Consider the following 115,588-nt stretch of genomic DNA (forward strand, 5'->3'; position numbering starts at 1 on the left):
CATTTTACTAAAAAGAAAAGGTATAAAAAGTCTCTTATTCCTCCTCACAGCCCAAAGTTTTATTGCTACTCCAGGTGGACAGCAGCTTCTACTGCTGCTCTGTAGGCATGCAGTGCAAAATAAAGATGGGAAGGGAGTTAGGGAAGTTAGGATATTTTTCATTAATTCATTTGAGAATTTGTATCTTTCCATTTATGTGTGCATGTTTGTTTTATTGTGCATTCTGTGTCACTGAGCAAAACCCTCTGAAAGCCATACAGCAGATGGCCAATACACTGCATATTAATTTTGATAGTCTGTGGAGCCAGCGCTGCAGCATACAGGTCAAGATCACTGGACCATAAAAAGACTCAATTTGTCTTCATGTAGTCCCAAGCTGTAAAAATACCAAAATGTAACTTTGAAAAATGATTTGGGCGATATAAAAGTTATTTGTGTGGTCTCAGGCAGCATATTTCCTGGATTTGAACTGTGTCCAGCTCTGAGAATTTACACTGCAGGATCCCACAGGGCTCAATTATCCTTTTTGCTGTTGACACTTATATCTCTTATAGAAATGCAATAGATTTCAAAAAAGCATCTGAATAAAATAGAAACTGCTTGTTCAGGACTGCATTTAATACATAATTATGAATAATTATATTGGGTAAAACTGTTATTATCATTAATTTGTTTTCTTATTTTATTTACACTGAGCCAATATCTTATTCTGTCCTAATATATCTCCTGTTGTTATTCAGTTTTTTGTCTTACACAGTCACAAAACCAAAAATCACAATGCCTGGTTAAAATGAGACTTCATTGAGAGTTAAGAGATGGGTTTGAATACAATGAAGGGTTTGAATATTAAGGTTTTGCTTTTGTTATTGGCTTGTTACACAACTGAGGAGAAGGGACAAGTGAATCCCTCTAAAAGGCCTTTTGCATATAAGGAGCTTCAATGCACAATGATTATAGTGATAGAAAATTCATGTTGTGTTGTGTCTCTGCAGCGCTCCTCTTCCCCACACCGCTCCCAAACCTCAAAGCTGCTCCGGGGCTTGAACCTTTGATCTTGTGGCTTTGATAGTTGGCTAATACACACTGTAGTTAACCTTGTGCACTAAAGGGAGAGAGCATGCAGGGACGGCAGAAGCGTTGAAGAATGTTAATGATCGCGCCATCACTGCTATTGACTAATGGCTGTGTCTTTAGGAAAGTAACTCTGGCTGCCTGACATGTTATACCTGCAACATAGCATCATGGAGACTATAAATATAACAACAAAAGGTTGTTATTTCAAGAATCACAATAGATATGGAGAATATCTATCGACAATGTTAAACCAAGGGCTTCACTTCTATCACTTTTGTTTGGCTCTTCACAGCAGATAATTCTCTAGTCGACTGTTCATTTTGTCACATGAAGCTGCCAAGCATCTTATTAAAGCCTGTTTTTATCTTTTCACATGCTTTCATTTCTGCTTCTGCTATATTTTAGGGTCTATCAATTTTGTGCTTAATTTTCTTTTTTACCACAACCAAGAAATAATTGTTAATCTCAGCATTATCTGTAGTAGATCACGTAGATCAATAAGAAAACCAGAGGAACAACTACCCAGAATAAAAACCCAGAAGTGGTTTGGCACAATTATCAAACTGTCTGCTGGAGACAACAGTCATATCCACAGCAAATGAGAGCATTGCCTGTATGATCAAAGTCTCAAATATAAATAAAACAAACATAAACAAGCTAGTCCAATCCTAATTGACTCGTTGAACTCTGTATCTGATCATTCCAATGCTCCACTGAAACTATCACGCTTATATTGAGTGAAATATTCAAACCCAATATGCCATTTTTTATGGCCGCACCATTACATCAAATGGAAAATATCTAGATGTCTTGCACATCATTTTATACACATTTCCCTGTAATTCAGCCTGACATATTTGTTGTTGTTATTTGTTTTGTATCTTTGGAAACCTTGGGAATTTGACTAGAATTTAAAATAAAGATCTGTGGGTTTGAACACAGCTTGGCTGTGCAGCATGTGTTTGTAATGCAGTGTTGAAGAGGTAAATGGAGCACAGTTGTGCCCACTTCAATATCATCCACATAGTTACTGGACAGGAAAGCAGTCAGACGCTGCCATGAGAATGGGCAGAAATGGTCGAAAATTGTGAAAATATCATGGGAATAGATGAAGAGCGCTGTGGAGAGCCTGCTATAAAAACACAGTGATAAGCTGAGAAACAGTCAAGTGAGATAAGTAAAGGCAGATCCTCCACAATCCTCCGTAACCAGCAAAAAAAGTTTAAATCATGGTCTGACCAGTGATGATGGCCAGCAGCATACCCATAATAGAGTTATTATAATGTATCAAAATGAAATGCAATTACCATACGGCTTTGTGACAGGTGTGAGAGAGAAATGCTACGCAACATTGCATGAAAAACAACACCAAGATCGCTCTGTGTTCTCCCACACAGAGAGGCGACTCCTGCTGCTCGGCGTTATCGGCTTGCTGCCAATCAGCTGCCACATTGGGAATGTCAAGACATCGCAGTGCGTAACACCGGTGTAGCAGACAATGGTTTTTGCAACAGCTCTCTTTTGGTCCTCATCAAAGTTAATGATCACACCGTAGGCCGCTCCCGCCTCCCACACTTCCCATCCACCTGATTATTCAGCTGCCATGACGACCGAATCAAAGCTAGTCGTATGGCGTTTTAGGGACGCTGTATACAGCGTGCTGTAACACACACACTGCTGTCGGATGAAAGCCTTGTGTTTTCAAACAGTAAACTTTTGAGGAATTTAGAAAAAAGAGTTTATTTTGAGATTGTCGACAGCAGCGATTAGCCCTTTGAAGCCGGAGGCGCCGCGGCGAAGGGAAACTGATGCAACGTGTGAAACACAGGTGTTCCCTGCTCTATTCCCTCCACACGTACAACCAAGATCGATGATTAAAACTCATCTTTCACATATAATAAAGCGAAATAACATTTTTGAAAAAGCAGGTTCCGCAAAGACCTGGTTTTAAAAAAAATCAAGATGTCATAATCTTTTATCCCTGCGGTCTCAGGGCATTCTGGAAATAAAAAAGCATCTTTGAACTTCAAACCTTTCATCTTGATCAATCAGAGGCAAAGGATCATAGGAGATCAAGCCTAGAAATGACAGTTTCCTGTCTTTATCGTCCATGAACAGGAGCTGCTTTATTGCATGACCTCCTGAGGTAAGAGGGAGGAGAGTTTGACCAGCAGGGAGAGAACAGGAGTGGGAGGTATAGGGAGAGAGCCAAAGACAGAGAGACAGAAAGGCAGAAAGAGAGAGAGAGAGAATCCTAGCACCGGACAATGTGTACTTGATTGTAATGCTGTTGAGTTAACATGACATGGTGTTTTTCTCGTTGTCTGTCTGTATTGGATGCAATGAAAGCAACAAAGAACAAGACTGAATTAATGTGACAGCTTACATAGCTTTGAAAATTTTACCCATCAGAAAATTCATGTTAAGCCACAAGGTTTAAAAGATCAAGGTGTGTGAATGTTTGTCTGTGTGTGTGTGTGTGTGTGTGTGTGTGTGTGTGTGTGTGTAGGTGTGTGTGTGTGTGTGTGTGTGTGTGTACGTCTGTGTGTACGCATGTGTGTGTAAAAGTTTCAATTCAATTTTCTGACCTATCAAGGAGACACAGTTGTTAGATACATCTACTCTGGATGCAAAATATAGGAGAAGACTATTTTGTCTTGTTAATTTAGTCACTTTATTCATGCATTAGAGAATTTGATTGCTCCCTCCTTAGAAATGACTGCACGTATTTCACCTGCATAACCCTAGGCTCGCTCAGTGAAAGAAATGTCAGATACGCTCAAAAACACAAATCACTGAGCCACCCAAGTGGTGAACAGATCCCTCAAGTAAAAAAAAACACCATGACAAATCTGTGAATCTGTTTTCATATTTAGCACAGGGATGAAACAAAAATGGCTCCAAAAATGGTTTAAACAAACATGAGAACATTGGCTGCTGTGGCCTCCATGCAGAGGGATTTCTGGACAGTTGCTTTCTCATTGTTTTCACTTCTTGCTTCCAACGGAAAATTTCCTCAGGGTGTTGGAAAGCTCGGTGAACCATTGACACTTTGCATATCGAGCCAGGAGTTATTTTAATAAGGCAGGTGCATGAGGGCCATGAGCATCAACAGAAAGGTTTGAGTGGGGTGGCCAGGGGGTGTGGCCTTTGATGTTTTGGGGTATCACACCAAGATCATCAGATCATACTGATGATATGCAATTACAGTTTTTCCAATTTAATGATTGGGAGAGCAAATCATTACAGTGTGGTAAATCATTACAAAATTATTATTGACTGCTCAGTAATGAGGATCAGAGTTTGTAAACCGTGTAAAGACAAACAGAATGTACAGCTTTACTTCATTAAGCCCAGGCCATTTAGTTTTATCAAAAGTTCAGTTTCGGAATAGCTCAAAGCCCTTGAGTGACTGAGGAAACCGGATCAGTTGTAGCATGAGCTATACCCATTTTTACACTCTTATGTTTTCAGATTACAGTACAACGGGGAACATAATTCTTTAAGGATTTCAAATATCGGTTCAAGTGAGTAATAAATGATGGTTCTCACAGTAAAATGTTTCAAAGACTCCTGACACCAAAGCCAAGGCAGAGCATGGAAAAGTGATTAACAGATCCATTAAGTGACAGAACACTGTACATATTGGATTCAAATTCAATTTATTTTGCTTCCTTCACCTCAGAGGTAGAAATATAATGAAAAATAAGTAACTGTGCTCAGTAAATCCATTTAACTTGTCATTTCGATTCATTGTGATTTGTAATAAAAGTGCAATACAACCAAATCAATAAAAATATTGGTTAATGCCCACATTCCACGTTATTCCAGTGGACAGTTCAGTCATCTGAGGATCTGTGGATACAGTTTGCATATACAGTATATTATTATTCTGTACAAGTCTCAGGATAATCCTAGCTTCTGCTGGATTATGCTGATACTGCTCATGTCCTGACTTCTTCTTTTCTTCCTCTAGACCCCATGTTCAGAAATCAGAAGTAATCCAGTGCCATGAATCATGTATGAGGTATAAAAACACACAGGCCCGTTTCATACTGCAGGTTGGATCACCGCCCACATTTCATTCTTCATTCCTCTCACATTACATAGTTCCAGCAAGAGAAACACTACTGGTGTGAAAAATCCCATATGCCCAGAAAAACTGTTTAAGAGCGGAAGCTATGTTGGATGATTGTTCTTTGTTTTTTTGTTAAGGTTTAGAAGTAAGATTCAGATATCAAAGATGTTGCTAAGTGTCATTATGGCTTTGCAGGAGACAATTGCATAATTTATTCCCAGTGCATTATCCATGGCCGATTAGAGATTGAGGCAAATGCAAGGCAAATGCAAACTTAATTTATATATCAAAAAGTATCACAAAGTGCTTAACAGAAAACAATAAAAGAAGGCAATTAAAAAAAGCAGCAGAACAATAAAGAGAAAGCAGACGCATTGTACTGCACAAACAAGACAAAACACAACATAAGCAAATAAAACCTATTCAAATGTTTTTAATTTACTTTTAAATCAACTTAATATTGAGGCATTTCTCAGTCAGCAGGCAGGCTGTTCCACTTGTGGGGAGCATAGAAACCAAAGGCAGCCTCTCCTGCCTCTCCTGCCTGAGAATTTATACGAGGGACAACCAGGAGAGCACCGCCCCATGACCTGAGAGAACTTGGTGGCTGATATTGGACGAGCATTTCTTTTATGTAATCTGGAGCAAGCCCATTTAACAGTTTTAGCAATTTATAAACAAGTAACAAAAAGATACTGGCATTAACTGGAAGACAGTGTAGAGAACTAAGAACATTTGAGAATTGATCCCGGGTCACTGGAGTTGAAGGCAAATGTATACGCTCATCCATAATCCCAACCTCCATGCCCTTTCCATTGCACTATTTCAATGTCAGACGACTGTCTGTTTGTAGTCATCATGTCTCCTCTTTTGTAGCGGGGAAACTTATTTCTCTCCCTTCCCTCCATGGAGCAAATAATTTGCATTTTAAGACATTGTGCTCTTTTCACGAAATTTCATGAGACCAGGCTGTCAGGAGCTTAGTAAAGGGAAAACAGAACAGTGCTAACAACAAACAGTATTAAGCAATTTGTCATTTTTGATGATTCCCATAAAGCATGGCTCGCTTATGAAAGATAGAATTGGCTGCCATGCTAACTAGTCCAATCAGAGAGCTAGTTAGTCAACTTTCCTCTGTAATATTTTCTCTTTTTTGGTATCTATGACACATTGATAACCATTCTGTAAAGACCACAATACCTGAGGGGACTTTATCACTGCCACATCCACAGTAAAGCAGGTAAAGGTAAATAGGTAAGTAGGTAAATGGAAGCTCTTGGGAACCAGGTACTTTGTCTCAGACAGTGGAGAGGAGGAAGGCAGGATTTCATATCTTTTGCATTCTTTTCAACGCTGCCTCTGTTGCTGCCTCCATCATTTCAGTTGTCAGATGGGTATGGAAATGCATTTCCTGGAGACATGCTTCTTGTAAGACAAGCCGGTACGCAGGAGGGTAAATGTAAAAGTAAAATGATTCACAGTGGGTGTCCATATATCTCAGTCATGCTCAAATGTATAGTACAAAACACCTCGTATATCATTTGCCAAACCCCGGTATAAAATATGCAATATGTGAGAAGATGATGGTATGATAACAGCTCATGTATTTCATGGTTTCTTAGCTACTTGGAAATTCATTTCTATTGAGCAGTTCTCAACCCCTGGCTTTCCTGACAAATCTCTACTTTGGTGCTGGACAACCTTAGCTTGTATGAAAAGCCAATCAATTCACACATTTTCTCTTTTTAACATTCTCTCAATTTTTCATTTTAACCTATCCTCTAAATTTCTGGGCTTGTCTCAAACCCAGTCTTGTTTTGCCAGTCTTGTTTTGCCTTGGGGTGTGCTGTGTGTGCCGAAAAAAAAAAAATATCAAAGCAGTTTCTTGTTAACTCCGGCTGTTTTAGTACCCAAGTCCATTTGATTTAAGCCAATGGAGATTACATCTAAAGTCTTGCCAAGTGCATGCAATTACATTTAACTGCTGCTTTATTGACAGTGATTAATTATATTTCAGCCTGAGTAATTTCTTTACTGGAAGAAACAGATAATGTGGCGCATTGTCACTGCTGCTTGGACAAACAAGTCACATGCAAAATAGATGGAGAGAAAGCAGAGGACTGTGAGAGACAGGGAGGGAGAGAAAGACAGACAAGGGAGGAGTGGTGATAATGAGAAGGTGAGAGACAGGAAAGCAATTTGAGGTACGTATTCTCATTGCAGGCCACAATCAGTTGTCATGATTAATGGTGTGAATTTGTTTTTCCTCTCTCCCCCTCTCCCTGCTCTCCTCTCTGCCCTGTAGCACCAACAGCCCAAATACAAAAACACTGTCTTGTGCTCAAACAAACAAGTTTTATCTCAGAAGCACTAAAGCACATTAGCTCATCCACTCAACCAATCCACTCGCAGGGAAGAGGGAAAAGTCAGCAACTTGTAAATTAGAAAACAGAATAGAAATCATATTGAATTTGACCTTTTTGATCATTTTGAGAGTATTGTCCTTCAAATTTGGGCTATGATGTCGTATTGAAATTGCTCTCCATTTTCTTCCCTATTAGTGGTCATATTGCACTGAGGACTTTGGGAGTTAATCAGTATGTTATGCACTCTAATAATTTGATCTTTTGACCCGATTTAGGCAATACCTAAATGGCCCTATCTGATCATTTTAATAGGAAATAAACACATCTAGATGTCTGCTCAATCTTTCGCTTACTCAGATTTCTTTCAGCGTTTCTATATGTGTTTGTAGAGACTATTTCTTGTAATGGCTGTTTGAAGTTTTGATGCAATTAAAATACAAAGCACACATACTATTTGATTTATTAAAATTACTGCAGGGTACTTACAAACGCACATGCGTATATATTTATATATGCAGATATGTCTTTTTTTTCTCTTTTTTCTTTCTCTTTTTGTTTTTCATGTACAGTATGTCTGTATGTGGCAGTATGGTTGGTTGAATTGTTGATTGTAAAAAAAGAATAAAAAGTTTGATCATAAAAAAAAAAAATACAAAGCACACAACATGGCGTAGGTGCAGTGAAGGTGCAGACGCAGTGAAGTGACGAGCGTTAGACCAATTATTGAATCCATGTAAACCAGGTTATTAGAGAAATCACATTACTTGGGACCAATTGCAAATGTAATCCAAATTTTGTTTTAAGCTGATTAGTCCCAGTAACCGGAGTATTGGTGTGTAAATGTACTAAGTGTGCTAAGCTAAGAGTTTTTCTGACACTTGATATTTAAGCCAAAAAGCTAAAGCAGCCATCACCCTAACACCATGGGCAATAGCCTAAATAGACAGGTTGTGTGTATGTGACTGGCACCAACCAACTAACCTTCATCTCTGCCCCTGACTCACTGACCTCCCAGCAGTGTAATGGGGGAAATTCCACATTATTTCTCCAGGCCAAAGGTGAAAGCCAGAATTGAACAAGAAAACCGTAGAACCAGTAAATCAGTTCTTGCCTTCTGTTCCCTCGCAAGAGTTTCCAGTTGTCTTTTTGTCAAGCAGAGAGAAAAAGCCCACATTATTTTTCTCAGCATGAGGGATTTTCCCCTCAGGTTGACAATGGATTATGCCTTTCAATGGAGCTTGTTTCCTCCAAATACTGGCAAGTAATGGAAGCACAGGAAAGCAGCTACACTCAAGTGCCAAACTGGGTGTCTTTTTATAGTGGGATTTATTCATAAAGTCAAAACAAATAATGAAGAAACGCTGTAATAAATCATTTGAAATTTAACCTCTTCAGCACTGTGCAGTCATGGTTCAAGTATTGAGATCTCTCTTGCTTGAAACTCATCAGTGCTGCTGTAGATATGTAGCCAGTGGTTTTCAGAGGGCAGATAGAGAGAAAGAGGGAGGCAGAGAGAGAGAGAATAAAAGACAGCGTGATTACCTGCACCTGTCGTCATCTCCCTGTTTGTTTATGCCCAGGCCCACCAGAGGCGAACAATACAGCTATTCAGAAAGACCTTCGCTGCATTCCTCACCTTGTGGCTGATGATTAAAGTTTACTCTGATGCCCAAAGAGCCTCTCTCTCTCTCCCTCTCCCTCTCCCTCTCTCTCTCTCTCTCTTTCACACACACACACTCTCTCCATATATATCACATGAGAATTATCTCCCACTTCTTTCACCTGAGCATTTCATGTCTTCAGGGGCCTTTGAGGCAGAACTGAAGAAAGGAAAGATAAACATCAATAGTTCCTGTGGATGAAGTGAGGAGGGGAGCCATCTTAACTCAAAATTGAGGCAAAAGAGGCGATTCGATGCCGTGTCTCCAAACTTCATCCTGACTTGACAGAGGGAATTTTTGGGGCGAGATTCAGTCATGACGCTGCTGCTGCTGATGACGATGATGATTCGTAGAAAGTTCATTCAAGTTGCTGTGCAGTTTGAGTTGTTGACTTGCCAGTAACTCAAATCAAAGTATCCGCAAGGGTCGTTTCTAGTCCTTACTTTGTATGATTTTCGTGCTATAGTCAGCAGTTTCCACCTTGCGGAGCAATGAGTGCTTGAGAATTGGATGTAAATAGCAAAAAAGAAAAAATCTAGTTGCAACTCATACGGCATGCAACCCAAACAGATGACTTCCAGATTCTCCCTCCTGTCCCTCCATCCCCGAAGAGCACCTGACTTGTGTGTTGAAAAAATTCTAATAAGCGTGTTGAAGTTTGTTTGCCTACATGAGCGTCCCATCGCAGATATATTATTCAATGACTCAGTCAGCTGATGTGCTGTTGGCTGCTGCGTTGTACTCAGCCGGCACCCCAGCTCGTCTTTTCAAGGCTGCACAAACCCCAATGTTTTCTTTGTTTCTGACCTAAGGCACTGCTGGCCTACGGGGAGCTTCAGGCTGGCATGCTGTTCCTGCCTCTGTGCTTGTTAGAGTAGAATATTGGCGTCTCCAAGGAAATCCATACAGAATAGATGGGCAGAAACCCACCGATATAGACATAATGCATGTGAAATGATGGATGGATAAAGGATGTCATTTCAATTGTGGGAGTGAAAGAAATTTAATGTATGTATGAATGTGTGTGCATACTGTATATGTGTGTTTGTGTGTGAAAAAGAGACAGAGGGGGAGGAGCGCAAATGTGTATACCCATCATATAAAGGCATGCAATGCAATGTGCATGCGCTCCAGTGGCCACATAGATGTACACACACACACACATACACACATCCTCGATCTCTGTCCCTCATCCTCACCTGGGCTTCTCCCTCTCCCATGGGTGTTCCCAGATTTCAAAGACTTATGTTTCATGTCGTTTAGACTCTCCCCGACTCTACCAGCAGATTTGACTGACATTTTAATAGGACTAGGTGCAGAGAAGAGAGAGGGGCGTGTGAGGCGGAGATACAGGGGAAGTGCTGGGTATTTTAAATATCAGACAGACAACAAGTCACAGACTGACATACGTCTGGTTATCTATTACTATCTCCCTATGGTTCCACCACCTCGAGAAAACCCACTGTATGTCTCTGTCTGTTTATCTCTGTCTCTCTGCATGTATGTCTGTTTGCTGGTCAGTGCGTCTTTCTGTCTTTCTGTCCATCACCCTAGATCTAGGATTACAAAAAAAAAACTATTCCCCTTCCCCAGAACAGGCCGTGCGTAATTGGATCCACTTCAGGCGGTCAGGTGGATGACTTTTCAGGGACTTACAGATGCATTTCTGATTCCTCTTAATTGGCTTCTGGAGGTATATACCATAGGACACCGAGAGGCTTAGCCTTGGTCAGTCAGACCGCCTCTGAACCCCACACCTCCCCAGGTGGTGTCCCTGAAAGGTTTACTGTGACGTAAAGCTGAAAAAGGTCCCCAGGTTCCCTTTGGCCTTACACACCCTTGAGGGCGTCCTAATGACAAGGATTTAACAGAGTGGTGGACACACCGACCAGGAGTGACTGCCGGCCCAGGCTTTCCAATGGGATTCCAAATAAAATAGTTCTCTCCGTCTATATGTGTCACTTTTTTTTCTTCCCATAAGGCTCTACATCTAGGTTAAGATACAGTGTGTCCATAACTCATAGAGCAATTACAGAACGTCAACCTGCCAGTGCGCCAGTGAGCAAACTGTGAGTCCTTGTCTGCTAACTAATTCCACCTCCAAAGGAAGCAAGACTTTTCTTTCTCTCTCTCTCTCTCTCTCTCTCTCTCTCTCTGTGAGCCTCTCCTCTCCTGTACTGAGGGAAAACTCCAGAGAAATGAGGAAGGAGGAGGACAAGGGCCAGAGGAGCAAGAGTCCGGGGAAGGAGTGATTTATTCCCATGCATTTTCAAGGAACATCATGAATAAAAATTCAGAGCTAAGTAAGTATTCATACATGGCTCTCTGATTGTTTCCCCTAGTCCCTGTGGAGAGAGAAGGAGGGATATTTCTGTTCACAGTGTGTGGTTTTTTTTTTTTTTTTTATTCTCACAGCTTAGCTAGGAGATATTTCAGCACGCATTCTACAGTATATCTGCCTCAACTCATGGATATTGTATCGTCATCGTTATTGTCTTATATTCCATTGCACTCGCACACTATTTGTGTTGCATTACTGTTCAAAATGTGTTGTGCGATTACATCTGTAAAAAGTAGTCTGAAAATGTGAGGATGAGGATACTTCACATTGTAAGTCCCCAAAATGTGATTATAGCACACATTTGTTCACTGAAAAGTTCAGTCCAACACTCAAAAGCTGTGCCTTGTGTTAATGGAAAAGAACTGGATGTCCATTTCATTCCATTTCATAACAGCAACATTTCAACCAAATAGAGAGTATGTTTGATAGCAACATTGTTGGGAAGAGACAAACAGTGGGTGGACATCATAACCATCATAATCTTGTCCTGTGAACTGATTCACACACACACTGAATTGAACTGAACTGAACTTAATCCAATCAAATCCAAACAAATCCAGTCAAACTGAATATTTTTACTTTATTGATTCTCATTAGGCCATTAACTATTTTTGCCAAACAAAAACATGAAAAACGCAGTGCTCACATCAGTCTGGGCCGAGCAAAAGCACGGAAATTGAATCATTGTAGCATCTAAATGCAGACAGTAACAGGGAATACAATGATGGAGCCAGTTTTCTACTGTAAGCCTGTAAGCATGGCTGCCTCTCCACCCTTCAGTAGATCACAGGCCAGAATACTGTGGTCGAATGTGTACAGGAGATTCTTGTTGACATCAAATGCTCCGAGTTTCCTGAGGAAGAAAAGCCTTGATCACACACTATACCTATAGACAATGCTGGTGTTCTCCTTCCAGCTCAGGTTTCTGTCAATATGGGCTAAATATTTATAAGAGGACATGATCTCTACTGCTTTTCCATTGATGGTGAGAGGGCTTTTTTTCTGCTTTGAATGTCAATGGCTTCTCCCTTGCCTTGAACTTCCTTTGACCCCTTCTGACAGTCACGCTTATGCTCTGATTGATCAGATGGCTTCTCCAAAGCTTCACGTTCTCTCTTGGTGGACCAGACTGAACAAGAAAAGACAGATATAAACATATTCTGTATTATAGGAGATGAATGGCCTTTCAAATACATGCAATTTGCACCATATGTTCGTTATCTCTGCAGCTTGCATCAATGTACAAGAAAGGACCTTATGACAACTTTTTTTTTTCACAAAATACGTTGCATATTTTCTCTTGATGCTGAAAGTGAGAGCACCATCTGTATTTCCACCCAGAGAAAAGAGAAAGACTGTTAAAGAGGTTTGAGGTTTGATGTGGTGGGTAATTGACTTCCTCAATAATATAGAATAATATAAATTATTCAGTATTGTAATACCTCCTGGTTCCTAAGACATTCCTTATCCCTGAAACTTTTTCTTTTGAGATGGTTAAAGTCACCCTGAATGAAAGAGGGAGCAGCTCAGCTGTATGCATCAATCAGTAAAAACCTCAGAATGGGAGTTTCTTTCAAGCATTTTTGGACAACTAGACACTTTTACAAAGATAGATATCCATTCACTCACTTTTTCTTACTCAAGTTGGCCCAATTACTTTAGAAAAAAACATATAAAACCTCTCTCTCTCTCTCTCTCTCTCTCTCTCACTCTCACTCTCTCTCTGTCCTCATGACAGAAAAGAGGAATAAAAATGTTGAAGAATGCTACTGTTCTGTAAATGGAAAGTGCAAAGAATTCAAAGAATAGTTGGGTTATTGATCAGGGCAAAAGCAACACAAACAGTCCAGACAGCCTTGTCAAAGAATGAAGGAGAAAGGTAAAGAGGTGATAAAAGTAAAGGAACTTGAGAGAAATTATGATAAATTGGTTGTCTTGCTTGTTTGTTTGTTTGTTTTGTTCAAAGCAGTACCTTAAGTGAATTATTTCCACTTTTCATCATGCATGTCCCATCAGAATTCAGCTTAAGTTGTAGAAGATAGAATATTGCTTTTTGGGCCACTTCAAAGACAACGTAACAGACATTCATCTTTCCACGTACCCCTCCTGGACACACACACCCCGCCTCCCACACACACGCATTTGCTCAGAGAGCTCAGGATGGCCTGCAGTGCATTTCCCCTCCGGCGGTTTGGGCTTGAGTGCCTTGCTTCAGAGCGCTTCCGCTGTGACGCTGTGCACTGTGGATGTCATACCTCCCACAGCTGGAGTCCACCCTCCTGTCGGTGCCAGGACTCAGACTGATTTGACTTTTGGTTAGCATCTTTTGTATAGCACTTTTCTTGTGACGGAGTTGCAAAGTGCTGTAAAATAAAAACAGCAAAATGATCATTGACAGCCAGTGGCTAAGAGAAGACTCGCACTTCTGGCTCCATAAAGGCCAGCTCAGCAGAGAGTAATATTAATGTAACAGCATAGTAGATGGAAAAGAAATCCACATCTGTATGGCCTGTAGTCTTCACAACAAAGAAGGTTCTGAATATTATTCAAAGGTGCCACAACACACATTTACTGTGATTCAAGTGAACTTACACCCTCAAAAAAAACAGGTACAGAGTCGTACAATAGCAGTGTAATGTGCACACACCCACACTGGGTGCTGGACAGAGAATCATTCCTTAAAATAAGGACAGAGCCCGCACACGTAACTGTTCTTTACACCATTTACCGTGAAGACAAGGACATGGGCAAAGATCCATGCGTGTTTTTACACAGCTGTACAATCCAATTCAAGGTACATTTGACAAAAAGCTATACTGCCTCAGTGACAAAAGGTACAACTCTACCTTATTCTGATAGTGTACTCATAAAATGGATGTAAAAGAAAAGAAATATAAGAAAAAACAGTGAATAGGAGGAAATAGGGAAGAAAGAGGAAGGAAATGAAGGGAGAAGTAGTAGATCTCGAAAGCTGTTTCAAGACAAGCCCACTGCTTATTGGAGAATTGATTAATGGAGCCGGCCAGAACATGGAATAAGCAGCGGCTCCCTTGTGACTGTGCCGCAGCACACACCGGAGATAGAAGCACTTCTTACTCGCTCTTATCACCGTCAATGATGTCAAGGAGAGGCTCGAATACAATTGGAGATCATTCCGGATGGCATGTTACAGGAGAGAAAATCAATATCGAATGTACAATTATATAAGTTTCATTGCTGCTTATTATGATCACTTTCAGATTCAAGAAGCGCGCCTTGACTCATCTTCCTCGTCTTTTCTTGTGGATATCTCTTTCCTCTTCTTGATAAATGAGTAAAGATATACATACTATAAACTATTTTCCATTGTCTTCTTTCCCTTCTCTCACTCAACTCCAGTGTGGCTAATAATAATCTGTTACCAGGCTCCAACACTTGGGGGATTTTATGTAAATATGCCTCAAAAGGTATTGAACTTCTGAGTTATTGAGCTTCTTTTTACTCCAACTTTTAAACAAGTCTACCTCTTAACACTGAACAGGAGGAGGACAGATTGATTTTGACACAAAAACACCTGAAGCTCCCAAAGCAGGCAGGTGAGATTAAAACCAATGGACATCGATTTGAGCTGCCTTTCATCGCCGAGCAGAGAACAGATGGCTGACGATCATTGCTGTATACTTAAGCACTTTACATGGCTCATAGTGACTTCAATGAGCATGGAGAGTAGAATAAGAACTGGCACTAATTCAAATGTATGGAGACGTATGGATTGTCTAAAATCCAGTATGTTCTCTCGGTGGTGGACCAGCTCACTCTGGGGGATCCCCCGCATTGACAGATTTCTTTAGGGCAATTCCATATCTGCAACATCTAGCTCATAACATCTTATTCCCCTGAGTGTGTGTGTGTAAGCGTGTGTGTGCATGTTGGGGGGGGGGGGGGGGGTAGCAGGGAAATTAATACTATATGTGCATGTGTGTTTTTTCCCATAGATCTCACAAGAATGTCTATACTAGGCTTACCTACTGTACAAATTACCTGAAAATATGTGCAGGAATTCCTCTTGCTTTTTCTGTTTCTCAAATTGTCTGCATGAATATTCATCTCATTCAATAGTTGATTTTCAGTGTTTTAGGACAGTGGTTCTTAATGTGGGGTCCAGGGACCACCAGGGGCCCTTGAGGGGGTTCCAGGGGGTCCTCAGCAAATTGATAAATTGTTAAACTTCACCATTATTTAATTTATAAGAAGTTAACACAATTAGAAAGTGTAGAAGAATGACTATTTTGATCATAGTGTGATTGTTTATCTCTTTACCTACAATACAGATAGTCATGGGATTCTGGACAAAATCATATCTAACAAATATTCTCAGATTTGGGTCCGAGGGACAAAATCTCATCAAATGGGGGTATGTAAATATATGCTTCAAAAGGTATTGAACTTCTGAGTTATTGAGCTTCTTTTTACTCCAACTTTTAAACAAGTCTAGCTCTTAACACTGAACAGGAGGAGGACAGATTGATTTTGACACAAAAACACCTGAAGCTCCCAAAGCAGGCAGGTGAGATTAAAACCAATGGACATCGATTTGAGCTGCCTTTCATCGCCGAGCAGAGAACAGATGGCTGAAAGTTATGAAGACGATCATTGCTGTATACTTAAGCATTTTACATGGCTCATAGTGACTTCAATGAGCATGGAGAGTAGAACAAGAACTGGCACTAATTCAAATGTATGGAGACACATATGGATTGTCTAAAACCCAATATGTTCTCTCGGTGGTGGACCAGCTCACTCTGGGGGAACCCCCGGGTTGACAGATTTCTTTAGGGCAATTCCATATCTGCAACATCTAACTCATAACATTCCCCTGAGTGTGTGTGTGTAAGCATGTGTGTGCATGTTGAGTAGCTGGGGGGGTAGCAGGGAAATTAATACTATATGTGCATGTGTGTTTTTTCCCATAGATCTCACAAGAATGTCTATACTAGGCTTACCTACTGTACAAATTACCTGAAAATATGCGCAAGAATTCCTCTTGCTTTTTCTGATGTTTCTCAAATTGTCTGCATGAATATTCATCTCATTCAATAGATGATTTTTAGTTTCATTTATTAAAGTTTGACATGGCAGGGTACAACAGCATAAAAACACAGTTTTTAAACAGTGAATCCTGAAATGCGTCAGATATTACAGCGATCAACATCATAAGCAGCATGAAATTAAGAACATAAACCCTAAAATAAATAGGTCATTTAAATAGGTCATTTAAAAAACAATTTAAGAGCACGAGGAATAAAGAAGAGTTCATGTCTTTTGGTTCTGCTCATGGGCACTACGTATTCCCTGCGCCGACGAAGTGAGTAAGTGGGTGTTGAGGCTGCAACCAGAAAACCATGCAGGGGGGATGAGCTATCCTTGAGTATGTTGGTGAGGGTATGAAGGGTGGCCTCATCACGCCTTTCACTCAAGGATGGAAGAGAAGAAGACGAAATGCCAATAATCCTGCAGCATCACCTTTGTACCCACTCCAACTCCTCGGAGAGGCCTTTTGTCAGCCCACCCCAAACTGGGCTGGCATACTCAAGGATTGGACAGATGAAGGTCAGGTATATTTGTTTAAGAACGTCACATGGAAGACCAGCTCTTTTGGCAACACTGAGATAATAGATCCTTGGCCGTGTCTTTGAGAGCATATACTTAACATGGGCATCCCATGACAAATCAGATGATATCTGAACTCCAATTCTTCATGAAAAGTCTTTAATACCCAAGAGGGAATGCAGTCAGGTCCGGCTGCCTTCCTCGCATTGACTTTGCGGAGTCTAGCTTTAACCTGCCCAATGCTCAGGAGAGGTATAGCACCATTTGCCAGCTTGTGAGTAACATCCGCTTCAGATGGAATAGAATGGTCCACTTGGTCCCATACTGAAGCAAAATGCTTGGCCAGAGTGTCACACTCACGCTGCAAGATGTCGGGGTCTTGTGGTACCACAGCTCGCCAATCATCATCCATCCCCATAAGTGCTTTTACAGACTTAAACCACTGTTTTGAGTTAGAGCACCGCAGCTCCTCTACCTCATTCTTGTAGTATCGCTGTTTGGCACTCTTGATTTTTTTGACAATAGTTGATTGCAGATTTCTGTAGGCAGTTTTGTCGCCAGAGCAAAACGCATGCTGTCTCTCTTTAATCGGATTTTTAATTTGCACAGTCATCCAGGGCTTGTCATTGTTAGTAATTGAGACTCTTTTTAGTGGGGTAGCTTTATCTAGGATGGACCCAATAGTGGAAGTGAAGGCCATAACCTTAACCTCAGGGTCGGTGGCCTCATGAATGGGGGAAAAATCAGTAGTGTTCATAAGAAGACCCAGCTGCCACATTGCCTCAGGTGAGCGATTTTCAGTGTTTTAGGACAGTGGTTCTTAATGTGGGGTCTGGGGGCCACCAGGGGCCCTTGAGGGAGTTCCAGGGGGTCCTCAGCAAATTGATGAATTGTTAAACTTCACCATTATTTCATTTATAAGAAGTTAACACAATTAGAATGTGTAGAAGAATGACTACCGTATTTTGATCATAGTTTGACTGTTCATCTCTTTACCTACAATACAGATAGTCATGGGATTCTGGACAAAATCATATCTAACAATACAAATATTCTCAGATTTGGGTCCGAGGGACAAAATCTCATCAAATGGGGGTCTGTGGTACTAATGTGTATTAAATTAGGGGTCCTTGATATGAAAAAGGTTGAGAATCACTGTTTTAGGGCATACAGTAAGTTGATAAACAGCCAGAGTTTGAAATCTGCTCCTGGCATCATCATCGGTCTGCTTTTTCAATATCTGTCATTACAGGTGATTTCACACTGCAAAACTACCTTTTCAAAATTGCAACAATGGAAAAATAATTTAGAATTTTCCAGTTCATATTGCAGGAGTTCAAAATTTATTTATCAGAAATGGGATGTTTTTGGAAAGGGGGAGCATGGCATCCTTGCTGTGCTGCTAAAAGGTCTGCTGTGCTGCTGGTAATAAATCTACCCAAGCAATGCTTCAGATGCCAGTTTTAAACCCCCGCTCATGCTGATAAAGACTGAAAAACCTGCAGGAGAGCCTTAGAAACGCTGCAGGCAAGAGCATTAGCTCCATGTGAAACTAATTGTTTCACATCACTCCAGGGTAAATGCCTTTTCAATAAAAGATCAACCATTTAAGGTATTGTTTTACAGCATATACCAGGGCATCTATTTGAGGGAACCCACTGAAAACGTCAATACTTTGAGATAAAATAATACACATATTGCCACCATGTTTGCAGTTATACAGTAGCCAGTAAATGTGTGACCATGAATCAATACAAAGCAATTGTTTATTGTACCTCAGAGGGCAATAGCGCAAATAGCTACTGTCCATCAACTTTGATAATCTTGCGCAGTTACTGCTTTTTACCCCGTTGTGCACAGTCAGGCTGAGTAATCAATGGAACTGCAGAGCAAATCGTAAGCACAAAGAAATCAATGATGCCAAATGATGAACGAAGAATACAGACAGACATTTAGGCCACTTTGTTTGTCTCTTTTCAAACTATTGGCACATTTTCAACAATAAAATCTCTGCATGCTCAATATGACTCTCATCTCCTCTCCTCTCTTCCCTTCTCTTCCCTCCTCTCCTCTTCTCTTCGCTCCTCTCCTCTTGTCTCCTCTCTCCTCTCCTCTTGTCTCCTCTATGCTCTATCTTCTCCTCTCTCCCTTCTCTCCTCTCTTCCCTTCTCTTCTCTTCTCTTCTCTTTTCTTCTCCCACTCCAGATAACCATGATTGTTCCTTGACCTCTAACTGAAGAGTGTTCCTTTTTCATCCAGAAACACAAACTGGCTTTTACAATCCAGAATAGGAACACTATGGCTGAGGAACACAGTTTTGTCTTTGTGGTTTTCCCTGTATGTGACAGTCAGTTACAGTAATGTATGGGAGCAAGGAGGAGGTTGACCTTTTTATAGAGTGATAGTGATTTGCCATGATTCCATGATGGCTGTTAAATGGGTAATTAGAAATAGCCTTCAGCAGAAATTCACTGTAGTGGAAAAATGTGTTTGTCTCTTTAAAGCTGATCAGTTTCCATAAGGTAATTACTTTACTTTGTTATTCCTATTTCACTGAGCTCTCGCATTCCGTTCTGCAGGCCTTTCCATTGTAAACAGATAAGGTTAAAGCTGCCGTTGTGACCTCTGATGATCTATGTTCTTTCCTAGAGTATACCGCCTATTGACTATGGATTTAAGGCTGAGCGTTAGATCTATTCAAGAAGGTAATGTATATATTATTAATCGTGGTCTCCAAAGGTCAAATCTTCAATTAGAACTGCAGTGAGAAGGAAATACACCTCAAAGAGACAACTTGCTATATTTCATTGTTGTCATGTGAAAGCCTTGTGACTCCAATTTTGGTGATTTTCATGCTTTAAATTCAATTCAAGGATTATGGTCCTCTGGGGGCTGAGAAATTTATCCTACAACCTTGAGATTGTGAAACCCTTTCAAACCCCATTTGATCAAAAACAAGGCTGTTTTTCTTAGTTCCTGAAAAGTTGAGGAGAGATACAAGGTTTTCACCCAACAGCAACGATATGCAACTTAACCTATGCTATACCCTTGGAGGACAAAATGTGATGTGGACTAAATTGTTACTTTTATGAAAGCAGCTACAATTAGCAAAGGCAGCTACACAGGTGTCATATTAAGTATTTGTCACCTTTAAAAGAGGTCAGACAATCACTTTTATATGTGAGTTTTCAAAGCAACATGAGGTAACTAACAGAGTTCCAAAGACACTAAATAGTCGGTGGCCCGAATTATAATGGTCGCAAGTCAAAGCTCACTGACAAGGATAGACAGACACTTAACAGGACAGGAGCTAAACATCACAAAATGGTGGCCCCAAAAATGACCACAGAATTGAATCAACATCTCTGTGACGCAGTCCGAACAAAACTGCGTCATGAGCTTCACAAAGCTGTTATTTATGGCAGGGCTTCCATTTGGAAACAGCTTATATCCAAGACCAACAAAGACCCATGACCTGTTGCAAGGAAAACAAAACCTGGACCTCTGAGCAATGGAAAAAGAAATATGGTCTGATGAGTCTCTTTTACCCTTTTTACTCCATCCAGATGGGTTTATGTTTGTAGAAAGCCAAAGGATGCCTTCAAGCTACACTGTCTGTTGCCTTCTGTTTAGCAGGGTGGTGGATCTGTAATGGTATGAGCAGCCATATTGTGGGAGTCATTAGGTCTGATCAAAGCTCTGCACGGGCGTATAATAGCCAAGGAATATGAGGCCAGTTTACAGGACCAGATGCACCCTATGGTGCCAACACTGTTCCCTCATGATGTATGAGGGAACAGGATGGTAATGCTGCTATACACACTGCTAAACAAATTCAAAAGTAGTATCATGACCGCCAGGATGAAGTCAAACGCCTTCCACAGTTTCCCAATCACCAGGCCTAAAATCATTGAACCTTTATGTGAAGTACAGAGTGCAAAGTAGATTTCCACCTCTGTCACCTCTCAAGTAACTGGAGGCTTTCCTTCAGGAAGAATGGTCCAAGATCCGACTACACACAGTTCAGGACTGTGTGTAGTCGGACAGTTCAAGCTTTTCTGATGACAAAAGGTGGGACTACTCCTTGATAGGTACTTGATACTCATATATTATTCATAATTGTTTCCATTATTTTGTTTACCCGTGTTCTATTTTTTATTGTTTATAATATCCTATTCAAGCGTAAACCCCTTGGTCTCACGTTAACCATTATAAAGCCAGACCCAGATGTCAGGACACACCCGTTGTCGAAAGACAACAGTGTCAGTGTGTTCCAAAACTGTGGCCTTTAAGGTAAATAGAAAAATTGATAAATGAATTATCGCCTAGATGTGTCCTGCATTGTATGTTTGAAGTGCCTGTCCTGTGTTTGCCCTTCACCCTCATTAGATTTGCCTTCCATCAATGTGACACCCATGTGGAATTTTCCTCTCAATCAAAAAGATGTAGAACATTTTTAAACAGTACCAACAGTGTATATAGGACCCGTTATCAAGACAGTGCATGACGGTCATGCATGGCTAATTATCTTTGCAACCGGTTGGTTACGTGCTTGTTATGCAAATGAGGATGGGTACTGTATCTTCCATTACAACCACTCTTCACCCACGCCATAGTGTTTCCCCAGTAAGGAGGGAAAAAAACACTCTTTGACGAGACTAAAGGTGCGTTCACACGCCACGCTCGCGTTTGGTGTGAACGTACGTAAGCATTCACACCAATCATTCCACACAACAGACAACTTTCTAGCATCAGCATGCCAGCATTATTGCTTTCACTTTCATCTTTTATCTTATAAATTGTCATTTGGCCTTTGCAGCCCTATTGGATTCCATTTGCCTGTAGCCATCACTCAATTAGCCTGCAACTAGTATAATTCATACAGTGGAATCCCGTTCTATTGGCTGTAATGTCAGCAGTGAAAAAGCACATAATATACATTGATGCAGCTGTTTGCTGTTTTGCACATTCTACAGCATTATTAACCCATATTTAACCAGGCCATAGCATATTCTCATTTACAGCAAAGGCCTGAGGGATTAGATGTGGGTGGGAGGGAGAGGCGCATATGCACACACACACACACACACACACACACACACACACACACACACAGTCTTACTTATCTCACTTTTTACATAGACTTACATTCATTTCCTGGAGACTTACCCTAACCATAACCATAATCACTACTTGCCTAAACCTAACCCTTACCGTAATCTTAACCTAACCCTAACCTTAACCACTGACCCAAAAATCAGCTTTTTACCAATTGGGGACACGGCTTTTGTCCCCAATTGCACAAGCCGTCCCCAATCAACTGGTCTTAAGTCTGGTTTGTGTCCCCGAAAGTGACTTAAGTCATACCCACACACACACACACACGCCCCTGGCCACTGTGCAGCTCTACTGGGGCAGTTCAGCACTTTTTATGTCACTTAGAGATGGAGGGAAAAAAGCTTGGACTGGCTGGATTTTTTTTCCAGCTGGTCCAAGGAATCAAAACAGCAAACTGCACAAGCTGTATTGTATATTACACTACTGCCACACCTCCCCAAAATCTTGTCCACAGTCAATACTTGACACTCACAGATAACATTGCATGAAACAATGACTAATTTTTTTTCGTTTTAAGTATTGTTCCATTTCATTCCTTTATTAGAATTATAATATTATTATGATTTTATGACATATTATGACTGTCAACCTCTTCTGTTTGACATTACGCAGTTAGCCTTTGGAGATCATAATACTTACATGTGTGTTGTTATGTGTGCCACATGGCCATTTCTAGATATTGTATTCACATTGAAGTCAGGCTCAATGTAAAGGCTTTTTATTGTTTTAATTTTGATTCTGTTTACATGAGGTCGCATAGCCCCAACAGTGCCAGTCTTTTGACATTGATAAATCTAAAAGACCCATTGCTTTATGTTCAGCACAGTTCACTCACACACAGTGGGTCTTTACACTCTCATGGTTCCATAAATATTCAATGTATATACCACTGGTGCTCATTAATTGCAGTATGGTCCACTGCCACATGACATTCTATAGAATTGGTGTATGTGTGTGTAAGAAAAAGAGAGAAACTAATGGTGTTTGTATCGCCATCTTACACATTGTGTTATTAGGGATTTGTTTTCTTCATGCATCCCCATGAGAATCTTGTGTATGTATGTTTCACCAGAGAATGAGTGCTGCTGCCCTAAAGCAGGTACTGTGTTGCTCAAAGACACTTTGGGCTGAAACATTGACCTTCCAGACACAGCAAGGTCACTCTAGCCTCCCTGCCACTCCTTGAGTTTGTGTTGTGAGCTTTCGTGCATGCATGTGTGTCTTATGTGCTTACGTCTGAGGTGTTTCATTACAATGTTGTTGATAAGGGTTTCTGTGATTGGTTTTTCTCTGTTCCCGGACTTCAATTTCTGAATCCAATTTGTGGCCCTGCCTGCCCAACAGCAGTCTATTACAAAGTCTGTCTCCCCTCTGAATTTAACAACTGCTCTTGTCCGTAAATGGATATAATGACTTGTGCATGATTGAATGAAGTGTGTCGCAATTCTGTCATTCTAAATCATTTCAATTACACCGGTAGGTCAGTGAATATAAACAAGGCACGGACATGAGCTGCTCTATCACATGTTCATGGAAATGCATTATCGGTTATGCATACCTAGGACCCACAGTACATCCATCTCTTAGAAGGCTTTTCTGAAAGGCACTTATGACCTGCCATCAATATGTGGGTTGAAAAATGTGTGCGTGGGCTGCAGCGGTGAGCAGGATGCATGCACACGTCAGTACATATATCTGTGTATAAGTGTTTCATAGGAGGCCAGTTTCTGGTTTTGTGTTATTTGTGAAGAATGTAAGTCAGTGAAATATCACCACAAGCAAATGCAACACACGCTAAGCACCTGTGTGTCTGTAGGTGGGTGTGACATTGTGGAGTCAAGGCTGAAGATGAGAAAAAGACGAAGGACTCTGCATCAATGGCCCATGAGGGCAATTCTCTGTCTCTTTCTGTATACACAGTGTAGAAACATGGATAACAGAATAGGGCACATCAATGGCATTTTCAGAATGCAATTGTGATGAGAAGAATGGAAACTATCAATCTGAGCATAGTAGCGAGTCAATCTGTGGACAAACAAAATGACTCTCTTTCCATTATTATAGCGGTTTCCAGTGTGAGCGAGGCGAGCGATCGATTTATGGATGACGACTTTCTTAGCACCTCCTTCTCATTCATGTTCAGTGTTTTCTGGGGTTTGCCCCAAGATATTATACAGTTGGTCAAAATCCAACTCTTTTTTTCCCTTCTCAAAGCCAGCCCTTGAGCTTTCTAATAAATTTGCTCTTGTTCAAGGGTGACATAGGCAGAGATTGGAAAAAGTTCACAAAAACTGTTGGAGTGTGTTACTCTGACAACCCAAAGAGGGAGTCGGTGCTCCTATAAAGACCCACATATCTAAATTTTGTCAAGTTTTTGTAAGGACTGAATAACATTATAGAAGTTGGACACATTTATTTGAACTGTGCGCACTAGCTTGCTCGTTTGCTAATCTAATTTTAAAGCTATCTTTGGTTCAATAATGACGCAAAGACATAAGCTTGAGAGATAGGCTATATACAGTAGAGAACATTACTGCAACATCAAATAAAAGCTTAACAGACCAACTAATCAGCTCACACTGGCATGCAGGGAAGCCTTTTTATCATTTCCATTACTCACACACTGTGCATTTTGAATACACACTGTGATGAAACATTAGCTACATCAGACGACTGTGGTATAATGTGTCAGTCGTGTCACTTCAACAAGAGCAAGTTTATTCTGGTACATATAAATAGCAGCATAGCAACATTAAACCCCATCAATTTACAAGACCCCACTTGGCCCAGCAAAGACTCCATGGCTCCCACACAGATCAGCTCTCCCATTACTCTTAAAAAAAAAAAAAAAGACTCTTAAAAAATACCACCCAATGGAAGGAGGAGGAGGAGGAGGAGGTCTATTATCGTTGGAGCCCGTAATAGGCCGAGTCTGTGTGAGCCGTTTCAGACAATCATGGTCTTTTCAATCTGTCTCAGATGGTGTGATTAGAGAGAGATCTACAGCAGGCAGCATCATCCAGGAACCTCATTTTTAGAGCCGTCACAGTGATTTCTCCATCTGGTTGCTGGGGACACGGCTTCCCTCCTTAACTCAGGTAGACAGGCGTCAGATTGGCCTTCCCCCTGATTCTTGGAGGGCCCAGTTTTAGGATGCCAATAGGGATGGTATTTGTGTGAGACAGAGAGAGAGAGAGAGAGAGAGACAGAGACAGAGATGGAAAGTATGGGACTGTCTTGCTGGCTTTTAGTAACACAAGCAATCCTCCACAAACCTTAATCAAGAAGAGAACCAATGTTTCACCTTCCAGTTGGAGCCGCTTGAAATGAGAAATACCATAAGACACAAATACAATGCCCATACACACGCGCAACCAATTGCATTAAGACATCGCAAGATGCTCGGCGAAGCGGCGAGGCAGGTGCATGGAGAGCTTTTTTTTTGCAGGATGTCCTTTAAGCAGTTGTCACAGTATCAGTATCCGGCTGCAGCCCAAGCCAACAGGAGCGACATGGTGGATCTACAGCTGTCATGTTCATGCAAACGATCAAACAGGATTCCGTTATATTTTTAATAATCTTTTCCCCACACATGGGCTATTATGGTAAAATAAGATTAACAGGAAGGAAGTATAAAAACAGGACAGAGAGGAGGCGTCCTCTCAAAATATAGATTATCAACATCAAATAAGAAGTCAAAACTGGTTTGCACAACATGTGATGTGCTTCTACATCCCAACAAGTCAGCTACACAGCCAAAGCAACTTGATAAAGAGTTTGCCACACACTAAAAACGTATCAAACTGACTTCTTTCAATTATATATTCTTTTTACATATATTATTTAGTAGCCAGTGAATTATTTACTGTTGTTTTCGAGAAGTCTGTGTTGTTACATCAATTTCTATAGTATTAATGCTTAGGAGTTTAGAAGGACACTCAAATTGCATCAGCAAAATGTGCAGTAAGAGGGATGATATATCAAAACAGAAAGCTTGAAAACTACCATGGTAACTACCAAACTGCCGCTTCCATAAGGCAGACATAGTGAATACGCTCAGTGACGCCCCTAGCAGCTGTCTCCACAATGCATTTAAACCTGCAGCAATAGCCTGCCTAGTGGATCCATATGATTGATGTCCAGTAGCGGTCTTTAGAGGCCGTGACGGGCCAGGCATGTCCTTAGGGTGCCATGGGGTCAATGCAGTTTACCCTGTCAGTTTATACTGTTAGAGTAAGATCTAAATAAAAAATCTCTTCAGTGGTGAAAAGGGAGAGATGGGCAGTGACCCAGTTTGTTCTAACATGTGATGTTTGTCCTGTTTTAGGTACAGGAGGCACAGAAGATTCAGAGGACACTGAAGGACGGCCATTCTTTCCCAGGAGGTCGGCTTCAGTAGAGGTTAGGAATCAACTTATCCTTATACATCCTTATCCTTATATATTCAGTAAGTTAGTAGGTGCTTCCGACACACTTACTTCAATACAAACTAAACAAGTACAGTTCCATCATTGTAATTATTTTGGAGCTGCCCTAATTAAAAAGTGCTTTAGAAATCCAATAGCAAAGTCCTATATGGATCCCAGTTGGAATCAACTGTATTTTCTGGGAGCAATCCTGTAAGACCATAATATATTATCAACCACTTACAAGATTCAGTCCAACAGGGTTTTGTATTGCATTGTTTCCCTCATCTTCCATCATCAACTTCAGTCTGAATGTTTTAGGGCTCTAACAGTCCCGCTGGACCGTCCAGACACATTCTACAGGTTTGGTCCAAAATAAAGGAGGTTCTGACAGGATTGCATCATATTTTGCAATGTATAAAAAATATAGGTCTACACCTTTTGAAAGTGTAAGTTGGAGAAAGAAGGCAACCTATGCACAGCAGGAACACAGCAACAATACCTATAAGAAACAGCAGTAATACCAACATCTTTTTTAGTTTGTCTTTTTGGCATGACATTGATGTTTACTGCTATAAAATAAACTTTTTGAGACACCCAGCTCATTTAAAAGCTCAAACCATATAAAATCTAATCAGTTGTTAACTTCTATCTATATCCTGAATTGATACCTTTTTTTCTATCTGTAAATTGGACAGCAATAAGACCTAAACCATGTTTTTACGGACAATTACTTTGAAGACAAAATACTATTTTCCCACATCACCCCGCATGAAGTTAAGTGTGACACTACCCTCTTCTGGTAAAAAGGTTCAACTGCAGGAAGAGAAATGATTTGTGAAGGGAAGACTGCATCCTGATTTGCCACAATGCTAAATTAATTTAGTTGATTCATTGTCTTGCCAGGAACAGTTCACCTGGACAAAAGGATGGAAAATAAGTAGGCCTACAAATCTGTGATTATATGAATTTGTTGACTAATAACTGGCATTATCAAATAGTTTATTAGATTGTTGATTCATGAAAGTTCCTACTAAATTATTGTTCCCTTGCAAATAATGGAATTGCGATTCATGAATATCTGTAACAGTACAAACATGTAAAACAGATCAAAAGCTCTAGTTAATACTTGGTAATACTTCTGAGTCGGTTTTGTGGCCTCTATTTGCGTATTTGTTTTCATTCCAAAATTCAAATTTGGGGGAAGAAATGTTAACCTGATGTTCACTGATCAATATTTAAAAAACACAGATGATTACATCCTCTAAAATGTTACTCATTTGGAAGGAGAAACCTCCAGATAACTAAGAACTTTGAGATTATTTAATCATAAAAAAATCTTTCATGTTAGCAATCATTTCATCAGAGCAGGTGTCAGATTCCTCAAATGGTGTTTTGGAATGAAACTCCTAGTTAGATCTAAAACCAGCAGCTTCTATTAACACCTCAGTGTTGCCTCTGGACCAGGTGAGTCATCATGTAAATTAATTTCCAAAGAACATGTAATTAAACCTTCTCATGGCTGCTGCGCTCTGATCCTCACACTCAGTTTCCACATCCACACTTTTCAAAATGTAATATTGTCAGACAGCCAATCTTCTAAGCGAGAAATGCCTCTGGCTTTTACAATATGAAAATGTTTTTTTAATTGCCACGACAGCAGAAATAAAAAAAAAATTATTTTCTCTTCATCAGTTTTTCGCTGTGCTATAAGTCACATTATTCATTCCATAATTAGCTGAGGGAAATAACGCGCTGTGTTTTTGAATAAGACAGAGACAAGATCAATTGTGAAATGGAAATGAAGATATTTGACTGACAGAGAAAACATGAAGTGCTTCTGGGTCTCAAAAGTAATGATGTGTGCAATGACTGAGACTTGAGTTGTTAATTAGTATTAATCATGCAGCACTTCATATTAATCCTGCTGCTACTTACAATACGATTATTGAGGACAATTCAATATTAGTCTATTGTTTTGAACTGAAAGTGACTGAAACTGAGATTTCTGGGTTAGGGTTACTACACAAAAAGTTAGTTATGATAAAAAGTTAAAAACAAAAACTATCCTATCATTCATTGCATGGTGAAAGCCATTAATATGACTTATATTTAAACCAAGTAATTTGATCTAAAATGATAACTGTCCCGTAATACCCCAACTGACACAAGCTAACTTTCCCACAGTTATCAGAATGAACTGTTAGTCTCTGTTAGTCTGAGCTATACTTCTCGTCACAGAGCCTGCAGTCTGGGTGCACTACTTCGCCCCCTAAGGATTAGATAAGACTTGGATCACAGAGAGGGAGCAAGGCAAGTAAACATGGACAAGAAAGGGAAATGCAATGGAGACAAAGCAAGAGAAAGACCTGGATCACATAGAGGAAGTGAGAGAAAAGACAGGAGAAAGACTGCATATGAAATGTAGAGACCAGAGAAAAGCAAGAGCCAACAATGGATAAGGAGAAGCCCTTTGGACACACAAACCTTAATAGAAGTGAAAAGCAGATTAAAATACTGTTATGGTATGGTATCACATGGTTCAGACTATCACCTGACTGGTGATAGTCTGAACCATGTGAACATTCTCTATATATCTTTGAGAACTGTCACCTATGTATTCTAGATACACAATGGCTTGTTTATCCTATTAAGTATACTTTGTTTTATGTGATGATGTAACTGCACAGCAAATTGCCTCATTTAAAGGTTTCTAATCTGCCGTTATTGGATATTAAATTATTGTGATGGCTCTTTGTTTAAACTGCAAACACTAGTGTTTCAGGAAGTAGAGAGGAAATATAGAGCTAGTGTTCTTCCTCAATCTCTTCATTTTTTGTGCAGATTAAAATGTTTTGTCCAAGAATCTCCATAAATTGGTAGAATTACTTCTTCCATGTCTAACTGAAATGTCAGAAGCATGGTACTTTATTTTAAGTCATTACAGTTTCAATTATATTTGCCAGTGAGGCTTTTGTTAAGTTCTTATAAATCATTTACTTGTGCAGATAAGTGAATATAAGTAATGTACAAACTGTCTTTGACACTTCTCATCTAGTTCCCTCATGTCTATTGGCCCAACAGGTGGCAAGATAGTTAGATTTAAAGACTGCAAACCTGGATTCTGTGATCTTTATTTTGTGGTATCTGGATCACAATTATATTCATTTGAAAAACTGACTCAAATATCAATATCAATCTGATCTTGGATTGCTAAAAGATCTGTACAATCCAGATCCAGTCTTGAAAAACTTTCAGTTTTCAACGTTAGGTGAATTACTGGGCTGCAGCACTGCACATAAGGTGTTTTACTTCCACCTATTGTGAAACATGATCTTCACATTGCAAGATCTGATTGACAGAGTATGCTTTCTCTCATTTTTAAGTACTGGTTGTTTTGCACACAATGCATGCAGATTACAAATAATTCATTTTTATTTAAAAAAAAAAAAGTGCAATTCTGCAGGCATCAGGAATGAAAAAAGTCAATACACTTTCTATAAACATTTATTTATCTTTATTGGCCAGGAGACACCAGCTCAGACAAGGACTCCGTATTGTTTGAGAACGTCTGTGTATTTTGCAATCTTGCCCTCCACGTTCTTTTCTGCCAGCTTGGTCTGGGTCTTTTTCTTGGTGTAGCGGAGCTTGGCCTTCTCTTTTCTCTTCTCCTCAAGGGTGGCTGTGATAGCCTGATACTTCCAGCCGACCTCATGTGCCAGGCACCCAAGGAGGGCGAACTGAGAAGGAAAGGAAATTAAAGTCAGAATGTTTCAGTATAGGAATATAGCACACGATCCATCCATTACAAGGGGTTCACAATGCAGCAACAGCAAGCTTAGATTGCTCAGGTTACAAACATGTTTAGACCAATTCAATGTGCTATAGCTGATAAATTCTACATAGACTGGTTTTAGACTATTGGATATACTTTTAGCATAAGTATATTTAACATTTCCATAACATTTAGTTCTTTGAGAGGCTTCACTAAATTGAAAAGCTTCAGCTTGAGGCACAACGTGTCCTTGACTCAACTCAGTAGTCAGATCCGTAAGGTTTGTCTCATCAATAGATGATCAGCTTCGGGATAAAGAGCTCATCACTGTCAAACAAGAACAACTGTTGTGGCAGGTAAAGTGAAGCATTTTGACAGTGCATCTGTACAGATGTTGTCAAAGTTTATCCTCGTACATTGAAAGGTAAGCATTCAAAGTCAAATCATTAGAAGTTTGACATTAAAACCTATAGGCTCACCTTGCGAGTGGGCTTCAGATGCACAATCTTAAAGGATAAGGCTGGTGTTTTTTAATGCATTGCTACCATCAACAAATCCTATGAAAACAAAATCAGCAATAATTTTGTTTTGCCAACAAGTCTCGTCCATGTAGCCGGTGCCCAATGCAGCCATGTCCCAGCAGCCATAGAACTCCATTGTATTAAAAAAAAAAAAGATTAAAAATACATCAAAGAGCCATGCCGTTGCTCTGGGCAGCATATTCCATCATCACGATGCACTGGGCCAGCCGACTTTCCTCAAACAAATTAATAACCCGGCTGTAACCATGTTTGCAATCTCAGGAAAGTAGTTCCGTTGCACCGAAAATAGCCCCCGGCATGAAGAATTTGTTCCCATTTGAATTGGTAATAACTACAACAGCCCGAATTTTCGTGGTAACAGTTAGTGATTTTTAATATTGAAACTATGTCTTTGTGAGCTGTATTTCAATGTTTTTAGCTTACAATTGGAGCCAATGACTTCCGGGTTGACGGCTAAAACGGTACATGGGAAGTCAGAAAGTAACGGGAGTAGAGCAAACGCACTGCTGATTGTTATTTTCATAGGATTTGTTGACTGTAAGCAATGCATTAAAAAACACCAGCCTTATCCTTTAAGGGCGGCTGGGACAACCATGCGCTTCCTGTGGAACAGAAACCAAATCAGATCAAGAAGAAAACAGCAGGTCTGATTATGGAATGGATAACATGTCTCAGATAGAGTTTATTTTCAGAGTCAAAACTCAAACAAGGTAGGTAAGGTAAAGATTTACATCACAGACAGCAAGGGGTTATAGGGACATTTAAGGACCAGACTTAAGAGACTACTTTAGACTACTAATTTTTATATGATTAATATGGTCCTTGGTACTTTGTGGTAGAGCGACCACTCACCTTGTTGTAGGGTGGGGATACCATCAAACACCTTCAGCCTGTCCTCTTGGTTTTGTGAGGGAGCATGCCTGGGTTGAAGAGACAGAATTTTTGTCAGTTCAATACAGATTCAACAGCGTAACTATTGCAGTTGTCATTGCAGTTGCAGCACTGAATTCAGTTGCAATGTTCATTTGCCCAAGCAAAACAGTATGTCCCGACTCAACTCAGTAGTCAGATCCGTAAGGTTTGTCTCATCAATAGATGATCAGCTTCGGGATAAAGAGCTCATCATTGTCAAGCAAGAACAACTGTGTGGCAGGTAAGGTGAAGCATTTTGACAGTGCACCTGTACAGATGTTGTCAGTTTATCCTTGTTGTGCAGTGAAAGGTAAGCATTTCAGGTCTAGTCAGAAGTTTTGACAGTAAAACCTGACCAGCCTTTCCGTCACACAATTGCTATAGGCTCACCTTGCGAGTGGGCTTCAGATGCACAATCTTAAGGGCGGCTGGGACAATCATGCGCTTTCTGTGGAACAGAAACCAAAATCAGAAGAAGAAAACAGCAGGTCCAATTATGGAAAGGATGCCTGGGTTGAAGAGACAGAATTCTTGTTAGTTCAAACATTGATTCAACAATGTAAATATTGCAAATGTCACAAATGTTAATTTGCCCAAGCACAACAGTATGTCCCGACTCAACTCAGTAGTCAGATCCGTAAGGTTTGTCTCATCAATAGATGATCAGCTTCGGGATAAAGTGCTCATCACTGTTAAGCAAGGAACAACTTGTGCTTAGTCAAATGAAAGGCCATCTACTACAGGAATCTTGTTTTTCGAAGATTAACTAAAGCGAGAGACCAACTGGACATCTGAGCCCCCATGTACTCAGAATCCGTTTCTTTATGTTACTGCACTAACAGCATTGCATTCCTCAATGAAGTTCACTCAGGTTGGTGATTTTTTACATGCAGCCTATTCAGTTAACAATGTATTCTTACCCCAACTGAGTGCTAAATAGCACAATATGAAAATTGAAAGATTGTGAATTTCTGAAATCCTTCAAGTAATATAACTTTTTAATCCACTGTAAAAGGGGCCATTGTTCAGTTGGGTATATAATCTAGCTGTAATTTAAATGCACTTTATTTCAGGGGAAGTGATATCTTTCAGCACTATTCAAACTATGCTGAATGTTAGTGAGGATATCAAGTTCCAGTTACTCTATGATCTTACCTCTGACAGTCCTCCAGAAGATCCTGCTGGGAGCTCTGAAGTGGTACGGTCCATGAGACGGATTGGTGTTCATCCTCTTGCGCAGGAAAGCCAGGTACTTCACTGTTGAGATGTACATGACACAGACCATTTGACACATGTTACAACTACACACAACAGGTCATGGCAAGAACATTACTTCAATATATGATGCTCATGTCTCAGATGGTAGTGCATGTAAAGTATTCTCATGGTCGTTAAACTCTTGGTTTTGTGAGGGAGCATGCCTGGGTTGAAGAGACAGAATTCTTATTTTATTTGAATTTTATTTGATAGGGACAATGCAATTTAACATAGTTCCAATACAGAGCATGAAACTGATGTGCTGCACAGAGAGTTTATAGCTATTGCTAATTTTCAACTCTTGTCCCTAGTTGGGCTTTTACATGTATAGTGTAATTAAAATATACAGCTTTCAGTAACACCAACAGTAATTTAGAGTACAATTAGCTAAAAATGAGTACAGCTCTGGTTTGCTTTTAGCCAGCACTTAACCTTTGTTGTAAAAGATTTTATATCTGGAATTAATTTGATTTCAGTTGGTAATGTGTTCCAGAGTTGACAGCCCTTTATGGAGAAAGCTGATTGTCCAAATTAAATCTAGATTTAGATCTTGTCAGTTCAATACAGATTCAACGTAAATATTACAACTGTCACAAATGTTCATTTGCCCAAGCACACCAGTATGTCCCGACTCAACTCAGTAGTCAGATCCGTAAGGTTTGTCTCATCAATAGATGATCAGCTTCGGGATAAAGAGCTCATCACTGTCAAGCAAGAACAACTGTTGTGGCAGGTAAAGTGAAGCATTTTGACAGTGCATCTGTACAGAGGTTGTCAGTTTATCCTTGTTGTGCAGTGAAAGGTAAGCATTTCAAGTCTAGTCAGAAGGTTGACAGTAAAACCTGACCAGCCTTCTTTCACACAATTGCTATAGGCTCACCTTGCAAGTGGGCTTCAGACGCACAATCTTAAGGGCGGCTGGGACAACCATGCGCTTCCTCTGTGGAACAGAAACCAAAATCAGTAGAAGAAAATAGCAGGTCCATTTATGGACAGGATAGCATGCCTGGGTTGACGAGACAGAATTCTTGTTTGAATCAATGTTTGAACGGTCACAAATGTTCATTTGCCCAAGCACAACAGTATGTCCTGACTCAACTCAGTAGTCAGATCCGTAAGGTTTGTCTCATCAATAGATGATCAGCTTCGGGATAAAGTGCTCATCACTGTCAAGCAAGGAACAACTTGTGCTCGGTCAAATGAAAGGCCATCTAACTACAGGCATATTGCTTTTCAAACTCATGATCCAAATAAAGCCAGAGACCAACTGGACATCCAAGCCCAATTTACTCAGAATGTGTCTTTATGTTACTGCACAAACAGCATTGCATTCCTCAATGAAGTTCAATCAGATTGGTGAATGTTTACATTCAGCCTGTTCAGTTCTTACTCCAACTGAACTGAGTTCACCAAAACCAGGCTTGAATAACCTAAATAGCACAATCTGAAAATTACAAGTGACTGAATTTCTCAAGTCATTCAAGTAGTATAACCTTGTAAAAGTGACAATCATTCAGTCCAGTTGGGTATATAATCTAGCTGTAGCCATAATTTAAATATTTATTTCAGAGAAGTGATATCTTTCAGCAGTATTCAAACAAAGCTGAATGTTCTAGTGAGGATATCCAATTTCCAGAGTGTCCAATTCTTCTACGATCTCACCTCTGACAGTCCTCCAGAAGATCCTGCTGGGAGCTCTGAAGTGGTAAGGTGTTCATCCTCTTGCGCAGGAAAGCCAGGTACTTCACTGTTGAGATGCACATGATACAAAGACCATTTGAAGCATGTTACAACTACACACGACAGCAGATCCTGCAAGAACATTACTTCAATATATGATGCTCATGTCTCAGATGGTAGTGCATGTAAAGTATTCTCATGGTCGTTAAACTCAAATTTTTTACTGTGGTAAAACATCACCGACAAAGCATGTCTGCTATAGGGCACAGTGAACACAACTTGAAGATGTGACAAGAGATACACTCACGTTTGTTGCGGTAGAAGTTTCCAGTGATGTTGATGCCCTCACATCTCACCACTACCACTTTGTGGCCTGAGAAGAAAAATGGACAAATTCTCAGCATTGACCAAAAAAACAAACATTGATACTTGTTGTGTTGTGTAATCCGTCTCAGATGGTAGTGCATGTGAGTTTTCTCATGGTCGTTAAACTCAAGCAAGGCAGATATTTAACATCATTGACAGTTTGAGGCAATACTGCAGATTCAAACACTGCACAATATAAACAGAGCTACTTAACTCATGATGGCAGGGACACTGGACATGCTTTAGTGAGTACATAGCTATTATCTTGCATGATTAAGATTTCCATATGATATAAACGTCTACACATACCGAGCAGAACCTGTTTAGTCACGATTGCAGCAAGCCGCCCGAGTAGATGGCCCCTGCCATCAAGCAGCATAACCTGAAGGCAGCAGGAGAGAAGAGAGACACTGGATTAGATCTTTGTCCAGGAGTCCAAGTAGTTTTCTATCGGCAGGCACAGTAGCTAGCTTCATATATTTTGTGGAAATTATTGCCGTTAAACTCATACTTATGGTCATTCATATGATCATTGCTAATGATCAACGCTTTTATTTTACGTTACATTATACCGATACACACTTCAGCCTCTGAGCTTTACGACAGCACGTGGGCAACAGTGGACACTTGTCCGGCACAGCAGCGAGGCATGCTGACACGTTTCTAACGGTTCTGGAGCGATTAGCATTGAAGTGTAATGCCATCTTATGATGAAGGTATCTTGGCACTTTCTTCGCATATACTTAGTTAAATCAATGTAATTCTGCATGCCCGTAAGACAAACACTGTAAATGACTGGGCCTGTAGCTAACGCTAGCTAGCTAAAGACGTTGGCTTGGGAGGGAGGCTGCCATGATGAAGGCATGTCTACCAAGCTAAGGCTAGCTGTCCAACTTTACGATATCCTGGTCTTAAAATACACATTTAGGAGCTACACCGAGTGAAACAACGACTACACCAAGTTGTACTATAATAATAATAATAATAATAATACCCGGGTTAGCGGTACAAATTAGATTAAGCTCCCGCTGTTAAGCAAATAAGAAGATTGTGAGTCTCCCGATGTAACGCACCTTATTGAACGGTCCGCCAATGAATGTGACTTTCTGTCACTACAACAGCAAGTGACAGAAAGGCAAGGTCCATGTCAGGTTGTGTGCAACATTAAGTTACTTGTGATAAAAAGAAAAGAAAATGTCAAACAAAAACTATCCTATCATTGATTGCATGCATGGTATGGCTTTACCAAGCAGCAGTGCGGAGGAATGTGTGCAGCAGTTGAGAAGAAAGAGTAAATGGAGGCGGCGGTTATTTATATAGACCGCCTTTGTTATGAGACTGGATTATGATTGGTGTGCGTGATCAGCTGGTACATGAGTAGCAACGCGTGACTTCCGTGTCCTGCCTGAACTAACGCGATGCTTCATCACTTCTATTTAAACCATGATTTAAACTAAGTAATTTGATCTAAAGTGATCATTGTCCTGTAACTTTCCCACAGTTATCAGAATGAACTGTTAGTCTCTGTTAGTCTGAGCTATACTTCTCTTCTGCCACAGAGCCTGCAGTCTGGGTGCACTACTTCGCCCCCTAAGGATTAGATAAGACTTGGATCACGGAGAGAGAGCAAGGGAAAAGGCAAGAGGAAAACATGGGCAAGAAAGGGAAATGCAATGGAGACAAAGCAAGAGAAAGACCTGGATCACATAGAGGAAGTGAGAGAAAAGACAGGAGAAGGACTGCATATGAAATGTAGAGATCAGAGAAAAGCAAGAGCCAACAATGGATAAGGAGAAGCCCTTTGGACTCACAAACCTTAATAGATAGAAGTGAAAAAGCAGATTAAAATACTGTTATTAAAATACTGTTATAGACTGGTGATAGTCTTTAACTGTCAACATGTGTCTACTCTGGTCCCACACACAGTATAGGGCATACTCTTGATTTGGTTTTTACACTACACTTGACTGTCAAAGCCCTCTGTACCGATGACCTCTACGTTTCTGATCATAAATCTATTTTGTTTGATGTCATTTTAAACTTGGACTCTCAACCTTGTAGACGTCACTAGTTCTCGTTTCCTCAACAGTTTCTCGGCAGAGAAGTTCTCGGCAGCTTTTGTAAGCTGTGACCCAAGACAAGTTCTGCCTCCTCATGCACACATTAATGACTTACAGTAATGCAGTCTTTTAATGAGGCTTGTTTGTGTTGAATCAATCGATCAATTGATCCCCATGGATAAATGATGACATTCGCTGTTTTAAGCGGGAATGTAGAAAGGTGGAGCGGTTGTGGAAATCCACTAAATTACAAGTTCACTACCTGCATTTAAAGGACCTCTTGTCCACTTTTGATGATAAGGTTAAGGATGCTGCCCATGCTTTTCAAATCGTATTTCCTTCAACAAACATAATCCTAGGGTCTTGTTCAACACCATCAATAATACTGTGACTCCTACACCTCCTGCAGTGCCAATTGTTTCGAATGCTGACTGTGATAATTTCCTTTCCCATTTTGTGAATAAAATTATTAATATAAGGGCTTTGAGTCTTCCCTCCTCTGCCCCCCCTATCTACTATCCATCTAGGCCTGTAGTTTTGGATAGCTTAATTCTCTCCCATCTCTCTTCAAGAGCTCACTAACATGGTATGCGATCATCATCCAGTCCATTAGATATCTTACCAACCTCTCTGTACAAAATTGTACTGGGATCCATTGGCCCCTGCTTGGTATCAGTTATAAATAACTCCCTTGAATCAGGTTGTGTCCCTGATTATTTTAAACACGCTATAGTCCAGCCTCTGCTTAAAAAGCCTAATCTTGATCCATCCCTGCCCATGAATTATAGGCCTATCTCTAAGTTGCCTTTTGTGTCAAAAATCCTTGAAAGAGTGGTTGCCAAACAGCTTTCAGTCCGGTTTCCGTCAAAAACATTGCACTGAAACAGCTCTCCTCAGAGTCTCAAATGATATCTTAATGCGTACTGATGCTGGTGACTGCTCTATCCTGATATTGCTGGATCTTAGTGCAGCGTTTGACACCATTGACCACTGCATGCTTATTGAGAGGCTTAGGCAGTGGGTGGGTGTTGCTGGGACTGCCTTGGATTGGTTCTCATCTTATCTCTCTGATAGAAGCTTTTCAGTCTCTGTTGGTAATTTTGTGTCATCACCCACTGCTCTCCCATGTGGAGTGCCTCAGGGCTCAGGGCTGGTCCTATTCTGTTCACTCTATACATGCTTCCCCTTGGGCAGTTAATCGGTCATTTTAAGTGTATTTCATACTATTGTTATGCGGCTACACAGCTGTACGTCTCCTTCAAACCAGATCAATTGGATAAACTAACTGTTTTTACAGGATTGTTTGGCTGCCGTCAAGGACTGGATGGCAACCAATTTCCTCCAGCTTAACTCTGAAAAACTGAAGTTCTTGTTATTGGCCCAGACAATATAGCAACTGAGGCTCAGCAGTGTATTGGCCCCTTGTCTTCTAATGTGAGATCAATCTGTAAAAATGTAGGTGTTATTTTTAATTCTTTTATGATTTCGACGGGCATGTTAAGTTGTTGACTAGGTCTTGTTTCTACCAGCTGAGGAACATTGCTAAATTAAGGCGAGTGGTGCCTAAGCCGCAACTTGAAATGATTATTCATGCATTTGTTTCCTCTCGCCTGGATTATAGTAATGCCCTTTTTACATGCCTTAACAAGTTTTCAGTTAGTCCAGAATGCCGCTGCCAGACGTCTTAGTAGATCCAGTCGGAGGGCTCATACCCATATTGGCCTCCCTCCACTGGCTACCTATTTAATTTAGGATTGATTTCAAAATCCTGCTGATAACTTACAAGGCATTACACGCCCAGGCTCCGGCCTACATCACTGAACTTTTGTCCCCACACCTTCCTGGTCGGCCTCTAAGGTCCTTGGACCAGGGGCTGCTGGCGATTCCTCGGTCCAGACTCAAGGCGAAGGGTGACCGTGCTTTTTCTGTCGTCGCACCTAGGCTTTGGAACAACCTTCTGCTTGACATTAGATCCGCCAATAGTGGGGAGAGTTTTAAGGGGCAACTCAAGACCCATTTATACAGACAGGCCTTTTCTAATGTGTGTTGTTGACTATGTTGTTACTGTATCTTTTTAATGTTTTTAATTTGTGATGCACTTAAGTGTGGTGCTTGTATTTTTACTGTGTGTCTTTGTGTGTTAACTTGTGGAGCACTTTGTGACACTTGTCTAGAAAGGTGCTATACAAATAAAATTTTACTTACTTTTTAAGAACTATCACCTATTTATTTTTTTACAGAAACAATTGCTTGTTTACCTTATTAAGTATACTTGTTTTATTTAGTATACTTTTACTTGTTTTATTTTCTTACTTTATGCTGCACAACAAATTGCCTCAAAGTTTTCTAATCTTTATTTCAAGTACAATCAAGAAACACTAGCGCTCAAGGAAATATAGAGGAAGTACAGGCCTGGAGCCAGTGTTCTTCCTCTACAGCATCTTTATTTTTTGTGCAGTGATTTAACTGTTCTTGTCCAAGATTCTCCATAAATTGGTAGAATTAAATCTTGAAATGTCAGCATGTTCAAAATGAGTGAACTTTGTCAGGCTACAAAAAGGTATTTGATTTCTTCAAGTCATTGCTATGTTTGGAATTATTTTTGCCATAAAGGGAGACTTTGAATTTTGTTTGAAGTTCTTATGCATTCACTTGCACAGGTAAGTGAATAAAAGTAATGTACAAACTGTCTTTTACACTTTTTCATCTAGCTCCCGTGTGTCATTTTGCCCAACAGGTGGCAAGATAGGTCTGTTTAAAGACTGCAAACCTGGATTCTGTGGTATCTGGATCACAATTATATTCATTTGAAAAACTGACTCAATATCAAGATCAATCTGATCTTGGATTGCTAAAATAAAAAGAGGGGGATTAGAAGATCTGTACACTTAAGATCCAGAATCAAAGTTATGAAAAACTGGGCACATGGTTTTAGGTGAGTCACTGGACTGCAGCTGCTTGTAGCACACATATAAGGAGTTTTACTACCTAATGTGAAACATGAGTTTTGTATTGCAAGATCTGATTTATAGAGTATGCATTCTGTCAATTAAGTACTGGTTGTTTGCAAATGCATGCATACGATTACAAATAATTAATTTTTATTTCAAATCAAGTGCAATTCTGCAGGCATCAGGAATGAAAAAAGTCAATACACTTTCTATAAACATTTATTTATCTTTATTGGCCAGGAGACACCAGCTCAGACAAGGACTCCGTATTGTTTGAGAACGTCTGTGTATTTTGCAATCTTGCCCTCCACGTTCTTTTCTGCCAGCTTGGTCAGCTTGGTCTGGGTCTTTTTCTTGGTGTAGCGGAGCTTGGCCTTCTCTTTTCTCTTCTCCTCAAGGGTGGCTGTGATAGCCTGATACTTCCAGCCGACCTCATGTGCCAGGCGCCCAAGGAGGGCGAACTGAGAAGGAAAGGAAATTAAAGTCAGAATGTTTCAGTATAGGAATATAGCACACGATCCATCCATTACAAGGGGTTCACAATGCAGCAACAGCAAGCTTAGATTGCTCAGGTTACAAACATGGTTAGACCAATTCAATGTGCTATAGCTGATAAATTCTACATAGACTGGTTTTAGACAATTGGATATACTTTTAACATAAATATATTTAACAATTAGTTCTTTGAGAGGCTTCACTAAATTTAAAAGCTTCAGCTTGAGGCACAACATGTCCTTGACTCAACTCAGTAGTCAGATCCGTAAGGTTTGTCTCATCAATAGATGATCAGCTTCGGGATAAAGAGCTCATCACTGTCAAGCAAGAACAACTGTTGTGGCAGGTAAAGTGAAGCATTTTGACAGTGCATCTGTACAGATGTTGTCAAAGTTTATCCTTGTGCAGAGAAAGGCAAGCATCAAGTCAAATCATTAGAAGTTTGACATTAACACCTATAGGCTCACCTTGCGAGTGGGCTTCAGACGCACAATCTTAAGGGCGGCTGGGACAACCATACGCTTCCTCTGTGGAACAGAAACCAAAATCAGATCAAGAAGAAAACAGCAGGTCTGATTATGGAAAGTATAGCATGTCTCAGATAGAGTTTATTTTCAGAGTCAAAACTCAAACAAGGTAGGTAAGGTAAAGATTTACATCACAGACAGCAAGGGGTTATAGGGACATTAAGGACCAGACTTCAGAGACTACTAATTTGTAAATGATTAATATGGCCCTTGGTCCTTTTTGGGTTGAGAGACTACTCACCTTGTCATAGGGTGGGGGGATACCATCGAACACCTTCAGCCTCTCCAGGGCAGCCTGTCCTCTCTTGGTTTTGTGAGGGAGCATGCCTGGTTGAAGAGACAGAATTAGTGTTTGAATCAATGTTTGAACTGTCACAAATGTTCATTTGCCCAAGCACAACAGTATGTCCCGACTCAACTCAGTAGTCAGATCCGTAAGGTTTGTCTCATCAATAGATGATCAGCTTCGGGATAAAGTGCTCATCACTGTCAAGCAAGGAACAACTTGTGCTCGGTCAAATGAAAGGCCATCTAACTACAGGAATCTTGCTTTACGAACACTTATGATTCAAATAAAGCCAGAGACCAACTGGACATCCAAGCCCAATTTACTCAGAATGTGTGTCTTTATGTTACGGAACAAACAGCATTGCATTCCTCAATGAAGTTCAATCAGATTGTTGATTGTTTACATGCAGCCTGTTCAGTTCTTACTCCAACTGAGCTCACCAAAACCAGGCTTGAGTAACCCATGGTACAATCTTAAAGTTTAAAGTGGTAGTGAATTTCTCAAGTCATTCAAGTAGTATAACCTTTTAATCCACTGTAAATGCCATTGTTCAGTCCAGTTGGGTATATAATCAAGCTGTAGCTGCAATTTAAGTATTTCAGAAAAGTGATACCTCTGAGTAGTATTCAAACTATGTTGAATGTTCTTTGAGATATCCAAGTATCCAGATACTTTCCAGAGTTATTCTACGATCTTACCTCTGACGGTCCTCCAGAAGATCCTGCTGGGAGCTCTGAAGTGGTAAGGTCCACGAGACGGATTGGTGTTCATCCTCTTGCGCAGGAAAGCCAGGTACTTCACTGTTGAGATGCACATGATACAGACCATTTGAAGCATGTTACAACCACACATGACAGCAGGTCATTACTTCCAATATGATGCTCATGTCTCAGATGGTAGTGCATGTAAAGTATTCTCATGGTCGTTAAACTCAAATTATTTACTGTGGTAAAACATCACCGACACAAAGCACGTCAGCCATAGGGCACAGTGAACACAACGTGAAGATGTGACAAGAGATACACTCACGTTTGTTGCGGTAGAAGTTTCCAGAGATATTGATGCCCTCACATCTCACCACTACCACTTTGTGGCCTGAGAAGAAAAATGGACAAATTCTCAGCATTGACAAAAAAAAACAAACATTGATACTTGTGGTGATGTGTAATCCGTCTCAGATGGTAGTGCATGTGAGTTTTCTCATGGTCGTTAAACTCAAGCAAGGCAGATATTTAACATCATTGACAGTTTGAGGCAATACTGCAGATTCAAACACTGCACAATATAAACAGAGCTACTTAACTCATGATGGCAGGGACACTGGACATGCTTTAGTGAGTACATAGCTATTATCTTGCATGATTAAGACGCCATATGATATAAATGTCTATACATACCGAGCAGAACCTGTTTAGCCACGATGGCAGCAAGCCGCCCGAGTAGATGGCCCCTGCCATCAAGCAGCAGAACCTGAAGGCAGCAGGAGAGAAAAGAGACACTGGATTAGGATCTTTGACCAGGAGTCCAACTAGCTTTCTATCGGCAGGCACAGTAACGTTAGCTAGCTTCATATATTGACTGGTAGCTCTCATTGTCTTTAAACTCATACTTATGGTTATCACTGCTAATGAACAACGCTTTTATTTTACGTTACATTATACCGATACACACTTCAGCCTCTGAGCTTTATGACAGCACATGGGCAACAGTGAACACTTGTCCGGCACAGCAGCGAGGCATGCTGACACGTTTCAAACTGTGATGGAGGCTAAACGTGGAGCGATTACTATTAAACTGTGACGCTAGGTTGAGGTGAGGGTATCCTGACATCTTCTTCGCATAAACTTAGTTAAATTAAAATGTAAGACAAACTTTATACATGACTGGGCCTGTAGCTAACGCTAGCTAGCTAAAGACGTTGGCTTGCGAGGGAGGCTGCCATGATGAAGGCATGTCTACCAAGCTAAGGCTAGCTGTCCAACGTTACAATATCCTGGTCTTAAAATACACATTTAGGAGACACACCGAGCGAAACAACGACTACACCAAGTTGTACTATAATAGTAGTCACTGGGTTAGCGGTAAAAATGAGATTTAACTTCCACTATTAAGCAAATAAGAAGATTGTGAGTCTCCCGATGTAACGCACCTTATTGAACCGGTCCGCCATGATGAGCGAAAAGAAAGACAGACGGGGCTGCCCGCTGTAAAAGGCAGGGGTTTGACGGAAATGACGACAAGTCTATTTCTTTCTCGCGGTAAGTGTACACAAAATGTGACGTGCGTCGCCACCTTTGGATCTAGTACATGCATGCTTTGGATGGGCAGAGCAGATAATATAAAACCTCCTTGGAAGAGCGGCAAGTTCACTGTCACCGCTGCTATGGATAGGTTTTGTCAAAAAAAATAAAAAATAAATAAATAAGGTGATCCTCTCTTGATCCCCGGCGGAGTTATATTTTATCTTCGTCAGCACAGTGTCAGCGACAGAACAGTGACCCTTCAGTTGGGAATGTTGCTCAAGGACACTTCAGCAGGGCATAAACTTTCAGCTGCAGGGGCTTAAACCCACACCCACCCTGCTGTATATTGATTGTGAATCAGTTCTCACTCTGTATGCTATGTTATCTATATTTAATTAAAAGGTGATGGATAAAAACATTGCTATGGTTGTACCATTATTTATATAGGCCTACCACTCTGTCAGTTTCTGTTGTATGTTTAGAGGGAGATTGCACGTTGTAATTATAATTTTGTCTGATACGTTTGTAAGGACATGGAAATCTGGTGCATGTGACCTCTGTGTTACTATGCTTAATTTATGATTCTAGGTGCAATGTTACATGTCAGATGTTTTTCCATGGATTCGTGTTGCTGTAAGGACTTTAGGTATCAATCATTGCCACTGACATTACAAATTTATTTATGCATTGTGCAAGAAGAGAAGTTGATTGTACCATATGGAGCATTAGAGAACATCTTTACATTTTCTCTAAATGACTCTTCTGTCTGCAAAATACAGTACACCTACCACACAAAATCTAAAGCTGTAGGGCCTGTCACTAAGCATGCAATGGCAACAATAATAATTTTATGACAACTGTTTTAATAACTTTCAAGCATTTACAGTACACACATCCATGGCTGGCCTGGTGAGACAGTGCATGCAGTAATCTGAGTGATTACTAAAAAGGTATATTTGGCAAGGGCGATGAGAATCACTGGAACGTTTTGGGAGGCTTCGTTCAGTCATCGTGCTTCAGCTTTCTGATCTTTCCCTTGTGGCGGTCAATCTCGCGCTGCAGGCGCTCGATCTCCTTCTTGTGGTGGTCGATCTCCTCTTGGTGGTGCTGCTTCAGCGCGGCCAGCTGCTCCTGCTCCTTACGCCTGTGGGTGAAAATAAAGGAGAGGATTGACCGTGAGAAAAAGAAGAGAGGGAAGAGCAAAAGGTCAGGGAGAGAAGGGAGAAGATAGTATGGACAGATCAGGAGGGAAGGAGGAAAACATGGTGTCACAAGTGTTGGCATTACAGTGTTTGCCTGATTGGACAATTAATGTTGTGAATCCACTAGGGCTGCAACTAACGATTATCTTCATTGTCAATTAATCTGTTGATTATTTTCTCGATTAATCGATTAGTTGTTTGGTCTATAAAATGTCAGAAAATGGTGAAAAATGTCGATCAGTGTTTCCCAAAGCCCAAGATGACGTCCTCAAATGTCTTGTTTTGTCCACAACCCAAAGATATTCAGTTTACTGTCATACAGGAGTAAAGAAACCAGAAAATATTCACATGTAAGAAGCTGGAATAAGAGAATTTTGATTATTTTTCTTAAAAAATTACTCAAACCAATTAATCGATTAGCAAAATAGTTGGCGATTAATTTAATAGTTGACAACTAATCGATTAATCGTTGCAGCTCTAGAATCCACAATTCATTGCTGCAAAAGAGAGAAATACATACTTGAAGTACATCTCCTCCTCAGCAGCCTGCTTCTTCCCCATGGCTCCACCTGCCTCTCTGATCGACCCTCCACCTCCACCTCCTTTCCCTGCACCTTTACCCAGCTCACCCAGCTGGGACAGGGAGGGCACAGTTCAAAATGGGGCGGGGGGGGGGAGTTTGTAAGCAAAACATAAGACCTTCCTCATGGGAATGCACTGAACACATTCTTTATTCTGCAGACAATTCTTGGGAGACAGATCCTTCAAATTTCATATCAATCCGTTGTTCATTTTCTTATTGGGCCTCGTTATCAAGACATGGCCATGCGACGTTCAGCCTATCTGACATCAGAGCCAATTGTAAATAGTTTCTATTCTGAAGGTCAAGTTTCTTTCACAAAATAAGGCAAAAAACAAGGATGTCTTTGTTTCCCTGCGTGCCAGCAGGTGTTTGGAACAGACCAGAAGTTGTTTGTCTAACAATGCAAACGCTAGCTGAGAGGAAACCTACACACATCCATTCATAGGGCTGAAATATTTTCCTGACAGGTGACTTTCCACTTAAACAAAGCTTAATAATCGAAACTATCCCCATCTAATTCATCATTAACAATTTAGTAGTCTGCTGGGTCGACTAGTGCTCCAGTTTAGCTTCATTATAAATTCCTCTGACCTAAAAGCAAAGTACGCCACCAATTGTTAATCCACTTACCATACAGGCTCTGTCAATTAGGCACAATCACCAATTCGTTAACATTGACTTACAACAGTTACATGACAGCTAAATCAAGTGTAAAGTGTCGTGGCCTAATAGGAGTTTCTATCTATTTTACCTGGTCGGACATTCTCAACTGTGAGGTGACAAAACTCCTGACGTTAGGCCTCAGAAATCTCGCCATATTTACCCCAAAACTGCAAAAACAACACTGAGACGGAAGCTTGCCCTTGTCCACAAAAATACACCACACTGGACCGCGCCATTATCCGATTAAGGGAGACCAACCGAGCATCACGTTTGTTTAATTAAAAACCTACCAAGCAAAAATTGATAATGTATTATTAATGGCGTTTTCAAATTAGTTTTTTATATGTGATATTTGATGTGAGATGGAGATTAAGTAATTAACCCCATGAAATAGTGTAAATATCCTGTGTTTTTGCGTAATGGTATGGTCTCAAAATGGACAACGTGCTCTACGTATAGTAACTTCTGACCCCACGTTGAACGTGGTACATCATGCATAGAGAAAATTTGGGATATTTGCCATATGTTGGTGTGATTAGAAGGGAAAAAGCTATCGATGAGGTCTGAAAGGCTAATTTAAGATCATAAAGGTTATTTTGCAATTTGAATGAGTCTTAACAAGAGCGAGAATATTATTATTATATTATAATATTTGAATAAATAGATACAATAAAAATAACGTACCTTATTATTGAATTATGGCTGGCATAAAGGTAAAATTAATTATGGTATATTACTGAAATATATCATTAGAAGATTTAGCTATGCTCCGTTTTTACAATGTAGAATTACAGGGTTTGGAATGAAACCCTTCATTTAAAACTCCTTAAATAGATGTATGAAAGCCAAACAGTGTCATAAAATAAATATTTCTATATAAAGAACAAAATCATTTCAGTTGATTTTAATCACTATAAATAAATAAAACCATCAAACAACCAGACAGAGTAAGAGCTGCTTTGAAGGCTTTTATTCAATGCTGCAAAGAAAGTATGGTATGCTCCCCTCTTCTAACAAACCAAACACTGACTTGTGTGGTGAAAGGAACTTCGCAGACCCCCTCCCCCCGCCCCCAGTCCCCCATAAATACTTTGCTTGCCAGTCAACTTTGGGCTAACACGGGCCCAAAACCAAGAGAAGAAACTAAATAACACATTGTCAACTTAAAATTTCAAACCACATTCAAAATTTTCCACAATTCACTTCATATGCCATTATGCTATTCATCAAAGTTACATATGTACAGGTATGGTTGGACCCTTATTCGCAAGCAAGTGCATTAGAAAAAGGAAAACAAGACACCCGCCCCCACACCCCCGCATTGCATTACATTGCATGTAAAAATGAAAATGAAAAATCTAATCTCACTTTGATAATTAATTTCTGTACTGTTGTGTTCATAATAACGGTGTCCGCTATCTGGCCAAAGTCAGAGATAGTTAGAGGCACTCAAATTTTGACACCATAAGCATCTACTTTGTTCCATCTGCCAGACTTGGATTTGAATTCAACTACATTTACTATATTGCCTGGAGAGGCATTGCCAAATAAGCAACAGTTGCACTTCTGGGCCAACTAAACAAATTCTGGCCTGTGTATCTGCAAAAGCACTGTCACAAGTGCATAAGAAAAGGTCGGACTACTTTGCATGGCTTTTTTTAAATTTTTTTTTTAGACAACCAATAAAACCCACAGTATACTGTAGCTTAGATGAACTCGCTTATATGCTGTTCCTCAAAAATCACTCCTATGCTTACATTATCATGCTCTTGATAGTTGGAAACCACATAATTGAGATCATCACAACAGGAACAGGTATACTCAGGTATGCATGTAAAAATTTAGGTTTTATAAATGACAAATTGTTAGGGTTATGTTTCCTTTTTAGAATGAAATAAAAGAAATAATCATAATCAAATAAAACCGGGTAAGAAATAAAAGGTCACATTTCTTTGCGAAATGTGACCTGTGCTCTGACAACAGCATTTCTTTACACACACACTGCCCAGAGGTATTACTCTCAGCAAGTGCATATCTGGCATCTCTGTATTTGCTTTAGGAAAGAAAGAGCAGAGAGACTTCACTTCAGGCTCAGTAGGATTTTTGAGGCTGCCTTTGTGCTGATCTGTTTTGGTTTTTTGTTTGAAGCAAAGTTCTAAGCAAAAGGGAACCGTATGGAAAGCATGGCCAACTGAAGAAACAAGTAAAAGAAGATAAAACAAGAAGGGGGAACAGATAGGTAGAAAAAGACCAGGGTGCGTCACAGGGCCAGCAGCGGTCTGCGGAGACCCTTGGGAGGAGGCAGCGGACGCCGCTCCCCCTTCCAGCCCCGTCAGTCCTGCTTGACGCTGCCCAGCGCTCTGAGGCGCTCCAGGAGGGGAGGGTGGGAGTAGTGCCACATGGAGAACAACCAGTCAGCCACAGGGAAGCCCAAGTTGTCCTTGTTGAGCTTGATGAGGGCGGAGTAGAGCTCAGAGGCTTTGCCCATGCCTCGTGCAAAGGCATCTGCCTGGAACTCAAACCTGCGACTCAGGACTGTCAGACAGAAGGACAAGAGCTGCAAAGAGAAAGTATGAAGAAAAAAAAAGAACACAATTAACACATGTTTAACAAGGTTACAGGAACGCATTGTCAGTTATGGCTTGAAAGGAACAAGGAAAGGATTTTCACAAATATCATGGATGCTAGTTCATGACTTTGGATTTACGAGGCTGTCAGTACATGGAACATTTGTTGGAGTTTTACACTGATAGGGATCCTATGAGCAGTGGAAGGTTATGTGACACTGAATTGCACACTGGACAACATGCTGTATGCATTGAGCAACAGCCTACCTGGGCCTGAAATAATAGTGAAATGAAAGAGATAGGCGAACAACTCAATAACACTTGTATTATCCTCTAAATATGGTTACTATGTTTATCTATGGAATCCCATAGTCACCTCATTGTAAGGCGAGAAGATGAACTGGAAGATGATCATCAAGCCTATTAATGTGGGCTGGCTGTCATGGAAGCCAAAAGCTTGGAACAGCTCCTTCCGTCCAATCAGAACAGCGAACAGGAAGAAGCACAGGAAGGAATTCATCTGTAGAGAGAACAGAGAAAATGCATATCTCATTAGCATAATATTACCTCACATCTGTATACATATAGTGTGTGCATTATAACTGCTTTTGACTGTAACGCTTTGTGGCTGCATTTGATTATGTGCAATCAGGTCAATTTGCTGCTTTGTTTTGGTGCAATTATTAAATGAGAAAAATCATCAGCAAGACAATGGACAGAAAAACAAGGCTACAGTGAGAAAATTCATAAAATCCACCTGACTGATGACGATATTCTTGACAGTGTGGCCGAGCTTCCAGTGGCCGAGCTCATGACCCAGAACCGCCAGGATCTCTGGGTTGTTGCAGCCTTGCTTCTTGTTCTGGACAGAGATTCATGAGAGAAAATCAGTGTTGACAGAAAACACAAACTAAACAAGTATATCAGTCAGGCTCATATGTACTACTTGTTATGCTGGCTGTGCTGTGACTGACATGCTGAGGAAGGCTGCAGGATGGCCCAGTGGTTAGAAAGACCGCCATCTAACAGCGAGGTCCCAGGATCCCTGCAACTGCCATGTGTCCTTGAGCAGGACACTGAACCCTCCCTGCTCACTCAGTACAAGTCGCTCAGAATAGAAGCATCTGCTAAATGCTTAAAATGTAAATGATGTAAATAAAAATAGTTTTGTTGCTATGATAACCCCGCCTCCACCTCTTAGGCTAGTGGTCCTTAAGACAGGCAGATGAGTTAAACTTCATCCCTGAATATGTGTTTTAGTGTTAATCAGGATTCCCACACTCATTTGTACACCAAATTCAAGGACTTTTCAATGACTTTCAAGGTCCTGTTTGATCAAATTCGAGGACTGCATATTTTGGGCAAGACATGACATTGGACATGGAGGCCTCATATTTTACTCATGATCTTCTCAAATCAAGAAATCATGGTAAAATAATTCATTTTCTGCTGCTATATCAAAGCAAATATCCATTAAGTTTTCCTCAGGATGTGAAGTGTTGATCCTAGGACAAAGGTCCAGAGAGCCGAGGCATATTGATGAATTTGGTTGCTATCATGTACTTTTAAGGCAATCCATTCATTTTCTAAAACTGTTAAGGCCTTGATTTCGTTTTCTGAAATCCACAAACTGAGAAGGATTTTCAAGGCCCCTGGGAACCCTGGTTTATGCTGCACTGCAATAAGGAATGTCCTGAACAATGAACTATAAATTGTTTCACATTGTCACCTTGGGCTTGGCTTTGGACTCGCTGGCTGTATCGTCAGCCTCTGCCTGCTCAGGCTGTGGCTCTCCAGACTTATTGAGGGGAGAGTAGTCCTCCAGCAGAGTGTCAAACAGCACAATGCGCTTGTTCTTGAAGAACCCATAGAAGTAGGCGTTGCTGTGCGATGAACGCTTGGAACCTGGAAAAATGACACATTTTAAGACATAATCAAGAAAGATCTACCTCCGACAATATGTTGGATTAGATAAACAGCCGACCTGTAGGCACTGAACTAATGTTGAACTAATAATGGCAACATGTCAAACTATAAGATGAAATGTTAATGAATGATCGTATATCACTATAGGCGTGTGTCTCCATTTACTAGCACCCTGGGTTTATTGTTACTACTTTACCTTCTACTACATAAACCTTGGTGAGGGGGAAGCTAATGGACTTGGCCATAGTCTCGATCTCCGTCTTCAACTCTCCCTCTGGTAATGGAGTGAATTTGTCAAACAGGGGAGCAATATAGTCAGCATAGATGGTTACAAGCACCTGAGGACACAGGAGAACAGGAGAAGAAATTGTATTATCATTAATTGGTAGTAGCAAACAACAAGCTTGAGTATAAATAGAGTGACCCACATAATACTATCCCAGCATTCTCTCACTGTCCACTTGGAACAGCTACATCAAACAGGTAAGGTGAATGTAGCACTAACCAGAGAAACACACAGGGTAAAGAGCCAGGCATAGATGAAGAAGTAGTCTCCACCAATCTTGATGATGCAGAGGAGCAGCGAGGTCACAGGCAGCAGGATACACTGGGTCACAACAAACTTCTTTACAGCATCCTTAAGGAAGAACCCCAACGTCTACGTGGGAGAGAGAGGATCTGTCAGTAATGTGTGTGCGTTTGTATGTGTGTGTGTGTGACTAACAGTGGCCTGGGTTTTTACATGACAGCTGTTCCGACAAGCGTACCTGCTGATTAAAGCCGTGCTTCTCCTCGATGACAAATGTGTTGTAAATACTCCAGGGAAGGCCAGTAAAGGCACTGAACAGAGTGGCAAGGGTCAGAAACACGAGGGCCTGGGAGATCTCATAGTCTGGACCAAATCCAAAGCGAGCCGTCACAGAACCAGCCACGCTCCACAGAAAGGGGATTCCACCCAGGAGCAGGATCAGCTACAAAGACAAGAAAAGGTTTAAGTACAATAGCTCAGATATGTGGCCTAAAAACCACAACCACAGTCCATCGCATGTAGGAGACAGTTCACACCGCTTCATACACATGATGTTCAATGGGCTGTCACCTTACAACATAATCAAAAGGAAGATGTTTTTACTATATATGTCCATTCAACAGATAATGGCAGATGATACGATGCTCCAGACACAGAATGACATGGGTTGACTTGTTGATTTCAAATGGGAGTTTCCATTGCCAGTGTGCCTTTGCACTGCTAATGCTTTGCGTTGCGGGTGTTGCATATATTTGGATTTATCCAACTTGTGTGTAGAAAATACCTAGGCCAAACCAGATGTTGTCAACGCAGTAGTTGAGGTTTTAATAAATGTATTAAACTTTGATTTGAATGTTTTATTAGTCATAACACAAAAATAATTTCCCTCCACATATGTCTCTCTGGAGGGAATTTCACATCTGTTCTGCATCTGGCCAGCAGGAGACACGAGGTGAAGACAGTGCTCTTTGCCAGCCTGCTCTACCTAAATAGGAAAAAGTAGCAGGTGAGTCTGTCCTCCATCTTGTTTTGGGCACCTACGAAAAAGCGGGACACAAATGCGTGCCCCAAATCTGTTGGCTTGTGCCGTGGCAATGCAGAGCAGGCGTAATGACAGAGTAAGTGTGATTGTGGCCTAAGTCCTGAACCTTCAAACCAAGTAGAGCACAGTTCCACATGGCTCCCAGCCCTGGTCTTAATCATGGCTGTTTTATGGGGTTGGCTTAGCCGGGTGGACCCTTTTACACTGATGGTCAACCCACATACATCCTGGGTCGCTACACCGGTGTGAAAGGGGTATATGTGGCAACTTCTTAGTCAAATGATCTATGTGTTTCAAGTGTTTGGTTGTCTTACCGTCCCTTCAGTCTCAGAGTAGAGTCCAGACCAAAAGCTGAAGTTGCTCTTATCCAGCTGATAAAGACGTGACTTCTCAAATGTTTCAGTATCCATGATCTTCCCTAGCTCCTGTGGCACATGTGTAGTTGACCTGTATATCCTTCTCTGCATAGTTGAAGGAGATCAGCACAATGTTATATCTTAATTAATTTATAACAGACCAATAAAGCACTAACATAGGGAGTTGTGCATACCATTTAGACTGTCAAAAACAGATCAGGAACAGGGAAATTGGCTGGCTTATGGCCTTATAATAATAAAGAGAAAAAATATGACATTTTACTCATAATCTTTCTTGGTTCGTTATGTCAAGATCTGAGCTCCATACAGTACTTATGCAATTTATCTCCGTAGCTTTGTCAAGATTAGTCTCTTTTCATCCTAGTTTTGGGAGACCTGCCCATCATCATCACAAGTTTTGATTCAACTGTCGAAGATCATAGAATTAATTTCTTTTAGCGTTTATTTCCCTTCAAATAACCAATTTCAAAGCAGTAACTTTAAGTTTGATGGTGAACTTACCTGTCTGTAAGCAAGGTATGCCTCCCACAGATACACTGTCCATGAAAATCCCAGCACAGCATAAAATATCTGTTTTTCAACCGGGAGGTCAAATACGGTTTCCATCATCTTTACGCTGTTCTTGGTCTATGTTATTCAAGCTGAGTTGACTAGCTTGGCAAGCTAACGCTAGCTAGCTTGATTGATAGTTTAATGCTAGCAGCTACTAGCTCCTGCTCTGCCCACAAACAAACAGATAAGACTTTAAGCTGAATGAAGGGGAAACTGTTTCCACTTTAAAGCGACAGATACTAGCTAAAAATGTTAACTCGGAAACATCTGCTTCCAGTTTCCATTCCAATCAGGGCTTTCACAATATCACTCCATTCATGCGAGCTCTGTGCGAGCTTGTCCGTGAAGTGTAGCAACAAATTCTGCCGTTAATGAAACAAGTGCAATGACTTTTGTTCCGCAGCAGATTTGTTTTCTTTTGAAGGATCTCAACATTATCGGCAACAAAAGCAACTGAATACGATTTATAGTATGAGCAGAGGCCCCAATAGCTAGGCTTCAAGTTTTGTTTGGATTTTGATTAAAGCATAATTCCTTATTATTTTTTATATGTGTGATAGGTATATCTTTGGACTGAAGTCTTTTGCTTCTTTTGTAACCACAGAAAAAAATAGTAGCAGTATTTAGCCACTGCTAAAGCTAAATAAAGGTAATTGCGGATATCGAGACACATCACATTACAGTATTATATTAGTAATATGCATATGGTTTTAAGGGGAAGAGGATGTTGATTACAACCGTACAAAAATAACTATGGTAATCCTATAACAATTTTTTAGAAAGATAAGCGACAAATATCACAAAACTACATATTCATACCAGCATAGGAGAAAAAGACCAGAAAATACGATAAGCACACTAGAGGTCCCTATAGAGGTGTTCGGGTGAGTTTTAATTGAGGGGAAAATGAAAGTAACATTTAACATACAGTAGTGACATGCAAAATAGTTCTCCTGGTGCGTGATTTGAATGGAAAGGTGTGGAGTAGGCAGTTTAATCCAAACAAAGCTTAGCATAGAAATCAAACTTATTCCTGTTTGCAAGGACCTGTAATGTGTCTTCAGTGTTTATTGATTGGCACTGTGACAGCGCCATACTCATGTAAATCAGGATGATCTGAAATCAAATACTGGGAAAATATATAATGTAGTAACTACAGAATGAATAGAGTGCATATTTTCTGTATAAAAAACACTCTCAATCTTTAACAAACGCATTGTAAAAAAAACAATTCCAAACTTTGAAAGGGCCCTAATTTTATTCACCTTTATTTTTATTAGAAAGTGTTACATACATGTCTGCCAACATCTGTCCACTGCATCCAAACACCGTTTTGATACAAATTAAGGTGAAAAATAACCAAACATAATCCTCAAGTACTTTGCAGTGAGGAAATATTTTTAGTCACATTTTCACATACGTGAAAGGCATTGCAATAGGCTACTGACCATCAGTTTTTTTCCCTAACAATCTGAAACTCTGTACAATGTTTATCAGGATAACTATATACATTTGTGACAAGTTCATGAGTTAACAGAGGAGGTGAATACTTTCATACCAAATCTTAAAAAATCAGTCCCATGTCTAAAAAATTATAATGAAGCGTTTTTTTATTAAGCTAATTCCTTTATCTCATCAGTTTGGCAACTTAAAAAAACAAACAGCATAATACTAACATTTTTGGAGAAAAACAAAATACTGATATACAGTTTGTGAAGTTAAAGAAAAAGTTGTTTGCCATAGCAATGTTAAAAGGTGCTCAGTTAAACTAACTTCCAAGAAGCAGTTTGCTATTGTTGTCTGGTGGGAAGAGGTCAGGCAGGGTGGTGGTGCACACGGGTCTCTCCAGGACCACCACAGGTCTGAGGTACTGAAGCTGCTTAATGGCCAGGTCCCCACACCCAGCCAGGGCCTTGTCCAAGATGGACTTCAAGTTTTGGACTGACGTGAAGTCCCCAGTCATGGTAAGGGGCTTCAGCAGTGGGGAATGAGTGCGTCTGTTGCGGGTGTGAGAGATTCCCAATTGATTGTTCTCCTTGACGGAACAACTGCGTCTGACAGAGTCTCGCCGTTTATTCGGCATCATTTCTTCCTCCTTAGGACTGCTCTCTTGTATGAACTGTAGGAATGAGGACTCAAAGCCCATAGGTTTATAGGTGGCAATGTCAAAAGAGCGTTGAGTGGGGCAATTAGACTGGTCATCCAAGTTAGAAGGCTGCTCGGACAGTTCATTTTTACGTTTCAGCGGCTGGCGAACAGGAGGGTTGGGTGCCGACCCATTCACCATTTTACCACCATCGCTGCTGCCTGATGCGTCTTGGAAGCCCTCCTCAATAGTAAAGCGCAGTGAGGATGGTGGCGAGAGATCAACAGTGACAGGAATTAGAGGAGGATTGATGTTTTGCCATCTTAGTCTCTCCTCCTGGTTGTGACTGTTCTCTGTTGGCTCTTCAGTGTGCCCACCGGTGCTTGGTTCACCGTACAGAACATCGTCAGCACCGACAAGGACACTGTTTTGCTCTACAGGTGGTGGCTCCTCCTCTGGGAATCCCAGTGGATCGTGATTATCCTCATCCAGTGCATCTGCCTTGATGGAGTGTAGGCTCATGGGAGCAGACTGTCCCCCAGGGTTCTCTGGTTCTGCCTGATACTCCATTTTGCGAACCCCATTAGGTGCACACGCTCCCATAATGGTTGGGCGGGCTGACTTCCTCTGAATTAGTTCCTCAAGCTGCTCAGCATTGAAAACAAGCTTGTCTTCATTCTTAACAAAATCCTCCCTACACATACGGTGGACCTTTAGGTAGTGACGTTGCATGCTCTGCATGTACTTGACGACAGAATCGCAGTCCTGAACCATGCATGGGTAGGTTACACGCAAACAACGGTCTTGGCACATCTGTAGTGCCTCCTCATGAGATCGGAAGACAAAACTGTCATACGTTTTTTCTTTCTTGTCACTTGACTCTTTGATTTTTTCCTTACTATCCTCCTCACCTGCTTCCTCTGACTGGGCAGCCATTTCAGACTTGGGACTCAGTCTCAGAGACTCTGTGGTAGGCAAATCAGGTTCTTCCTTCTGAGGACTAGGTGATGTGACTATAAGCTTGTTTTGGCATCCACTGATTGACTTTTTGTGAGTGCTCTGCAGACGCAGCACAAGTGAATCATAGTATTCACAGTGACTATATAGAATATGTTTTTTAAGTGCACTAGCATAGTTGAACACTCTTGTACAACCCTCATACTTGCACCGCATTGGTTCTGGGGGCTGACAATGAATGTCACGGGTGTGACGCACTAAGCTGCTTTTAAGGTGGTAGGAGGCATTACAGTTGGCAAAGTGACATTTGTATTGGGGTTGAGGTTCATCCGAGTGCGGGGCAGGCCTTTTCTTTGCAGGCTCTTTTCTGACTTCTGGATTCTGATGCACATCAAAATCTTTTTCCAACAGGAGTTGAGACCGATTATAATGGTGTACCAATTGTAGATGGCGCACAAGGCCTCCCTGGGTTGAGAAAGCAGCATCACAGTCTTTCACTACACAATGGAAGGGCTTATTGAATTTATTTAATATATAGCACAGATTACTTTTGGCTACTAAACGTCTAGTAGTCCTGCCCTGTTGTGAAGTCCCATCCTCACTTCCTGCCTTTTGCTCATTGTCTTCCTCTCTATTCTCTACCTCATCTTCTACTTCCTCTTCAGAGGGAGAGTGATTGTCAATATTTTTTCCATTTTCTCTTCTCAACATGCTTGCTTTTCTTCTCTGGTACCGCTGTTGCCAGCTGGGGACCAGCTCTCTCTTCCTCGCTTTAAGAGCATTACTCATCAAGGGCAGAGATGTGTGCTTCGCAGGCTCTGTGGCTTTATCCCCCTCATGCCGTACAGCCGCACAGTTTATTTTTTCCACCAAAGCCTCACTGAGTTTATGCATCTGAATATAGTGGGCCCTCAATACACTCTTCTCTCTATGACTCTTGGAGCAGAGCTGGCACACATAAGGCTTAAAACATGTGGTTTTCAAAGAAGTCAACTTTTTGGCCTGGGCTATGGTGCGGCCATGTTTAATGTTATAGTGGCGCAATAAGCTGAAACTTTGTGCAGTCCTAAAGCCACAATTTTTTATCTCACAGGTATATGGCTTAGCAGTGGCCAACAATTCAACACTGCTTACTTCATCAGTTGCTGATGGTTGATCGGATTTGACTTTCACCCTTTCCTCAAGCAGGTGTGGAGGTCTCTTTTGAAGCAATACAACAGGGGACTTGGCCATGATTGCCTGGTGAAGGGAAATTTGTGATGTACTGCACTCTGAGACAGATTGAGAGGGCTCACCTGGCCCATTGGGAGAGCATGAGGAATTCAGGTCCAGTTTGCTGAACCCAATAAGAATCTCTCTTAGAGCATCATTTTGTACAAGGCTTGAAGAGTTTGTGCCATTGTATTTGGGATCTGGGGATGTTTTTCCTTCTTTCTCAGCTGCCTTAGGTGGATCTGGAGTTGAGGGCTCATTTTTTCCCTTTTCCTCATCGTTTGGCTCAGTTTCCATCTTTGGCCCTTTGGACTTTGAGCCCCGCTCTTTGTCATGTTTGTGTTCTTTGTTCTCCAACTTCAGGTGCTCTGGGTGGGCACATTTCAGATGTCTCTGGACATCTCTGGCTCTGGAGAAAGTCATGCCACACTTCTCGAAACCACAGGTGAACTTACTTCCATCAAAACAGACGGCCACTGCGGTCATCGTTCCCTTGGGGTCCTTGCAACTTGATGCATGCAAAGAGGAGGCACAACCCATCGAGGAAGAGCGTTGGTCATCACCATTGACCAGCTCGTCTGATACAGTCTTTGAGTCACCTGGCTTCTTAGCGCAGGCTGTCTCCTCAGTAACAGTCTTAAAAAGTTTCCGTTTAGCCTTCCTCTGAGCCTCAAAGTCATCTTCAGAGAAGGTAATGTTGTGCGTGGATAAATGCTGGATGAATTCCTTTTTGGATAAGTAGTATTTCTTACATTCAGGGCTAGTGCAGGTAAATGCTGCGTCTCGGAAATGCTGTGCTTCATGGTGATAGACCTGTCCCAAGTCAGAAAAAGTCACATAACAGCCTTTGAGTTCACACTGGTAGTTCAACTGATAGCCATGGGTCTGTTTGTGTGTGACCAGTTCATTGGAAGAACTAAACTGAGCGCCACAACCTATAACCACGCATGTGTAAGGCAGATCACCGCAGTGCAGTCTCCGATGCTTGCGGTGGTGGTAAGCAGATGCAAAATGGCGTCTACAAAAAATACACTTCTCCCGCTTGTCTCTCATCTCATGAAAATGTTTCACATTCTCATCGCCTTTGTGTTCTGACTTCAAGTGGACATATAAGTACTTGGAATGTTTAAAGGTCTTTGTACAGTGAGTTCCTGGACATGGATACTCATCCCGGTTCTGCAGTTTGAAGTGAATGTCAATGTAATTGAATGTGACATGCTCGTCATCATCCACACGCTTCAAATTTACAGATTTGGCTTGCTGCACAATGTGGTGTAGAACATCTGGATCATGTGTGGATTCGTAATACAGCATTAAGGAAGGGTCAATGGTGATCTCACCTGGCTCAATCTCATCCTCCTCCTCCATCTGTTTCTGCAAATCCTTTTTCTTTTCATACTTTTTAAAGTTTGCTGGATTCTGAATGTGTTGTTTCATGTGAGGAACAAGTTCCTTTCTGCTCTTAAAACTTTGCAAGCAAACAGGGCAGGGGTGGATCTTGCCTTCTCCATGTCTTTTGGAGTGGTGGAGGATTTGTGTTTCAGTAACTGACCTCTTACAAATCTGACAGGGGAACTTATGTTTCTTTGTTTCTATTTCACCTTGAATTTCTGGTAAGTCAGAAGACTCCTTTTCATCAGACTGCTCATGACCATCAAGACTGCCATTTAATTTGTTCTGGTGCTCGGATTCTACAGCCATCACCTTTTTTTCCTGTGGCTCTTGTTTAACCCTCTCCTGTCTGTCTACCACTTCCTCCTCTTCCCCCTCTGACTCCGGCATCAACCCTAGAAGGGAGATGCAGTGATACTTTAGAGTTTTCCAGTCCCAGAATTCGGGGTCAAAAGGCCAGTACGCTTTCAGTGCTAGGAGCAACTCGCAGCGTAGCGAGTTAGGAATAACACCATTTTCCTGGTCATACTTCTGGTCTGGGCGCAAGTAGAGCTCTTCAAGGCAACCAAAGACCTCCTGGCTGGGGCCAAGCAGGAACTCAGTGAGCAGGCAGGCACGCAACACCTCAAGGTCATCTGGAAGGAGGCAGGACACCGTTTTACAGACAGAGATCCTTGTTTCTGAGTCGTCCTGCTTTGGAAGTTGGAGGGCTTTAACACAAAGTTCTACCGATGAAGCTAGTCCCAGTTCTTCTGCCTGAAAAGAGAATGATATCTTATTAATATTTAGCAGTGCCCCAAGATCCCCTATCTGTTATACCAATGAAATAGATATAGGGTTATATTTTTATCACCCTCATAAGGTTTTACATTCATCTCACTCTGACATTGAAAAGATACAATGTCATTATAATACAAAACGCAAAATGGTTAGAACCCATAGGTTAAGAAACACTGCACAAGAATAATACTATCCAACTTAACTAGTGAATCAATGCAAATATTGAAAGGGACAAAATGTCTGTTTAGGCTCACCTCTGTCCGGATAACACGGACCAGGTAAAGCAAATGGTAGACTGTTTTGGCAATGGCACCTAGCTGAAGGCATCGTTCCAGAAGAGACTCCAAAGAGGGATCAATCCTTCTCTGAAGCTTACTCCACAACAGTGTCAACTCCCTTTGGATAAAACGAACACATAATAAGAAAAATAAGCAACCCTCTACTTCTCTCTCTCACGCACACACTCTTCATTTACCGTTATGACCACCACACGACAAAACATTTTCTGGAAACCAATTCATCTGATGAGCCATCTAATCTAATTTTCTGAAAACTAATTCAAGATATGAATCACACTCACTGACTGTACTCATACATGTACTGAACCCTTTGGCTCCTGACAATGACTACTCACCAGGAGCAGTAAAGGCTCTGCTGCTGAAGCTGCTGTGTCAGGAAAGTGGTACACAAAATGAAGGCTGTGTTCTCCTCCCCCTCTGTCTCCAAGTTACATGTGATCTCCAGTACATCCTTACAGTCAAGTCTGGATATCTGTTCAGGGAGAAAACACAGTGTACAATGCTTAGAAAACAGTAGTGCAGAAAACACATATTCAGGCATTTTTTATTTAGCTGTAGAGAGGCAAACACGGTGAGAATTAAAAGCAGAATCAAATTTCTCACAACTAGTGAGAACAACCTGTCAATCCATGTTAATGTTGATTCCTTCCACAGAAATCATCACCATAAGATACCAAAGTCCAACACAAAGTGCAAAGGTAACATGGAAGGCAAGGATGGGCTTGAAAGGAACTATCCTAATGTTGGGGATGGCTTACATCCTCCACAGAATTAGTGGAAATTTTAAAGTGAAAAATGAAAGTAAAAATAATGGCATCATTGAGCAAGAATGCATGTAACAAAATACAGGTTTGCCAGTGCTCCGATGACCCACAAAAAAAAAATTGAAATAAATAAATAAAAAAACAAGAAAAAGAAAAAAGTTCTCTTTCAGTGATATGGAGCCATGGGGCTCTAATGCAATCTGTGCAAATGTATGAAATGTAAATCATAAGAGACATGTTGTATGTCTAGAGTCTTAAGATTTTATTTTTAGATTTTAGATTTTATTTATTCTGCAAAACCGCCAGGATAATGTGTGGAAACTGCAATGCATTTGACCGTGGCACAAATATTTCCCGGGATTCTTTGACTTTCTAATTTTCAGAAGAAACTCAAATAAGAATAAATGTCATACATCCTTGGTACATGTTAACGATTTCAAAAATGACTGCAATGCAAGGTTTCAGGACGGGGCTTGGGAAGAAAAAGCACCTCAGAAAATCATTTGAGATTTGCACACTCTCCAGGGCCAGCTGGAGAGTGTATTAAAATAACAAAACCACATAACACATATTACACATGCAAAAATATGTAATTCTTTCTGATAAAATATGTTGGATGATAGCCCTTGTGGCCAGCAGATTAGATATTTTATTATTAGTTAACTACTTCCAAATGTAGCTAATAGGCTTTACAAGCACACAGCCTGTAAAGCACTGTAAACTACTCCAGACAAGTACAATTTTAATTTGAAATGTTTCACAGTATACTGAAGACATGAAACACTGAAACCATATTTCATGGGTGTAGCGAAAGAACAAAAAATGTATAGAGCCCAGTACATATCTCCAGTGAACCTTAAAAACCGAACCCCACCCAAAAGCTGCCCGAGGGATTGGATCCGGCCCTTATCTATCAAATATTCAATTATATTGACAGAGGCAGTGGATTATTATGCAACATTTCATTGTAGCTGTAAGGCTTCAGAAAAGGAGACACAAATGTATTAAAATGGTTTCATACCAGTTACTGAAACTCTAATGAAACTAGCTGAAAGTCCCATCCCCAACTGTATGAATGAAGCATTGTAATACCTCCATGATGGCTTCTTCATTGGGCAGCAGGTGGCAAAGCAGGGAGACATAGGTTTGACGAAAGGTAGCTTGATTGGAGATGAAGCTACATTCAGTGCAGGCCTTGGCCAGGACCACTGCCTTGGCCACCTCGCCCATCTTCTCCAGGTGCTTCACTCGCATCTCCATGAAGCCTTCCCCTTCTAAGCTAATGTATGCATCAACTAGAGAGGGAAGGGAAAACAGAAAGGCCAGGAGAAAGACAAAAAAATAACTGATAAGCAACTGCAACGACAAGGCAAATGGGGCAATAAGCAGTAAAAATTAAAAGTCTGCTGCTGCCATCTCCAAATATCCTAGGTATGCAAGCTAGACTCAAACCTTCTTCTGGGTTGGTGGTTTGGCCGGTGAGGAGGGCAGTGAGGACAGGATTGCTCCAGGCCCCTCCCTCTCCTGTGATCTGGAGCAGGGCTTGGAGGTCTGTGCTCCCATACTGCAACAAGGTGTCATGGGCAATCTGCAACACATAGGGGGCAGGGTAAAAATAATCGCTTAGACCGGTAGAGACTGTAAAACCTGAAAATGTATTTTTCACATCTGAATACAATAGTTTTAAAAAAAGTGTTCTGACAATCGAATAAAAAGAAACATCATGGTCATGAAATGAATTCAGCAATATTTCCCCTCCATAGAGGCAGCAGCGGTGCCCTCTTGTACTGCTGCCATGAGATCATGAGTTTCGCAAACATAGGCTACTCAGAGGCAAAAGTCCCATTAGTTGAAAGAAGCTTGTTTGAAACCCACATTACTACCAACTGCTGAAGAAAACTCGAGACGAGAGAGAGATTGGGAGCTAAGAAACCCAGACTCTGAAAGGAATATATCGAATTTTATAGTGTTGACTATTCAGGTCTAACCTAACTTTGTTCCAAGGTTTTTCTCCGCTGTGAGGAGTTGCTGACTTGACCACCCAAGCAATGATTTCTATTGACCTTTCTATCAAGCATGTATTATATTTATATCGAGCATACTTTCTATCGCGATAGATATAGTTATCTTTTTATCGCCCAGCCCTAGGTCTATGATAATACAGGTAATTTCTATTAGTAGCATTGGTTAAAGGTTACTTCTTCATTATGCCAACCAATAATTATTGTTAAATGTACATTAACATTGTTAAATGCACTTTAAGAAAAAGGTGTAGTCCTTCTTTTCTGGTCACAAACACATTACTCATTATTTTCCAAAGACACCTAGCCTCCTAAGAGACAGAGTCAGCTGTACATCTGAACCCATGCTAACACTTCGGCCTCAGAAAAGAAATAATGAGTCTTGTGCTCATAAATAAATCAACTATATCAAAAGGCATCTTGAGTTTCACAATTTTTAAATGGTACAGCAAACGTATATAATACCGGCTGGCAGTCTTGTGCTAGGCACCCATAGTCTCCAAACTGGAAAATATATAGACGTAAGGTCAAAGGCACAAACTGAATACAGGGGAAAGAAGAAGAAGGGGAAAGTCTGTAGTTGTTTAGCAGTACTTGTCCATCTCTCCAGCACTCCTGCTTCCATACAACCCAGATTAATTTGTAGGTCCAATTAAACAATTCCTCTACCCTCGAATCAGCAGAACAGTGTTCTTTTGGAAGCCACTGTTCATATCAGGACATGAAACTGAATGACAGCTGCGTTTACGCTGCCTGGGTTTCATTTACTTTCGCTTTGAATGTCAACTCCTGCTGACAAAAATGAAACATTTTTGCTCATTTAAGAAGACACCAGACAACGGAACCTGTGATGTGTCCAGCCAAATATAGCACACTGTGCTTTATGTGTTAAATTGACTCAGTCGGCTATAATTTGACAGCAGACACGTTGGAAATCGCAGTGCTGTTCATAACCTACATAGCTTGTACCTTACACTGCAACTGCAGTGGGATAATGAGTTCACATAAATCTCTATACTTAATATAAATTTCTCAGAGATGTAGCCAACACTGTTTGGTGGATACAGATTTGGATATTTGTTAAAATGTCAAACAAGGGAAAAAAAGGAGAATTGTGCACTCCAAAAAAAGACCAAGCCACTCTTACTTGTATAGTAAAAATGCCTTTATTTTGGCCTGTCCAACAAAAAGGATAAAATCATACCAGTGGGGATGTCTAAGCCACGCATAGCGGCTTACCTTGCCTTCATCAGTAGATCCTGATGAAGAGAGTGAAGAGTGCCTTGGTTTTTTGGAGTGCACAATTCTCCTTTTTTCCCCTTGTTTGATATGCATTTGTTAAAATCTGTTGCTATACTGTTTGTGGCTCTTGTCTGATTCTCATCTCAGCTGCGTGTTGGATGCCCTGCTTTGATGCAACTTGTATGTCCACAGGAACAGTGGGGAACAGCTGGCACACAACATCAGCTGAGGTAAAGTTACAAAGCCTGAAACAGCCTGCAGGAAAAAATGTAATTTCTAAAGGGACTCATTTATTCTTTATATTCCGTTTCGCATGGTTTCATTCGTGATTTGTTTATTTATGTATTTATTTAGGGTGTCAGTACAATGATAACATTAAAATCCATTTTTGTAGTGAGTGTAGTCGGCCACAAGTAAACCCGAGAACCCCTGCGAAACACATGCGCCCCACTGCTGCAAAAACTCCCAAGGGAAACACTGAATTAAGACTAGTAAAAACAAGAAAGCACCACAGCAGCTGGACCAGTGTCAAATAATAGGAACTGAACTGTACATCCTGTGTTGGCTTGGTTAGAAATTAGCCTACTTGCACAATCCCATCTGATACTAAAACGATTTTAAACAATTCATGACATTACAAAAATCAACATTAAGGTGGCATTTAATCAGCATAATACCTACATTAATAAGACCAAAGGCAAGATGTATAAACAAATCATATGCAAAAAAAGATGCATACACTACACTCTCTATATTCTGGATTGATAAAAAGATTTTATAAAAAAAACAGACTGTATAGAGGCACTACACTATACACGTTTTGAAGGGCATTTGAATGAAGAATATCGCAACACTAAAGAGTAAAGATTTGGTAATGCAAAAAAAACATTGCCTGTAGAATGTGCGTGCATTTTCAGTGGAGTGTTGGACTTTTACCTGGCCTTGTGTTTTGTTCAAAGAAACTTTCACAACAATATTTAGAGATGGAAATATGTGTTATATGGGTTACATGTTATGATCTTTTCTATATATTGTAAAAGGGACACAAATTGAAGAGTGATTTATCATATGCCTATACTGTTACAGCTGCAATACAATACAGTGCAAAATACATTTATTACAGTGGTAGTCCTGCATACTGTGCTGTTTCTTGTTTTAGACTCAACTAAACATTACTAGCCAAAATAGCCTTCACAGCAGCACAGTTTCTCAGCCTTGAACCAGCCTCCATTATCAGGATTTCGATAAAACACCCTCATGCACAACTAATTCAGCTCCCAAACTCTTGCTCTCTGAACAATTGACTAACTTGCCGAACAGTAACTGTTCACTCATTCCTCACCGATTAAGCTTTTCTCTATCACTTAAATCTGCAACTTATCACCAAACCAATTTTTAAAACCAGGTCCTTTACCTGAACAGAGTGGTGGAACTGAACCCAGGCCTCATAGGGGATTTCATTTTCAGGCACTGACAGCAACAGTTCAAAACAGCTCCTGCAAGAAAGAAAACCAAGGTGTATGGAATATCAGGCTAAATCCGGGAACTTATGGTAATTGTGGACAGTTTTCTTTTCGACATAACCAAAAGCAGAAGCTCGACAAGTAAAAACCCTGATAATTGAACCCAAGCTACACATAGGCTATGTAGCGACTGAAAAGAAGACTGTTTCAATGTATCAATTTTAGTGTACACCATTATTGAGTGTACTGATGGTACAAGAAAGCATAACATTCAGAGTTGTCAAAGGGAGAGCTCTACTGTGTGACTACATTCATATTTTAGAAGAGTTAGCCTTGGTAAGCCTAACAGCTCAATCAGGCTTGCTTAAAAATGTAAGACATTATTGTGAAGTGCCATGATTCTATGACTGAGTACACAATTTACAGCCTCCACACCAAACCATCCCACATCCAGAGGTTAGTCAAAGGTAATTTCAACTATTGAGAACTGCAAAATATTGATTGACTTTTTCCCCTCAAAAACACACAGTGACAAATAAAATACCACCATAACACAAAGTGCTTAGTGTGCATGCGAGACATGCTCACAAACTCAAAACACAAGCATGCTCATGCACAGACCATGGACAAAGTCTTAGCATTACAAAGCACTCATCATGTATGTTTGTTGTTGTGACTGTCTCTTGTGCTTGTGTGTACTGGCGTTGAGAGTGTGTGTTTCTGACTCTGACTTTGCTGTTGGTGTGACTCCCTCCCCACAAATTCCCTCTGGTATTAATAAAGTAGGCTATATCCCAAATCACAATGAATCCTTTTTTACTGGAATATCTGTCAGCACTCACAAAGCTAGTCTCTTCAACACGAGGGCCACGCTGTCGGACTCTGCAGTGAGGTGGGACCTGGCGGCAGCAAAGCAGTTTATGGACAGGCAGTAGACCTCCAGAAGAGGCAGACCATGCTCCACAGAGTTCCTGCTCCCGGCATAGTGCATCAGTGCCTATAAACACACACACACACACACACACACACACACATCAGAAAATGTAAACAACAAAGAAAAAAAAAAGGATGGAAATAGACTGTAAATCCCATAACCCATCAGCAGTTATTAAGCACACTATATCTGAGTCATTAAATACTGCTATTTTCAACTCTATTGAGTACTGAACTTCAAAGACGCTGATGAGTTCTGATAAGAGAGACATGTGTCTGGATGAACAGGGGTTTGACACCTGGGGGCGATGCCAGTCTATACCTGATTGATCCCAGCTGGCACTCTGTCTAGTGTGGACTTCTCCTGATTGGGCCTAAGGGGAATTGTCTGTACAGCATATGACATCCCTGTACCTCCAACTGTGAGCAAACATGCACTATAAAACCTGACTCGAGAAGGGACGTGTTACGTGTATCCTCAGAAATCTTTTGACAGCAACACTGGTTCACATACTTTAGGCCTGGTATTAAAATGATACCATCCCCCGCCTTGCCTCAATAGTTTTCTATGTTGAATGAAAGCATAATTCATTATGCAACAGAGTAAATTACTTCCTCTGTATTATGTCTTCATAAAATTTTCAAAAACTACTAGAAAATTACAATCTTAACACCTAACCACTTAAGGCTTTGAGATACCTTTTAGCACAATAGAATCACTGCTGATACCAAGAATAGTTACAATACAGAAAGGCATCCTTTTTGTTACCCCCACCAAGGAGGTTATGTTTTCGGTGCCGTTTGTTTATTTGTTTGTTTGTTTGTCTTTTATCAGGATTACGGAAAAACTACTGGCCCGGTTTTCATGAAACTTCGTGGAAGGGTGTAGCATGGGCCAAGGAAGAACCCATTAAATTTTGGAGCGGATCTGAATCACGAACAAGCAATAATAGCACAAACCTTGGCGGAGGTCTGCGCTCTCTGAGTGCCTTTCTAGTTTTCTAATGTGATTTTAAGCTCAAATACATTTTCTTACTTTCTGCAGTGATTTCCCTCCTCTCATTATTTTGCTTAGTGTTATGGCCAAATGTGGCAACCCTTTGTTGTTTTCCATCTTTTTACCTTCCACCAGCCCTAAAACTGTGTGTCACCTCCATCTTCACCAGCTGGTTCACATAGTTGACATTGAACCATCATAGCACTATCTGTATCCCAAGAGTCCCATTTGCCAGACAGCAGCACCTTGCTGCTTGGTGCCATCTCTCTCTCTCTCTCTCTCTCTCTCTCTCTCTCTCTCTCTCTCTCTCTCTAGGGCAGCTAAGGATAACAGCTCAACCCCGGAGACCTGCATGGGTTTACTAATGACATCCGGACTGCTTCCGATTTGAAGAGAAAATCCACGCCAATACAGAATTCCCCATTATTTATTTACACCTAAAAATCTTTAAAATCACCCAGAGTACTGTAACTAGGGTGGAAAACAGCCACCATCCTAATCTATACAGTAGTTATTTGTATGTTACTGTATGTTTTTATCCTACATTTATCCTTTTATCCTACATTTTCAACATTCATGCCCAGAGACTACAGATGAAAATTAGCTAGTAAGCTAACTCTGGCACATTCACAGAAATGTTGATTAATGCACACTGTCCCTGTAAAAATAAATTAAATTAAGTAAAGTAAATTTAGGTATATTTCAGGTGTGACTAAACAGTTTCTCTTCTCTACAAGCCTCTTTGGTAGTTAACCAAGCTTCATTAAAAAGATCCTATTTCATTCAAAACAATCTAGTTTGCTTATGTAATGAAAGTGAAACAGTGGCAGGTGGTTTTGGGGATTTACCAGCCACTGTGGCCAGTACAAAAAGGTAGTTTCCTGCCCTAATCTGTCACAGTATGCACAAACGTATGCCTCCCATTCATTGTCAATTCAGCAACTACTGGATTTATGGATTTGTAGTTGCAGAAGATTCAGAGAATCTTGCTTGCTTGTTTCTAACGGTGGGAAACTTACTGATGCTTACAAATCTATGATGTTAAGAAGAAAAGAAATGCAAATGTGGAACTCTGCTGTTGCTGAGGGAAAAAATACAACATTGTCAGTCCTTTTTTTTTTTTTACATAAAAATATGCTCAAGTAGTCGGCCGCACAGATTATGTCACACTATGTAATTACAGGAAATTGATTTGCCTCAAACACGGGTAATACCTTACATAGCTACAAATAATGAAACCACTTGCAGCCTATTTCGCATTCATACCCTCCAACTGGATAAATTTAAGATAAACACAACGAGATGTCGCCCCGCCCCACACACATGTAACGTTATTTATGCATGTTGTAACAACAGTGGCAATAACATGTGCATGTCAAACCTCTGTTATATGTTTTCTAAATTGCCTGCATTGTCTGAAATAACAGTTGGCCAAGTTATATTAAATAAAACTAAAGCGAGCTGACTGTTCAACTTGAGTCAGCAGACATGCAGGACATCCCTCGGCTCCTAATGTATCATTATCCTAATACTAACTGGCTGCTAAACATGTTTTGAGGTTAATAAAAAATGTGTGCATATATGATTATGAAAGAAAATAACCAGCGCCCTCATGCTCTCTGAAAATACACCCACCCTAAACTAGCGGGCCAACGGCCGTCGTACATTAGCTTGCAGGCTACGAGAAAAACAATCCTGGGTACTAAGCTAGGCTAACGATAGCTTCGATGGTGCATGTACACATTACCTGACAGAAGTTGTCGCAGTACTCGGTGGAGGATATTGTGGATATGTCTTGTTGCCTGAGTACATCTTCAAAGGCTCTCAATGTGGCCAGCAGGGTTTCCATTGCAACCAGAGTGTCCTCAGCTATGTCCAGGGCCCGGTTGCTCCATTCGGGCTCTGGTTCGACGTTATTTTCCGCCATCTTCACTCTCCGCCACGGCGCGTATGCAGTGCAGTCTGATGCTGCCTTCAAGAGCTGTCGGACATATTGGGATTACGAGTCGAACTTCACATAAACGACCCAACAAAGACGTAAATAAGAATGGGAAAGTGGGACTTTCTTATAATATCCGAATTACCGAGATGTGGAGTTTAGGGGAGGGACAGAACGGAAGCAGTATCAACAAGTGATTGTATATTTATCTATTTGACAGTCCATGTAAATAAATAATTAATGTTATTGCATGTTATATATAACTTTTGCCAATAAATTAGTTAAAACATCTATTACATGCGTGATGCGCCATTTTCTCACATTCTGCTCCTGCAGCACAAAGTGACTATGTGCTGCTTTAATTCTGAAATTAAACAACAACCATCAAAAACTACTTTTAGGGTCCATTTTGTTATTTCCGTCCAACAGCACTCGATCCACAATAGCATTCAGAAACTTACGAGGAGTACTTGAAAGCGGCATGTCATGTGACGTGACCTACTCCACTTTCCACCGAGTAGCGTTGGAGTAGGAGCGTCTATAAAATATACACTGTAAAAAATCGACTGTTTTGCGGCTGTAAAATTGTTTTTGGGCAAAAACAATTTAACTGATATTTCATATTCTATAAGATATATTTTGGTTCTGCTTAATAAGTTGTAATCTTTGAGAGTTTGGTTAATTAGAGGAAATATAGGCCTATGCATGTTTCTTATTAGAATAACATGTTAAAAAAAAGGCTAACAAACATATCAATCTTAACACAAAACTTATGTTGTGAGTGGGGAATTCGATGACAACAGAAAAAAACAAGAGAAAAATAGAAAAGAGACAAAAAAGAAAGAGAAGTAGAAAGCTACATTTTTTAAGTTATTTATCACTCCTGGGGATTGCTGTTTATCTATGGTGTTTATTATTTTTTTCCTAACATAATTTGAGTGTTTATTGCTTTTTTCCCCATAACACATAAGTAGTGAAAAGCCTACTGACTATATAAAATGACTAATAATTAGGTTTGGAGCCCATCACCCTGGACTTATGAATGTGGAATTAGACATACAATTTTAAGAGCATTATCTAATGGAGACAACCCAGTTGGCTATAAAATACATCAAACAAGTCCGTACTTTCTTTGATATATAAAGTTTGTTTGTTAAAGGCATCAAAAACCAGCAATACAAGATCTATCCAAAGTTTAGAAGAAATTGGGCAATTTATACATAGATGTGAAATTGATTCTTCTTTGTCCGCTTTAAATCTGCATAAAAATGTATTGCACAGATAAAACTTATGTAGCAGCTTACTGTGAAGCTTCCTTGACTTTGTTGTGTATCGGAAGTTGTTAGGGTCAGACCAAATTCTGTCTTTAACAAACATTGGGAAAACTAGTAAAAAGATAACTTTAGGAGCACAACTGATCTAATGTAAGTATTATCGTAATATGTACACTATTGCACCTATAACTGTTGATCAGGTCAACATATCCAATAAATTGTGCAATGTTAATCTTGTTTGCTGACATTTTCACTTTTTGAGTGGTATTTGGCGCCCTCTACCGGCGTACAAATGTAATTATCATCCTTTTCTTGACCCGGAAATAAATCCGTCCTTTTCGACTACACGTGTGAAAGGTAAGCAAATCCAAAATATGTACTAGCGAAGACTTCTAGAGTCAAAATAAAGATATTTCTGTTTGTCATCTGGTGTTGTTGTTCTGTAATTGGCGCAGACTGAGGTACGGTTTGAGTTAAACCGCTGTATAGGTGCGGTTTTAGTGAATTGATACAGGCTGTTGGTTAGCAACTTGCCTCACCGTGTTTATTCGGCAAGAGCAGAGTAGATATTTCTGTTTTAAAACTTTATGTTGGCTGGCAATTATACTTTCCTCCCCCTTACTTGATATTCAAGTAAGAAAGCATTCAGCACATTTTGTCGCCAATTAAGTGTCTGTTGTTGTCTTTGCTATGTGACATAGGCGCAGTGACATGCATGTAAAACTAGAGGTCCGGGGGGGAAATCATTAATCTGAGAGTTTTAAATAAGCACAAACTAGAAACAATTTCCCCCTTGGTATCCACTTTATTGTTCCATGCATTCCCAACACATCTTGTTTTTTTTCAGCCTAGTACCATGGGGAAGTCCAAACAAACAGGAAACCACAAGAGTGATAAGAAGAAGAACATAGCTAAGACATGGAAGACAAAGCGCAGGACCAAGGACTTGGACCAGATCCACTCAGACATGAAGCCTGAGACAGCAGCCAAGCTGCTCAAACAGGAGGTGGACTATGATGTCACCGGGTGTGCCCAGCACTACTGCTTGCACTGCGCGTAAGTGCTTTCCCATTTGTCTTTATAGCCTAACAGAGCTAATGGACCAGATGAAAAAAGACCATACAGTACATTTACAAAGCCAACAATTACACCGTCTCTTATCTGTCCAGTGAGGCAAGAACAGATGTTGTAGAATATCTCCTGCCAGTAATAATGGCAGTTGTGATATGAACATCGTAAAACATAGATAAACTCATTCAGCTGCAAATGTACAGTGTTGGGAAGTGTTTCACCCTTATGTTGTAGGCTAATTTACACTGCTAGCACTGTCACTATTCTTGGTGGCGATCAAATATGCTGTTGGATATCTTTTAATGCAGTGGCTCTTCATATCTTACAGGAGATATTTTGTGGATATGAGATCCTTGAAAGAGCACTTCAAAACTAAAGTGCACAAAAAACGGTAAGATGTCAAATCCCAGCTATTTTCTTTTCCTGCAGTCACATACTGTATGTTTTCACTTATAATCCATTCATCCATACTATACTACGGCTAATTGGCCTTGTGAGTTTCATAGCTCCCCTCTCTCTTCATCCAGGTTGAAACAGCTCAGAGAGGAGCCCTACACCCAGGCAGAGGCAGAGAGAGCAGCAGGCATGGGGTCCTACATCCCCCCCAAAACTGTTGAAGTGAAGACACAGCCAATAGAAGAGGACATGGACTGAGAACCGCCCACCTTAACCCATGGACTGATTGCCTCAATAGCAGAGGCATTAACAAATGAAATAATGCTACTTTTACACATGTTGCCACTTGCCATCACAGGTGGCCATTCCTAAATAGATGCATGATTAACTGCTTTTTGTGACAAACTACAACTGTCTCGGCACCCAAATGTGATGTAACTGGATGTTCAGCCTCAGGCTGTGACCAGTATCAGGAAAACCTTGCCTTACATCAGGTAATATAATGCAACATGTATATGTAAATATGGTGTGTGTGTGTGTGTGTGTGTAGAGAACAGTGTGGAATTCACACATGCTAATAAACAAATTGAGTGGATTTAATCACAATGCATTCTGTAGCATATACACCTTTTATTCCAGAAGCGACCCAGTGGTTAGAGAGACTGTGCTTCAAGCTGAGGACCTGGCTTCATGCCACTGTGTTGGCAACACTGATGGTGGATTTGCAAATTATTGTGACTGTAATTTTATTAGAATGAAAATGTTAATCCTTTATTTTAAATCCTGAAGCTGAAATAAAGCCCTCAATTCGAATGATACAATACTGGTAGTTTTGAAGAAACGAGAGCTACAAAATTCTAGTGGCAAACCTCATTGGCAGAATAACATATAATTGTGGTTAGCAGACATTCCAGAGATGAAGAATATGTGCACTGTCCCTTTAAGACTAGTTACAGCGCCAGCTCCCAAGTTTTGTCAAGCTAACCAGAATGAAACCCAAAGCTTCCGGTCGGAACGTTCAAAAGAAAGCGTTTATTGACGACCTTACGTCGCAGCGGTGTTTAGAGTAATAATACAGATTTTATTTTGAAAGCAACATCGCTACACTTCCGGTCTTGCTCCGGCTATCTCTTGCTGGCTTGGTGCAGCTCAGCCCCGATCCGTACAGTTGTAGATTTGATGTGGGAAATAGAAAATCTGTGCTGCTCTCGTAACATTTTACAGCCGTTACCCAGCCAGTGTAGCGGCTGGGGAAGACGCGGGGTCCAGATAAGGGATAAAGGAATAGTCGGTTAATCTGACTACTTTAAGAACAAAGTTTACACGAGAGGGCTAGTACCGGTAGCCTTTTTGGACGTTATCTGATGACCATGTCCTCGTTTAAATAGCTGTAGTGGAGGACGAGGATGGCCGCGGACGTTGATAAAAGACCCACCGAGGACGAGAGCAAAGCGCCCCCGGAGAATGGGCATCAGAATCGGGGCTCTCCAACCGACGGGTCGCCGCCTGACAGCAGCAAGCGATCCTGGATCTCCAGGGGGATCTGGACGCTGCTGATGGTCGGTGTTGTCCCCCTTTTCGCCTTTGGGATGAAGTATTATCAAGATGCCCAGCTCCTCAAACGTCATGTGAGAACCCATGTTTGCACTTAACGTTAAATATCGCATAACCGGTAGGAGAGGTCTGTTTATTCTTAAAAAGCCCATTTAACATTGAGATGCTTGTCAAATGTCAATTAAAGCAATAACGAACAATCACTAGGGCATAAAGTATGTCTGTGGTACTCAATAGTGAGTTTATAGTGACCTTCTTGTACATGATATGACCCGTATCATCACTATAATATTAATGTAGGGACATTTTGCTGTGATATTTGTATTCTTCTAAAATCTTTTGTATGTTTGCTGTCGTTCTTTTTCATCAGGGTGTGTTCAGTAATTAAATTTATGCCCTCACATACTCTGGATATTTTTTTAAGTGCTTGACAGATACCTTACCAAGCAAGCACTTTGCCACGTAATGTCAGCCTCGAAAAAACACCACCTCTGGAGCTTTGTTTTTTTTCACCCCAAGGTGTTTTATTAGGGGGTTGGATGTCTGGCACAGCGGGTGAGACTCACTCAGCCCGCTGCTTAAATCCACATTTGTTTGGCTACAGAAAGCTGTTCCTGTACCTCCCCCCTTCCCTCCATTGTGAAAACCCAAGTAGGCACGCATTTACTGTCTGTCTGAGAAAGGGTGGTCTCACTGAACTACAGTACATGCTAGGAATCTGCCTCTGGGCTGATCTTTATCCATGCTGGACTGCACAGACTCTTGGGGAAAAAATACTGTTGTAATGCTATAATGCATTTTAGAAGGATACTATGCAAACATCAAAACTTAAAAATATAATGCAGCTACAACAGGTCAAAAATGATACCACAGAACATCCTATTATATGCAATAGGAGATGAAAAGAATACTATAAAGTACAATAAGGTCACTATAAACGCACTATTGAATGCAGTATAAGAATATTATAATAAAGCAATTTTTCCCCTCATCTACTCACATTGTCATTCCACTGTTCACCATTCAAATGACTCACTCACAACACATCACTTTGTTGCATAATGCATTCTGATAAGACTCGTCTGGCAGATTTGCCAGTCTACCTGCAGTCCTTTGGTGTTTTTGTCATCCGTCTCACTGCGTTTTGTCAGTTTCCAAATTGTTTGTGTTTGACTTTCTACTTTGCGATAAGACGGCTTGCTGTCCCAGTTTTGATGTAGCACACATGCCATTGAAATTCTCTGGAGTGTGTGAAATGACAATAAGGATCAAGCTTTTGTGTGTCTCCCTCCAATAGGAAGAGAGTGTAAAAACTCTGGGTGTGGAGGGACTCTTTCTCTTCTCCTCCTTAGACACGGACCATGACCTGTATCTCAGTCCTGAGGAGTTTAAACCGATCGCTGAGAAACTCACAGGTACATCGCATTCAACATATTTTTTTCTCTCTGTCTTTCTCCCTTTTCTCTGTCTCTTTTTCTCTCCTACTTACACTTTGCCCCATCCTCTCTCACTAAGTAAAGCTCACTCCTGCTGGTCACATCACTGTGATCATTGTGATCCCTTGTGTGACTCCTTGCAGGGATTGCACCTCCAGTGGACTTTGAGGAGGAAGTGACCCATGACCCTAATGGAGAAACTCTAACCTTGGAGGCCAAAATGCAGCCTCTGCTGCTCGAAACCATGACAAAAAGCAAGGACGGGTTCCTCGGGGTAAGACAAGACCACACTAGCCAGGCTCCCTTCATACAACAGTCTGCTCCTCTCCTTTTCTCCTCTACTGCACAGGCTCTGTAGCTATACACACTATCAAGTTTGCTAATCACATATGGTTCAGAACAGGCCTGCAGTGCACCACACTCTAATGAAAAGGAGTTGCCTGCTGTATAGACAGTCACCTACTGCTGTACACTGCTTAGTAATTTGTCCCAGGAAAATGCAGTGCCTTTTTGTAATTTGTACCAGCCTTTGCACTTATCTTGTCTCTCTCTCTCTCTCTCCCTCTCTCTCTCTCTCTCTCTCTCTCTCTCTCTCTCTCTCTCTCTCTCAAAATAACTATTTGTGATATTGAAAAAAAGCCATTCTGAACATGACATTGTGTTTGTCATCCAAGACCTAGGGCAGTATTTCTCAAATGGAGGTTTTGTCAAAGGACCGCATTGAAAAGGTCACAGCTCAGCCACAAAAAATACTGAATTCTCTACATTGCAGTGTAATGCGGCTTTTGCAAATAGTGACCCAATATCAGTGATTTCTCAAAGGAGGAAAGGTGTAACTTTTGTAAATGGTCATCACAGCAGGATACTTGAGGTTATTGCAATGAACGGATAATGTTTTTCTCCATGGTTTGGGTCAGTTTCATGTCAATTCAGTTGCTTCAAAATGTGTAATGAAACAATTGGATTAGTAATGACAGAGCAGAACATTCATTTTCAATTATCTCATCATATATTGAACAGTAAGATCACTTTTAGGGCAAAATGTTTCATAGTTTTGAAGAAGCTATCCTTTGTGAGTTGGTTATATTGACAGTGAAATGTGTGCATCCCTCTTTCAGGTTACCCATAGTTCCCTGAGTGGGCTGCGGTCATGGAAGAGCCCAGCAGTGCCTTCCTCTACCTTCTCTGCCAGCCAGTTCAGGGTCTTCTTGCCCCCAAAGAACAAGGTTGAAGTGGGAGACACCTGGTGGGTGATTCCCAGTGAACTCAACATCTTCACGGGGTACCTGCCAAACAATCGTTACCATCCTCCCGCACCCAAGGGCAAAGAGGTATCTTGAAAACTCACTGCTGTGTAATGCTTGGCTGGGGCGTGACTGATATTCATAGCTTGATATCTGTTTTTTTCCGCTGCCTCAGGTTCTCATCCACTCCCTGCTGAGTATGTTCCACCCTCGACCTTTCATCAAATCACGCTTCGCTCCTCAGGGCGCAGTGGCCTGCATTCGTGCCAGCAACGACTTTTATTATGACATTGTCTTCAGGTGAGGAGCGAGTCAGCAGGAGACTTACAGTAAATGGCTTCTCCACAGGGATTTCCCTATACACACTGAACATACACTAACACATGTATTCAAGTACAAAACTCATACGATGATAATGAGGACTTAAGGTGCATTCACCGTATATCACAGCTCATTATTACCACTTACCAATATGTTTCTTCATTAGACAGTCTGGCATCATGATATCCGACGGCATTTTGCAAATGTCAGACTTTACTTGACCTGCTCCATCTGTTCACCTCTGCAGGATTCATGCAGAATTCCAGCTGAATGATGTTCCAGACTTTCCCTTCTGGTTCACCCCTGGACAGTTCACAGGCAACATCATCCTCTCTAAGGATGCGTCTCACGTCCGCCACTTCCACATCTACGTCCCCACTGACAGGTTAGTCATGTCGATACACGCTTTCACACGCGAACACACACACCCTGCTCAGTATAGTACTGCCATCTACTGTAGTTCTGTCTAGTGTGACAAGTCATCTCGTCTCCCAGGTCTCTGAATGTGGACATGGAGTGGCTGTACGGAGCCAGTGAGAGCAGCAACATGGAGGTGGACATCGGCTACCTGCCACAGGTACAGCTGCAGTGACACAGAGCACACATTTACACTTTCAGATGACAATCTGTACAGCAACTACAAAGTGTTATTAATTTATATTTATGTGATATTGTATTGTGCCAATACTATCCATGTTTTACTGATACTATTGGCTAATATTGGCTTATGTAGGTGTTTTTAAAAGACTGATTTAGGACCCAAAGATTGGTTGCAGGAGGAACCCAAAATATTCTAATGCAATTTATGTCTTAAGCCAAACCCCTTTGAACTACAAATAAAATATACTGGGCTTGAAGGCTTGTAGCCTGAAAAGGGTAAAATTTGAATTTGATTGATGACCTTGCTGAGTAGCAGAAACATGGTTAGGATCACAAAACAAATTTGGCCGCCAGAGAAAAATATGTAATGCTTTCTTTGTCACACATTCATAAGACATTGCATTGTATTTAATGCTATTTATATGTGTTCACAGTTGGAGCTACAGTCCGCAAGCCCATCCACTCCCTCCTTCATCCTGGATGAGGAGGGCAATGTCATCGACAGTCAGGGTGACGGCAGTGACCCCATCCAGTTTGTGTTTGAGGACATCCACTGGACCTCAGAGATCAGTCGCCAGGAAGCCGCTCGCCGCCTGGAAGTCACCTTCTACCCCTTTAAGAAGGTAACGCAAATGTTTCCCCATCAGCTCATCAGTGCTGTTGTATTATGGATATTTGTGTGAAGCATTCAATCAAGAAATTCCTGGCTTAAACTCAACTGTTGCTGTCTCTGGCTCTCACTTGCCTGGATCCAACTCCCTGAATCAGTCAGTCACGACCACATTGTGTCTATACTTGTTTGGTGTTGTCCTCATTTCCACAATGCATGTTGCCTTGTGTGCCTGTGCAATGATGTGAAGTTTCATTAATTCCTCTCATCCTGTGTCCATAGGTGTCCTACCTGCCTTTTTCTGAAGCCTTTGAGCGAGCACATGCCGAGAACAAGCTAGTGCACTCCATTTTGCTTTGGGGAGCATTAGATGACCAGTCCTGCTGAGGTGAGATAATTAACATGCACTTTATTACACAGCCTAAGAGGTGTTTTCCTCTGATGTCATTTCATCTCTGTGTCCCCTCCACACCTCTACAGGTTCGGGGCGAACTCTCCGGGAGACCGTCCTGGAAAGTTCGCCCGTCCTGACCCTGCTCAACCAGAGCTTCATAAGCAGCTGGTCCCTGGTCAAAGAGCTGGAGGACCTGCAGGTGAGCAGCCATGACAGTCCATAGCTTCAGGCAAAGCAGCTGCTGCGCTCATAGAAAAAATATACTTTATCCTGTATTTACTGTCCCTTCAAGTACAGTTGTGTCACGTTCAGTACTATATATTGGAGTTAATTCCATTGTTTCGTCATGTATCAGGCTGATGAGCAGAACCCTGTGTTGAGCCAGAAGGCCCGCCTGCACCTGGAGAGGTACAACTTCCCTGTGGAGATGATGGTGGCGCTGCCCAATGGAACTATTGTAAGTTGCTTACTCTTCTATCTAAGTTATTAACCATCCAAGGCTAGATTCGCAATGAATCCTGTGTAAAAGAATACACACTGAAATCAACATTAAGTCAACAAATTTAACCACATTTATTACAAGCCTAAAATTGTAACCCTTTTTAGTTAAAATTACACTGCAGGTAAATTAACCTTGGATTACCATGGTGTCTTCGATTACTCAAACACCCAATTCATTCCATTAGAGAACAGGGTTCTTGCAGGTCTAGAAAGTCTTGAAAAGTATGGTATACAAAATTAAATTGATCATTTCCATGTTTGGAAAAACTTTGAAATTACACAAAAAGAATGAAAAAGTTTGTTGTTCAGTCCCAATATACTTATTCCACATTTTATGTAGACCCACTGTCATGTCACATATGATATTTATTGTTGTGAATAATCTTCGGTTATAGAGATGTAATGAGGTTTAGTTGATAGTTATATTGCCCAGCCACCATCAGCAAACATCATATTGAACATTGACCAAAATCTTCATTTGCAGCCAAGAAACTGAAGTCTGGAAAAAGGATTGGGTTTTGAAATGGAGGAAAATGTGCAGGAACCCTGAAATACTTGAGGCATTAATGATTGGATGTGGCGCTTGTCTGTGTTCCTAATGGCTTTAGGTTCACCACATCAATGCCAACTACTTCCTCGACCAGACAGCCATGAAACCAGAGGAGGAAGGAGCTACTTTCAGCTTCTCTGGGGGGTTTGAGGACCCCTCCACTTCCACTTACATCAGCTTCCTCAAGGAGGGGTTGGAGAAGGCCAAGGAGTACATGGCACAGTAGTGTGTGTGTGTGTGTGTGTATGTGTGTGTGTGTAATTGAGAGACTAAATTGGAGGAAATGGTAGTAATTCCTCTGGATAATGATCAAAGATAATGAAAATCCTCCCAACTTTTGTGTAGGGATGTTTTTTCAAGCGTGTTGGCAGCTGAAAAACATTTTTGCCTTCTCCCTATTCTTAATATTTATTTGGGCCTCTCACCTGGTCAGCAACAAAGTTTTATACATTCAGCTTAAATATACATACATATTTGTATTATGACTACCACTACACGTATATGGTCTACAGGGAAATGATATTGTTTCTCTGCAAAGCAAAATTTACTGTTACTGTCAATATAATATATTTTGATGAAATGCAAAGGCCATGCACACTGAACAGTAACAAATATCTAAACACATTTAGATCTGGCGTCTCTCTGCTTGTAGCTGCTGATTAGGTTTTCAGTAAAATTTAGACTGAGGTCTGCCAGGTCATTCATAATCAACACCCATCCTATTCCCATGATAAAAACGCACCATAACCTTCCATATTTCTTATTTTATATCACGTTACGTGTGCAATATTTAAGGACTGGACCATAGTGTTGTATGTTTGGAAGTTTTTCTGCTGCTGAGCATACCTAGAGACAGGGCCGGTGCAGTTGTTGCCTTTGTTAAGCTTCAGCAGTTTGTGAAGTCTTTGCCTGAAAGCCTTCTGTGGGCCGGGCAAGGTCTGATGTTATTGCTGAGGCGGCTGGAGGGAACACCCTGCTCTGTCCCAGGAGACCAAAGCAGCAGGAAAAACAAATCTGGATTGTGGCACATAAAAGGCGTAGTTCAGTTGTTTTCTTGTATTTTGAGTGTGAAACCAAATGTTTAGTTCTTTGTAGATTTTCCCTTTTGGAGATGTTGCCCACATGGCATTCAAGATGTGACCACACCAAAGAAAATCTTGTAATATGAACAGTAGCTAGACTAGCAGTTAAGCAAAATTAATTATATTAGGTTACTTGTAATTATGATAATGGTTACTTTCATGTAATTCAGCAGAACCAAATGGTCATCTCTTTGCAAAATTGTTTGCTTCTCTGAACTGAAAGGCACATGCTACCATTTAATTATGTTATCCTTTCGTGGGATGCAGTCAGATGATCTTTTTCCTTTCTTTGTAATTTTGGACAATCTTTTCAAAAGCTGCTCCTGCACATCATCCCTCATTTTCCGCTTCTCAAAATGTACAGAAGGAGATGCTAGAAGTTTCCTCATGCCAGGTCCTAAACTCTGTTTTGGTTGGGGAGCAAAGAGAGAAGAACCCAGGGATCAAGACAACTCATTTGAAATTCAACCATTCAAGATGGACTTTTGGTAAATGAGAAGAAAATGGTAACTTAAGCCTTACAGTTTTAAGGTCATACATGGCCTTGTCCATTTGAAATAATAATCATGATTGCTTAGAGCTTTGGGGGAAAGCTCCATTATACTGTTACCTAAAAGTGCCATTTTTTTTTGGACAAGGTGAAATAAAACTCTTTGTTACAAATTAAATTGTGTTCTCTTTGGCAACATCAAGCACACACTGTACAGTGCCACAAATGATTAGAGAAAAACATGTTTCAGTGGTAGCCATGTTTTGCACATTGTGCTGAATTTTATTATCTAATCTACAATATTGTACAATATGAGCAAGGTAGATCGGTCTATCCGAGGCCTGGTGAGCAAGTTACAGATATAGATGAATGACTGGATTGCATTAATTTGAAGTAATTCTGAAGGTTCCCTTTCATCCAACATGTATCCATGTCCAGCAGCCACAGTGGTGAATGAGTCAGTGCGTCAAACCAAAAGAGCGCTGAATGGTAATGTATGAGGCTCTGGATACATTGCAAAGTCCAAATGTCCTTCAAGTGAGAGCCTGCCTTCAGAGTAGAGTTCCAAGAGTTTTAATTTCAGTCTTCATTTATATTGTCAGTGAGACTCTAATTGATGAAAACCCATGGAGGAGCCATGAAGAGGAACGGTGGTTGAGAAAAGTGAGCTGTGCTTGTGTGATTGTAGGCTGTGCACATGCAGATAGGCTTTCAAAAATCTATTGTTAAGAAGGCTAATGTGTGTTTTTCCACAAACCGTCAGCATCAACTTGATCTTGCACCTTGAGGACACAGCTGTATGAGGGTGGGGACATGCATTACCAGTGAAGACAGGTATACCATCATGTTCACATACTTACCATCCTAAGCGGTAAGATAAAGTGAAGCTGCTTTCATAGAATCGCATTACAGAGCAAACTGCGGCCTCTGTCTGAACCCTGTAGTCCATTCCATTAAAAAATTATCCATTCAAAGAATCCACGGTTTCATATTCAGCTATGCTCAGTTCAATAGAGCTCAGTCTGGTTACCAAACCCACAGGAATGAGTCAACCATGAAATAGTCCATCGCTAGAACATTGTGTCGTCCAAGTTCAGATTAGTTCAGTTCATTTCAGTTCGCTAAAATCCACAGGACTTAAATCACAGAGATAAATCCAACAATTTGTGGTTGATTTTTTAACTTGGGAGTTATCTAATGAATGAGCAGCTGTGTGTGATTTTGTTCAGCGGTGAACACAGTCTTAATAAAGTCTATCAGCAGAGATGAGGTGACTCTAATGCAAAGAGAAGCTCAACGGTCACCCGGCCTCTTCAGCTGAACGTCCACACCTCCAGCTCCATGACCCGGAAGTCGTCGGTTTCAGAGAGGCAGCAGTTATTGAAGGTGTGACAGGGGCTGCTGCGGCCCAGATACAAAGCCTCATCCAGCCACAGACCAAAGTGACCACTGGAGGGAGGGAGGGAGGGAGGGAGGGAGAGAGAGAGAGAGGAGGAGTCTTTTTTCATCTTGGTTTGATTAAAATCATCATCATCATCTTTATGAATACACAGCATTCCACATAAAACACAAGCTGATTACATATCTGACAAAGAGGATTATATTAAATGATTTGTGAATGAGTACTTGGCAAGTGGGAAAATACATTACCTGCCTCCACCAACGGCAAAGGAATCCAAGTCTCCTTTAATGAAAAAGGAGTTCTCTCCAGTCCATCTGAAGCACTGCAGACAGGGATGGCAATTAATACTGTATTGTATTAACACCAGAGGAAAATTATGTTTTTCAAACTATTTTAGAGCCTTCTCAAATTCAAACACAGAAACAGAGGGTTCATTATCCTTTTAGTACAAATAATTGAGGAAGTGGATTTTCTTCAAATTTAAAATACTGAAAAACCTTTGGATAATTAGAAAATAGTAATTTGCAACTTTCCACATCTTTACACCCTAGAGTGACTGAATTAAAAATTTGTAATTGAAACCAGTTCTGCTAGAAATGAAGACAGTTTAATAATGATTTTCTGACATTTGGACCTTACATAAAATACAGTATTGGTGACGGTTTTGGTGAGTGTTGAATATTTTCAGCAGAAGATGGGTGTTATTTGGCTTACCTTGAAGCGAGGATGCAACATGAAGAGGAACGTTTCTCCTGTGCCATAGAAAGTCTCACTGGGCCTCAGTGGGTGGGACAGGAAGCCTCCAAACACCTGGAGGGAAAAGAAAAAAAAAAAAATCACAAAACAGCAACACTGAGTAAACAGCAATCTAACTGCCCAAATCCCTCTGAGATCACATGCGACTTGAGCCCATTTTGGAAAGACATTACAACATTGATTATTGAAATTATTGATGCCGTACAGTGTGTTTTTACCTGATCAAGTGCATCCTTGATGACAATGAGCACAGGAGAGTCTGTGTCACTGAGTTTCCGGTAGAGGGACTTGAGGCTGGAGCCGTGGCGGGACGTACTGTAAGCCAGCTGCCAGGTATGGCCGACCGTCCTGGGGGGCAGCTCCAGACACAGCTGGGAAAAGATTAAAGGAGGGGAAGGCAGGAGATGAACAAAGATAGGGGAGAAGGAAGGAAGGAAGATATGCCACCGGGTATGTGGGAGGTATATAAGGAATGAGAAGAAGAGATAGGGAGGAAAAGGTGGAGATAAAGATGAGGTGAAGAGGTGTAACAGCAAACAGATGCAAAAATAACTGGGAGGCACAGGGAGAAGTCAAGACACCATGCAAAACGTGACCCAAGTTCAAACTTAAACTCAGTATGAAACACGGTCTGAGAGTCAAATAGCAAGCTGTGATGTCATGAGGTTTGAACGATAATGTTCTACCTGACGTTTTTATCCAAATTGCGTTATTCACATCTTTTAATGTTAAATTCCCTTGTGTGCATGACAGTGTGATGCAGTTTCAGTCTGAGTCTGATTGTGTGTGTGCCACAGGCGAGATTGGTTCAGTCTAAAGAATGTTAATTTGCATTTAAACTCAACCAATGCGTGCTTTGCATTCCGCACCTGGGGGGGGGGGGGGGCGCTTGTGTCTGTGTGCATAGTAGAGGTCTGCTCGGGCCTGGAAATTAAGCCCGAGCCCAGCCCGAGCCCAACCCGAGCCCAACCCGAGCCCAACCCGAGCCCAGCCCGAGCCCAGCCCGAGCCCACGACGTTCAGGCCCGACCCGAAACTAAGCCCGACTGTAATGCAACGTTTGAAGCCCAAACCCGACCTGAAACCTGAAAACAAAACGTTCCTATTTAAAAGTCATAGCCTCGTGGTCTGTGTATTTTTTGGTCGTTCTATTTTCTTTTCAGAAACAGAAATGTAAAAATCCACATCAAAATCCACAAATGAAAAACGGAAATAGAAGGCATTTTCCTTTTGGTGGTCAGAAACGGCAGATACTAAAACATTTATGAAGGATTTGATTTTCCCTTTATCATTTGTAAAACAGAAAATGAAGTAGTAAAACAAAAATGAAAAAAGCCCATTTTGGTACTGTAGCCACTGTGCGTCTTTCAGCATCAGTGACAGAACGGAGAGGAGAGGAGAGAGAGAGAGAGAGAGAGAGAGAGAGAGAGAGAGAGAGAGAGAGAGAGAGAGAGAGAGAGAGAGAGAGAGAGAGAGAGAGAGAGAGAGAGAGAGAGAGAGAGAGAGAGAGCAGCACTCAGCAGAAGGAGGGGGGCTGCATGTGCCCAGCCTGTGTGACACAGAGCTTCAGGAGAAAGCGAGGAGCATAAAACATTGTGCTTTTTTCCACGCATGAAAAAACAAACAACCGAGCCCAACCCGACCCAAGCCCGAATTATGTATTTAAAAACCAAGCCGTGTTGCAGACCTCTAGTGCATGGCATAGGTGATTCATATGTATAATCTGTGTGTGATCTCACTCACCTCTCTGACATGTGAAGCTTCCAAGATACGGCTCTGCTCTACGATCTCATTTAATCCCTCGGGGTCCCTGTCAATGACCAGGGTCGGCTTGTCCCCGCTCTCTTCCATCAGCACCATCTGAAACAAACATTGATAAAATCCAATTTGTTCTAGTAGTTCATGAGGCATGATAACTCACTTTCTCCATCAAGAATCAAGCTGTAACTTCATCCAGCAGCCAGTACCAGCCACTTTAAGTGACAATTACCCTGAGGCAGGAGGGTTCACAAACAACACACACCCATTGAATCTCCATTATTCCCACCAATGTCCAAGTGAGCACATGGGCTAGTCAATCACTCTCAAATACCTTTATACCTGCAAGACCAGAAGGAAGCCACTCACCTCCCAGTCTTCCCCCGAGCGGCGGTGCCTCTGCAGTACCTCTTCCTCCTCCTCCTCCTCCTCCTCTTCTCTGCCCTCAATTAGTACAAATTCCTCTTCGTCACCTTCTGCCTCTCCCTCCTCCTCTCCTCCCTCAAGTATGCACAGGTCTGGCCGGCAGTGGCTAAGGTAGGCGTACAGCTCGTCTGAGCTACAGGGCGGAAAGAAAGCCTTCATAAGTGTTGAAATGACAAACAACCCCCATAGTTACACACCAAGATGTTGCGAAACTAGAAATGGCCTCGGTGAAAGACACAATGCTGCCTTGGCTGTGGTCAGGGTCATGTTAGTGTTGCGATGTTAATGTTCAGTGAGTGGAGAGTGAGAAGTGGAGAGAGCGTGTTAATATTAAACTGAAGTGGTGTGTGCAGGGTATCCTCTTATGTGAAAAAAAACCGATGACCGAAATGTTTAAAAAGTATTAAATCTTCGGTTAAGTCTTTGCAGAGGGATAATGGTTTGTTTTCAAACCATTTATAGGACATTTTTTACTCTGTTGTTATGTTCCTGTGTTCCTGTACCTGTCCTGTGAGAGGGCGAGCCAGGCGTCTCTTCTGGGTAAAGTTTTGGCTGTTCCCATCTGAAGGCCTCCAACACATTTTTTCTTTCCTGCAGGCCACTGGACCCGCAGCCGCACAAACATCAGCCCCCCAGGACTACCTGATGATGCTCTACGAGCCACTGAAAAAACAAAAAAAAGATACGGGACGACTTATAAAGAAAACTGCAAACAAAAAAAATACATACGCATCAAAACGATTTGACTAAACATAATTCACATTCCTACCCGCAGCCTTTCCAGAAGACTTGTCCGTGTGCAGCAGCTCCATCTTCACTTTATTCCCGGCGTCTTGTCCTCCGCAGCAGAAGGTGGCAGCACTGCTCAGGACGGCCACTCCCAGCGCGCCCACTGACTGCTCCACCAGACCCTCCAGCGGGCTGCTGTCCAGCTCCCTCTCTGCCTCCGCCATGTCTCTCATCTCTGGCCCCTCGTCTCCACAAACCTCCTTGTTGTTCAGACTCAGAGCCAGACTGGATCGCGAGTCTGGCGAAGCTGCGGACAGCAGAGCCGGGACTGACTCTGACTTCTGCTTGGAGAAGCCGCCTTGAAAGCTGTGTGCAGTTATAGACTTCTGGATAGTTTTCTTTCCTTTCCTCCTAGAAAGTTAAAATAATATACTTGTATAAACTTTTCATCAAGGGTGGAAGTTAACTAATTACATTTACTCACATTACTGTAATTGAGTAGCTTTTTTGTGTACATGTACTTTGAATATATTTTTAAGTCAGTAATTAACTTTTACTTAAGTAGGTTTTTAAGTATTGTACTTTGCTACATTTTAAATCACATCCATTACAGAGTACTAATTTTGTGTCTCTCCATACAACAAACTGGACAATTGTACCTTGGCCAGAGTAATCTGGCTTTACTTTTGTTTTTATTATTTCTAATATTTACAATTAAAAGAATTGAGTTTGAACTCTGTCCTCTCGTTATGTTAAAATTGCATGGAAAAGATCACATCTAAATATGTTCTCTAAAATCTAACTCAGTACCTTTTTAAATGAGCTACACCAGTACTTTTACTTCTGCTTAAGTAAAATATCAGCAACAGTAATTCTGCTTAAGTAGGACATTCCAGTACTCTTTCCACCACTGCTTTTCATGTAATGTAAATGCATGCACATATGTGTAGGTGTGTGTACTGCTGGTGTATGTGTGTTTAGTAACAGTAAATCAGCCCTGACCTGTGCTGGGAGGAGTTGAAGCGAACATGTGTGATGTCTGAGAAGAAGGAGACGGATGCCAGACAGTCGACGGAGCAGGACAGCAGATACTCCTCACAGCCATGCTCCCTCACCAGAGGATGAGTTTTACACGGGTCAAAGAAAATCTTATTAGATGTCACCAGCAAGACACCTGATACCACGCCCTGAGAGAGAGAGAGAGAGAGAGAGAGAGAGAGAGAGAGAGAGAGAGAGAAAGAGAGAGAGAAAGAGAGAGATAATGTTATTGATTCCATTAGCCTGCAGTCCACTGGTGTAGAAAATTGCACACTCAACCAGGGTTATTATAGTTTGGGATTTTTCAGTTTCAGTTTAGTTTTAGTTTTCAGAGTGGGTTCAGGAGTTTTAGTTTAGTTTTTATTTTGTTTCAGTTCTAGTTTTAGTATTTTTGATAAGGATGCTGTTATAATGATAGAGGTTCAGAACAGATATTTTATATGTTTGCAACAGGTAATACAAACAATAAATCCTCAACTAACTTAAAGCTGGCACCCACTTGGTTTGAAATACAACAACAAATGAAATACACTAGCAATCTGAATTTAGACCATTTAGCTCAAAATAATATCATACAGGACATTTTCTCCCAGTGTTTTCGACATGAGTTTTGCAAACAGTGATGGCGCTGGCAGTGCTGGCACTTCTGAGAGCAAGAGGTGCTCATGGGGGCTCATCTTGTGTCGTAGTTAGCGTTCAGTAAAAACAGTGTTTTACAAGAAGACACAATAGTTTTAGTCTTTTCAGTTTACGACAATGCTTTTTAACACCTAGTGTTCATCTCAGTTTTAGTTTTAGTTGACAGTAATAACCCTGCACTCAAATAAACAGCAGTGCTGCTTTTAATTTACTGTAAGTATGTGCTGGTATCACTATCAGTAGGTATTTTTGGAGTGTGGCTATTTGTATCCATCTCCCCTGTTGTCCAATCTAGAATGTTGCTCTCCTTTCTTTTTCCTCAAAATCTACCCTGCGGTTCCAGAGACACAAACCGATCTCCACACCCACCTTGCGGTCAGTGATGTAGCGACAGACCAGTTTGAGGTAGGGCATGGCCTCTGGCCCTTCTCCCTGACAGCACTCTGGAGGGAGAGCCAGCAGGCACAGCTGTCCATCGGGCATCGGCACCGCCTCCACATCCTGTCACAATCACAGCAAAATGGTACTGCAGTAGCACATCTAGTAAGACAGAAGTGTCAGGCGTAACAATGAAATGTGTCTTATGGTATTACCACAATACAGAGAAGGCTAGTAATCCAACAGCAAAGGAAGCCCAGATAAGCATAGAGCAGAATGGTAATACACTCCAGGCTTTTCTCTCCCATTTTCAATTTGTAATTCAATATGTTTACTGTGTTCTTTGTGTCTAAAACAATGTGCAATGTGGAAAAAGGATAGAATCATAACAGCTGCTTACACTGAGTTTCCATTCATAAGTCCATTGTGCACAAACGTCAGAGTAAAGCTTCAAAGTCAGTCACTATATGTGTATAATGTAGCTCTTAACAACTTTCTAGTCTCACAGAGCTAATGCATGCTCAAGCGTTTTCTCTAGAGCAACATTGTATATCTATACTGAAGTGCTGACTACGCACCTTTCAAAATGACAGAACACTCACTTGAAGAAACAATCAATGAGTGCCATTAACCAGCTAAGAGTTTTTCCAGGCCTGCATTGACTACTGAGCAATGTCATGACAATGTCACAACATGGGCATGATTGTGAGGCTGACTCACTCCTTTCACCACACATGGAACATGACTTTTTGACCTGGTAAAGGATGTTCCTAACCATGTGGCGCTCCAAGGAGACGATATAGGCCAAAAACAAAAGTAATCCCTTTGAGATTTCCATACCCAAAACAGCACAAAACTATTTTTCAGCATTCTTCCAATACCCGACCTGCACTCAGCACTGTAACATTGTGATTGAAATCTCTTGTGCTGTGCTTGTTTCCAAGGTAACAAGTTCTGCTCGTTCCTCTTTTATCACAGATTAGCATTCCAGTGATTTTTAAAAATGCACAGTGATCCCAGTTACAAGTTCCAGCCACTGTGGTGATAAAATCTGTTTAACTACAACAATAACCCTGTTTCTTTCTTTTTTACTGCCTCCTTTTAAAAAAAAAAATTATTTTGTTAAAGCCACGATAGGCAAGTCAACCCAAATTTCTATTTCTTGAGGTCAAATGTTTGTTGCTGTATGCCCTCATCCTTTCAAACTACTTCTACCTGCGCTGTTACTGACTATAAACAGTTACTATTACTTACCCCAAAACATGGAAACACTCCATTATCTTGCTCTTACAATTACGCATATATTGTCAAATACTACAAAATTAGAGCTTTCTCTTCTTTGTCTACTGCAGTACCTGAGAGCATTTTTTTTTCTTCTTCTTCTTACCAGTAGTTTGTCATATTCTGCCTCTGGAGAGGGGGAGTGGGGCTGAGCAGGGAGAGTGGCAGAAGAGTCTGGATCAGCCTCCGGCTCCGGCTGCAGCCTCAGTTTAGGATCAGTGTCTGAGTTCAGCTCCGGCAGAGAAGATCCTTGACTAGTGGAAGTCTGTTTTCCCTTTGGAACAAGCAGCTGCTTCAAAATGGAAGCCATGGTGAGAACAATGCTTGGAGTCTGTCATTAATCTACACACAACACACACACACTGACAGGAGTAACTAGTTCCTCTTTCCACAGGCCTGCATTTCCCCACTTCTGTTTGTTGCCTTATCTTAGCTCTGCATGACGCATGAGGGCTGTGGAGTCTGGGTTGGAAGCATAGCTGTTTAAACATGCAAATAGTTTAAAGCAACAATATGCAACAAACTATTAATACAATTCCTGCCTCATGGTATAGTGTAGCTTTAAGTCTGAGGCTACGGTCTTGTTTTGCATTTAAAATCCATTTTTAGAAGCTTGAAAGACAACAGCAGTAACAAAAACAATATTTAGTGCCAGACCACACAGCTAGGTGACACGCATCATCAGAGGACTCACATCAGCATGGGCGTCATTTAAAACTTGTCATCATCCTTTAACACATTTAACAAGTATTATATGTGCGTCACATGGTAGGTGACATAATCCAGTATGTAGCCAGTATGTGATTACAGCTGATTCTTACCTCTCGAGGGATGAGGGTGGAGGAGGAGGAGGAGGAGGACACATTTGAGGAGGAAAAGGAGAGACCATGGGACATTTTGCTCAAATCTGCTGAGGATGTAGTGTTGCTGTTGAACTGGGAGGTAATGCTGAACACCGTGTCCCCAGGGAGGCCCTTAATGGAAAACACACAAATACAAAAACACTCTGAGTGGTCTATTTATTATTAGAAAGGGACAAAGGGAAAACAGACTTGTGGAGCTCTGAGATCTGACAGTTTAGTCTAATGCCTTCATGCATTCAAATCCACATCACCGTCCATTGTGTAGATCTAGCAATGTGCCTCCCCTCAAAATCAATTAAAACATGTGCACCATCTAGTTGGATCTTAGCCTATATATAAAATATATTTTGTTTCACAAGCAAAATCCAACTTCAGAGTTAAAATTGTGACAGGCAAGCATCAATTCCACAACTGACTGTCATCCATTGACAGATGGGTCCATTGACCTAAATTAGATTCCTGGCGCCTGACAGATTATGTGGGTGCAGGAACGCTGTGTGTTTGTGTGTGGATATGTATTTGCATGCATATGTGTGCAAGTGCGTGTATGTGTGCGTGTGTGTGTGCCTCCTAGAAGAATGACATCCGCAGATATGCAGGCTGCACATTAATGCCCTGTTTCTTTAATATTTCAAGTACAAATCAATATTCATCTCTCGATACCCAGTAAGTACTGGGACTCAGTGGTTTTAACAGTTGTCCATGAAACTGAATGAATATCCTGAATCAGATCTCAACTGCACTAACAATCACATGAGCTCCTAAAATTGCAAATATTAGGAGCTCAAGGGAGAAATATGTTAAAATAGTTAAAAATGTTAATCCCTATTTTGAATCTCAAATTGCACATACGTTCCTTTTTCAATTTTAAAAAAGTAGCATCAATTCTTTTTTGGAGCATATGCTACTTAAAATGGTAGAAACCTATGGGTAGCTTTTTTCCCAAACAAAACTGAAACAAATAAGGACTACAATAATGCTAATGCTGAGGCTAATAATAATAATAGTAATAATAATAATAATAATAATAATGATAATAATTTGGTACATTTCCAAACACTGGTCAAACCAATGCAAAAATCAGACCAAAGTACTTGGTAATAAGCACGAATGCACTTTTCAGATCCGTGATAACATGCAGGCTATCATGGGCGGACAGAAAGATCAACACTCTTACTCTCTTTTATCCATGCTTAACAGCTCAGCAACAGCAGCAACGATGTTAGAAACAAGCCTGACAAATACCTTAGAATAGACATTCCTCCTGCTGTATTTTCTGTAGAGGCTCTGAAACAGACCCTGCTTCCCCATGGTGTCGGCTGAGAACGGCTGTGGCCGCTCTGATCCTGGCACTGCTCCTCCCTGGACCTTGGACTATGTTTATCAAACTCTTTCAATGCTATAAATTCTGAAAACGATTACATGTTGCATCTGTGTTCGATGTAACAAGCTATTATCTAATCAGTTTTGTAATGCAGTGTTTGCACACACACAAGCTCTGCCCCCCCTCCTCTTCCTGGAGTTTGTCATGTGCTTATTGTCTCTTGTATTTATCTTCCTTATTTTTTTTATCTGGTTTGGTGTCCCTTGTTTTCTGTAAATCGCTTTGTGACAAACCTGTTTGTTAAAAGTGCTCCATAAATAATTTGGACTTTACTTACTTCACCCACTCATTCCTTTACCCGTTTCCACTGCTAATGTTGCTCACTGCACCCCAGAAATGAACAATTATATTAAAGAAAAACTGAGTTCTGGCCTTCTGGAGGAAAACAGAAAGAGTTATGTGACTAACCCTGCTGCTTGTCCTGTCATCTGGCGGTCCACTCCGTTCCCCTTGCTTCACTGCAGTGCTGTTCAGCTCCCATGACGTCCCTGTGGAGAAATTGATCATCCTTTTCTTTCTCATCAACATATGAACTGCCCCTCCACCCCCTCTTTCTCTGTTGTTGACAGCGCAAAGAAGGGAAGAGTAATCTGGCTTTACTTTAAGTATGAGGAAGCGGCGATAGTCATGTGCTCTATGTATGTGACCATGCTATTTATGTCTTGTTTCATTTTCAAAGATTTTTCCAAATGCTCTTAGCTGCAACATAGTGAGCTTCATCACTAGTTCATGCTAAATGGAACACTGCTGTCTCTATACCTGCCATGCCTTTCTGCTGTCAGGTATGAAAATAAGTGCAAGACATGCAAATGCTAATAGGCTTGCTTGCCTGTGGCCGTTATAAAATGTGAATTCAAACTGATGTTCATTGCACAGCTACTTTGTTTCTTATTGATGCAAATAGGCCAGGCCCTGCCCTGGTGATCAAAGTCAACTCATGGCCTGAGCACCTTGCAGGTAGTACTGCCGCAGCTTGGGGTTTCTGATGTGGGGGATGTGGTTGAGCGGCCGGCCTGCAATAGGCTGGTGGTGATGCTGGCTGCTGTCTGCAGTCTCCCGGACGACTCGGGCCTGAGGCTGCGTCTCCCACGGGCCCTTAGTGAACTCTGGTGGCTGGGTGACACCGGCAGGCAGCTTGGCACCCAGCCTAATAGAGGAAGAAAAACACTTACTGCCACTGTACACTGTATCATTGGACTATATTCCAGTACACATAAACACACACTTGCTGTTGCATTGTGTTCTGAAAAACACTAAAAGCATGAAATAAAAATAACTTAAGGCCCATTTACATCTAGAATGTTAACTATAAAGATTACTATAACTATACAAACATTTAAATCGTTGTAAGTAAATAAACTGTCTGTGTTCCCGATAACTATATTTTTGGTTTGATCCCAAAGCGACTTTTTTGGATTCAGAGACAACATTAAAATATTTTCAACCAATCAGATTAAAGTTGTAAGAAAGAAGGGGGCAGAGAATTCAGTATCTCACTGCCACGATGACTTTATCACTGGTATCACTGTAGTGTGAATGCTTGAGCAACAATGTAGCATTACAATTTATAGTTATCTTAATGGTTATCATTCTACAATTTTACAATTCTAGAATTCTGTGAATGGGCCTTTACTCAAAGTATGCCCCCAATACTATAACAGGGACTGAATTTTGATTTGGTGGTTGGCATACTGAAAGTGTGAATTACTGTGTAAAGCTGCGTTTGCAGTCTGATAGGAGTTATTTATAGGTGAGTGGGAGTTGCTAGCGCTATGGCTAGCAAAGTGAGTTCCTGGCCAGACCCTGCAGCTCTCACCCACATGATGCACTTTGATGGCGCCTGTACTCCTTCATTGACAGGAAACGAAACCAACTGGTGAAAATGTCAATTTTTGTGCTAATACAGGATTCCTAGTTTTATTGTTGTTCTGGTGTGACACATGGTTTGCACTAACTGGACATGTCACCCTCACATAACATTACAGGAGAGTAATGAAAGATTGGATTGTAGCATTCTTAATTCTGGAGAGAAAATGCCAGCCAAAATTGTCACAAGTCTAAGTAATGCTTTCCCCTTTGTTTTTTCCCCAGTAATCCCTGTAACTGTAGGCCTGACCTGGTCTTGACATTGCCAAAGTAGCTGGTCCTGTTCTTGTCCCTCTGGAGCTTGTGGTCCATGGCTCCCAGAGTGTCAGGCCTCCTCACAGACTGAGCCATTCTCTCTCTTTCCTAGTCCGATGCTGGCAGCAGTGGTGGTTGCAGAGGGACGAGGGGCTCAGCTGGCATCCTTCCTCCTCCTCTTGCTCCCCATGCCTACCATGCCCCAGTTACAGACCTACAAAAGAAAGAGAGAGAGAGAGAGAGAGAAAGTGGCAGTAAAAGTATGAACTATGGACTGATTTTCCAAATGTAGAGAAGGCAGAGGGTGGAAAGTAAAACCTCTTCCAGTGGCCACCGGGCTCTATAAGGAAATGAGCTGGACACTCAGCAGAGTAATGGAGCCAGGTTTCCAATCCAGTTAAACAGTCAATCAATCCATATTATCAGTGTGTGTGATCTTGAGATTCCAAGATTACCAAACCAAATGAGGCACATTTTGTACCTCAAAATAATATGGCTACAATAAATAAGAGGATTACTAAATACCAATATGATGCCACTAAAATGGGTCATATCCTGTATTTTCTGACTCTGAGCACTGTACAGCTGTAACAGTATTATTCAGACATGACCTAAGCCATGGGTTCACATCATGACACAAGAATGCATCTGGCTTCATTTTTGCAACTCACTGGGCATCACAGGGCTCACATCCCTTTGGGCAAGAGTGGACTGTGATCTCTGAAATAACAGTAACAGCAGGCCCAGCGCTGTCCTGCACTTCCATCTCAGTCATATGATTCAATAACGCTCAAACATGCTTCCTGTAGGTGCTGAGTGCAATTATCGCCGTGGAGGAAGTGAGCATTTTGACGGTATTTAGGAATGGTATGCCGAGCCTGCTGTGGCATAAAAAAAAAATTACAATAGCGGCTCAATACTGATTAAGCATTCAGGCACAGTAAAGCTGCGCGTGCAGAACAGCAGGTGAATCTGACCACAGCTCAGCCACTGACCTGTCTCAGAGATTGCCTGGGGATGAAGACGGGTGGCGACCATATGAGCGCTTCTTCATATTGCAGTGTTATGATATCACTGCAGACAAACAGTAACAAGTTCAATATTCAAGCCCCACCCATTTCTTAAAGGGCCGGTGCGCGTCGATCAAAGATGAAACAGTCCTCATCATCAAGATAGTTCACTTCATATTCCAGTCTATGGGAAACCGTTCCGATAGACCGGGACAACACACAACTGTCTGACGTTAGATTATTAATCAGTAGCCCACTAGCAGGATAGCTGGCTAAAACAGATAAAGTAGAAGATAATTCAGGAATATTCATTACTGACATCAGACATCATCATACTGCGCATCCAGGAAGCAGGAGCACATACTATACATTTTCTTTTCTTTTTTTTTCTTTTTTTTTTACTACTTTAAAGACATGTCTAGGTCTCACAGCACTTTCTGTACCCTAAACATTAGCCGACGCTGTTCGGCGAAATCCAAATAATCACAATAGCAGAGGTCCAGTCTGTCTAACGGGATTTAAGCGAAAACGGAACTAGGAAAGAGTGAAACATCTCGCTTTCCCTGGACGCGTCGATCACTGATGGACTGTGATTGAAAGGAGGAGGGACATGTCTCTGTCATACAGCATGACTTTCCATATTGATAGGACGTCTACTTGTGAATTTGAGGTTTAGGCCCAGAAATATTTTCAGACGAGTCGCTGAGATTATTTTGAGGGAAAATGCGTGTAATAACGTAGCAGCAAGGATTTTCTTTTATGCACACCAGCCACCCATCTCTAAATCAATAAAACCAAACTGCACGTATCATGTCACTGTATTTCTAAACAAGCTGTTAAAAAAACCTACCGGGCATTCTGCATTGAGCACTGCAAACTCTCGCCTTTGTGAGGCGCTCGTACACAAGTTTTGATACACGAAAACTATTGGTTGAGGTGATAGCACGTGTTACACTCCAGCCAATCACATTACAGAGAGGGAGGAACAGGTTTCCGGGCCTAAAAAACGACAACATAACTCAAGTCTGAAAGACGAAAAGGAGAACGTGTTTCTCCGAAAGAATCTGCATAGTTGAGATTTTCCAGGTACAGCACAATCTACCGTAAGTTGTGTGCAAGCAATCAATCTTTACATTTTGTGAAGATCGGCGAAACACAGCGAGAAACACCGTTATAGTTTATGGCTGAGGGTCAATCGAAGGGCCGTTGGCGTTATCTGAATGATGCTGCTAAAGCTAACTGTTAGCATTGCCGGCGAGAGAAGTGAGCAAAGCTATGCACAAACAACAAAGCTACAATTATTTAACTGTCGTTCATCATCTTGTTTCATTAACGTTAGTCAAGCCAGCTTGGTTGGTCATTCTCACAGTGAATTGTTGCGTTAACTAGATAGAGTAGTAGGGCTAAGTTAGCTGCCTAACCTTATGTTTGATATGTTATTGTAGGAACAGCTGGGTAATGAAAACTAACGAGCTCGCTGAGCCTGTTTTAATGCGGTTGGTGAAATTACATAGTACATAATTATTTCCTGTTTTCCTGCATATCTCTGTCAACAGATGCTGTAAGAGTTCACTGATCTTTATCCGAGGAGTTGGCAGTCGGACTGACATGGCCCTTGTTTACTGAATCACTCCATCTTCAGTCACTACTAGCACCCGGCATATAGGTGTGCATCACCCAGTGACCCTTCACCATGGAAACAGATGCAGTAAGTTAGCTGTCCAGTCTCCTGTGATTGCATGGGAATGCAGATTGTGCATTGAGCACTAATATGGATGTATGGTACATTTTTGGAGAGACTAACAGCATTTCTTTAATACTACTCAGGAAGTTATTCCTATCTGGCAGAACAAGCCTCATGGATCCACCCGCAGTGTCGTGAGAAGAATAGGTTCCACTCTTCCGCTCAAACCTCCACAAAGGGCATGTTTCCAGGTAAATATCATATATAATGTCCTGCATATTGGCTTATATATTTAGTGATTATGTTTCCCTATTATTGCCATGTCAGTAGCAGTTTATAAATTTTGAATTTGTATCATGACAAGTGGTCCCTTACCCCTTGTGTATTAGGAACTCCCAGGCCTGCCCCCTCTTCGGCCTATGGATGGCCCCATGGTTCCTACCTTGGCAGACATAGCCTGGATTGCTGCAGATGAGGAGGAGACGTATGCCAGAGTGAGGTAAGTATACAGTCTAGTAGTGAGAGCCACAGTCACTATGGTTATGGACTTGTGACAAATCTCTGACCAGTTGAATTAATCAGAAGTTCATTGATCTGTCTTGTATTCAGCCCTTTATAGTCCACATAGATTGGAGTTATATTGGAACATTAAAGGGCAGTAGGTAGGAGGGAGACAGAGATAAATGACATGCGACATAGGTCAAGAGCCTGACTCGTCCCCATAATGTCACATCTTGTTATCATAAATGCCTTAGGCTGCTATTTGATGGCTACTAATCACTCACTCTTCTGTGTGCAGGAGTGACTCACGTCCTTTGAGACATGAATGGCGCCCCACGCCCCTCCTGGTGCTCCACAGGAACTCATCTGTACCAAACTTCCGCCGTGAAGGCAAGAAGGTGGAGGGGCTGAGGAAGCCTGGTGTGACCGCACTGAACCGTACTACCGCCCTGCAGGACGAGCTCAGCAGACTCCGTGCACAGATCGCCAAGATTGTGGCAAGCGATTCCGGTAGGTAACCCTAGTGGGAGTTGCACAGTGTACACTAATATATATATATATATGTATATGTAATATATTTGAAATCCACTTTGGATTAAATACCAGGGACCTGAGAACTGGTAACAAATGCATTGGAATTACTCAGAACATTGAGACTGATAAAAAAATCTAACTTTTGATTCTGTTTATTGATGTATATGGCTGTGATTCAAATGGCTGCTTTGAGTAATGTAGGTTTAGGATTGTTTTACTGAGCCATCATAAGCAAGCCTCACCACAAATTTGCATCATTAGCTATATTTTGCAGCTGGTAGTGATGATGTATCTCCACCCTGCTCCATTACAAAGCTAGATTGTACCATGGTCGATCATAACTAGTGGTCTAAATTTTGGATTAGCTTTAGTAGGGAGGATGTTCAATAATATTGCTAAATGCAACAGCTGTAGAAAGACTGTCTCCTGCAGGGGAGGCTGTACCTTAAACATGATGAAGCATTTTCTTCAGCATGTTTTTAATGACAGAATGTAGTTTTCACTGTGTTTTGGTCTCCCAGTCCTGACAATACCCCAGATTGTCTCATAGCTCATCCTCAGATGGACCTAAGAACCTTTCTACAAAACTAAAACTATGAAATTCCAATCTTTTGCTATTGCTAAGTATAAACACATGATCATTTACAGATTACATTCATCTGGCATTGTTCTTAGAGGGTCAAGCAGCTTCAACTTCTCTACTCTGTTCATGTTAGCTGGTAGGTGAAAATGGCGGTAGAGAAACTGAAGGAATGCCACAGAGTGGCGATGGGGTTTGTTGTCCCTCCCTGTCTTGTCCACAGTTGTGCCCCCTTCTTTTGGGTAGACAAAGTGTATTTATTGCTATGTATGTCAGTGCAGTATTAGCTGCAGATTTGGGGTAGATTGACAGTATGGGCATTATCTGAGTACAGCATTAGAAATGGTTATATGAATGCTATTTTTTTGTAGGAACATTATGCATTTAATTGATTTGACCAATATCTATTTCAGATTAGGGTTACTGAAATGTAGGTAGGTCTACTGTATAGTGATTTTACAGATGATAAAATTAGGTATTTTTTTCTACAAAATAATTAATTCTTGGCATTGATAATTGAATAGATGGTAAGAATTGTAATCTGAATTGATAAGCCCACACTCACTTTAGGGAAAAGATCAGAGAATTAGGACAACACCAGTACATCTTTTAGAGATGAAACGTGCGTCTCTGGATACAGATGGCATGTTAATACTAGGTGTAAATGGGGCCTCTGTTGGACACGCAGGCTGATTCTGCTCAACTGTCTGTGAAGTACACGACTTTAATTCTTTTGTGGCCAAGTCAGCTGCCCTGATTCTCCTAAAGCTCTTTGGTACTAAGATGTCTTGGCATCAGTTTGTAGGTCAGTGCCTAAAGATAATCTCTGCGGTTCAGTGTTTGTTTGGCCTAACATGTTAGACATTTTAACTCGCATGTCACAAGAAAGTGACATGTATTCACAGTATGTACTTTTTCCTCCCAATTATTTTGAAACATCTGTTTTGATATGGTATGAAAGAGGAATGAAAATTTCACACGTTGGAATTTAAAGCAACATGCCAGCTGTCTCTTCTCTGCTTTCCTCTTAAATTCTGTAATGTTTATGGCATGAGATGGTCTGTGAATAGGTGAAGGACCTCATATAGACCAGGCCTTCATATTAAGTGATAGTGCCATATCCTCCTCTGTAGGACAATCCAGTTATATTGTGAGGTAGGTAATAATTGACTGATAATTCATTGATAATTGACTTTTAAGTGTAGGTTATTATTGCAATGCTAAATGTTTGTCCTATCACCAGATCAAAAAATAAATTTGGATTGTTAGTGAATGGATTATTTCCAGTGCATTCGACCATGGCACTTGACTCAAGAGATGGTAGTGACTGGGGGAGAGTGCCTGAAAACAACACTAGCATGCTTCACATTGTCAGTGGAAACATCAGATAAAAATAGAAATGGCATTTGCGCTCAGCTTCTTAGATGTGTCCAATCTGTTCTCTCCAACAATGTCCCAGTCAAACTCTGATAAATCATGACTACAAACACCGCTAATTTCTGTTCTGCTCTGCTCGTCTCTCTCAGGCTCCAACCCCCTGACCCCTGACCTGCTGTCCCCCGATGACACCAGCATGAGCTTTTCCATGGCGCCTTTTGAGACAGCGTCCTACCAGCCTGCAGCCACAGCCGCTGCTTCCTTCGTCATCAGTGACGTCACAGAGGAGGAAGAGGAGGAGGAGGAAGATGAGGAAGACGTGGTCTCCGTCGTGTCGGAGCTGGTCCCTGACCCGCTGCCGCCCGTCTCCATGACAGCATCGGCGACCTTTGACCTGGACAGGCCCAGCATGGACTTCCGTGAGGCGGAGGAGGACACGGTGTCGCTGTCCAAGTCCACCAGCTTTGCTGATGTCATGGATATCCTGAAGGACATGAACCGCATGAAGATGAGCAAGGACAGGTATGGGATATCAGCCGCCCAAACACCCCATAGTTCATTATCTCTTTATTATTTGGTCATGGCTGCGCTTTTGTATATGAAATGAAAATGACATCTTGGTGCCTGTGATGGATGATTGACTTACTTATACACTACAAGTCAAAAGTTTGGACACCACACATTTTTTCATTTTTACTATTTTCCAAATTTTTGAATAATAGTAAAGACATCAACACTATGAAATAACACAAATGGAATTATGCAGTGACCAATTTTTTTTTAAAACAAATTCAACGATTCTTTAAAGTAGCGGCCCTTTGCCTTGATGGAAAGGCAAAGGCTTTGGAAAGAAATTCATTTGTCTAAGAAACAAATTTTAAGGATTTAAGCATAAGCCTTTAGATCAAAATGGCTTTAAGATAATAGAAAACATAGTACACTCAATCAGTTGTGTCCAAACTTTTGACAGATAGTGTATATAATCAAAATATTTCTCGCCACCTTAATCAATCCTTCATATAAGTCAGTGACCGCATGTGTTGTCTGGTGCGTGTCCCTGCAGGTACAACAGAGGCTGTACGTCCCTGAGAGAGGAGGACTCGGCCAATCTGATTTCAGAGGCTCTTAGGAAAAAGTTTACCCTGAAGGAAGAAGATATCGCCGCTGTGAAACGGAAGTAGCTTGATCTCTTGTTTCTCACCGCTACCCGATCCTGCTCTCCATGTAAGTCAGGACAGAACAATAACATTGTTTGGATAGTGTTTGGCTAGATCCTTCAACAACATGTAATCAAGGCATATGAAGTTGTTGGTTTTTTGGGGTTTTTTTTTTTCATTTTTTGAGAGCATTTTTTAAGCTTTGCATATAAATGAAGAGTTTTTTCCCCTGATGAGAGCAAATGGTAGATTAGTATTTCATATTTAGTATTCAACAGCAAAATGTCTTAGGTTACTCATGGTTTCTTTGTGTTTTTTTGTTCTCTCTCTGCTTTTTATCAGGCCTTTGCCTGTGGAATGTGTACCCATGGAGACCCAACCTAGCTCCACCGACCGAAGGCAATAGCTGTATACCAGATGTTAAAAAAAAAAAAAAAACAACTCAGTCCCTGACATTCAAAACCAAATCTGAACTTCACTCCTCTGTGCCAGTGCAATTGAAGGGGAATGGTCTACTCTTGATAACAAATCAACAGTGAGTTCACCACCGCACTGCATATTGAATTCAGTCTCTTTTTCTCTCTCTGAAAGAAGCTTCATCACAGTGACACAGGATTATTTTATGTTAAAATTAATTTTGAATAATAACTCAACGGACTGGTTCCACTGCTGCCCGATGACTTGCTCTGTGTGCAGGCTATTTTGTTTAAGGAGCATATTACCTATCCTGCTATGACAAGAGTCGAGTTTCCTACCTGATGTTTTTTTTTCTGACAAGCTTTTGAACTTTCAACAGAACAGATGCAAATAAACCTTTTTTGAGATTTTTTTTTCCAATTGTGTAAAAAAAGTCCTCTAACATACTTGAACATATTTTATGTACACATGAAGAAATATCTAGGGTGCATACAGTGATGTACTTTAGCTTATTGCATTGTGTATGGGAGAAAATAACTTCAGAGCTTTGTAGTTGATATTTGCATTACAGTACTGAGTTTGCAAATGCTTTTCACAGCATCATATCTGTTGCTCACTCTTTCCTGTTCAAAACAGGACTCCACTGCACCTGTAAACCACAGCTCATGTTATGCCTGTCCCTTAGTTTGTGATTAACATATATCTTGACAGTCACTGAACCACAGGACAAAGATTCTTGACATCCAGGCTAAACGGAGCGAGAAAACGTTGATGACATAGTGTGAAGAGTGAATTGTATGGTGCATAATAGCATGGAATACTTTTGGCGAAATGAATATGATTACTGTAAGTAAAAGTGTGTGTGATTGAAATCTGTGCCCATCATTGTTTGCTGCTGTTTGTATATCTGTTAACGACAACACCAGAGACAAACTTGTGCAGGTCTTTTTAAATACCAATTGATTTTCCTGTAGTGTCGAATGTGTGGCTCTTGGAAATGTTTCCTGATTTGATGTGGCGTGGCAGAGGTGACCACCAGTTCGGACGGACGACCTCTGAACTCTGTGCTTTCACATCATTCTGTACGCAGAGTTATGTCAAAGCATGTGTATGATGACACTTATGTGATTCATGTTGATGTTGATTGATTCTCCAGTTGACGCCTTACCGCAAAACTATTGCCTGTTCCAATGCCTGGTTTTATTCCCATATATTTATCGGTTCAAGTGCCACGAGTTTGTTTTTATCAGCCCATCCCTTCATTGCCTGCCTGCCTCAATTTTCCTCAATTTGCCCCATTTAATAAACCTTTAAGCCACCAAAGTTTTAATTGCACAAATATAAATTGAATGACTGTTAAGAACCAGTTGTGTCATTGCAAGACTTGCTGTTATCATGTCAGTTTTAGTTCCACCCATGTCACTCTAACTCTTGTTTGAATTATTATGTCTATTCTTAGAAAACAGGGAATCCTTTTAGTGTAGTTTTGCAGTGTGAAAGAGGTGTTCCTGCCGAGTTATCTGGATTGAAAACAAGAATGTGCCCATCTGTCTTTTGTTGTTTGCATTGGAGTCTGTGTTGTTGTTGTTGTTGTTAGGATTGGCCCTCTAACTGCTCTTTGGTCTCATTCTCATTAAATTCATTTCCTCATTGTAGGTGGAAGTGATAAAAGGTATAAAATAACAGCTGAGCATTTCAGAAAAGATGTGTACTGCCGTGTTGTAAATGTCAAGATGGCACGTAGACATGATTCACTGTATCAGGATATGTCTATAGACGTGAGATGTTGAACCTGAGACTGGATCACTAAACTGAGGAAAAAAATACAGACGATAGAGGGATTTTTCACAGAGAACTTATTAGCTTTGTTTTGTATTTCTACCATTTCTCTTTTCTAGTTTGAGCCTATGTCACCCCAGTACCTTTCTGTAGGGTTGAGCCCACCAACGCCTGTATGTGTCCTGCCATACGTTTTGTCATGTTATGAACTGTAAATAAAGATGGGCTAATGTTTTGAAATCATGACTGTTTTTGGACTGCGAGGACAGTTGATTTGCATTGAGTGCAGCTTGCCTTTTTGCCTCTGCATGCAGTGCCAGTAGATTACCATAGGGTGGCAATGCAGGAGCACCAAAGAAATTGTGTGATATTTTGATATATGAAGTAGTGAGCAACTTTGCATGCTGCTGGTAGTTTTTCTTTTTTTTTCCACAAACTATAAAATGAATCACAAGGAATGGAGCTATTTTGCTTGTCATAACATGCACTGCATTTTCTGCAGGAATTAATCAAGATGGGTTATTATATTGTCAGTACATTTGATGCAGAGGTCAAAGAACAGCCCATAAAGAGACATAAAGAAAGTGGGATGGGGGGTATAAGGCTTCCCTTTACATTTAATATTTCACAACATTTGACCACTTGAGGCTAACTCTCATATAAGGCCAGTCATCACCAGATACATTTTAAATGCCTGGAATCTCAAGCCACCATCTTTCAACCGTATAAAACCTACCAGACATAATTATGTAGAACCTCTCCACGTCATCACACTGTGGGGGGCCTGTTCTTGTAGGCCTGTAATTTCTAGGATTATTGTTAACCCACATTCTTTCTCATTTCCTTCTGTTCTTTATTTCGAACGCCCAAGATGATCTGGCCCCTCAGTGAGTCTATTTTCTGTGCGAGTCCTTGGCCTACTTTGTCCCTCTTCACCTCCACCATGGACTTCCTACCTATTTTAGATGCAGGGAGATGTCTGTGGAGAGTTCAATTAATAGGGCTCAGTGTCAAAATGGGGCTTTGTTAAAACTATAAATATAGACCTTTGGTTTAAAGTGACATTGACACATTTTCATCATCGGGAGACATGCGTTAAAGGATTAAAGCAGGCTAATACGTGTTTGTGAGTTATAGAACAAGTAATAGCTCTAAGGCCCCTAGAGAGTTTGGTAGGCCTGTCCTATCCAGGCGTACATTGCTCTATATATAAATACATTAGCATAAACGTTGATTAGGTCTGGTTTTCCTTTCCTCCGCAAATCTGAGTCAAATCAAATGAAATTCCTGTGTCCTGATAAAGCGGTGAGATGTGCCTCATTAGCAGCGCCTCTGTCCTGTGTCATCTCCAAAAACCACCACATGGGGCAGCGGTTCCAGCCAGGTTCCTGCCCTGTGATAAGTGGCAGGGAAGCAGCAAACACGCCAACAGGTAGAGTATCTGTCATGCTGACTGGTCAGTGGGGCTCTTCCATCTCCCTTAGCCTCAGAGCTTTTCATCACTGTCTCCTTAGGTTGCTGGGAGCTCTTTATAAGTAGACCTGTTATTGAAAACAGAAACTTCTCTCCAATGTCCTAGAAGTTTTCTCTTGCTGCCCGTAGGCTGTCAAGATTCAAGACTATTTGTTACTTTCGTATTTTTCTCCCTTTGCAGAATGTGATCGTAGGAATCGCTGTTTAGTTGTCAATCTAAAATGTTTCCCTTCATGGAGCGAGAACTCCCTCGTGCCGTATAAGTGATGAAGTTTCACTTTGGGCAAGAACATTGTTACGGCTTTGGCTTTGATTAATCTATCTGACAAATGTGTCAAGCATTGAGGCATTGCGCCGCAGTAGGGGAGGGCAATTCTGAGCTGCAGCTGAGCTGAAGTGAAACCAGGGGAAGAGAGATTGCTCCAGCAGCTATCATTCTCATAAAACTGTAGAGCAGCAGAGCAGGTGCTGGAGAGAATGTATCACAGAAGGTATTTATTGGCAGATTTACACCCTTCTGGAACTGACAGGAAAATGTCAGGATGGTGTATCCCAATGTCTTTATTAATGGCTCACATCTCAAAATGCTGTTCCATTTGCATTCTCAATTCAAACAAAACAAAAGAAGGTCCTCCATAGATGGTAGCTGTGACATCAAGCGAAGCAATGGATAAAACGGATTTTAACAGAAATGATCTCCTCATTGTGGCAGTATCATGTTTCGGTTTTTAGTGATTCAGCAGGTCAATGATCATGCCTCAAAGTGCAGAAGCTCATATTTGTACTTTTGAGCTAATACAGTAGACATGATGGATCAAAGAGCAGCACCTTTAACAGAAACCAGTGACGCCACTCGTGACCTTGAGTATGATTAACACAATTATGTTAGATAGCCTATTACCTTCTCCAGCATGGTTATGATGCTGCCTTTTTGGCAATGACACAGTTGTGTGGACTGAATGGCCTGCCAAATTGAAAATACCAGAGGAAATACCAGAGATAGAGTGCACAGAGCATTATAATGAGCAGCTCCCAAGCTCTGTCTCCCCCCAATCCCATAGCAACGCATGAGCAGCGAGGGGAAATAACCTGAGAGAAAGCACAGTGGGAACATCAGTGATATTCTGATCTCCCAACCGCCACGAAAGCCTCATCATTCCCTGCTCATTTTCATATGTCATGTACTAACAGATGTATGGGACTAACAGTAACTGCTTTAGATGGAAGCGCAGGTGTTTTTTGAGACAAAGCCACTGAAAGAAACATGGCATAAATGTGTGATAACTACATCTTAACCATAACACTCATCTTGTAAATTATGACCAGATGTTCACTGTAAAATGCTGCTGGTTTGACTCCACACCAGTGTTAAAATAATGCTCTTTGTGTCTGAGGTTGCAGTGCAAGACATTCAGATTGTTCCTGAATAACAAAAGATTCCCCTGGATGCGTACAAACTTAACAGTTTTTTTGTGTTTGTGTGTTTGCTGAGGTGTCATCTCCTTTGTCATTTCGTAGCAGCATGACACATTTCTTGGGGAACACTAGCGTTGCATCTGCTGCCTTCCCCTCGACCCTCCCCCAGTCTCACCCACGCACCCGCCCACGTCATCGAGACTCAAAACTAGCACTTATGACTCACAATAGGGGAAGCTTAACAGAGCACCTCCTGCTTTATTGAATTCGTTCCATTGTTCCTATTTTTAGGGCTACGTAGTGTTCTGGCTTTATTAACGTGTTTGCCCTCTAAACATGATTGTTTTGTGATGCAAAGCAAATTGTATCCATAAATGGAACTGTGGTAGCACTTATTTGTGTAAATTAGTCGCTATAGGGAGCTACGCTGAGCTGAACCTGTCACTGCTGTTTCAGAGTACGTTTAAGATCAACATATTCACTGTTAGGCTAATTAAAATATCTGAAATATCTAAACATCAGACAAAAAATGAACCAGGTGATTCTTGGTTCAAATGTCTTTGATGTTGTGTTAAACCCTTCCTCCACCTCTTTCCTAACATTGCTGTTTATTGTAACCTCCAACATGTCCAAGTAGAGTAGAAGGAGTATGGAGGAGAAGGGAATGGCACAGTGAGGAGGGATTACAGATGAGGCTGTTGCTTGTGGGACCTGTACTGGGACAGCACAGCACCCAGATATTTGTGCTCTGTTCAAATCCATCATTTTGTACTGTTAATTGGAGCATGACATCATCATAGCCTTGTTTTTGCCTGCCAGCTTCTCATGGGTGACGATTGGCATTGATCAGCTTCCTTTGTATGAAAAAGTTTAGCCAATGTCTTTGTCTAAATGTCTAAATTTGTCTAAATAAAATCTTGTATCCTGACTAGCCCAGTACCAGGCTCCGAATGACATCTTAATACCTAGAGCATATTTGCTGTTAGTAGTCAAGGGAACAAAGATGATCCTAGGCTTATGATTGTTCTGAGAAACTCTGCCCTGGTCTCTAATGCCTTACCTCCAGTGGTTGAAGAGGAAATACGGAGGTGGAATGGAAACACTGATTGTGCTTTTTTCTCTTCTCTTTCTTCCTCTTCTCCATCCCCCCCTCCCCTCAGCTCAGAGTCACGTTTTGATTAGAAATTGATAAGAGGGGATTTGTCTGTCACAGATGGTCCCCGAGTAACTTGGACTACGTGGCAGACACCAAGCAGTCATAATTGATATGGGATTTCTGTAGCGAAAGGCACAAAAGCCAATATGCTCCCCAAGTGTGCACATTTATGATGCCATACATGCATTCATAATGATTTAATTATACAGTGGATTTTCAAAATACTATTTTTGTCTCATTGCCATAACTGATGTGTGATTAGGATAAGGCATCATGTCTGCTTTTGGTCATGGTCTTGTAAAAAGGGCAAAATTTGCTCAAAACAAAAATATGTGATTAAACCTAAGCTATTCATATTCTGAGAAGAATGTGGAAGGGAACAAGAGTTTCGGCCTATGATTGGGAAACTAACTAAAGGGGGCCTGTGCCACGAAATTACGGTTATTTGTGCTGTACAGCTCACGGCTGGTGATTTTTCAGCTCATGAACCTAAGTGCCTTCTCTCTACATTTTATTCAGTCATCTCCACTCCAATATGAATAACAGCCACTGGGGCGGTGAGCAATCAGCAATATTTCTCGCACCAAAACACAAAGTCATTTTACAGTCAGGGGTGATTAATACGATTGGTGACATCACTTATTGTGTGTTTCCCTGTGTACCATCATGGTCATCATTTCAGTGTAGTAGCATGGGTTAGACTTAACCTTCTGACCCAGCAGATGAATCTGGAATGTTTCATATTGCTGCCTAAACATTTACAACCAGAGATGAAACAAACGGTCCAAAATAGATGAGGAAAACCACGAGCAAGACCAGGCTGCAGGGAAACAAGATAAGAGTCTATCCTCAACATCCGTCCTTTTCACTTTCAAGATGGGTTTTTAAGATAGGTTGCACTCCAGAGGATAATGATAATGGCCAAGAGGGCGTTCTTCACTGTGGTTATGGGCATGACAGGGATGTAATAGGTATGAGGCACAGCCAAGTGCCGCTGGCAGCACCGAAGAGCTCATAAATACAGTATGAGAATGTCCTCAAGGGCATTATACGTTTCTTCAGAATAGTGTAAATACATATGAATAAAAGACAGAAGAAAAGGAGAGAGGCCGCTAACTAGCTCCCTGGTTACCACAAGAGTTGGCATAGCAACCAATAAAGCATGGCTAGCTATGCTTTATGGGAATTATCAGCACGGTTGGAACCCGTCTTTAACGAATCAGATTGCTTGGCTGAACCGACCCATTGTATAAATAAAACATCTCACTTCAGGCCAACTGTGTGTATAAAAAACTCTCTAAAATACTAATCATTCCACACGAAGCGTGTGCTTGCTATCCTTTTAGGTGAAGTGTATAGGCAGTAATCAACTTTCAATTGAAATAACACATCAGACTAATGGCTCATGGTCCATTTAACTGGGCACAAATGAAGAAACAATCAAGGAATTCAATTTTTCTATTGAGGAAAAAGCGTTTTGTGTAACATTTCATTTCATTTCAAGTCAACTAGCTATACCAAGTGTACAGAAAGACCTGTTCAACATGCATGTCAAAAGTTATTCTCCATAATTGTCACGTATGCATGAGATGAGAACATAATTTCTTCCATCCATGTATCCATGCCTCAGCGCTGGAAAAGGAAACATGTATTTACTCATTAAAGGTCTCGTGGAGGTTATGAGAGCATTGCTTCCTTGGACTGTGCTGTTTCCACCCGTATCCCACTGTGTCAACTGCAAATAAATGATGGAGAGATATTGTCTTTTCTTTGGAGGTTCCTTCTGTCTCTGTAGAATTTCTTATTACAACTTAAATTCTTGTGTTGTGTTCACTGTTGTTTTTGCTGTCACCGTGCAAGGATTGGCAAAAATTATAAGACAAATAAAAACATTGCTTTTTTTCTGGTTGCTGAAAAGTCCTAACTTGTTTTCAGTGTGAAATTACATTTCCTTTTAAAATTGTGGTCCCTGTTCTGTTTTTTAAAAGCTAAGTGATGGATATTCTGCAGTATGACTGTAAGACTCGGTCAAAATGTCCAAGTCCTCACAGCATTTGGGAGGAATAGTTGATTGTACGAAATATCCTGTGATTACAAACAAATACCACGGCTACATGTCCTGATAGTTTTCTCAGCAAACAAGTGCCAGAGAGCAGGCGCTGTCCAGAATGTAGGCACTTTGGCCGTAGTGAAGCCATGGTGAGGGAAGACTGATTTTAGGAAGAAATGGAAAAAAAACTCAGTTCTCAAGTGAGGTTTTTGTGTTTTTTTATGCATTGCCTTTTTATTTTATTTATTTATTTTTTACACTCTTGCTTGGCAGAACAGGAGCTCTTACAACCTGCACAACTCTGTTATTTTGGATTGAAAATTGAGAAGCGACAGCAGATTTATGTAACATTGCCACATGCTCCTGTCACCATTTATCACTTAAGAATGGAGGGGCTGTCATCTCAACATACCATTAATCTATACGGATTAACATACAGTAAAAAGTACTACATATCAAACTTTTTTTTTTTTCAAATTATGATGTAAATAAGTTTATCACAGCAAAAAAAGCTCAATCTTTTACTGTAAATTTGACAGCAGTTTACTTTAAACCTTGTCTCCTTCCAAACCTACACCTATATGCATACCGACTCTATACAGTGATGCCTCGCTCTTCTTGTCAGAGAGCTGTGATGCTCGCAGTGATGCTCGCAGTGAGGCAGAGATCAGCTGCTGCTCTGAGCTGTTTTTAGCCTCTGCTGTCTCATTAGCCCTGCCTGCTGCACCCAGAGATTTAGAAATGACCAGCTGGAGACCAGTAGCTTGGTCTTGGGGGGTCAGCTGTGCGTCACTGGATCAACCTGAACCAAGCGCCCGCTTGGATCAACATGCGGTGAGGAAATTGGCATTATGGCCAGAGCACTTGATTAATACTTTGAATCAACTGCTCTGAAAACAGGTTCTGAGCTTTACAGATCTTAAATGTCAGGTTATGAGACGAACTGAAGATTATTGAATAAGATCAGTCAAGAGAGACGGACTGAGAGTGTTTCGAAAAACCTTTAGAGATTTTCTGACAGTTTTAATATCAAGTTGCCTATGTTCACAAAAACACCTATGTATGCACGTACACACACACACACACTCACACACACACACGCACACACCAGACACACACATACACCACCATTAAATACCTCACTTACAAAACTGAAAAACAGATAGGATTTGGTGAAGCTAAAGTAGTTATTGCAACAGTGTAACAACAGTGTAAACGATTTGATTTTAAAAAAGTGCAGTCGTTGTGGAAACAAATGGCATACAAATGTCTGTCAGGAGAGATGAGTAATTTGCTTTTTCAATCATAATTTGTCATTGTAAAGGCATCAACTTTCACTTATCTGTTTGCTAAAAAGTAATGTTTCTCTGAAATCTCTCTCCCTCTCTCTCTCTCTCTCTGTCACACACACACACACACACACACACACACACATATACTCATATCTCTCATTACTTTGTCGCCTACCCTGCAGAGACCATTCCTTGGATCTCTCATAATAAGCTGGCCTAATTAGCCTTGGTTCTTAGGGAATCCATTTGCCCATTACTGTAACACATGCTGGGACGTGTGTGTCTCTGTGTGTGTGTGTGTGAGTGTGTGTATATGTGTGTGTATGTGTGTGTGTGTATATGTGTGTGTATGTGTGTGTATGGTGTTGGGCTGGGTCAGTAATTGGTAACATTTTCAGTTTCAGTTTGAGCCGAATACACAGAGAATAAATTAACAAGGCTTATACTTATAGATGACAAGCGTTAAAGATGTATTTAAACCATTTTATATGATTTATATTGTATATGCCTTCATGCAGTCAATACCTATCAAATTAGGCTGATTCAAAATAAGCATGTGTGTACGAATAAATTGATTTCATGTACCATTTTGATTGTTGCTTTTGTGAAGGGTTTTTGATATTATGACACAATTACATGCTGTTCATCTCCAAAATTGATCCACTTACAGTTATCTACAGAAAAGCTATGCAATGCCTTATGATCCATATAAATTATAGAGATACTTGTGTGTTCAAATCAGAAGGGATTCATGGTATAGAAGCTCAATTAAAAGATTGATTGTAATAAGCTTTCATTCCGAACTTTAGAAATTCACATTCCCATCAATTTTCCACACTTAAGGTTAAAAAAGTCACTCTTGTAGTAATTCCACAGGACTGCAGTGATGACACAGATGGATAGCTCTACATTTATGATAGATACAGCCATACATTAGCACATGGACCTATACTTATACTGCATGCGATACTGTCAGCAGGACAGGATCATGTGTTGTTGGCACCAGCACACGATGCGAACACCATGTGCGTATGCAGGAAACTACACTCTAAGAATAGCTGGCTGACATGTTTAGTCTCTCGGGGGAGCTGAGAACCAACCAGAAAGAGGCAAATGCGAAGTTTGGCACATGCGAGTGTGACCAAGTTTCAAAAGTGCGAGAAGGGATTTCATAACATCCTGGTACTCGAGACGGAATGAGCGGAAATGGCATCGATGGAGTCCGTCCATGTACTAAGTAACCTTTTTCAACACCCAGACTCTTTTCGTGTGTTTACATGACGGTTCAGTGCCATACTTGAATCTTATGAAGTTATTACGCAGACTTTGGCTTCAAGTTATGAAATTACATATCATACAAATGGAATTGAGACTATATGTCTATGATTGACAACAACAAAATCATTATCACTTACTACCACTTATGTATTACAATCACATTCTGATTTTCATAATTCTGGTGTTATTACACAGAAACTTGAAAACTTCATACACAATGTTTAAGTAATGTTGCCATGAAAATAGAGGACTAATGGAAATGGTAGTTAGTGTTGATCAGATGTTAGATGGAAAACAGTGAAATTCATATCTCTTATCTCCACAGTTTAAAGGGACAATAAGCCAAATCAGCCAGAATTCAGACAAGTTGAGTAATAATTATTTGAATGAATCGGGTGATGTATAGCCCTCCAACGCTGGAGATCTTTCTAATCTTCCCAGGAATCTTCCAAGCAACAGCAACATGCGTTTTAAATACAGCACATTTATGCGTGAAGTCATTAAATATGCAGTGAGGTATTGGAACAATATAATTCACAACTCTGCGGCAGCAACCTGCAAACAGCTAGAGAGGCACAATTACTCCAGAACATTATTCGTACATGCTTCAGCACGTCCCAAAATAAACCAGCCTGCCACACATCTGAAAATCAAGGTGTGATACTGACAATGTTATGGCTTAGGAAATAGATATTGTTGACTTATTCTGTATTTTGTTGGTGTATATGTTTGAGCCTTACTGCATGATTTTTTATGATAAAACTCAGCTTCTGCATAAATATGAAAAAAATTTGTTTCAGATAAAGAAATCCAGTTGAATTTAACTCCATATGACATTTTGACAGAGAAAGAAGAGCTGAAATATATAAAAAATGTCTTCTATGTGTGACATTTTGAGGCATACTCACTACATACTTGGAATATCATGTGGGACCCCAAATCCTGACCACCCAATTCTGCTGCTATTTCTGTGCTGAATGGTCGTAATCCTCGAGACGGTGAATGGCCGTCTAATGAATGAATGAATGAAAAGGAGCAGAGTAGCGCTGGATTGGCTGGATTAAGCCTGAGAGGAAGGAAGCTCCCTTCAGGGCCGCGGTCTGTGAGAGATAACTAAACCAAACACAGCAAAACACACCGGTCGGTAAGCTTTGAATTGGCTTGTAAAAGGCAGGATTCCCAAACGTGGTTCTGGCTTCTTCGCTGAAAAGAAGGGTTTTTTGGTGATGTATTGTGTATTCAAGAAGATCCAGCAGTCTAGATTTATGTTCATGTTTGTTTGTGTGGGTATTTGCCTGTAATAGTTATGAATTCAGCCACAAAAGGAACCCAATTACAGCAGGACATCACCCCCCCTTTGTGTTTTCACTGCAAAAGCATAATACAACCTAATTTCCCCCAGTCTGTAATAGACTAAATAGCATGAAGCATCCCTAGACGACAATGGCTATCGGTTCTTTTCTTTGAACATTTCTAATGCATGAAACCAGGTTATAATAACAAAACTGAAAAATTGTTTATGGAAAAGTTGACCGCAAGCTTTCAAATTTAAATGTCTGCGTGGATGGAATGTGCTTTCTGACACAATGTGGTAAACGATCCAAGTATTGTTCTCTCTGTTGGCTCGCTCATCTGGCGACAGGTAAACAAGGAGGAATACCTCAAGATTAGAGCAAATGGAGAAGGTCACTGTGGTCTGTTTAATAGTCTTCTAACACATTTTACATACATGTGTTGGTTAGAAGAGAAGAGCAGCACCTGCCTCTCATATTTTGTCTTCTGTCCTAATGCAGAAATAAAAAAAGCAGTGAAATTAAGTTATTAAATTAAATTATTCTAATTCATCATCTGTTAAAGTTAAAGAAAAGTCTTACTCTTATGAAAACTCTAAGCACTGTTGCTTATAGGCTGCATGCCCAGAAAGGGAAGGAAGGAAGCAAGGGAGGGAGGGAAAAAAAGAAAGACAGAAAGAAAGAAAGAAAGAAAGAAAGACATGATAAAGGAGAACCAGCTACTGCAAGGCATGGAATTACACAACTTGGTTCTCAGCAATGCCTTGATGAAACCTTTCATTTGGCATAATTAACCCCCATCTCCCCGTCCCTCCCCAGTCCTCTGTCCTGTCCTCCTCCATTTTCTCCATCCCTCCATCTTCCCTTCTCATCTTTTCACGCCCTCCTTCCACTCCTGTGGTCCTTCATGAGGACTAGCAGCTGAGAAAGGAAATTATAATGTTCCCTCTGTCTCTCTCTCTTTCTTTCTCCCTCCCTCTCTCTCTCTCTCTGTCTCTCTCTCTCTCTCTCCCTCTCTCTCTCTGTCCCTCTCTCTCTCTCTCTCTCTCTCTCTGTCCCTCTCTCTCTCTCTCTCTCTCTCTCTCTCTCTCTCTCTCTCACTCACACTCACACTCACTCTCCTTCCTGCCTGGCGAGACTGGTCATGCATTTGGCTTTTTTTTTTCAGTGATAACATGGTTCACAGAGAGCACACACACACACACACACACACACACACTCCACACACACTCCACACACACTCCACACATGCACAAATGCAACATTGACTCACGCTCTGCATGCCTCACTCTCTGACTAACTTGAATGATTTTCTTGTGCGGACTGGAGCAGGTGGGCTGTCCTGTAATAACACGCTACGACCGATCAATTGATTTGATGTGATGAGAAAAGTTTTGTGATGTCAAACGAACATAAGTTTTAATTTTAACAGTATCTTGTTTTTATTAAGAAAACTCATTAATACCATGTGACAAATTAAAGATCATAGGACAGACCCTAGTAACTGGGCTGAATAATGATTAACTTTGTAGATCAACATTTCACCTGATATTTATTTACGGTATTTACTTTTTTTCTACTTTTTTTTTTTTATGTTTTTCTGTTTGTACTTGTATAACTTACAAGCACCATATGACAAATTAAAGACTGTAGGAGCAGGACATACAGGCACTATATGGCTACATCTGCTTCAGTTAGTTAATTTCTACTACACCATGTTTTGATTGTTTATGTTTTTAGAGAATGAAGTGACAAAATCTATTTATCATCCTGAAAATACAATGTGAGATTGTGTCTGCTTTACTTTCTTTGGAGATACGGTTCAGGTTCAGGTTCAGGTTTACTTTTTATAACCCCCTAAAGCCTGACAAGCAGTGGATGAGTAACACCCGATTTATACTGTTTACACTGAAGTAATGCAGTGTAATATCAGTGCAAACAACCTGCAGCCAAACCTCAAGTACTGATTTACAGATATAAGCTGTCACCCGGTCGCAAATATCATCGGTCATGTATCTCTGACACTTCTGATATACGGCTCTCTAACACGATGTGCTTTCTCAGTCCCTGAATAGTGTTTGTTGACTTGATCCCTTTTGATTATGTTGTAAACAGTAAAGACCTTGTGCTTCACAAGTAGCTGAGCAGAATGGAAGGGTTTCAAAATAAGATATCCACAGTTTGAAAGATATGTCACTTACTGTGATAAAATGATTTCTGGCATTAAAGTAAAACTCAACATTCAGTATTCTTGACCTTATCCATTATCTTGATCCCTTTAGTTACAAAATAGTCACATTTTAGAAGACATAATTGTCTGTTTTAATATAATGAGCATTGAACTATAGGTAATGTTTTTCTTCCAAAGCAGATATGTATCATTTTGGAGGGAATCCCTTCTATTCTTTTCTAGAAACTGGGCTGGATACTAAGTGTGTATGTGGACTCCTTGGCACTGTGTTGGTGTTTGCATTCCAGTCAGAGTGAGGAGGCTGCAGTCTGCTGCCTGCCTCCGTCGCCCTGCAATATAACTTCAAGGACATCACATCACAGGGGAGCCTGCAGGGAGGCAGAGTGATGTATCACTACAGTGAGGATCACACCTATCCCATCCCAGACTTGTGATCTGCTTGTAGAAATGCCTAATATTCCCCAGCTAAGGGCAAAATGTGAAAACGGTTCGCCGTATGAGTCCTAAACGATGGTTTATGAAGGTGCTAAGGTCTGCAGAACAAACAGTGACATGAGAATGATTAAATGCTGAATGAGAAAGTGTTGTTGTTGTTGTTGTTGTTGTTGTTGTTGTTGTTGTTGTTGCTGTTGTTGTATTCATAGTATTCTGTTACATCACCACACAGCCATCTTACCAGGAAAATAACAGGTGATTGCAAAAAATTAACAGGTGATCATAATCAAATGACAGCCACAGCCAATGAGCTGTATTGATGCTGTATTATAATTGTATAGTTGTAGAGTTGTTGTATGTTTGTCCATAGTAACTTTTATAGGATAGGGAATAACCCCAGAATTGGGTGTACT

At 40.9% G+C, this 115,588-nt stretch overlaps 8 protein-coding genes, 11 non-coding genes and 1 pseudogene across 22 annotated transcripts; 3 read left to right on the forward strand and 17 right to left on the reverse strand.

The window, feature by feature from the left end:
* Nucleotides 1-30,124: 30,124 nt before the first annotated feature.
* Nucleotides 30,125-36,430, reverse strand: LOC139647753 (large ribosomal subunit protein uL13-like; annotated as a pseudogene).
* On the reverse strand, nt 30,666-30,741 carry LOC139647793 (small nucleolar RNA SNORD50). The gene has a single exon (XR_011695542.1). It is a non-coding gene; the product is annotated as a small nucleolar RNA SNORD50 (small nucleolar RNA).
* LOC139647792 (small nucleolar RNA SNORD50) lies at nt 32,006-32,081 on the reverse strand. The gene has a single exon (XR_011695541.1). It is a non-coding gene; the product is annotated as a small nucleolar RNA SNORD50 (small nucleolar RNA).
* LOC139647802 (small nucleolar RNA SNORD50) lies at nt 32,482-32,557 on the reverse strand. Its single transcript, XR_011695550.1, has one exon. It is a non-coding gene; the product is annotated as a small nucleolar RNA SNORD50 (small nucleolar RNA).
* Nucleotides 33,754-33,829, reverse strand: LOC139647794 (small nucleolar RNA SNORD50). The gene has a single exon (XR_011695543.1). It is a non-coding gene; the product is annotated as a small nucleolar RNA SNORD50 (small nucleolar RNA).
* Nucleotides 34,216-34,291, reverse strand: LOC139647796 (small nucleolar RNA SNORD50). The gene has a single exon (XR_011695545.1). It is a non-coding gene; the product is annotated as a small nucleolar RNA SNORD50 (small nucleolar RNA).
* Nucleotides 34,963-35,046, reverse strand: LOC139647798 (small nucleolar RNA Z195/SNORD33/SNORD32 family). Its single transcript, XR_011695547.1, has one exon. It is a non-coding gene; the product is annotated as a small nucleolar RNA Z195/SNORD33/SNORD32 family (small nucleolar RNA).
* LOC139647799 (small nucleolar RNA Z195/SNORD33/SNORD32 family) lies at nt 35,245-35,325 on the reverse strand. The gene has a single exon (XR_011695548.1). It is a non-coding gene; the product is annotated as a small nucleolar RNA Z195/SNORD33/SNORD32 family (small nucleolar RNA).
* A 3,949-nt stretch (nt 36,431-40,379) lies between the features above and the next one.
* Nucleotides 40,380-43,701, reverse strand: rpl13a (ribosomal protein L13a). Its single transcript, XM_071523719.1, has 7 exons — nt 43,637-43,701; nt 42,885-42,957; nt 42,517-42,582; nt 42,186-42,287; nt 41,440-41,525; nt 41,139-41,198; nt 40,380-40,637 (listed from the first exon to the last, which is right to left on the reverse strand). Exons 1-7 carry the CDS (start codon nt 43,655-43,657, stop codon nt 40,428-40,430), a joined length of 618 nt encoding a protein of 205 aa, XP_071379820.1. The 5' UTR covers nt 43,658-43,701; the 3' UTR covers nt 40,380-40,427.
* Nucleotides 40,919-40,994, reverse strand: LOC139647795 (small nucleolar RNA SNORD50). The gene has a single exon (XR_011695544.1). It is a non-coding gene; the product is annotated as a small nucleolar RNA SNORD50 (small nucleolar RNA).
* Nucleotides 41,615-41,690, reverse strand: LOC139647797 (small nucleolar RNA SNORD50). Its single transcript, XR_011695546.1, has one exon. It is a non-coding gene; the product is annotated as a small nucleolar RNA SNORD50 (small nucleolar RNA).
* LOC139647791 (small nucleolar RNA Z195/SNORD33/SNORD32 family) lies at nt 42,371-42,454 on the reverse strand. Its single transcript, XR_011695540.1, has one exon. It is a non-coding gene; the product is annotated as a small nucleolar RNA Z195/SNORD33/SNORD32 family (small nucleolar RNA).
* On the reverse strand, nt 42,656-42,736 carry LOC139647800 (small nucleolar RNA Z195/SNORD33/SNORD32 family). Its single transcript, XR_011695549.1, has one exon. It is a non-coding gene; the product is annotated as a small nucleolar RNA Z195/SNORD33/SNORD32 family (small nucleolar RNA).
* An 872-nt stretch (nt 43,702-44,573) lies between the features above and the next one.
* Nucleotides 44,574-46,395, reverse strand: atp5if1b (ATP synthase inhibitory factor subunit 1b). The gene is made up of 3 exons (XM_071523750.1): nt 46,267-46,395; nt 45,453-45,565; nt 44,574-44,874 (listed from the first exon to the last, which is right to left on the reverse strand). Exons 1-3 carry the CDS (start codon nt 46,330-46,332, stop codon nt 44,733-44,735), a joined length of 321 nt encoding a protein of 106 aa, XP_071379851.1. The 5' UTR covers nt 46,333-46,395; the 3' UTR covers nt 44,574-44,732.
* An 858-nt stretch (nt 46,396-47,253) lies between these two features.
* zmpste24 (zinc metallopeptidase, STE24 homolog) lies at nt 47,254-53,519 on the reverse strand. The gene is made up of 9 exons (XM_071523732.1): nt 53,121-53,519; nt 52,557-52,703; nt 51,439-51,642; nt 51,177-51,329; nt 50,868-51,009; nt 50,475-50,650; nt 49,503-49,607; nt 49,122-49,265; nt 47,254-48,735 (listed from the first exon to the last, which is right to left on the reverse strand). Exons 1-9 carry the CDS (start codon nt 53,226-53,228, stop codon nt 48,511-48,513), a joined length of 1,404 nt encoding a protein of 467 aa, XP_071379833.1. The 5' UTR covers nt 53,229-53,519; the 3' UTR covers nt 47,254-48,510.
* A 539-nt stretch (nt 53,520-54,058) lies between these two features.
* On the reverse strand, nt 54,059-69,244 carry rlf (RLF zinc finger). Its single transcript, XM_071523723.1, has 8 exons — nt 69,065-69,244; nt 66,230-66,384; nt 65,339-65,420; nt 62,114-62,249; nt 61,754-61,956; nt 60,233-60,369; nt 59,853-59,994; nt 54,059-59,574 (listed from the first exon to the last, which is right to left on the reverse strand). Exons 1-8 carry the CDS (start codon nt 69,242-69,244, stop codon nt 54,940-54,942), a joined length of 5,670 nt encoding a protein of 1,889 aa, XP_071379824.1. The 3' UTR covers nt 54,059-54,939.
* A 1,602-nt stretch (nt 69,245-70,846) lies between these two features.
* Nucleotides 70,847-72,776, forward strand: znf593 (zinc finger protein 593). Its single transcript, XM_071523756.1, has 4 exons — nt 70,847-70,887; nt 71,378-71,586; nt 71,930-71,992; nt 72,129-72,776. Exons 2-4 carry the CDS (start codon nt 71,387-71,389, stop codon nt 72,253-72,255), a joined length of 390 nt encoding a protein of 129 aa, XP_071379857.1. The 5' UTR covers nt 70,847-70,887; nt 71,378-71,386; the 3' UTR covers nt 72,256-72,776.
* Nucleotides 72,777-73,177: 401 nt separating this feature from the next.
* selenon (selenoprotein N) lies at nt 73,178-80,946 on the forward strand. The gene is made up of 12 exons (XM_071523724.1): nt 73,178-73,625; nt 74,849-74,966; nt 75,131-75,261; nt 76,106-76,318; nt 76,407-76,531; nt 76,800-76,937; nt 77,048-77,129; nt 77,587-77,775; nt 78,045-78,150; nt 78,243-78,355; nt 78,512-78,613; nt 79,266-80,946. The coding sequence occupies exons 1-12, from the start codon at nt 73,404-73,406 to the stop codon at nt 79,431-79,433; spliced, it is 1,707 nt and encodes a 568-aa protein (XP_071379825.1). The 5' UTR covers nt 73,178-73,403; the 3' UTR covers nt 79,434-80,946.
* An 88-nt stretch (nt 80,947-81,034) lies between these two features.
* LOC139647760 (nuclear receptor coactivator 7) lies at nt 81,035-94,608 on the reverse strand. 2 transcript variants are annotated; one of them, XM_071523727.1, is made up of 16 exons: nt 94,549-94,608; nt 93,549-93,767; nt 92,383-92,579; nt 91,841-91,920; nt 90,007-90,159; nt 89,292-89,474; nt 87,896-88,027; nt 86,852-87,036; nt 85,890-86,260; nt 85,624-85,783; nt 85,064-85,253; nt 84,680-84,796; nt 83,156-83,308; nt 82,896-82,991; nt 82,430-82,503; nt 81,035-82,228 (listed from the first exon to the last, which is right to left on the reverse strand). In XM_071523727.1, exons 2-16 carry the CDS (start codon nt 93,647-93,649, stop codon nt 82,093-82,095), a joined length of 2,328 nt encoding a protein of 775 aa, XP_071379828.1. In that variant the 5' UTR covers nt 93,650-93,767; nt 94,549-94,608; the 3' UTR covers nt 81,035-82,092. The 2 variants fall into 2 exon arrangements, with proteins under 2 accessions (XP_071379828.1, XP_071379827.1); XM_071523726.1 differs by having other exon boundaries at nt 89,292-89,477.
* A 934-nt stretch (nt 94,609-95,542) lies between these two features.
* Nucleotides 95,543-102,813, forward strand: mtfr1l (mitochondrial fission regulator 1-like). 3 transcript variants are annotated; one of them, XM_071523729.1, is made up of 8 exons: nt 95,543-95,649; nt 96,120-96,271; nt 96,391-96,498; nt 96,637-96,746; nt 97,047-97,258; nt 99,389-99,761; nt 100,303-100,463; nt 100,739-102,813. In XM_071523729.1, exons 2-7 carry the CDS (start codon nt 96,257-96,259, stop codon nt 100,418-100,420), a joined length of 936 nt encoding a protein of 311 aa, XP_071379830.1. In that variant the 5' UTR covers nt 95,543-95,649; nt 96,120-96,256; the 3' UTR covers nt 100,421-100,463; nt 100,739-102,813. The 3 variants fall into 3 exon arrangements, with proteins under 3 accessions (XP_071379830.1, XP_071379829.1, XP_071379832.1); XM_071523728.1 differs by having other exon boundaries at nt 95,564-95,666; XM_071523731.1 differs by having other exon boundaries at nt 95,564-95,666; nt 96,412-96,498.
* Nucleotides 102,814-115,588: the final 12,775 nt, after the last annotated feature.

The sequence above is a fragment of the Centroberyx affinis genome, unplaced genomic scaffold (assembly GCF_046629955.1).
Source record: "Centroberyx affinis isolate AG114_WGS23_722 - 3 ecotype Tasmania unplaced genomic scaffold, CSIRO-AGI_Caff_v1 ptg001111l_1, whole genome shotgun sequence".
Taxonomy (NCBI): Eukaryota; Metazoa; Chordata; class Actinopteri; order Beryciformes; family Berycidae; genus Centroberyx; species Centroberyx affinis.

What these genes read in the sequence shown, in the direction of transcription:
- mtfr1l (XM_071523729.1), top strand. An exon ending in GAGACGTATGCCAGAGTGAG is followed by an intron (nt 96,747 to 97,046) that starts GTAAGTATACAG and finishes TTCTGTGTGCAG; the next exon opens with GAGTGACTCACGTCCTTTGA. An exon ending in GATTGTGGCAAGCGATTCCG is followed by an intron (nt 97,259 to 99,388) that starts GTAGGTAACCCT and finishes CGTCTCTCTCAG; the next exon opens with GCTCCAACCCCCTGACCCCT.
- zmpste24 (XM_071523732.1), bottom strand. Translation starts at nt 53,228, where the DNA reads ATGATGGAAACCGTATTTGACCTCCCGGTTGAAAAACAGATATTTTAT. An exon ending in ACTCTGAGACTGAAGGGACG is followed by an intron (nt 51,643 to 52,556) that starts GTAAGACAACCA and finishes TTGTCTTTGTAG; the next exon opens with CTGATCCTGCTCCTGGGTGG. An exon ending in CAAGGTTTATGTAGTAGAAG is followed by an intron (nt 50,651 to 50,867) that starts GTAAAGTAGTAA and finishes TCATTTTTCCAG; the next exon opens with GTTCCAAGCGTTCATCGCAC.
- LOC139647760 (XM_071523726.1), bottom strand. Translation starts at nt 93,649, where the DNA reads ATGGCTCAGTCTGTGAGGAGGCCTGACACTCTGGGAGCCATGGACCAC. An exon ending in CAGAATATGACAAACTACTG is followed by an intron (nt 88,028 to 89,291) that starts GTAAGAAGAAGA and finishes TGATTGTGACAG; the next exon opens with GATGTGGAGGCGGTGCCGAT. An exon ending in GCTCGGGGGAAGACTGGGAG is followed by an intron (nt 84,797 to 85,063) that starts GTGAGTGGCTTC and finishes TGTTTGTTTCAG; the next exon opens with ATGGTGCTGATGGAAGAGAG.
- znf593 (XM_071523756.1), top strand. Translation starts at nt 71,387, where the DNA reads ATGGGGAAGTCCAAACAAACAGGAAACCACAAGAGTGATAAGAAGAAG. An exon ending in CACTACTGCTTGCACTGCGC is followed by an intron (nt 71,587 to 71,929) that starts GTAAGTGCTTTC and finishes CATATCTTACAG; the next exon opens with GAGATATTTTGTGGATATGA. An exon ending in ACTAAAGTGCACAAAAAACG is followed by an intron (nt 71,993 to 72,128) that starts GTAAGATGTCAA and finishes CTCTTCATCCAG; the next exon opens with GTTGAAACAGCTCAGAGAGG.
- rpl13a (XM_071523719.1), bottom strand. Translation starts at nt 43,657, where the DNA reads ATGGCGGACCGGTTCAATAAG. An exon ending in AAACTTCTACCGCAACAAAC is followed by an intron (nt 42,288 to 42,516) that starts GTGAGTGTATCT and finishes GCATCTCAACAG; the next exon opens with TGAAGTACCTGGCTTTCCTG. An exon ending in GTCTGAAGCCCACTCGCAAG is followed by an intron (nt 40,638 to 41,138) that starts GTGAGCCTATAG and finishes TTTCCTTCTCAG; the next exon opens with TTCGCCCTCCTTGGGCGCCT.
- rlf (XM_071523723.1), bottom strand. Translation starts at nt 69,244, where the DNA reads ATGGCGGAAAATAACGTCGAACCAGAGCCCGAATGGAGCAACCGGGCC. An exon ending in ACTGCGACAACTTCTGTCAG is followed by an intron (nt 66,385 to 69,064) that starts GTAATGTGTACA and finishes GTGTGTTTATAG; the next exon opens with GCACTGATGCACTATGCCGG. An exon ending in GTGTTGAAGAGACTAGCTTT is followed by an intron (nt 65,421 to 66,229) that starts GTGAGTGCTGAC and finishes TCTTTCTTGCAG; the next exon opens with GAGCTGTTTTGAACTGTTGC.
- atp5if1b (XM_071523750.1), bottom strand. Translation starts at nt 46,332, where the DNA reads ATGGCGAGATTTCTGAGGCCTAACGTCAGGAGTTTTGTCACCTCACAG. An exon ending in AGTTGAGAATGTCCGACCAG is followed by an intron (nt 45,566 to 46,266) that starts GTAAAATAGATA and finishes TCCCTGTCCCAG; the next exon opens with CTGGGTGAGCTGGGTAAAGG. An exon ending in GAGGAGGAGATGTACTTCAA is followed by an intron (nt 44,875 to 45,452) that starts GTATGTATTTCT and finishes TTTCACCCACAG; the next exon opens with GCGTAAGGAGCAGGAGCAGC.